General features: G+C 40.5%; 1 protein-coding gene and 1 long non-coding RNA gene across 3 annotated transcripts; one reads left to right on the top strand and one right to left on the bottom strand.

Moving 5' to 3' along the window:
* Positions 1 to 75521: 75521 nt before the first annotated feature.
* IRS2 (insulin receptor substrate 2) lies at positions 75522 to 104043 on the bottom strand. 2 transcript variants are annotated; one of them, XR_010079723.1, is made up of 3 exons: positions 100406 to 104043; positions 98302 to 99159; positions 75522 to 77966 (listed from the first exon to the last, which is right to left on the bottom strand). XR_010079723.1 is itself a non-coding variant. In XM_063392793.1 (2 exons), exons 1-2 carry the CDS (start codon positions 103914 to 103916, stop codon positions 77962 to 77964), a joined length of 3516 nt encoding a protein of 1171 aa, XP_063248863.1. In that variant the 5' UTR covers positions 103917 to 104042; the 3' UTR covers positions 75522 to 77961. The 2 variants fall into 2 exon arrangements, 1 of the variants encoding a protein (XP_063248863.1); XM_063392793.1 differs by lacking the exon at positions 98302 to 99159 and having other exon boundaries at positions 100406 to 104042.
* Positions 104044 to 107745: 3702 nt separating this feature from the next.
* Positions 107746 to 126116, top strand: LOC134548218 (uncharacterized). Its single transcript, XR_010079722.1, has 4 exons — positions 107746 to 109639; positions 118189 to 118249; positions 119689 to 120077; positions 120459 to 126116. It is a non-coding gene; the product is annotated as an uncharacterized LOC134548218 (long non-coding RNA).
* Positions 126117 to 144179: the final 18063 nt, after the last annotated feature.

The following is a 144179-nucleotide window of genomic DNA, read 5'->3' as shown; positions in this document are numbered from 1 at the left end:
TCTACACTGTTAGTATTGAATAATTCATTTTAGAAACGTCTCCTTCACAAATAGTGAAGTAATTTATTTTTCAGTAAAGATTTTTCAGCTTTCTTATTTAATAATGAAATTGAAACATCTCTCTTTCCAGATATTATCCTGAAGAAATATCTGTTCACTATTTCCCAGACAAGCACCCTATGCCTGAATCAACAAATGGGTTTGGAAGGAATGATTGCTAAGGAAAGGTGGATGTATCTTTGATAGCTGGATTACTGGATTATACCTAGCTGAGTGTGTCAGCCACTGAATGACATACCTGATTGCCAAAGCAGCAGTTTTCATTGTCACTAAATTTAATTTTCTTGAAACATTACTTAGAAAAAAACAAGATTCTGAGCCTTGCCATAATTTACACTCTTTCAAAGAAACAGTACTAATGATCTTCACTTTCATTTTTTTCCATGTCTTCTCTCTGTTCCAGTAATCTCTTAATTAATAGTTTATGTGGCCTAGGTTTGCAAGGCCTTTACAAATGGAAAACCAAATATTTTGTAAAAATATTCCGAGAAGTTATAATTCAGAAGAAACTAACTTGACAACTCCACCTGTGAACTGTTTCTTGTTATAGAAAAAGATGACATTCTAAATGTGAAAATCTCAAACTTCAGATATACATATATGAACCTAAATAACGGACAACTGCTCCAGGAGGAGATCCAGGGGTGGCTATGAACAGTCAATGGGCATATCTCGAACACATCAGTCCCAACATCCAACACACAGCTGGCCTGAGCTGCAGGATGCCTGGTTATTAACACCATGGTGCAAGCAAGGGGTGTCCATGGCTCACGCACCTGTTGCAGAAGAAACAGGCAACACTGAGAGACAGGAGACAGACAGAGCAGAAATCTGCAGAAAGACTGATGGTTAGACAGACACACACAGGCCCCACAACTGAGCATTGAGGGGGTAGGAAGGGAGGGCATCAGGAATGCCACAGTGATAAGCTTGAAAGATCAGGAAACCATGGCAATGAACTGGCTGTGAGAACATGGAAGGGAGCTGGGAGCATGAGACTGCTTTTATTGAAGTAATTAAAACTCAGAAAAGTCTTAAAAAGTAAAAATAAGTGATTGGCCAAGTTTCAAGGCCAGTATTATTTTAAACCTACTATCAGATGTAGGTTATTCAAATAGTTCAAAGTTTCTTGCTCTGCACCTCAGGTCACTCCCTGGATCTGCGGGCTGCTCCATTCAGAGGACTGCTTTTATTCTCCTGATAGGAAGTTTGTAGTGAACAGAAAAACCTTTTGCATAGTAAAGGCTGGTTAATTGCAACATATCAGTAACAGATAAGCACCTACACAGATATTGCCATGCTTACAACACTGTGCAAGATGTAACTAATTGTGGTAAGTATTATTACCTCCATTTTGCACATGAGGGCATAGGGCAGAAACAGGAAATTCCACGCCCAAGTTGACAAAGTTCAAAGGGTTCAGAAGCCTTTTGACCATACTACCTTTGCATTTTACAGATCTGTTTACCAAAAATACAGAACATTTTTATTTACGAAAGACAAGGATTAATAATTTACCCAGGCCTTCAGACCCTTTGTACCTGGTATACAGTAACATGCATTGTGAGGGCTTGAACGTTCTACAGAGAATTGACCAAGGTGGGATTGGCACGTGATGCCTCGGGCCACGACAGAGCCATGACTCCCAGCTGGCAAAGGCACAGACGTGGTGGGGATACCTGCAGGGGGATGTTAAAGGCAGGCAGAAAACTTGAGTTAAAGTGTGGCTCCCATCCCAGGTAGCAATGGTGACTGCAGACTGTGTCACTTGGTGATCTGTACTGTAGGAGGCTTAGCTGGGCCTGTCTGCTGGGCAAAGAGGATTATGAGTTTAAAGGTGTAACTCCCTTTTGCTTCCTTCTTCCACCTTTTTACTGAAATGCATGCAGAAGCCAGTAAAAGTATCTATTTCCAGTTATCTGTGTTAAAAGTGCACTTGCACTGTGCATCAACTGTATTGAAACAAACTGCTTTATTTCATTACCACTTGGATGGTAGAAGCAGCGGATGCTTCTCCATCAATAAATTACATCTTAGATCAAAAGAATAGGGTTGTCTTCTGTTTTCTAATTCATCTAGTTTGCTCAGGCGTTTGCTTTCCTAAAGTCTTAAAGGACTTCAATACTGTAAATTACATATATTATTCACTCTTCAAGAGGCTAGTATATTCTAGTCAAACAAGGACTTCTGGTGTATATATATATATATATATGTATTCGTTTGTGTATATGTGAGACAAATTACACTACAAAGGACATTTTTATTATGGAAAGTAAAACTCTAGCTTTTTTTCTTCATTACTTCCTTTTTTCATCATATTGAAACCTGATGTCAGTAAATGTTTACCTGCTTCTCTTCAGAAGTTCTGTCTTCCTGCAGCCTGAAATTTGCCACCTCACCTAAACTCAGCTCCTCCAAATCAGCCTGTTTGAAGTCATTCTTAAGTGCTAAGTACTTTCTAAAATCACTAGCTTTTAATAGACCTTCTTGAATATTCAAGGTTATGTTCCTTGCCCTCTAAACCCCAAAGAACAGATGCTGCAGAAAATTTTGTTATATTGCATGTGGGCATTTTCATCAGGCTTATTCTTTCTCTATGCTTGATTTATTTTTTTTTTCTCTTCCTGATTATTTCTAAGGCCTATAAACGTAGAGATGAATGCTGACTCTGCATTCTAGCTTTAGTAATCCAGCACTGACAGGTTGCTGGATCTATCTTGTGATGAGTCTGACACCATGATAGTGAGATAATCATTCAAATCATTATTTATGCATCACAAAATGGAAAGATATCCTAGTGTGTAGTGTAAGAAAATGGGTGGGAAGGAAAGCAAACAACTTCCAGGCTCCCAAAAGTCTCAGCTATGACTTTGAAGAAGCACATGAGACTAACCTTTAGTAATAGCCCTTCTGCAGAAGCACTTGTCTGACCTGAAATATCTCCATATTTCACCCTACACAGTAAATAGTGAGACTGTGACTACAACTTACTAACATGTGAGCTGCTGAGGGGTTCTGGAGCTCTAAGCAGTGCAGCCTAAGATGGAAATGAAGTTCATGTTGTGCTGTGGAAATTATAGGTGCTGGCTAGTACTAAGTTTAGGAGGCTGGTTCTCATGGGAGGTTTTCCATGTTTACACGTCTGCACATCCACACGGAGGGTGCCTCAGTATAAAATCAGACTATTACTGGTTACAAACCAGCAATTCACAAGTGGAACTGGATGAATTTGCAGATTGTGATCAGCTGAGAAAAAAAATAGAGTACAAAATTGTTACCTGGCTCCTTAAAAAAAGTAAATAACATCAACACTAAGAAAATTGTGGTGTATGACCACCTCTGATGATAGACTGTCACAGTCACCTGAACTTTTTAGTTTTATAGATTATTTCGGTGGAAATAATGGAAATGTGTCTGTGTTCATAATACTTTTCCTCTATGCTTGATTTTTTAACCTTAATTTATAGTGGCAGGAAATATGCCTCACAAAAAATAATGTAATCAATTTCTCTTTTATTATAAAGCAAAATTTATTGAAGTAATTATGTATTTTCCATCCGATACCCCTAATTACCTAATGTTCTGTATTTTAAAGATTATACCCAGCCCCTTTACCAAGTTTCTGCTTATGATACACCAGCAAATACAAAAATATGTAAATCTCAGCTGTTCAGTGTATATAAGAAGTGAGTAAACTCTCTAATACCCAGACAGAGAAGTCACTCTGGTTTTAATAAGCAATGTACATGATGGAAGAATGTTATCTGAAAACAATTCTTAAGCCTTGGCAACAGTATATTGATGTCCTGCACTAGTTACACATGGTTGCTCTTGTAGATGACAGTCTTCTTTCACCCTGGAAGAAAGTGATCTTGAATTGAGGGGATTTATAGGCAAAAGGAAGAACATATTAGCTTTTCATTTTTCCACCTACATATGTAGATATTTTAGTGGACTTGCACTGGTCTTTGGGCAAATGTTTGCCTTCCATAAGCAGCTAAAGAACTAAGTAATCTTTGCTCAAGAGATTGGTCTGGTTGTAATAAAGAGATACAGTGTTAAAAAAGAACATTAATGGAGCTGTATCAAAATTTAAAAATTAATGCAGAAGTGCCAAAAGATTTGTCTCCTAATTTCGACTTTTCAATGCATGCAGATCAGATAAAAGTTAATTTTAGGTATTTAAAACAAAAAAGTCAATATTTTCTTGAAATACTTGAAGGGCTTGAACATATTATAATTTCTGTTTGACATCTCAGCAAACAATTTGATTTTTAACAAAAAAATATTTCCTGTTCTCCAGTAAGGTGGCTCAGGAGAGCATGTGAAACAGAAGTTAGCCAAGATTTAGGTGATTCTGGTCAATCCAGGTGCCCTTGCACATGAACATAAAAAACATGAAGAAATGCTATGATGAACCCTGTTAATGAGCCTCTGTCAATGTGTACATGCTGCAGGTACTGCCAGATTTTTTCATCTGAACTATTAATATAATTTAATTCACTCAAATTGGTCTATTTTCATGCATAGATTATCACTGTCAAATGTCCTTTTCATTTCAAAAAGTTTTGGCCCAGAAAAATCTATCCAAATGTAAAATGAGATTTTCAATACTAAGGCAACCTTTATCAAATTGGCCATTTTTCAGGCAACAGCTTCTGTTCCAACACTAGAGAGATTTAAAATATAAAACAAGAACCCCTCAATCTCTTGAATGTATATTTCAAGGCTTGGGCTGAAGGTTCCCAAGATCTGAAGTGAGGAAAAGGTTGGAAACACGCAATTAGCATTTGCTCTTTGGATGGAAGTGTAGCTAAATGAATGCAGATGGTGGATGCTGAATTCCTGAGGAGCAGCAGTGAGAGCACAGGACTTTGAGGCCAAAGAAGGAAATTATTTCCTCTTTTTTATTTGAGGATACTTGCAAATAAGAGAAAAAAAATCCATATAGCAGACCACCATAGCCCAGCAAATCAAGACTTACCAAATACAATGCAAGGGTCCAGATAAATAACAGCCATAAGAAATGAAGGATTACTATAAAATATGCAAGACATCCTGCTGCAGGTATTCTGTTCCCACATGTCTACTGCATACCATAGCTACAAAATATGTCTCTTTATTTCCATGAACCCACTCATAAAGGTTTTTGCTTTGCTGATTTTTCAAGTTAATGATAGTCAAGGCACTTGGGAGAAAGATTTATGTCAGTGATGCACAGGTTCAGCAAATTGTCAGAGAGTTCTGCTGTGCAATTAATCATCTTTTCTCCATTACAATTTGTAAGTGCCAAGCATATACACAAAACTCTTTTTATAATATAGTTATCATGGGTACATAAGTAGTATATGAATCATGTATTAAAAAAATACAGAGTGCTAGCTACCACATGGATTTGTAAATCCTTGTCTGCATAAGACAGCCCCCCCAAAACTGTGGAGGCTGTCACATTTAACAGTCATCATGTTTATGACACTACTTTAAGCAGATCTGCATCTCTGTTATATCTGTGCTTCCCAGGCAGCTTCACCTATAATTCTGCACATTAGGTTTTTGGGCTTTTTAGAGGGAAGAATTCCTAGTTAAAAGAAAAGGAAAAAAAAAAACCCCACACACACAAACAAAAGAAAGAAACAAACAAATAAAAAACCACCACAGCCCCCCCCAAAAACAAACAAACAAACAAACAAACAAAAAAACCAAAACCAAACAAAAACCCAAACCAAAATGCTAGGGCTACTGCATTGCCAGGAGCAGCCCTGAAAGATTCCTTGATACAGAAGGAGCTGATTGTGACCTTTCCTCAGTGGTTTCTTTGAGGTGCTTTGGCAACCCCAACTTGTTCTTTGAAAACTAAAAGAAGCTTTTCTCCTCCTTTGGGGAGAGGTAGCTGTGTGTCCAAGCCCCAAAAGCAGACTTCTGAGTGATGTAGATTCTTGGGTCAACCTGAGCCACCCACCTGCCTCTGTTTCACTCTCTCTTAAATATTCTCGGAGTCAAGCTGCTTGTTGCTCTACATCAGTGCAGGCTCAGAATGAAGTTTCCTATGAAGCGCATTAATAAGTGAAACTGCAGACTGGATATCCCAACAGTCACAGAGGAATCCCAGGGGAAGCAGACTCATCTCCAAAGGTGTTGGTGCTGTGAACGTTTACATCTTACTCTCTTCCCATCAGTTTCCCTCAAGGGTTTCTGTGAAAACTATGCTCATTTTAGAAGTCACCCCCTCAATAACCTGCTGCAATTCTTACATGCACTTTCTTTTTTGGAACTCAAGAAAAAAAATATCCGGATTATTAGTGTTTATTATGCCAATAACTTTTGGAAGTCATTTTTATAATGTGTATACTATAACATTCCACTCAGATCAAAGAAAACAAACTGCTCTAATTGGGTTTTGAGATCAAATACTCCAAACTTTACATTCACTGAGCTGCATGTGGCTTAAATTATTGATATTGTACAATCCTGGACTGCATATTTTGTGCTATACAGTAAATAGAGAACATGTGGTTTGGAATGTGTCTACCATATGCACTAGTGCTCGTAGTAACCAACAGGATCACTGAAATGCACTGTCAAGAGCCTAATAAAAATTGATTGTGATTTCCAGACTCAGGCCTCATGTGGACAGAAAACAATTCATTGGGGTCTGTGGGTGCTAAAAGCAATGTTGAACCTTTTATGTGAGGCTTCAAACCCAAGTAGACAAAGCATCAACAGAGCACAGGGCAAATTCTTACCTCTATCCTTATTTTATTAAATTACTCTGAAGTACATGAGCAGAAAAAATATCAGAATATGTGCATGCATGGGTACTTGGTCTGCAGAATTGCATACATCTTTGGTTTAGCCTTATATTTGTACAAGAAATAGAGTGTTCACACCTATACATACATACATGGGCTTTTACACCAATATAATAAATTGATAGCTTGTTTTTTTGTTTTGTTTTGGGGGTTTTTTTTGGTTTTTTTTTTTTTTTTTTTTGTTTTGTTTTGTTTTTGTTTTTTTTTTTTCCCTTGGGTTTTTTTTTTTGTTTTTTTTTTTTTGTTTTGTTTTGGTTTTTTTTGTTGTTAGGTTTTTTTTTTTTGTTGTTTGTTTTGTTTTTGATTTTGTTTGGTTGGTTGGTTTGGGTTTTTTTTAGCTATTTCTGTTCTTTCAGAAACACATCAGTTTGTCCACAAATATGCAAAGTCATTTTGAAATCCTCCAAATGAGTGGTATTTCAAATATTACAAGAAATGTTTGATTATAAAAGTAAGACACAATGTAAAGCCTGGCACAGAGGGAATATATGAGTGCATTTAACCAGTTTTCTCACTTTTCAACACTTTTGGCACCAATAAACCTACAGGCACGCTTGCTAAAGAGCTGTCACTAACTTGTCTCACAGTAACAACCTTCACAGCTGACTACAGTGAAACCTTTTGTCAAAGCTTCTACTGACATGTATTTCTTGATGCTGCACTGTTTAGAAAGAAGTGTAACAGCAACAGAAAGACTTGGGATGTTTTTGAAGGTGGAATGCAGAGGGGGATTACAGCAGTTACACAGCTGTAACTGGATATCTGCTAGTGCAGCAGGGTAGCACTAATGTGAGAGATGAATTCCTCATTTTCATGGTGTATTATGCAGGAATTATCCATACAACCAGCAATGCAAAAGAACAAAATAATATCTCAGGTCATGCTATCCATTCTGTGACATTAAAAAAAAAAAAAAAAAAAAGAAAGAAAAAAGCAAACAAAACCCACAAAAACAAACAAAGACCAGAAAATTGTGAAATCTTTCCTGGAAAGAGCTTATTTTTCATGTATTCTTATTTCTGAGCTAGCAAAAACCCTGGCAAATAGTAATTTTCCAGTACTTTCTGCAATCTGAGTTGGAGGAGGAGATTATGTAGGAGGTTGGTATGTTTAAAAGAACTGCAGATACACTCACCAGCAAGCAGGCTTGATTTTCAGAATGATCACTCCCAACATCTGCTGGTTTCAGTAGTGATGGAGGTGAAATATAGAGGTATCCTACAGTCAGCGGAACACTTTGTGCCCTTGGACCTGAAGTGAGAGAGCACTTCAGCATTCCAGCAGAGCCTGAGGGATTCACCTGGAGAGAACAGAACTGACCAAAGCAAATACTCAGCCACTGTCAATAGTTAGGGATGTGCTGCTTGGTTGCAGTGTTAGTTTCACTTAATTCAACCTGCGGATGGCTTGTCTCCTCAGCTGACAGGACTTGGATAAATCACCCTTTCAAGCCATGTGGACACACAGGAGTCAACAAAGGACTTCAGGATGGAAAGAAGGAAATGGTAGCTGTTCTCTGTGACTGTGTCAATGGTGCCAAATAGAGAGCTCCACAGCACTGAAATGAAATGGCATGGGCTGACTCGTGCCCTTGTTGTGAAAGGCTCTCTCTGTGTATCAGACTGACTTCCATACAGCACAGGAGCTGGCCCAGCACCCCTTCTGGCTCTTGACTGGTGTCTTTGGGACCCTAAGGCATAAATGTTATTCTAAATGTGTCTATTAATTCCAAGGTTTCTAAGATGTTGTGAGGGCTCTGCTGCAGCCTGACGGGGCAGCTGGAGCTGATAGGTGTTAGTTGACACAGGGTGTGATAGGAGAGTATGCACTTGCTAGAGACTTCTGGGGTTCTGTGCAAGGACAGACTGGTCCATAAAGTTTTCTTTGAGAAGCCTTAGAAGCGCACTGTGACTATTGCCTTGTGACAGTTTTCTGGAGTGGTCCAAGGGCCAGAGGGTGAGTTAACAGTAAATTTACCTGAATGCTCACAAGGCCCATGCTCACACACTGCTTCACCTGCTTTTATTCTGTAAATTTACTTCATTCAGTAAAAAGCTGAACTATATCTCAAGCATCATTTAAGGACTATAATACTAAATGAGGAGGGCTCTTCAGTGGCAGGCAGGTGAAAGCATTTGTAACTCAAGAATGCAGACAGATAGGGATAAATGACGTAGCCTTTTTTTCTGCCATTTGCTCACAAGGGAGTTATTCTTGTTCCAGAAATGCTTACGTTAATGCATTCTTTTGTAATACATCATTGTATATATTTTCCATACTTCCTCTCCTATTTTATTTTATTACCAAAGTTACTTACATGGAAACAGAAATATTTTGAGGGTTTCTATTTAATTTTTCTTTCTTCTTATGTCAGTATTTTTGCTTAAACTCTTTGGTTATTCAAGCTGGATTGCTTCTGAGCAAGAGCATTTCTCATAGACAACTGTCCTACAAAGAACAGGATAGCTTAACTGTGACAGGTATGTTTACAGAGGAGAAGCTGAATGCTTAGCAACAGCAGCATCAATCCCCTTACCTGCTTGGCATTTCTTGCATGTGTGTGAAGCCTTAGAACTCAGGGAGCACCTGAAATTCAGGAGAATTTGTCCAAATAATTTCAGCAGATATGGACCTACCAGGCAGTCCAGACCTATTTGAGAGTCCTTTGTTTCCTCTCCCTTCTGCTGCAGCTGGAGAGAGGCCAAAGCAACACTCAGTCAGGTGAGGGATGTGGGGGAAGGGGATGAGAGAGAATTCACATGAGTGTCTGCATGTACCTGGTTCTGTTCTCCAGAGAGTTAATTTTGTTTTGCAATATTAAGCTTTTCCAGCCTTGTTTTCTGCTTAGGCCGAACCTTCAGCAAAGGTAGAACTGTCCTTTAGCAAAAGACAAGAGCAATGGTCATGGTCTTCTCCTGATACCTGCCCCTTGGCTTGTAGTGTGTTACAACCCCATATTCATATATGCATCTACTTTCCTTTGCTTTTTCCTGCAGCGAAGATTGGAAAGCACAAAGTGTACTAGGTCAGCTGCAGTTGGGAGCAAACAGCAGTGCAGATATGGATGGCATCCAGAAGAGCTGCAGGAGTCACTCTCAGACCACCTACGTACCGCATGCGTCAAAGCTGCTGCAGCGTATAAATCCAAGGCAGCTCCTGCTGCCTGCTACCCAGAGCTGCCTACTCTAGGGCACCCTGGGCTGCACACAGCAAGCTTTCATACAGCCCTCTGGATTCTTACTGGCATTGAATCTGTCTAACTTTTATGGAAGATAAAATACACTAAGCCTCCCTTTCTTTTCTCCAGTTTATCTTTTATTTGATTGCTTTATTCCTTCTAAAAGTGAATAAAACAGCCCTTAGCTTGATTTGTTGCAAAGAAAAAAATATATTATCAGTTTTTTTATTTTTCTGTTAGCTAAAGTTTAAGTGCCTCTATAAATCTTTTCAATAGTAATTTTTGATTTTTTTTTTTTTAATAGAGGCTACTGCTTCGGTTTTAGAAGTGTGACTGCTTCTACCAATTGTTTATATTAGGACATCTGAAGCATGGGAATGCTTCAGTGAGTACTGCTACCTTTGTAGCATGGCTTATTAAAATCTTGATTTTTACCTTTACAAAATCTCCCTTTACAGTCCATGGGAGGAAAAAAAAACAAGGAAAAAAAGGAAAAGAAAGAAAAAAAAAAAGGTGAAAGAAAGAAAGTTAAGAAAATTCACACCTCTATCAATTACAGAAATAGAAGAATGGCTGCTAGATTATAAACCAAATTTTTAGTCAGCTAAAAAGACCCATCACTTTAAAGAAACTGGGCAGTGGAGCAGTTTTTGAAACAAAGATTAGGGAAAAAGGAGGTTGGTTACTGAAGAAAGGCTTTGACTTAAAACAGTTGCACAGATCTGACTGCAACTTTTAGATACATGCATATAACTTTCATTAGAAATAAGTGATTTTGTAGGAAGAAGGAATTCCAGGAAAGATATATGTGCAAAAGTCCCATGAAGCTCTCTCATATTTCTGAGATACTTGACTACACACAGAGTAATTCCTCCTCAAACGTCCCTCATCTGTTTCCTCTCACAGTACAAGGTAACAGTCCTAAACAGGATCACGGCTGTTGTGAACGTAGGAAGATGGGCATGGGATGGTTCATGCAGCAGTCATCCGAGATTTGGAGGTCATAACAGATAATCAGTTTTCTCTGTGTGTCCCTACCAAAAATATTTCAGATTTGCTAGAGCAGTTAATTGCTCCAATGAGCAGTTCAAGCAGAGCAAGACAGACTTTCCACAAAGTAAAATGGTGTGCAGCAAGTGCAAGAGTTTGTTTACTGATGTTATTATTGGCTTATTGTCCATCTGGTTTTGACCCTACCTTCCTCCATATTCTTCCCTCTCCAATCTTCCCATAGATATTGGCTTGCTGACTGTACTGATTTGTGCCTGGCCCTTGAGCTCTGTGGTGAGAAGACACTTCTCTGCCAGATTCTGGCCCTTCCCATATCTGTTCTGTCTATGCTGTATTTGTCTATCCCTTTAAGCAGGGAAGTGCAAAGTAGAAATGACAAAATATGCTTCAGGAAAAACTCAGCACCCAAAAATGTGCCTGATTGTGTGTACTCAATCTGGAGTTAATTCTTTAGCTATTTTTGCCTACTCCACCACGGTGTCTTTTAACCTCAGAAGCCCCAAACATACTGAAATATTTTTAATCCTTTCTATACCCAAATCTACCCAGCAGCAACACGAGCTGTTCAAGAAATGTTATGGGTTCAACCTCATCCACAATAGTTTGCTTCACGTATCACTTAAGCATAAATAAAGGGACAGTGTGTTTGAACACCAGCTAGTGAACATTCTAGAGTCAAATAAACAGAAATTGCCAAAAGAAAATTTATAAATGGAATGTACTTTCATATTTAAATGTTAATGGTTTCATTTCTAGTAGAAGAATTGATTATGCAGATTTGATTTATTGTTAGCTCAGCTCAATAGTATTGATTTAGGTATTGACCATAATATGTGCCACTGCAGTTATTGTTTCCCTGAAATAATTTGTTTTGATTGATTACATTTTTACTGTTTTAATGATACCAGTCATTACGGTACTGGCATAACACATGCAAGCATAATATACTGGTCTTTATTTCCTGAGCCAGTGATATGCCATGACTCAGGGTTATCAGATGCCATGCTTCTTACTGTTCTCTGCCCTGAAAGTCAGCAGTGAGCTCCACTGTTACACCACTTTCTTCTTATTTTTGGAAATCAAATGGAAACCACACATTCATTACAAGCTGATATTGCCAGTTAATACAACCTGATAGAGCAGGGAAAACAACTCACAAGTATCAAATAAGACAATGTTCTCCCCCTATTGAGGGGCATACCAGGTAAATAACACTTCAAAATCCCAGGTCTCCTCTGCTCTTCTTCTGAAAATATTCCCCCTCCGACCGGAGTATTGCCAGGAATCTGCCCCCTGAACCTGCACATGCTGGTTATTCATGTCCCTTTGCCTTCTCAGGGGCTGGGAGGAAAATGTGGTTTTCACAGACACTTGCACAGTGTTCTAGAGAGTAACAATAAGCAGATTGTGAACTTTGGTATCTTTCTATTGTCCTCTCGTTATCATATCTATGAAATGAGAGTACACAGCAGCTATGCCCACATTTGTGGGACAACTGAGAGAGGTATTATCTTAACAGAATGCCAGTTAACTCTGTCTTTGAAAACTAGTATTGTTTGTACATGACCTAGAACTATTAGTTTAAGCATGAAGGGCAACCAGCTTGACAGGATATTCCTTGTCTTCTGATATCCTCACAACACCACTTTCACAGCCACTTCCCTCACAAGGGAGGGAATCCTCAGATACTTATTCTTTTGATACAAGTCTCTGAACTGATGATCTTTGTGATATTCTGCATATGGCATTCTGATAATTAGCTATGTCTTTTCCTTATTTAGATCAAGAGTACAAAGTTTGCTTAGGATTTGCTGTTTTTTCTTGGCAAAATTTCAGGTTTTTACAAAATGGAATCACTTCCTCTTGATTGTATTTTGCACCTGCCATCAAATTTATTACAAGCAGATATTTGCCCTTGTTCCCTGACTCTCTGTGTGTTTTATCAGCTGCACCTTGACTGTTCTTATGCACTTTCACTTTAAGTAATACAATCTTCACTGCAAACCTTCCCTTCTACCTGTTGTGAACAACATTATATGCATTTCTTGCAGGGAATGTTTTGCTTTGATCTTTTTGCCAGTTCTAATGCTTTTAATTTGATCTGTAATTATTCCCTATAATAACTGTTTCAGTTCATATGTCTCAGCTTTAATGTAAGGGTGATTAAGTGCTCAGTGATCCTGCTTGGCAGCCACCTTCTAGTAATGAAGCATACCATTCCCTGACAACATTTTTACAGGAGTACAACTGCTCTTAAAGTCTGCAATGCTTTTAGGAATATATGTCCTTCTTTGTGTTCCCAGGGTCTGAAGTATAGCCCATCAGTGTGCTGACACCCCCACAAATACCCAAGAGAAACACTTCTGGGCTTTACAACTGTGCTTGCTTTGCAGTGCAACCACTTTTTCTTGATCTGCTCTTCTTAGCTTGTTTTTAAACACTAAGAGAGTGGTTGTGTAACACGTGAGTGCTCATTTAGAGAGAACTATATGTCCTGTTTTTCCCAACTTTTGATGGACCAAGATTGCTGAAGGATATGGCCCTTTCACATGACATAAAAACCTCTACTGCCTTCTGTAACACTATTAAATGCTATAGATGGAATATGGTAATGAATTGAATTAATTATAGTTTTCTGACTTCGTCAGAGCGTGTTTCTAGAATTATGGTTAGTACTTTATTTTGAAATAGAATAAATATTTGTAAGTTTCAAATTAGAATCGAATATATGCAACTTTTAGAAGGCACTGAGGTATAATTTAGAGACAAAAAATATTCTTATTTTTCTTGCCTTTTCCTTCTGAAAAGGGTTTCATCTTTCAAAAATGGAGAGAGAAACACACCTTAAGGGTGTTTTCCCTTTCAGGATTTGAGAAAATATAACATTTTTTTACTTTAAATTAAACATCAGAAACACATTTCAATCAAATATATATTTAAGCAAATCATAAATATCTTTATGCAGAGCTATGCAGAATGTATAGATAAAGGTATTCATACACATACTTTTTTTAAAAAAATCATTTTGTATTTATAATCATTCTAAGGCAAATCTCACTGGATTCACATTGACTTTATACTCTTTAAGAGAAATAATTTTTCCAAAAGTTGCAAATCTTTTTGTAAACATTCTCAAACACCACCAAAGGAAAAAGCTACACATTCTAACTTTGATACAGTCTTTTTTTTTTCCTCCTCAGCTGCAGCTACTGATTCCCTCTGTTGATAAACCCTTTTTTCGAACATGTTCAATGGAAATTAAAACAGACACTTATTTCAATATAAGTTTATGAAAGCGTGATAGGTCATGACAAATAGATGTTAACAAGAAATTACATTGGATTAATTGTACCTGTTCTCATAGATGAGTTGCATGTTTGCCTATCAGCAATCATGAAAAATTAATCACCTCTTATACATTCTAGGCATTTTCTACTTGTTCTATTCAAAGGAAGAATAGTCAGCACTTATTGTTATTGAATTTTCTCATTGATGCTGAATATTTCCCTCTGTGAAGACTGTAGAGTGGAAGAGTTGTAAGTACAGCAATAAGCAGTTGCACCTGCTGCTTTGCCAAAATCCTTTATTACCATTATTATTGGACTCAAGGACAATAGAGGCTGCTTTTGTGGGGCTTCTCTCTCTCATCCTTCTCCACAGCCAGATGATCTCCATGTAAGGTAGCAAATCCTTTCCCATTCCCTGTTGCACTCAGGAGATGGTCAGAGGTGTTGGAGTTGGCTATGTATGCACTCTTGACTCAAAGACATGTGGGGCTTTACAGGGAAGAGGGAAGCTACATCCCAAAGCAAAAATACAGGTTTTCAGTCTTCTTATGGAAAGCAAAACACTGAAACTCAGTCAGAGCCCACTTCAGCAATGGAGAGGAGACCACTGAGACAGGATCTTGTCACTGTGCTCAAATATCTTAAGGGCAGGAGTAGAGAGGATGTGGCCAGACTGTTTTCAGGGGTGCCCACTGACAGGACAAGGGGCAACAGGCAGAAACACAGGAAATTCCATATAAAGATGAGGAAAAACTTTATTGTGAGGATAGTAGAGCGCTGGAACAGGCTGGCCAGAGAGGTTGTGGAGTCCTCCCCTCTGGCAATATTCAGGAACTCACATGGACACGTTCCTGTGCCAGCTGCTCTAGGTGGGCCCGCTCGAGCAGTGGGCACTGGACTGGGTGGCACTGGAGGTTCTTTCCTCCACCATTCTGTGGTTTTGTGTGTGAGAGATTATTTTATAAGGGGCAGCTAGATGGTAACTGCTGTGCTTCGAGGCCATCTCTTGTTGTGTGTTCATATGGCTCTCAGCACAGCAAAACCCATAACAGGAGCCTGTAGATGTACAGTATGCTGTGGTGGACAGCTGGGATATTCTCTTAATGACAAGTGCCTGAATTGTCCCATTGGTCTTCCTCTGAGTAAATACACAGGTAATGTGCTGCTCCAGCCATTCAGAGGCATGGTATCAAGGGTAGTTAGCACTTGAGAAAGGATTCCAAAATGTCCAAGAGGAAAAAGGAGTGTGCTAAAGGAGACAAGTGGGCCAATTAAAAAGAGCAGGTAAAGATCCTGTCTTGTTGGTCTTGGTTTTTACAAGCTTCATGTAAGAGCAGGCATGATGACCGCAGAGTTAGCACAGTGTTGTAAAATAGTGGCATATATGTAAATATTTCTTGAAAAGAACTCAAATATCCAGCACTGGCTGGTGTTTAGAAGAATTCTCAGTTAATCTTCAAATTTTACTTTTGCAGTAGCTGACTGGAAATCTCATATCCATCTCTTTGGTGAAGATTTGGATTTTAAAAAGAAAACTTTTCCACTTTCTTGGGAACTTTCTAATTGGGCAAACTTTCATATCCATCAAGTATGGATATGTCTACCACTTTGACTAGTTTTCCCCTTTGTGAAATTCTATCTCCTATTATACTGTCAGCTTTTTATAAACTTTACAAAGCATATCTTCTCTTCAATGGAAAAAAAAGGAATTCCAGTTCTCTTTCACAACATTTGTCCTTCTGCAATCATTTTGCCCCAGACTCTTGCATCTCACCTTCCCATTGATGACCTGTTTTTAAGAGTCATAGAGGAGCCTATTCACCTATTTTTGACCTAATGCAAAACTTGCTTTCCCTACTTTTTTATAACCTTCCTTCTTTCCACATCAGATTCAGGTTTCTTGCTTCTGTCTTTGAGGTCATATGATTCTGTCTTGTGACCAACCTGGTTTTAATTTTTTGCTCAATTTCCCACTTTTTCTCATTCTTAGCCTCCTTCCCATCTGCTTTTCAGTTTGTTCATGTTATTTTCTTATGTGTTTCAAATTATTTAAAATTCAGATGGATAGGAATTTTGTCTTCCTACAGTTGTAAACTGCTATTTACAGATGGAGATACAAGAAATGTATTTATTAATACTATTACCTATTAATCACCTGCATAACAGAAGTCTTCTGTATTAGCAATATCAGTAAGTTTTGTTCCTCTCCCAAGCAGCAAATAAATGTAGATTATGAAAAAAATATTTGTTCTACAAGCCTTGTAGATTTTAACTTCTGAATTTGTCCTAAAGTGACACCCTACCTTTTGATATCAGCTCTGCCAAGTTGAAACTGTAATTGCATTCATATACAACTTGAATCAAGTTTGATTTGTCATGGATATTTTTATGGTCTGAAGTTATGCAAAGAATATTACCTTTCTGAGCAACCCAGCCACAGGTATCTTTCAAGTGATTCTTAATTGCTATTCAAGTAAAAATTTCCAATTCCATTTTTATGGTAGTTGTCTAATGTCAATATATTATATTTAAAATGGAGATGGGTATGGAAACAGCTACTTCTGTATAGAAATTCAGTAATTTGCTTGTTTGCAATGGCTGGTTTTAGAAGTTGTTCCCAAGTTCAAGCCACTCTCTCAGAGAAAACTGAGTATGTAGACATTTCCCAATAACATTTATTTACCTTTTTATATATGCGCATAAGCAGGTAAGTTTGAGGTGAGCTTGCAGTGTGCCTCCAAGCATTCTTCTGAAATGTATGGACCCATTCTGGGATTGCCTAACAACAAGAGAAATAGTCTTGCAGCTAAAATGACATCACTAGCATTTTACTAGCTATCTTTCTAAATCTATATTTGGTTAGTACCTATGCCCTCTTGAAACTGGCAGGGAGTTTTTTGAGTGGGCATAGTGCCACCCCAACAGATGGTCACAGGCTAAGGCATGCCAGAGAACCAGTATGTGCCTCATGTTTGAGTATTAAGCGATGGATTTCCATCCAAGAATGTCAAAATAGCAGTCAATGCAGAATATCTGAGCCTATGGCTATGGGGATATGCTGACTATTCCTGCTCAGAGCTGGATTTTCTTTCAAAAATCATGATTAAAAAAAAAAAAAAAAAAAAAAAAAAAGAAAAAGAGAAACAACCTTCTCCAGCTGTGAAATTTTGGTACTAACAAATGACGAGTAGAAGGAAAGAGAAGTATTTAATGAAATATCTTTATCTTAACAGCTTACTACATATTAAGCACCTGAAGCATCTCCAAGATAAAAACAGCCTTCTAAGGAATGGCTCAATTTCCAGAGAATAGTCTGACTCATGTCATAAGCTGGACCTGCAGATGACCCATCATGGTAGCCCATGTCTCTTTTTGGTTAAACAGCCCAGTCCTATCCAGGGTATGTCACAAATCATGTCAATTTAAATTGGTACAAACTGGTGAACAACATTGTGCTTGTGCCAAGAAGGTTCAGTTCATTTCTTATACTGAGCTATAATGGAAGTAAAGGCCTGAAGGGAAAGAAAAGAAGGGAACCTATAGAGTAGTTTCAGCTGGATCAGGGTTAACATTTATTTCATAGAGCACACTAGGCAGGAATGGATCAATGAGGATCATTGAGTCTACTCCTGGCCCTGCACAGACAACCTCAAGACCCACACAATGTGCCTGAGAGCATGGGCCAAACTGTCCAAGGCTCTTTTTGTGAACTTTCTCAGGCTTTGTGCTGTGACCACTTCCCTGGGGAGCCTGTTCAATGACTGATCCTAATGCTCTGTGTGAAGAACATTTTTCCAGTAAATGAAGACATTGCTAACAAAAAAATTTGTATGTTTCTAAGGATTGTATTGTGAAGGTGAAAGCTTATGTTGTTTAGGGAGAGAAATACTAAGAAAGTTTGAAATAAATACAAAAAATAACTTTTTTTATGTCCTAGGAGAAGAATATCAAAGTCAAATTTGTGGGTAAGAGAAGATGCTGAGTACCAGAGTGAGAAGAAGCTGACATTAGCTACTCCAGAGACCTTAAGTCACTGGGGAAGGGTGAATAACATTTATCTTCTCAACCCTGCATCTTGCCTGGCCTGTTTTGCCTGGTATCTCTGACATTTTAGTCTACATCTACACAGAAATGTCATGCTGATCTATTTATTTCAATCCAGTTTGGCAGCTCAACTCTAATAAACTGGTCATTTCATTTTGTTACCTAATTTGATCTGATTTCCTTGTTAATTACAGTGTCAATGAGCTTTGTGAAAAGCTTCTTAAATGCAAGTCCTTTTCTAAAAAAACAACAGCAATACTATTTGGTTCTCACAAAAATCACTGTTTTGATTTTTCTTGCGCTTAGCTGTAGGTACCTAAAATTATGCAAAAATCTGAGGTAGTTTCTTGGATTAACAAACTGCCTGGTTGCCATTATTTTTGCCAATATAATTTCTGAACTCCTGAATCGTAATGAAAAATAGCACTGCTGAATGTCATCATCAGCATAACCATTGGTAAGACCTGGATAGAGTACTTCGGGCTTCTGAGAGCTTTTTTTTTCTGATAACAAATAGCAGAAGTAAAGTGTCACTTTCTCAGCACTAGCCTAAACAATTAAACAAGAACAGGATTCAAGGTTTAAAACATAGGAGGAATGTGGGGGGAAGACAAAAGACCACTTGGAAGATTCTGTCTTTAATATATCTTTCTCCATTTCCACAATGTCAGTGTTTGGGGCTGATACTAAAATAAACAACCCATGGGACGATTCTATAAGGTGTGCTCTCTGTACCATGCAGGTCAAAGTAAAATATGCAGTAGGTTTTGTGCCATGCACAAAAAGGTGCTTCAAACCAACAGTTTATATAAGTCTCCTCTCTCTCCAGGGTGAGGCAAGCATTTTTCATCTTTTCCAGATTCATTGTGAAAGAACCTCTTCACAAGTCTGCTTTCACAGCTATCTGCAAACATGGACACCTAATTTTCTAAAGAAGTTCTTCAGTTGCTTTTCTTCCATGCATCTTTCTCTCCCCTCCAGTTCACGATGTTTTAGATGCTCTCCACATGATGAGGCTCCTCATGCACTTGCTGACAGATGGCAAGTAAAACAACAGTGGAAAATGGCAATGTAAAAACAAGCACCCCTTCTAACTCCTGTTCCTCAGGAATATTTGCATTGCAGGTAAAGGATACATTCAGAGATATAGATGAAAACAGTGAATACAGGTACCAATTTCATGGACACACTTCATCCCAGCAGTCACTTTTAGCCAGTGTGCAATGAGATTTTCCTGCCATGGAGCACACTGAGCTGTGCCTGTGTTAGCCAGGTCACACCAACAGCTGCAGGGCACATGCATCTCCCTTGTCCTTTTGCTGTGACAACAGTTTTCATTTCTATAGACTCCAGATGTGCAATTTCCATATTAATTCTCCCAGGATAGATTAAGCACCTGGGAAACTCTGTTGATTTTAGGTAGATGAAGTAACTGGGAAGCAGCAAGGCAGTAACTACATACATAGACATGTAAGTTGTCTTTCTGCAGGGAGAAATTTGTTGCCAAGAAAACGTAAAAAGATTCAAATAAGGCTTTCAGCTCTCCCCAAAATAGTCTGAATGCTTAACAGAAGTAGTTTTCCTTGCAGTTTTACTGTGAAATAATACATTAAAACATGCTCAAAGATTTCCTTTTCAGCAGTTTTTAGAGATACTGGAATTTTCATATTCACACTATATGAAAAATATGGACCAGGTAGCCTTGTCCAGTGGTTTCCTGTTGAAGAGAAAGGTAAGAATTGCTGTGTTATAAATGTCTTCTAGAAGAAGAGAACAAAAGGAGATGACTAAGAAGCCATGGGAACTGAGCTGCAAGGAGAAGTCTATTCTGGGTTGTGTGTGACTGCCTGTGTGCAATATTTCTGCATCTTTGTAGTTGCTGGGGATGTGGTTTTTAACTGTTGAGATAAATTCTCTCCTTTTAGCTCCCCATATTGAATAAGCAACATTTAGAAAGCTGAGGGCAGCTTTCTGAAGCCAGGCATTTTCCAAGGGGTGCTGACTACAGTCCCTGTGTCCCTATCACAGCACTCTGCTTTGCAGATGGCAGCATCTGCTAAAAAAGCCTCCATTTCCTCATAACAGACATGTTATCAGAGCTCCTGGTCTTTCCTAATACTCATTTTGTCTTTCCTTCCTCTCTTAACAAGCTGTGCCTAAATCCAGGGGTGCTTCCATATCTAAATTTCCTTTAATATACCAGCATCCACAGCCTACAGACTGTGGCCCAGATAGGACTGAATGAGCAATTCTCAGAAGTCTGGGACTTTCAAAACACACTAAGTCATAATACATAGGAACTCATTAATGCATTATATTAAAAAAGAAAGGGTTTCTGGGAAGTAGGGGAAGTAGTTGGCAGCTGTACATTGTTATCTGTGAGTCCTGAGTTCCTTTCTTTTTTACCAGTTAGTACGCTGTGCTTTTCTTCTTTTATTTTTTCCCATCTCTACTCAAAACTGAGCATTTTGCTGTAAAAAGACCCTTGAAAGAGCAAGTCTTGAAGGTTCAAGAACTGGTATTTGCCTTCTGAAGCTCTTCCTAGAGATCTGACTTTTGATAAGGACATTGTCATCAAATCAGGTACCACTCTTCATTTTTCCAGTGTCCTAATGTGAACTAAACAAGAACTACTCCAGAGAAGTGCCTCTTTCTTCAGAAAAAATGTGAAAGAAGAAAAATGAAAATGAAAGAGTAGACTGAGCTGCAGAAGGGTGATTTCAGAATGTGCGTTCATGTTCCTGAGGAAGTCAGAAAACTAGGGAACGGGGTAACTGTGCAAATGTTAGTGCTATTTTAATGGAATAACAGTGGTTTGTTTTTCCATAAAGAATATTAAGCTCTGATATCATAGAAACATCTGTATACTTTACTTTCACATGTTAGATCAAAATGAACCTAACTCCCTCCTGCAGAGCTCCAGTTTTACAATATTTTGTATATAGCATATATTATTATATTATACCTCCACCAATTTTTCTAGCACTTGATAACAACCTTGACTAAGAAAGGTGCAGAACAGATACAGAATATCTATTGTTTATTATCCAGAAGGGACTGAAAATGTCAGTGGGGAGATCCTTGAGGAGAGTGGGGCTGTGTAAATATTTGAATAGTTTTCGTAACATTTTCCCAGATCTGTTTTTCACCTTTCGGCATTTTCATATTTGAGCAAACATTCACAAAACAGCAAACTGCCCGGAAAGCCCTGCAAAGTCAAAAGATCAGTTGTAATGATTTAACTTCAGAGCTGACTTCTCTTCCCTGGAAATTATCCACCTTTTGGACACAAACTATGCAAAAGTGAAATTCAATTGCAATTTTAGACAAATGTCAGTATTCTTGAGAGTATTGAAACGGAATCTAAGCAAGTATTTGCCTGAAAAATAAGCTTTTTCACTGATCAGACCATTTACATGATTGCTCTACTCCTATATTGCACCCACTAACACTTTTTTCACTACAAAAATAAGGAAAAAACATTGTATCCACCCTTTATTTGTAGGAAAAAAAATATAAACACAGTTGTGCATCTCTACTGGTCTTTTTCCCCCAAGACTTTTTGTTTGCTAAATTCTGAGCCATTTATAATGCAACCTATTCACAGCACAGAATCATAATATCTAAATCCTGCTAAGTGAAAAAAAATCACCTCTAAAGAAGTGATCACTTAAAGCACCAGCAAGCTTGAGGGTGAGGAAAACAATATAGGTCCAGTGATATAAGGGATAAGAGAGTTTTTCTGGATTAATATGTAGTGTACATTTTTGTTTCCAGCATTATATGCCGCTTGCCAGAACTGTTTGATGCTGTGAATTAGTATGGAATTTTAATTTCATGAATAATTCACAATCACTGCAGTGATTCCAGAAAGTCATAACACCTTATCCTCAGCACTGAAGGGAATATCATCGTGTTTCTAGAAAGTGTTGTGATGTCTTGGGGAGTAAGTGAGGTTCAGATAAACATTAATAAAAATTCCTGTGTGCTTCTGTGCATTTTCTTCTTCTTCTGCATAACCCACAGGTAACATTTTTTTAAGCACGACACCCAATCTGAAGCTACTACGTGGCCTGTACAAGGATTTTGCCACTTGCCTTGTGGCATTTGCTCCATTTTTGTGAGTTATTGGGGTAGCTTAAAGTAGATTTTGCAGATCCCACCTGAAAGTGAACTGAATGTCAAAAAATATTGCTGTCACCCTTCTTTGCAGGCACCAACAGAGAATAATAGATCTAATAAGAAGGCAGTGTAAATCAGGAGAGAAAATAATTCCTAAGTGGAAGTTTTATCACTCAGGTGGCCAACATTTTATCTCTGACAATAATGGCTTGACTTAGTATGGGACAAGTCTTCAAGTACTCAGACATTTCTAAGCCTTCCTTTGTGAGATACAGAAAATCCATGCTCTTCCCAAGCAGCAGAAGATCAGGGCAGTGCAGGACATCATCAGAGAGCACGTGTGAAATGCTAACTTGCCCCATGTAGTCACAAATCAGAGAGAGAACCATAAAAATGGGCACCTCCCCCCACCCCCAACAATAATTTGTACAGCATCCTGGACAACTCCGAGAGCAGGGAAGCAGAAACCTCCTAACTTAGAGCAACTCCCAAAGTGATGGCTTCAGGGAGCACAGATGGGGCCTATCCCCATGTGTTGTGACAGATCAGCTCCCCACCACAGACTGCCGAGTTCACAGTAGGTCTCAGGAGCCTGAAAGTGAGAGAGTCGGCTTGCAGCATTCAAAGGAGGATTTGTTTTCAGCTGCACAGAGGAAGAAACGTGGATCTGTCCTGCCACCGTACCTGCAAATTAGGGTCAATTGGAAAAGTACAGAGGCCAGATCATCTGCATTTTGCTGAATCATGTACAACTCAGCAAAAGAAAGGTAAAATGCAACTAAATCGGAATGGAAGCGTTTCAGGCGTTTTTTGGACTGATGCCAAAACAAAGTAAAAAAAAAAAAAATAAAAGTTTTGGTCCAAAACATTTAGCTAAATACCTGAAATCATTAGTACAGAGTACCAGAACCTCATAGTTATTCTTTATTCACTGTTATGCATAGCCTTTTGACTGCTTTCCAATGTCTCCTGTGTTCAATGGTCTTTGAGGAGCTACAACAGTTTTCAAGAGGTATGATGTAAACACAATAAAATAAGGAAAGTTAGTGGAATGAAATTATTTGCTATCAATGGATATGAATAAATGAGGTGCTATTTGGAGTAATAAATATCATACTGCTGTGTAAATATTAGTGAGTTTCAGAGTCCATGTAAATTATTCAACGAATAATCAGGAGTTGGATCATGTTTAAAGTGAAATCAGACACAGGTTTGCTTAATAAATTCAGAAACCCTACAAGAAATCTTCCTATAGGACTGAAAAACTGTTTATTTGAACGAACAAAATTGACTCAAACCAGCAGATAATTGAAGTATTATTTCTTTGAAAAGAAAGGATTCAAACTTGAGCACCCAGATGTGGTTTCAGATGAAACAGAGAGACAGAACCTGGTTTGATAGACAGGGAAGGGAGTGCCCTCTGTTCCTGACTCTAAGAAGTTAAATAAGCCCCTAGAATAGCATTCGCAGCAGGTTTTCTCTGTGTCTAAGACAGTGATAATGATGAGAATAATACATTTCCCTGGTAGGGTTCCACTTAGAACACAGCATTCTGTTCTTGTCTATTCAGATTAAACAAGACATTGCAGGATTTGAAAAGTATAGAGGGAAAGTGCAGTGAGCTATGAAGACAGAATTGTACAAAAAACCAAGCAAACATGTTTATTGTACAAAAAAACAAGTAAACAAGAAACGTCAGGGACATTAAAGGTTCAGGGAAAATAGACAACATCTTGAACATGTGTACAATAAATCTGACAGGTGTGATGATACAGCTCCTGTAGCCACGTGCAAACCATACCCACCCATAACAGTGCAAACCATACCCATCTGTAACCGTGTTCTTTGAATATTATAGACAGAAACTGAATACTAATTAAGTCTAAGGTTGCCAAAATACCCATTGCAAGATAATGTTTACAGTGAATTATTAAATGAGTCATTCAAATACAGAGTATTATGATTTTTTATTTTTCAGATATACATGATACATTTGTCCTAGGAAAGCATTGGGGCACATTTCTGCTGAGGATTTGACAGTTTCCGAGAACAAAATCATGGAAGCACATACTTTTCCTTACTTAGAAAATATTTTTAAAGTCATTTTATTGTCAATCTCTAGCCTCTTTCATGTACTCCAGAGTGAAGCCTTGAAACACATTTGAGCTGAGTTGTTCTGCTCTTTCTATCCCCAAGAATACTTTCAGTGTCATAAAAAAAGAAAAAAAAAAGGGAAATTTCGATTTTATGAGGACTGCACTGAGCTGACAATGATTCTGATAGAGTTCAGCAGCTTTGGAGAGACTGAAGAGTCCATTTTCACTGAGTTTTTCACTACAGGTCTTCCACAGGATCAAACTGTCTGAGCTTTTGCACAAAGCAGTGTTACCTCTGGGGTCACTACAAGACCCCCACTCACAAGGAGAGCTGCAGCACGCAGCAGCAAGAGGCAGTCTCTGATTCAGAGTGAGCTCCCATCCCCTCCTCTCTCGGTGGCCTGCACCTGGTGCAACGTGGTGCCAGGTAAGAGGCAGGTGAGCAGCAAGAAGGAGTCTCAGACCAGGCAAAGATCTGCACCTGGAGCTGTGAGCCAGGCTGGGAGGAGAGGCAGGGAGGAAAGTGAGGTGGAGAATGAGAGCTGGGTTAGATGATCACTGGATAGGAGAACAGGGACAGAGACATCCCCTTTGCATAGGGAGGATTGCCTATAGACTGCTCATCTTCGAAATGAGAAGCTGGGCCCAGAGGTCTGTGCAATGGATGGCAAAGCACACTGCCCCACTCCATGCTGGCCTACCCAGCTGCCTAAACAGACATTAAGGTTTCACAGTTGCTGCAGGCTCTTTTGTTAAATGATACAACCTACAGAGCCAGCAGTCTGAACCCAGCTTAATAGATCCCAGATCAGGATGCAGTATTGTTCTGGGAAAGGGTCTGCTTTTTCCCATGGGTGTTTTATCTGTTTATTTTTAGGTTAAAAAAAAAAAAAAAAAAAAAGAACCCAAATATTAGACTTCTTAAAGAATATTAATATTGCAAAGTCTATTCAAAGGTTGAGAAAGACCAGAACATTGCTTCTGCAGTCTGATTTTTTGCAATATCTTTAATTACAGGATCACATATCATCTTCTACAGGGCCCCTGTCTCAGTCAGGATGGACATGATATGTGGACGAACTGGGCCCTGTGGGGATTGGGTTATGATGCCATTAGTGTCTGAATGTGGATTCAGGCTACCCTGATTGCAAAGCAAAGGGCATGCATTCAAGACACTTGCTCTGGGACCTTACAGATCCTCAGTGGTGAAGGCTAAAGGGTGAAGATCAAGCCAGCAATGTATATAGAAATCACTACTTAGCAGCAAGCATTTCCATATTTGAATTAAATTAACAGTGTATGTTTCAGTTTTATCTACAGGCTGTCTTCCTGACCATCATAAACTAGCTCATTTCCAGAACAACGCCAGCAGCAGTTCCTGTGCAAAATTGTTAAGAGGATATCCCATTATACAAAGCAACAAATGTCATTAAGTCACTAATCAAGAAGACCTCTATCCAATTGCTCATTTCTCTTAAACTGTTTTACCTAAGAGATCCAAAAACCTTTACCCAAGATAAAATGTGCATAAAATACATTTTCTTTTCATTTGAAATGGAATACATAACTCCAGGAGTTAAGTTCAGGTTTCAGTTATAATTTTTAAATTAAAAATAAAAAAATCACAGATTTGAAAACTCAGCAAGAACAGAGAAATTAATTTGGCTTTTCTGTCCCTTTCTTTCCACCCAGCTGTATTCACAGCTACAGCTGCTATAGAGCCCAAATAAAATTTGCTGCAGAGAAATGTATCCATTTTAGTGGAGTAGCTTGTGTGATTTCTCATAAATGCTTTACAATAATGACAGTCACAGCTCGGAAGCTATCATGGTCTTTTTCCCTGGGGAGCAATATATGAGCCATGCTTGGCATTTAACCTTTTCTGAGAGGGCAAATGAAGTAGGAGTCAGGCATAAGCAAGAACTAGAGGGGGAAACAATATAATTAAGCTTTTTTTCCCCAAAAAATGTCATTAAAATAGTTTTTTTCTGGTCCTTTTCTTTGTTTTGATGGGGGATGGGGGGTCAGAGAGATGGAGTGCTACAACTGACATTGTAAAAGCACTTCATGACAGATCAAAGCAACCAAACCTTTTCTACATTAATTTTCAAGGTGTCCAGACATTCACTCGACTGAATCAGAGACCTCCCTTTTGGCGGATTTTCCCCCAGGTGGGGCAAACTGAGGACACCAGTGTTGCCCACTCACACGGCCTCCACCCGCATGTGTCCAGGGTGCCACAGCACACTGGGGATCTGCTCATGGCTTTGGCCCTGGAATCTGCAGCAGCTCCAGCAACCAATCTCAGTGCATGCAAGGAGAAACCATTCCTAAGTATGCAAAATGCGTGTGGGCATCTCCAAACTGGAAAGAAACAGCTCAGCCCCTGAAAAAGCAATCCCGGATCCATTTGTAGTATCCTATAGGATATTACATTAATGGTAATCTGTCTTTAACATTGAAGAGCACACACGAGCCTCTAATCAGAATATAGACCCTTTATTAACTTACTAGCGAGCATGACTCTGTTTCATTTGGAATAAAGGGTTGCTGCAGCAGCCAGATGCATAGGAAAGACTTCTATGCTATAATGGCCACTGCAAGTGTATTTTACCCTCTCAAAAAAAAAAAAAAAAAAAAGAGAGGAATTACTGTATATTTAGCATGTTACAAATACCTATCTCACAACTAATTTGACATTAAAATCGTTGCAGTCTTTGTACTGGGGGGATTTTTTTTTTTCTTAAGTGCTAGGGAGGTAAATGAGAACATAATTACATTGTCAAAGTCAATAATAGCAAGCAGCCTCTGTCAGGTCTTGCTGTGCTCAGCACTGTTTCACAGGAACTGCTGGGGAGTTCTTCCGCCACCAATCCATTTGGCTCCATTTAAGAACTGACTACAGGAAGGTAGTTATTGTACAAGATTAGTTTCCTGTACGCTGCAAACTGGCAGTAGCAGAAAAATACAGGATGAATTTATTAGCTTGCAAGGTCAGCTAATAAAAACAAAACTGATGTAACTCAGACCATTGTTTACTTTAAGCTGGATGGCTTATTAGATTTGTTCAAAATTCAAACTAGTTAACTCTTGCATTTCCAGCCTGCAAAATTGTCATAGCAAATTAAAAAAGAAAAAAATAATCTGGATGTTCCTTTTCAAGGAATTTTGTAGGACTACTATGCCCTGCTCTTAAAAAAACCCAAACCCCCAGTACTAAATATATTGACCTTGATACCACAGGTAACTGTACCAGTTATATTTTGTCACTATTACAAAAAAAAAAAAAGATCATAAAGATGATCCTAGAATATTTGTTTTGTGCAATGAGCACTAACATTAAGTTTTAAACTTAGGAGAGTCTGTTGATAAATGAGATTGGGCTTTGGGGCTAAACACCATTTTAAACTGAAATTCAAAGAAAAAACCCATAATTTTTAGACAACCTACAGTATTTGAAGATGATAATAGCATTGTGATATCCCTTAGAAACAATATATGCTGCAAATTTAATTTATTGATGCCTTTTTTAGCCATAGACTGTGAAGGGACTATGATAAAACTATAACACTGTTTCAAAAATTAGTAACTTTGTGCTTCAAACAACAGATAATTGGAGTTGGTCTTGAGTTTTCTCTGTAGTCTGAACAAGCACTGACACTCACATAAGTGAAAAACTGGATAAAAAGAGGAATTTTGAACTTTGTTTTAATACCTGTACAACCTTGCTCCAGATTAGCAGTTAGAAATTCTGAGTACTTAAATTATTTAACTGGATTTTTTAAAGCTCTTAAGTTTCAGGCACAGCACCCAGCTTACTTTGAAGTACTTTGAAGTTGGCCATCCTTCCTTTCCTGGAGAAATGCCTTAGGCTGAAGCCTTTAGGACAAGAGCAGGGGCACACCTTGGCAGCTCCACAAGCCCGACTGTGCTCCCCACCCAGGCCTTGCTTCACCTGCTCTTTGGACACCAGGACAGCAGGATCTCAGACTTTCCATGCAGCCAAGGAAGGATCAGCAAGTGCTTCTGAGGAGCACCAAAGAGAGGTTCAAACTCTTATGGTTAACCACCAGCTTCTTGCTGCTGTTTGTAAGGAGGAGATTAGCACTCAGATCTGTTCTCTTTAAATAAATAGGTCAGTGTATCTGCCTCCTCCCTAGTACAGACACATCTCTCTGCATGTCATTCATGCACCCCTAAAAAGAGCAGTGGTTAGAGTTTTGACAGGAAGAATTTTTTTTTCACTGAGAATTAATGTATTACTTAAGATGTAAAGTTATTTAATGCAAGCATATTTCAAACACAGTTTAAACATATGTGTAGTGGAGATGTAGAATCAGGATCATCAAGACCATTGACTACAAACTCAACATCTGATAACAACAGTTGTTAGAGATGCTGGTTTGTGGTGACCAGCTTTGCAATGGCCAGAGGCACTGACTGCTTTTTCAACGAAAGGGTGAAGAATGAGTACTTGCAGGGCTAAAATGCTGACTGGTAGAAGACTTAACAGCATGAGGTCTGATTTTACAATGCCCAGGTGACATTGTTCGGCTGATCTTACATCAGATGGTTATTTGAAAGGTCTCCTGAGCCACTGCACCTGTGACACCAAACACCCCAAGCCAGACTTCAAGAGCAAGAATTTTTTCTGACTCTTTCTAAACACAACCCTACAAACAGTCCACCACGTGCCTCAGAAGGTCACTGCTCATCAGATTTAATCAAGTCAGTGAAGGATGTAGGAGGGGAAAATCCGGTGATGACAATCAGCAGGTCAGAGTACTAAGTGAAAGCAGTAGATGGTATGGGTTATTGTACTAGGTGTGCTCCTCAGCACTGGGTCGGATTGAGATTTTCCCTTCCTGGGTGCCCAGGTTCCAGCAGGGTGTTATAACAGGACTCAGAGCACGTTGATCCTTCTTTGGGTTCGGAAAGCTGGGCCACACTGTAACTAAGAAAGGGAGATTCAAGACAGAATAGGCAAAGATGAGGCTGACTTCCAGCAGGAAAGGGTAAAACCACACTATAAGCCTCTGCTTTCTGAACACTAACATCAAAATAAGGCAGAAAAACAAAAGCTATTGTTTTCCTGAGAGTAGGAGACCTCTTCCTCTCTTGCTGTGGAAAGCTGAGAGTTCAGTTGCTTACACAGCTGTCTCCTCTTCTGTAGGGTGCCTGCCCCCAGGAAATAAAAAGTGTGTCGTGAAATACAGGAAGACAATGGTACAAATTCCTCTGTCCTGCTTAAACACACTCCTTCTAAGCTAACACTCTTGGACAGGGAGGGTGGTGAAAGACTGGAACAGGTTTCCTGGATGGATGATACATGCTCTGTTCCTGGAAATATTCAAGGTCAGAGTGGATCTTGCTCTGTGCAACCTGATCCAGTTGAAGATGTCCCTGCTCATTGCAGGGGGCTTAGACTAGATAGTCTTTAAAGGTCCCTTCCAACCTAAACTACTCTATGATTCTGTGACTTACCACAGCTGATGAAGGCATATAGTCTTCCTCCAAGGTAAATGAGCCGCTTCATTGCCCAGGCAGCCTTACTCAGCTTTATTGCCCAGACAGAGGCAGAGGAGCCTCTGTGTCCCAGATGTAGGGGCATGCCATGGCTGTGCCCTGACCTTGCAACTACATAATACCCAGCTCACAGTGACCCCAGCCTGCACTCCAGTGAAGGGAGCCCAGGTGGCAGCCACCTCATCTGGGAACACAGGATTTTGATATGCACTGTGGCAGGACCAAGCAAGAAAATCAAAACTTGCTTCGAGGAACTAAGCCTCCAGACATGCTCCACACTCACTACCACTGAGGTTCAGTGGTGAGGCCTCCCTGCCTCCCTTAGAGGTGCTCTGAATCACCCTCACACTTGAGCCAGACCTGGGATGGGATCTAGACCCCTTAAACTGGGATCTGGAATTGACTACATCTCATTTCTGGCATTGCCCTGTACCCCACAGATTGCTCAGCCCCATGGAGGCAGGGCAAGGGGACAGTTATTTTCCATCCAGTCAGTCGAAGCCTGGGTATCCAGCAGAGGGAAAGGAAAGCCCAGCTGAGAAAGCAAAGGCACCACTGCCTTTCCCAGCACTGCTTGTGCATTTCTTAATTAAATGTCATCAGCTAAAAAGCATCAGGAGCAGCAGTAAGAACCAGGAAATCCCTTCTACCAGAGATGCAGCTTCATGGCTAAAGTCTCAGATGCCTTCTTGTTTATTTGTCTCTCCATTCAGCTCCTAAACTCCTGAGTCTCTTCAACCCTCAATCCTCAGTCATGCCAAGCACTTTGTTTTCCCACCCTGTACAATTTTGTCATGAAGACTTGGCTAGGTACTTTCAGATTTGCTGATATCCTGTAGCAAATAAATCAGAGCCAGAGTGGAATGTGAATCTGTGGAGATAAGTCACATAAAATGCAATTTTCTGGAAGGTCTCAAGCCACATCTAAAAAAAGGCAAGATGAATGATAACTCTTTTGAGACTAAGGAGTGTAATGTACAGCATTGGATAGGGGGGCTAGAGCAATTTGCAGCACATAAGACTTCTGTGCTGAGTCCCTATTAACTGTAGTCTGCAGAGGCAAATACTGTGCCCTTAGCACTGGCATGCTCTGAAAACAGAGATTAAATGCAATGGTGTTAGAACCAAGCACTGACCTGGGGTTTCAAACTGTTCAGCAGACCAAAAGCACCAGACACCCAGGGCTTCTCATGAGGAATCAGCAACTGCTTCATTCAGGGTCCAAAGATTACAGTCTTAAACAAAATGCAGCTTTCCCTTGTCCAAGTCATGGTTAGGAAAGACAAAAAAGAAAAGAAAAAGAGAGAAATGCAATTTGGTGGGATTTAATTACAGATCAGATGAAATAATAAGATTATTCAGTGTTCCCCCTCCAAAATACATGATGCTACTCTGAGAAACCCGGTCTAGTGGAAGATGTCCTTGCACACAGGAGGGCCTTGGAACCAAATAATCTTCAAGGCCCTTCCAACCCAGACCATTTTATGATTCTGTGATCTGGACTGGGTTGCTGGCATGTCCAATGCCTTCTGCCTTGAGGGAATCACAATGTGTCAAGAAGATTTCATCTGAGGGGGTTTTGAGGGTTACACTTTTCATGTAAACTAAGCAGAGCTAGTGGCTTTGGTAAGTGAAAGCAGTCATGAATTCAGAGATAATTTTCATGTGTGTCACATGAAACTCTGAAACGTGTCATGTGAAACACTGAAGCGTGTTTTGAAAATGGTGGTTCTGGGACAGACAGCTTTTATCTGTATCATAACCCTGCTCACTGAGGCCACCCACCAAAATAGATGAAAACATTCATTTGAGAGTTCCCTCTCAGAATGAGAGTTGCCCACAGCCCTGTCTGCCATGGTGGTGTGCAAGGCAGAAGGCTCTGGAAGGACTGAGGGCAGACGTTTCTGCCTGCTTCTTGCCATCCCACAAAGTGAGAGCCTTGGAGCAGGACAGGGGAGAGCAAGTGTGCCCTTCCTCACCCCATTCTCTCCCACAGGGAAGTGAGGTTGCATCTTGAAACGTTGCCTTAGTGGCCCACTGGAACATTTAGGATTTTAATCTGTAATTTAATCTGTGCAGGGTTTAAAAGTGTAGCCAAGTTGCTCTAAGGCAGGAAGTAGGGTGGGTCTGCCTTGACCCATGATGTGCAGCAAAGCAATTCCTGGTTTAGGCAAAAGGAATTGTTTTTATGACTGTCCCCAGCAGACAGAAGAAAGAAATGGTCTTACAGGGTGTCCGGGATGGTCAAGTAATTGTGAGCAAGCCACGACATGATGCTAAGCAAATAAGCTTAATAATAATAAATAGGAACAGGTTTGTGTTCACCTAAATGAGGATTGCACAAAGCTTCCTTTCTGCTGTTCAGTTATCTTGATTCTTGCAACTAAAGGAAGTGGAAACACAAAGTCTGATGGAGCATGAACTTGGTTTAGTATTTAATCCTAACAGAACCTGCCTTTTAAATTACAAACTAAATCCATGTGTTATCAGTCTCTGCCTCACAGTCTTGCTGAGATTTTTCACATTCCTTTGCTAGCCAGTTTAATTAGAATTTTAAGGATTTTATGTTCAACGTGTCCATTTTGAGCTAATGGGGTCAGTGGAGTTCAAAGGAAAGGATGAAAACTTCCGAAGCCTCAAACAGAAACAAACCCCAAACCAAGCTTCACAAATGCTGAGAAAGTTTGGATTTGGAGGCAGAGACTGCAGTTTGAGTTTGTAGGCAGAAGGGAGAGTTACGCCACCATCGGGCATCCCCACATGTTGTGCAGTTATTCAATCTTCTCACAAATCCTGAGCCAAAAGGGCTACTCCAGAGATACTTAAGCTGGAAAAAAGAATACACCCACTTCTCTTGCTTGCTTAGGCCATGACTAGTCTGAAGTGTTACACCTGGAGAACTGTTATCACTACTGAGGTACAAAGATTTATGAGGTCACATCAGGCATCATGTGTGAGAAATGTTAGTGCTATCTCTTTTTTGGAATTATAACTTGCCATAATTCTCAACAACAACAACAAAAAAATAAAAGTCTGAGAAATCATTGATAAATAGAATACAAATTAAAAACTACCATCTACAATGTAGTGCATGTTCAGTGACCTGTCTGCACATATCTATCCAAATTGTTGCAAGTTGCATATCTGGTTTTGAAATTTCCAATGGTTATAGAATGACAAGGGATATGATGAAATTGTGTGACAGGATTTCTAGTATTATTCAAAGAATAGAATATAAAGAATTATTCCTACCCACTAGTGCAGAAACACTGAGCTAAATGAATAAAAGAATGAATACACACTGTAAAATCATTCTTCCCTCCAGGCGAGATTAAGTGTTTGACTAAACTCTTCTGCATGAAATCTGCCATGCATAGCCATGCACATTCTGCATACAAAGACAACAGTCTCCCTGTCCCAGCAAAGATGGGGCTGAGCCCTATCAGCAGGGTCACCACACTAGACAGTCAGGTTTGGGAGTTTTCACCCATTCCCAGTTTACAATTCCCTGCCAGCTAGGAAGGGATAAACCTTGTAAGTACCCTGAACCGAGGCAGTAGTAAATGTTACAGTGGAAGGGTCACCTCAGGCCTGGAGTCAGAGCAAGTCAAGCCAGGATCATTGTGCAGGTGCTCAGTATTTCTAACTTTTTCTGGTAGAGCTCTGTCGGTCAGATCTGGCTGCCACAGGTGGTTATATGGCCGTTACCTCACTTAAAACAGGAGAACAGCTGTATTAATGCCTTCTATCTGGAGGTGGAGAACACCCAGAAAGCTTCTGTGCAATTACTGTCACCCCAGGTTTCCTTGTCAAAGGCTGTATAAACTCTTCTGGTTTGTGAGAAGGAGGACGCCCAAAGGAATGCATCTCTTGGCCCTGAAAACATACACAGCAGCCAAAGCCCAAGGAAAGCAATCAAAACACTAAGGAAAGATGTTGACTGAAAGAGATATTGAGGAATATTTGGAACAGTGCAACACTGGCAGAAGGGAAAGTAGAAAAACTCTTGTCACAATCCAGACTATAGAATTACAGAATGCTACAATCATTTAGGTTAGAAAAGAATTTTCCGTTAAAGTCCAGCCACTAACCCAGTGCTGCCAAGGCCTCAATAAACCATGTCCCTAAGTACCATATCTATGCAACTTTTAAATAACTCCAGGAATGCTAACTCCATCACTTCTCCGGGCAATCTGTTCCAGAGGTTTTGATAAACCTTTTGGGGAAAAAAAATTCCTAACGGCAAATCTTAACCAACCTCCCCTGGTGCAACTTGTGGCCATTTCTTTTTGTCCTTAATTGCTTGTTTCATGTGAGAAAAGATCAATCCTCACATTGTTACAGCCTCCTTTTGAGGGACATGTAAAGAGTGATAAGGTCTCACCTGAGCCTTCTGTTGTCCAGACTGGGAAACCACAGCTCCCTCAGCTGCTCCTCACAGGGCTTGTGCTCCAGACCCTTCCCCAGCTCCGCTGTCCTTCCCTGGACTGTTCCACCACCTCAGTGTCTTTCTTGTAGGGAGGCACCCAGAACTGAACACAGGATTTGCAGTAAGGCCTCACCAGTGCCCAGCACAGAGGGACAATCCCTACCCTGCTCCTGCTGGCCACACTATTGCTGATACAGTCAGGATGCCACTGACCTTCTTGGCCACCAAACATTCTGGACCATCAAATATTCTTGGCAACACTGCCAGCTCATGTTCACCCCCAGGTCCTTTTCTGCCAGGAAGCTTTCCAGCCACTTTTCCCCAAGGCTGTAATGATGCGTGAGATTGACATGACCCAAATGCAGGACTCAGCACTTGGCCTCACAGGACCTGTAAAAGGAACAGATGTAAATGGTATGGGGGAAATGACTGTGGTTTTCTCCCTTTTAATCTATTATTCTCTTCCTCTTCCCTATGTCCCTATTTTTTTTCCCTTTTTTTTCAACAGAGTAATGTTGGGATGTAATGACACAAATGTAAATTTAAATAAAATGTCAAATCAAAGCAAGGTTTCAGTAACTGTAGAGCTGGTCTATACCATTCTGTGGAGAAGGCCATAGTAAGCTGGCCCCTAAATATATTACCAAGAGCTATTTCAGTCTAACAAGCATTGGCTGATCAATGGAAAATTTGAGAAGTCTTTAGTAGGTATTTGTGTATGAGAACATGCACATAAAAGAAACAAAGAGGAGGAATGTGTTGTTATTAAATACCTCACTGTGTCCTGATAAATCCAACATGTGAAGGTTGCACTTATTCTGCTCTCTAGAAGGCAATGCTGTGTTGTTTCCCTGGAATAATTGTTTTGGTCCTCTTATCAGAGTGTACATTAAAAGCTTTATGCTACTTTTATTGAGAGCTGGAAATTGCTAAGAATTTTAAAGCTCTGTCAGGGAGGAAATAAGAGGGGTAGAAGCCCCAGAAACACCCTACAGAGCGATTTAGCTCCTGGTTGCATTTTCACCTTTAGTCTGTTTTTTCAGGAACTTACTCTTTTGCTTCAACCTGCAGAGACACCTATTTTCAGCAACTTTGCTCGGTGCAGGAAAAAAAATGCTATTCATGTTCACCTGCACTAATTAACTGAGAATTAAATCTGCTTCTGAAATCACATCAAATTTGTAGAGCAGAATAGCAGATTAGCCTTAACACATCAAAGTGCTGAATGAAGCTGCTCAGCTTCTGTGGTAAAGCAACTTATATGCTTGCTTTGTAAATCACAATAAAGAAAAAAGTGATTTGTTCAATTCTTTTGGCAGCTTTTGTGTTTTCTCTCATATATTTCACCTCTTGATTCCTTAGTCACAGAATACTCATATTATTCAATTTTAAAGGCTTCAATAATGTTCATATTATTGAAGCCTTTAGAATAATGAAATATGTATCAGGAAAAATCAGTAAATATAATTAAAAACTACACAGTTGAATTAGAACACTTTCTTGGGGAATGAATGCAGTAAGTGGGATATGCAATGGCGTATTTCTTTCTATCCTTTCAGTATTTCATGCTTCTTGATACACTGCAAAAATCATCCCCAGAAGGAGAAGAAGCTCCTTCCAACACTGTTGACTTTGTGAGACTCAGAGATTTCACAGACACATGTTTAGAAACACAGTACCATCTAACAGTGTTGGACAGTGTGATATGGAAAAAAAAAATCAGTAAATGATCCCAGTTCTGCCAGGTTTTCCAAAAAAAACTGGGAGCCATATGAATTCTGAGCACCTGTGGCTGCACTGGATAAGACTACTTCACATGCAGCTTCCTTGTATTGATTACCTCTACTCAGTCCAGGGCAGGCTTTGTTGTATCAGGACCAGGTAGCTCAAAGTCTCTGTTCCCTTAGCTCTCCCTCATAAGCTACTGCTTTGGCTTTGTGTCTTGAGGGCATGGGGGAGAAAAAAATCCATCCTGTTGGAAGGCAAAAACAGGGTGGCTTGCCATCTCTGTTGAATTCATGTTATTTTGCCAGAAATCTTTGACCCGGGTCAGCAGCAAGAGCAGTTTGTCCTCCTTTGGGAAACGTCAACACAGACTATCAGATGAACCCTGCTGGGGCCACATCCAGACAGCTGTGTCTTTGATTCCTTTTACACCTTACTTGACACAAGAAGAAAAAGGCCCCATCAGAAAGTGCTACAGCAGATGGATGGGTAATGAGTGAAAAGAAAGGGCTTGCAGACATGTCATCAGCTAAATCTGCACCTGAATATTAATCTCCACCTCCTCCTTCACAGGATGAAAAATCCCTGTGTCCTCCATACTCAATAACATAAATCCATGACTTCATTGCATTTTGGAAGTTCCATACAATTCCAAGCCATCTTTCTGAAAAATGAAGAAGTAACCTCAGGAAAAGCTGGCAGACAGGTACTGGCAAGGGTGTGGAAAGGCTGCTCTACAGCAGGGAAATAAGTGGTCTGGGGCCTCCCATTCTGGGAAAGAAGAAGAGTGTGACAGGAGCCTTAGGAGACAAGAGTGTCAGGGAGGATTGGAGTTGTTGTATGAGTTGTTACATTGTTGTGATACAGAATCTATTTTTTTTCCAAACAAGCGAGAGGATTTTTTTGGTGTTTGTTTGTTGGTTGTTTTTTTTTTTTTTTAATTTCTTTCATGTGGCACATAATTAAATATGGGCCTTTTGGCTGTTACAGGATGGTAGAAAGCCAAAAATATATATCTCTTTAAAGCTAACTTTGCAGCCTTGCAGAAGGAAAAGCTTTTTTGAGTTACCAAGAGACAAGCCAGCACCTTGGGCCTGGTAGATCCTAGCCCTCTACCATGAGAAGGTATAAAGCTAAGGATCATCCATCACACTCTGCTTGTCCTTATACCCTCCCTCCTCACCAGGTACTGACCCATGCCAGAGACAGGGCAGGGAACCCCTCAGACCCCAAGGCCTGTCCCAGCACAGCTTGTTCCTTACATCCTTACACGAGATATCTTTGTAGTGCATGAGCTAAGACTCAGCAGGAACCTGTACCAGGAAACACAGTAAATGACCAAGAGGCATGGCTATATTTAAAAAAACACTTTTTTGGCTGCCACAGGCAGCTTGTGAAGTAGTCACAGAATAGCAAGTGGAAGGATATATATAGGAGCTATCAAACTCCATCATGAGGAGGGCAGATTTCAATCAGAGTTTAGAGTAGGGGGAGCTACAGCTTGGAACTTGTAAATAATTTCTTTTGTGAGTTGGAGAGTTTAGTTTGTTGAATTCGTAAATCTTCAATCAGTATTGATACTACTATCCTAACAAAATAGGATCAAACCCTGAGAACATGGAATTCATCACCAACACTTTGGCTAATTGAAGTCCACTTAACACCTATCTTTATCAATTACCCCCTCTGCAAAATTGAAAGAATTATTATACCTCACTGTGACACTCCTAAGTGGTTTAAGTAATTTTGAGATTTATTGTGTTTATCAGCATTGAAAAAGCTTCATACTTATTCTCCTAATAAATACCTTGATAGATTTCACATAAAAATACCTTGGTAATCTCCCCGTTCAGTTCAATTTTTTCCCAAATTAAAAAGCACCAGAATACAGCTGAGAAAATAAGCTCTGGCTAGTTGTACTTTGTTTACATTTTATTTATGTGGATCAGCTGCAAAACAGAGTGTTAACGCTATCCCTCTTTAACGAACCTTTGTACTAGGGACAGGCAGTTTATGAAGACTAAACCCTGTGAATAATATTGGACTTCATAACTAAGTCAGCACAGTAGGACTAAAATGCTTTATTGGATCTTATTCACAAGAGGTTTATACCATACTGCTGATATCTTCCATTCCACTTAATCACTTTTATGAACACAAGCCAAACCCCTACTGCAAATTGCCACCAGAGAGTTTAAGAGCCTAAATGAAGCTCCAAAAAGTCTCTTTGTTCTGGAGAAAATATATACTAAATCACAGCAACCTAACCCTCTTAGTATCTTATTTGCTTCAGAAGGTATTTGTCTCCACTCTTCTTTGGTGGGATCATATGCATGAACAAAGTCTTTATTGAAATGCTTCTGCCATTTATCTGTACTGCCACAGCCTGCACTGTCTGTAGGTAACTCTGTAAGCAGAAGGACATTTATTTGCATTTCCTCAGGGCAAGAAGTTTAATAACAAGGTTTTGTAGCCTAGGTGACTCTGTATTAGCAGTTTTATTACATTACTTTTATATTCTGTAGACACCATTATGGTCCTACTGATTGTCAGAAGTGTCACTAGTTCTCTCCCTGTTTATGACAGCAATTGCACCTTTTAACTAGTTTTTACTTACCCAAGCACCCCTTTACACCAGTAGCAACCTGAGTCCCTGTGTGAGCAGAGGTCTGAGGGATGTGACAGGACACCATGTCAGTAGTAAGGAATTAAACATGCCATGAGCTGCACTCTGGCATCCAGATCAAGGGGCTATACCTGATTGTGTTCCCAGTGCTGCTCCCAGTGACTGGAGGAGTGCCAGCTCATCTAGGCCAGAACCAGGGCAGGAGGCACCCCAGCAATTCAGTAGGACAAGCATACCTACAGACATGCACTGTTGGAGCTTGTGCTTCAGTTCTCTGTCAGGGATAGAGGCACTTTGCTGGAGTGTTTTGAGCCTCCAGAGACTGAAGATCATAAGATGCTCAGATACAAAACTGAAGGGAAGAGGCAGCAGTGGCACAGAGGTACCAAAAAGTAAGATGTTTTTCCATACTGACAATAGATGCACTAAGCATAGTAAAAGTAATTGAGAACATCAATGCTGTCAGCTTAGAGCTTCTTGGTAGTACAATGGAAACATCAGCATGTTTTCACTTGCACGAGCATGCAGGAATGCATCTCTAAGGAGCTACAGTGCATTCAGATCACAAAAGGAATGCCCCATGCAGTGCACCATTAAAGAGATTTCATTCCCTATGGAAAGGCAAAGAGGAAAAAAAAAAGCTACAGTCTCATGAAGAGAACCTTCTTCACAAAAGTATCTGTTTTAATTGGCTTTTTTGTAGTCATCTTCAAAAAGATGGAAGTGTCTTCTGACAGTAGCAAAACTGCTCCTGCCTTTAATTGATGAGAGTAAACCAGAAAGTAATATAAAATTCCATGAAGCCATTCATTCTGATTGTCCCATGTGTAGCAAGACATTCTGTCCCACTGAGCTAAAATTAACTGTTTCAGAGAAATATATAAACAATATGAACTACAATCAATAACATCTGTCAGCAGCACTGCAGAGGGACAATGAATCTCGCCAGCACCGGGACTGACCGCCCAGATTATTTTCAGTTCTGGTGATCAATACAGATGTTTAACACACACCTCCTGCTTTGCACAAGCACTAAAAGGGCAGATTGAAACCAGTTTGTTGTATAGGACTGTCTGATCACTGGATTTATTTGGTGATGAGCATACATTAATAACAAGAACTTCCCAAGTTTGATCCCCACATTCCTCAGATTTTACAGGGAAATAGTTGGTGAATTGTCTAAAACAATAATCTCTGTGGCAAGTGCTATCATCATATATTCCTAAAGCCTGATGTCTTCTTTTATGGGCCATGTGAGTAACTCTCTTTATTATTCTTTCTTTTGTTCTTTCATTCTTTCTTTTTCTTTCTTTCATTACTTACTTATTTATTTATTTTAAAATCAATCCCATTACCTTTTTTCCTGATCAGGTCAGTCTGAGTCTGCCCAGCTGATTAGCTGTTATTATGTCAAAATACTTAGTAATCCTCTCTGATCTCTTCTTAGCAGTGCTTCCAGGACTGCAATACTCTCATTTGAATATGCCCAAACATGCAGAATAATACAGCATGCTTTCCAGTTTTTATTTTAATTTCTTTATGTCCAGAACCACAGGAAAGCCTAGAGGATATTATTTGCTACTTCTGACCTTCCACAGGGGCAAGGCAGACACTGAGGCTACTCCAGAGCTGCCTGGGGCAGAAGGAGAAGGGACCCAATGCTCCCCAAGTCTCTGATCCTCAGCTGCCCATAGTTCTTTTCTAGCAACAAATGGGAGATGCTACTCACTCATGTGTTCCCTTGGGGTAGAACTGGGATCCTGCTCTTGGATCTTGGATGTGGGAGGCAATCTCTGATCCCCTAATCCTCAGTGTTTATATTTCTTGTGCTTCTGTGCCTCAGACTAAGCAAAATAGGAACTGCCCTCCCTGGAAGTTCCTGATGGGTAGCTGCTTTCTGGGTTTGAGCCACAACAGAAGATCTAAGAAAAGGGGAAGAAAACAAACAAAAATTAATATTAAATCTAGGAAGACAAAAACACTGCAGTGCCAAGTTCTCCTCTGCTAAACCCAGTACAGATTCATTGTTTACATCAGCTAAGCAGAAGAATGGAAACTGCTGACAGAATGGGAGCTCGGGGCATGTGAGTCACCACTCACTGAATTTCCATACTCTCCTGACCTAGTAATGTTGTTGGGGCATTCAACACAAGATGCTGCTTAAGATGCTTTTTAGGCCCAATAAATGAATTTTTGCATTCAGGCTGCATACAGGAGATTTCCAGAAAGCATTTGAATAATGAAGAAACAACTCAGAGTATCAGTTTGAAATCAGTCAGCCCAGATCTCAGGCAATAACCACTTGCCAGGGAGACTGGCTGGGGTAAGAGTCTCCTAAGGGGAGGAATGGAAGAAATGGAAGAAATTCCATATCTGGATACATCACAAACTACCCTGCATAAAGCACTAGTACATGCATAAGAAGAAGAAATCCTGTTTTTCACAGAGAGATAAGTTCAAAGATTGAGCTGCTGAGATACTTTAGAGACAAGTGTGATGTGAGGTCTAAAATAAACAGAGCACTTCATTGCACTGTCAGCAGTGAACTGCAGAGAACTATCCTGATTGTTGTATTTTGCTAAGAGGGCTCTATCCTGTAAAACACTAAACACCATAAATTCTTGTTAGAGAGAACATATGGGTTTTTCTAGGGGAAAAGGAGAAATAACTCTGCAATTAAATTAAAAAATATATATATAACAAAGCAAAACAAAACCAAAAACATCAACAAGCAACAAACAAAAACAAACAAAAATTCGTTTACTTACATACTTCCACTCTGGAAATATAACTAAAGAGCAAATACATGAATGGAAAATCCACCACCTAAACAGTGTCTGATTCCAAAAGACACTTTTCTTTAGTGTACATTTTAGTTGCCTCCATATATGCAATGCAGTTACCCTTGGTTTCAGGTTACTTCAAATGTGAATTATGGAGAGTATTAATTTATTTCAATAGCTCTCTTTAACTGACTCATAAATTTTTTTTGTGTGTGAAAGAGTTTGTTCTACATTTGGCTCAGCATTCACCATTTTTAGTAGGTCTAACTCTACATACCTCAATTAAAACCTTTTCTGATGTAGGAGTTGGAGTAAACATTCCAGCCACTTCAATAAACAAAGTGAATAGAATTTGAAGGTAGAATATTGGACCGGTTCCCGAAGCACTTACCCATAGTTTGCATAATTTGTGACTGTAAAACATTTATCCTAAAAATCCAGAAATCCATACCAAGTCATCTTATTTCTAATCCTTCAGTAATACTTGTGTTGCCTGAAATACCTTTCAGGGGACATGGGAAAGACAAAACAATATATTTATTGCTGTAATTAAATGGGAAACCAGGAAATTTTGTGCTAATATACACAAGGGAGAGAGATATTTTTCTGTTTGTTCTGCTTAGTCAAGATTTTTCTTCATATAAGTACATTTCTTATGAAAAAATCTATCAACAGATCTTTATTTAAACTTATACTTCATCTCATAGACTTGGGCACATATAAAACATATTTTTTCACATTAAAGTTACAATAAATCTGGGCTAAATCTCATTATTCCCCTGGTTGTGACTACACAACATTTTCTGTGATGACATGGTGCTGTGGTTGCATCAGTACCATATGGACAAGAACTACCAGTCACAGTCCTGTATTCACACAGCTTTGAGGCATCCTTGGCCAGAGAAACAACTGAAAACAACCAAATAACTAAATAAACAAACCAAAAAAGAAATCCCAAACAAACAAATGAAAACCTTCCCCTCCCCCCCTCCAAATAAATAAATAAAAAACATCAAACAAAAAAACCAAAAAACACCCAAAAAACCAAACCAAACCAAAACAAAAAACACAAAACACCACAAAACTTTTAAGGAAGTTTTTAGTTAATTTTTTATTCAAAAGAACACTAATATAGTGTTTGCAGTCCATAAAGCTTGTCCCAAAAAAGATGTATAATTCTAGCTATACACAAAACTGGAAAGCTAGTTCTTATTTCCCATCACAATTGAGTGTTCCATTGTCATGAGAGTGGATGAAAATATTTTTGTTGTCTTTGTAGGAACATATAGGAATATAAAATGTTATTTACTATATTTTCATGTTCCTTACTATAAATATTTTCCTCAGTTTTTTGGGGGGGAATAACATTAGTCCTATTTTTATGATCTGCTCCGTTTGTATGCAGGCCTTGAACTTACAGACTGCTATATCTGACAGAGACACCTCTGCATATGTTGTGATGTGCTTTATGGTAATCACCACTATCTGATCCATGCAAAATCATTTCTCTCCACCTTCCACACAGTCCCATCTTCTGCCTTTCAGAGAGTATACCCACACTCCTTGACAGAATATGGCCACTGAGTCTGTGGTCAGTCATAGCCCACAAGAGACTGTGATAAACCAGCCAACTAATAATACAGAAATTGTGCCTCAGTCCAGCCTCAGATCCCTGACACTTTTATCTGTTTTGCATTGCACAGGACCAGTTTGTCTCAGATAATGCACAGACAGCATGCAGGGAGTGTTGTTCCCTTACAGAAAGTTTTAGCCTGTGTTAGACATAGAAAAAGTGGCAAATTCCACATTCCAAAAGCTGAGATTAGAAGGGAATCTAGTCACAGTTCTCCTGGGCATTAAATTTCTAGTTTAGCTTTTCATACTTCAGCAATGATTTGATCATTTCTGTTAAGAGTTTGTAAAGAAATAGAACAGGTTTTGAGTTTAGAGGAGTTATGCAAGATCAAAACGGCTTCTGGCTGTTATCAAGACCTTGATTTCAAGCCATAATGTGGATTTGATAAATGAAATGTCATCCAGCAAAGGTAACTTAGATCAAATCACTCAAATGTTGGTCTGAGAGAATGAGCAATGCTCATGTCTCCTTGACTTACTCTCTGTTCCCCACCCTGCAGTAGCCAGACCTTTCAGCCTGGAAAGTGGGAGACCCTGACCACATAATTTTATGCCTGTCCTCTGTCAACCTCCCTATGACACTGCCTGGAGCTGCAGGGGAGCCTGTTTCTCTCCCCAGAGCTCCAGACTCAGCAAGGAGCTGCAGTTCTGTCCTAGCCATGAGCTACTGAGCCAGCTGAGAATTCCAGAGAGATCCAGCAAAGATCCATTCTTAAAATATCTCAGCTCTGACAGAAGAACCTGTCTGGACCCCACTGGTCAAAACTGTACCCAGCACTCACTGCCCCTCACCTACCTGAGAGTGTCCCACATTTGCTCTTTTTATAGCAGTCAACTTCTTCCATAAGTTTCCTTGTTTGCATGATTTTTTTTTATGGATTGCAAAGCAGAACTGTGAAAAAATATCATGTTTTAGGCTGCAATCTTGAACAGGAAGCCAAACCCATGATTATTTTTTTCAAAGCATTCAATTCAGTGTAATCTTCAGACAATACAAAAAGAAGAGCCTTACTTCTCCCAGGCTCGGCAGTTACTTTTTGTTAAAGGATTTATCTAGGCTGAATTTTGCACTTAGAGCAACATTTAATCAACCTTTACACTGCTTAACACTGCACTGCACTGATCATCTGACTGATGAACCCAATCTTCTCTTTCCCTGTGCAACACTGAAATGAGGGGCTTCTTTCAGAATGAGGGACATCTTGTCACCCCAAGGGCTGGGTTCAGGAGAAAACACCAGTCTCTTAGCAGATGAGGCCACAGAAATGATTCAGCTGGAGATCTGGAGGGCATGACACAGGAAGGAGGCACAATGTCCCCATGCCACAAGCAGGCACCTCCAGCAGCAGCACAGAAGATGGGCTCCCTCTGTTCTTGGCAGCTTCCAAGCTGTTGGTTGGGAGGAAAGGAAGCAGAAGAGGCCTGTTACCCTCCTTCTCATTCTTCCTGCAAAGTTGCAGGCACACACTATAGCAAAAGACCCTAGCATGGCTTGCAGATTCCACAGAATCACACAAGAGAAGCTCCTGCCTTTTCCTCCTGCTCTCTCTATGCTGTGACTTCCCTGAGCTGCCCTAACCTGCCTATTCTGCAGCCCTGTCTCAGCCATGTGGTGTTTCTCTTTAACTGCTGTCACTGCAAACAGGACACTTCCTGTCCCCACAGAATGTCAGTGACACTCATTTCATGTTTGCAAATCATTTTGAGTTCATGAGGAGCAAGGTCCAGTTTAAGCATAATAATATGTCTACACAAAGCTCTATCTAACTCTGTGTATCAGCCTGTTTAGATGTTCCATTTAATGCTAGTGTCAATGTAATTTACAATTAAACAATTCTCCTTGTCTGCCTATAGAATTTCTTCTACCCAGGTAATGACTCAGAGGAGCACTATGAAGTGTTTTGAGAAGCTGGCAGACTCCCTAAGTCACACCTCTGTACAGGCACATAATTACAGAATCCCAGACACAGATCATCCAGTCCAAACCTCTGAGCTTTGAATATCTACAAGGACAGATTTTCCAGTCACCACGATCCTCCCCCAGCTGCCATGATTTCTCAAAGATGACAGAGAGGGACCTCATGATGACACCAAAGAGCTCCACAGCACCCTTGGGTGCTTCCTGTCTGGTCCCATGTATGTCCAAGTAGCTTAAAGGCTCTCTGCATGTATCTTGCTTTGTGTTTCAAACCTGCAGACTCTGCAAAGAAAGGAAAAAAATGTGTTTTCATTATTCCTTGTAATATAAAATTGGGAGGACAGAGCCGTGAGTGGGTTCAAAATGCAATTCAATAAAGTCATGAAATAAAAATCCATCAGGATGCTGATAGCACTACCTGATACCAGGCAGTCCTTATTCCAAAGACTGCCAGACAGTCAGACACTGAACACAGAAAACCTCACAATATGGCAACCACATCGCTTTCCTTGTCCTCGTGTGGTCACTATTCTTGTTGGCTTACTCTAAAAAAGAAGAGATCTGACAGACTTCCACACTACCACACAAGGTGTTGGACTAAAGAAATTTTGGCTCCACCCAGTAACTTCTTGCCCAGTATGTTTAATGTTTTTTCTCTGCAGTTGAAAATGTGAGTTTTAAAGCTTCCACTTCTGTTGAGAGCAGTATATTGCAAGCACTCTGATGATACAGGTCCCGATGTGAATGCCTGGTCATTCAAATAAGCAATTCTGTGAAAAAAACGCTTTCATTGCTGTAGCTGTCCACCAGCACAAGCATCATGCTAACTGGAACACAGCAGCAGAGAGCTGAAAGCACTCTAAAAATCTGTTTTAAACAGCTGACATACACTGCACTTTCAGCACTGACAAGCACTGAAGCTCTCTGGGGTTAGCTGTAGCCTCTGCTGATTTCTCCTATTCCAGCTAGGCTTCTCAAGTAAGCCTTATGAGCCATTTCATGCTAGGTAATTGCAGGGAGATCTTGAGTCTTTAGGGCAATTTGTTGATTCCTAACCTTGGCAAAACTACACAAGATTTAAATCTGTCTCCACTTCAAAATATTGCCATGCTCTCAAGCAACAAGTGGGGGACTGCTCATTTCAAAGCTAGTGTTTTCATGAGGATGGCAGAAAGCAGAATATGAGGTTGTGTTTCATACAGATCATTCATTCTATGCAGTCATAGTGACCTTTCTTGAAAGCAGCGCTGAAGAACAAAAAAGCATAATACAAATTGTGCATCCTTAAGAGAAAGCAAAGGTGCATAAAGACATCAAATTTCATTAAATACTAATAGATCCTGTAAAAAAGGGGACTGTTACTATTAAATAACAAATTCAGCCCACTGAGTTATTTTTATCTCTAAAATTCTGCCTTGCAGTAATTTTCATACAAAGAAAAAAAGACCTATTACTTCTGCTTTTCAGGATTTTTTAATGTGTATGTTTAAAATCTCATGAATATTCTGAGGGCTTCAGATGTGGAGGTCAGCAAGGGACTATGCTAGCACTGCCCTCTTTAATATGTATATTAGCCACTGGTGGTTGGGGAGATTGCTAAGTGTGCAGCATAAGCAATTTGCCAAAGCCACAACTCTCTGTTTCCCTGCCATTGAACACAGATGAAACAGGATTTTTCTTTACTCTACAAAACAGATTCTCGTCAAGACTGCAAGTCAGCTCAGCCACAGGACAGGTGTTAGAAAGATGTAAAGAAAATGAGAGTGAAATAGATAAAATAAAAAAGAAAAACAGCACTGGTGTTAGTTAGCTATATGTTATTTATCCTCTTCAGAATAGGTTTCATCACAACATTGATGGAATACAAATCGACGCAAAATTCATGTAAATTTATGTAAATGCATATATAAATGAGTTGCAGCCCTCAGGGTCCTGGCAAGTTGCCACAGTGGCTCTGAGCAGAGCAGAGACTTTGCACCACTGTAGTACTCTGAGAGGTGTTATTGTGAATTGGAGTGTGGTTTTCTGAGAAACATTAGTAGTTTTATCAGTTTCTACATGGAGTTTGCCAGAGGCAAAAGAAATACCACTTTGTGAACTTTTGGCTTTCTATCTGAGTTAGTAATAGTACTGAGCCTACAAATAGCTCATGTGTGACCATTACAAACCCTTTCACTTTCTCAGCAGAGTTTATAGGCACCGTGAGAAAGCAACACGCAGCTCATGAACATGATAAACTTCACCAGCATTTCTCTGGAACCTGTAATAGCCATGAACTCAGAAATAGCTGGTTCATGACCATTATAAACTCCTTTGGCTTCTCAGTGGAGCCTTTCTAATAGCCATGAGCACAGAAATAGCTGGTTCACAACCATTAAGATCTTTGTCAACATGCCCATTGGGAATATAATGGTTGTAAGCTCAGGAACAGTTAGTTCACAGTTTCTGTACTTCTTATTTTTTACTTCACCTCACTGAAAGACAAGCCATGTGCCCAATATTTTGCCAGAAACAAATAATGCCATCATACAGGCTTACTTAGCCATTCAGGGATAATGCAACAGAATAAAATATAACACATTAGGGTTAACGGCAGGACTGTATTTGGGTAGGTTTCCAAAGCCTGTGGCTTATAACTGATGAGTTTCTATTTATCTGTCATGGTGTTTAGCCCCACTGGATTGGCATTCCTAGAATCCAATCACGTCTCCGTTCACAAGGGCAAAGGACACCATACAGGAGATGTCAGAGAAAATACCAGGAGCAAGGATGGGGTACTAGCCTGAAAGTGTGACAGGCTGTTCAGGGAAGCAGCTCTTATTTTCCCATTAAAAGATCTCAGGATGAAATGGACACCTCTATGTCCTGTCTGGGAAGGAAGCCTCTCCTTTGCCCAGCTCACCATAAAAAGGACTGAGTGGGGACAACAAAGCATAAAGGTACTGCTGGCACAAGGGGAAGAATTTAGGCATTCATATGTTCTTCTCCTTAATGCTTTGGGGAATTTATTATTTCCTTTAATAAGGAGTGTTTGTGGAAAACAGCCCTTTTGAGGCCTTGTAGTTGTAATCTTGGGATCCAGTTCTGCTGAAGTCAGTGGCCAAATCTCTGTTGACTTCAAATGAAGCAGCCCTAGGCTCTTAGGTGTTTTCTCCATATTTCCCAATAAGAAATTCTTTCCTCGTTAAAGCTCTGACATCACATGATGCAACCCACTGTAAAAATGATGCTCTTGGTGTGCACAGATGTTCAGAAATAGAGAAGTGATTTTTCAGTGATAATAATATTTCTGTGGCACAGCAATTATGGGAGCTGAACATTGTAGAATAGAAAGCCTCTGGAGAAAGCATATACTAACACATAAGGCTGCAGAGAAGAGATCATGTTCCAGCAATTAAGCATAAGAGAAATCAACCATTTTAAACAATTTTACCTTAGTTTTCAGTATTTAAAAATCCCCACCTCTGGAGACTTTGGTAAAAGAACAGATGAGGCTTTCAAGAAAGTTAAGGGATGAAATGAAAGATTGACTGGGCAAAACCGGCAGGAGAACAATATAAGAAAGAGATGTCGAGGAGTGCTGTTATGGTGCTGCTGGGAAAGGGCATTAGTCCCAAGAGAGGAGATGGGATGATCAGGAGCCTGATCCTACAAATCTTTATTTGCTTATGTGAATGATCTCATTGATCTTAGCTGGACTCTGTGCCTGGGAAACTATTTGTGGAATCAGATCACAGAGTGTGAGAGAGCAAACGCTACCTCATTCATTGCCTGCCTAACCTGCAGATATTCAGCTGGAGGGACAGGTCAGGGGTTAGAGGGAGACGAAGGAGGAGAAGGAGGATGGCATGGCAGAGTAAGAAGTGACAGTAATACAACTGGACAGGTTTCACTCTGGTGTTAGCAGAGTGATGACATTGATGCTATCTTTTCATTCCTTGGCCTAAAAGAAAGAGGAGATCCAGGTATTTGAAAGCCATATAGATGTGGCACTTGGGGACATGGCTCAGTGGTGGACTTGGCAATGATGGCTTAATGCTTGGAGCTGATGGTCTTAGAGGTCTTCTTGAGAATTTATTTAAGAATGTATTTTAAAAATTAAATGCAATTCCTGGATTGATGCTTACTTCTCCCAAGGCTTAGCTCAATGCTGCTAAAAAATAATAAATAAATATGTCAAAGGAATAAATGTGTCAAAGTAAAAATTTTGTGGTAAATATTCATTTCTTGCATGTCCTTTGTACCCCTTACATTACCAGCACAATCCCCCATTTTAAAAATATCTTTGAATACCTGATTCCTACTGAAACTAGTAGCAGTTAAGCACTTAAATGTCTGAGAGCCTAAGTTCTAGTTCACTAGTATTACAAACATAACAGTGCTCTACCTGTTTTGTCCTAAATATGCTTCATCTAGCTGCTGATTTTTTTTTTTGTTTCATGGCAGAACTACCACATTAATAATAGGTATTTTTATACAGAAGCTATAAAAAAAAGGTTTCCATTAAAAAGATTTTCATTTCCAAAAGGAAACTTTTGACTAAGTAATAGGTTTCATACACATTAGTTTGTGCAAAAAATTTTATTTACAGCAATTGTATTTTCCCTAAGACCACAAATCTGTATCTGTTACTAGGTGCTAAGGTGCTCCTGTCCTTGATGGCATAAAAGGTTACTCCACCAGCCCTTAGAGAAAAGGCAAAACAGTAGATGTCTTTTATTCTATTGCATAACCTGCTGCTAATCACAGAGCAGCTTAATTGCTGCAGTGAGAAAGATAATGGTTTTAGCTCTAACATTATAGACACTGGTGTTTTTCAAAAAAGCCAAAGAAAAGGATTTTTAAAAATCTAAAACAAGAATAAAATTATACAGGAAAATTGCTTAATTTGACTATAATATCTACTGTGCAAAAATATGTGAATGGTGAAATAATAGCAATCATTTGCTGACATGCAATCAGAAGAAAGGCAGGCAGAACAAAACTATTTTCTATTAACAATTTTGGGAAATAAAGACTATTTGGTGCTAATCCTTTTTGTGTTGTAGGTGGGTGGGAAGGTAGGAAAAAACCCTACATGAAAACACAGGGAGGTGACAATAGAGATTTATTTTAAGGTTCTAAGCAGCATGGAATAAATATGTATTTTTTCCTCTGCAAGTAAGTTTAGTTTCAGAGAGAAGTATCTCAATAATGACACAGTGCCAGAGAAATCTGTCCTTTCACCACCTGAAGTATAGTTTAATCTGTCTGAGGCTGTAAGAATCAGATCTATTTTTAGAAAACATAAGACTTAAAAGCTTTATTTGATTTAACTGAGCTCATTGGACTAATCACTAAAGATAGGAGATAAGGGCACAATTCCTTAAGAAATATGACTGCAATAAATATTGACAATATTGGCAATCTTTTCTAAAATAGAAAAGTATAATATTATTGATTCTGATGTTTCCGTCAATTTGAATGAATATAAATGTAATTCCATGGCCTCACTAAAGTTTCTCCATGTTTACTCCAGCATCCGTAAAATCAGAAGCAGACTATTTATTCATCATTCTGAAGAAAATATCAAGCTTTTCACAGTGGCAGATTATTTTATAGCCAAGGTTTTTAGGACTAAACTTCTTTCACAGTGCTCCACATCACTGTATATTAAGGGTCATACTGGGAGGGGAAAAGTGAAACCCTAAGACCCACTAAATGAGGACAACAGTCTTTACAAAGATTCCAGACCTACAATCATACATAAGGATCATATATAAAAATCCCATAATTTCCTGTTATGAATGTGAATAATTAATAAGACATTTTTTCTTTAAGGTTTTGACTATTTAGACTCAAAATTGACTAAATGCATGAAGTCTGAAAAAACCATGCACCAAATTTTGACACTTTAATCAAAAATTCTTGTCATGATGTGTTTTTATACTCAAGGTTTTCTCCACCTCAGTCATGTATTTTCCCTTTACACTTTTCAATAACATAAAGAGTTTCCAAAGGGCACTTACTCATGAGTCCTCCAATTTATCTAAGGGTGCCCACCACATAAAAAGAGAACAACACAGACTTGCAAAAGACGCTCTGGGAGTAGCAATGAGCAGTAGGTACACAGTAAAGGGAGGCTAAGGGATAAGGTAGACAGAGAGCTTGCTGTTACATTTTATGGAGGAGTATCCTGGCATTCAAAGGGAGGGAATCCTGGCTGTGGTCAGTATCAGCACCACAGTGTCCAGCAGCAGACGGTGGCACAGAGCCAACCTCGACATTGTTGCCACCAGAAGGAGGCATACCAGAAGCACCCCCTTATTTTCAGTAGCAGGAAAGGCAGGACACAAGGTGACAAAACCAGCGAGTTATACATAACCAGAAGAGTTTTCCCTTGTCAGTTATATGGCAGAAAATGTGGAGCATAAAATTGCAGATTTAGCCAAAAAACCAAGAACATTACATTTTGATGGTCGATATGCAACACATCATGTGCATTGAAGACAAGAGCTAGGAACATTCATATTTGCTGGTAACAGCTTATTCAGACATTTGAAATATTCCAGTGTCTAAGAGAGGCCACCAATGTGGTGATGACTGACGCCTTCTCAAAGACTAGAGATCATTCAACTAAGCACCAAAGTCTTCTGGGACACAATCTAACCCCTGTCCTCATGACTCTCTTTGACTCTTGAGAGGAAAAAATAATATTTGTGTGTTTTCTTTTTATTAGGCAGCAGGTTAGATCATTCAGCCTTGTGGCAGGAGATTTGGTATTTTCAGAGTCTACCTAATCAATACTGTTCTTCATACTTATTAAAAGAAGATTGTGATGAAATGACAGAAAAATTTCTGATCAGCAAGAGTCTCCATCTTAAATTAAAAGTATCTCTTTCTCTGTGTGCTGTATAAATCTGCTGTGTATTTTGGAAATACCTAATATGTGTCACTTCCAGTTGAAGCTTAAAATGTAAACAAGCATAAGAACATTTGGCAGATAACCCAAATTACAGCCTCACCACTGCAATTTCATTATAAAGGAGATATATTAAAAAACTAATCTGCAAGGAGGTGTGGAAAAAACTGACACTTGCCTTTAAGCTCTTACAATGCCTGAATTATAGAATTTATTATTATTATTATCTTAATGTATTTAAATCAAAGTCAATCAAGTATGTATCTGAACTCTAGAATGAATTATTATCACTGTGTCACTGAATTGAAATCTGTTAATTATGTAGGAAGGATCCATTTGCAGAATTGCTGCATAGATAGAGATGTACCATATGCCTGATCTCCTGTTCACCTGTCATTTAAAATCTGGTTAATCTCTTGCATTTCAATGCATGAGTGCAGAGTCATGAATCTGAATGAAAAGACTCTAAGGCAAACTCATGATATTTCAAATTCCAGTTTCTTTTTCTGAAGGGATCTAGAAGTCCTTGAGACATTAGCCACTAAAGAAAGAGGAAATCTTCTACTTGACAGTGGAATGTAGGACATTCAACGGGCTACATATATATTCAGGGTGAAATATTGACTTCAGTCAAGTCAGCAGCAAAACTCCCAAAGACTTTGAAAGACCAAGATTTTCCCTTATCTCATTATAAGTGTCTTTGAGCCCAACTTTGTAAGATGATGAACACCCAGAAGTGATGACTATTCACAGTAACTGCCAGAATTATGACTTAGTTTCACTTCAGGCATATCTGAAATGCATTTTCTTACCCTATAGAGAGAGCTTCTGTACATGTGGGAACCAGCAGTAAAGCATGTCTTCCGTATCAGAGTATTGTTTAGGCATGCAGAGAGTGGAACAAAGCTTCAAAAGAAGAAAACTCCCCTCCCCTCATTTCTGCCAACCATCCTCCTCCTACCCAGGAGTAATGAAAGTCCTTTTTGTTATCTCCACAAAGAAATTTTCCTAAGAAGCTATATCTTGAATTTTCCTTACAACCCATATTTTGAATTTTCCTTTGACTAAGTAGAAAAGGAACCAATAAGACAATTTACAAGTTGGTTGCTAACCTCCTAATTAAAAATTAAATAAAAATCACAGGACAGCAGCATAGTAAGGAACAAGGAAACAAAGCAGAAAGGAAAACAAGCAATAAAACTTTCCTATTGATTTCGTACAACAGTACGAATTGTTCTTGGAACCTGATTCGGGGTCAATTGTAAGTTATGGGAAAGGGAAAAAGGACAAAGTACTAGTAACAGATAGAAAACTGTTTCAAACATGCTCTTTAGACCTTGGGAGGAAGAAAACCCAACAGTATGCAAACTGAGAAATCATGCTTTTTGTTTAAAGGGGAAATATGATGGATCAATTTAATTTGTTTTTTAACTCCCTGGACTGACACAGAAGGATTCTTTAGATATTAGTTAAAAATCACACATAACTAAATTTCAAAATCCATAATTTTTTTACTAGTTAAAAAAATTAATAAGTAATATTGTAATTTCCTGCTAATTCTCTCCTGAACAACTTCTTCAAGATGATATCTAAAATGCACTACACTTTTTCTGCATTCCTACTCTCACATCTACATCTGATCTTATTTCCTGAATGTTCAGTCTTGCCTCTATTTGCTAAATCTTCTTATCCCTATCTCATCTGGGGATTTATATTCACAAACTCAAAACTATCACCTTAACAAGGCATCTAACATGGAATATTTATAAACACAGGAAGATGCCAGCGAGAACAAACCATAAAGCTGTAGTAGAACCTGTTTTGACCAGTCAACGGCAAAACATATCCCTCAGCCACCAACAGCATCCCAGCACCACCTTCTCTGCAAAATTACCTCCAGTGGCACAGCTTGCTGAAATCCTGTAGTAAATTAGGTATCACCCAAAGTGATGAGCCGTGGATCCACATGGATCGCACTTGCATCACACAAAAATGTTGATTCTGCTACATTTCTATTTCCTTTCTGCACAGGGCTGGCTGATGTGACCTGGTAATTCTGTAGCAGAAACAGACCTCTCCATCAGTGGCTGCAGCCTCAGTGCTTTATGCCCTCTCCTTGTCAAAACAGAAGCATTAGGAAAACAAACCTCCTGTGAACTCCATAGTTGCACCTGCTTTTTTTTTCCTCCTTGCTTTGAAGGTCTGATAGCACATACTTTATATGTTTGTTAGCTTTTGGTGATGACTAGCAATTGAAAAATTAAGTCTTCATAGCCCCAGAATGCCTACAACAGTTCGAAGTGGCAGACCATACACATCTTTGGAAACAGACAAAGAAATTCCTCCAAAAACATGTAAGACAGATGAAATAGCCTCAGAGACACTGTTTTATTCTGAATTCTACCTACATAACACTGACCCTAAGGCATTAGAGTATGCATCTTTCATCTGTTTTAGCCTATATAATGTCACTTCTGTGCTTTTATCATTCATAAAAATCACAAACTTTATTATGATTCCTTGGAAGCTCTTGTTTTCTACAAGACAGACCTGTGCAAACAGAAAGAAATTGAATTCTAAACTCCACAGAAGCTTTCCAAAAGGATTTTGCTAAGGTTCAGATCAAAAATTTTATCTTGATGTTTGTAATAGACCTTAGTGTATTGAATGGTGTAAGATAGAATCACAGAATCAGAGCATTGGAAAGAGTCTGAGATAACAACATTGGTAGCAGCTTAGCAAAACACGAGCAGCAATTGTAAACAGTGTGTGCCTCGCTTAGCTTTAGTCATGGCAACGAGAAATAAGAAGCCTGGAAAGCATCAGTAGTGAAAACATTCATATTTTCAAAGCTGAATGAGAGCTTTCAATGGCTGAAGGTCAGAAAGCAGCTCTGATTGTAAACAAAGGAGACTTCTATCCCCTCTGGCACTGAACCTGCATTCCTGATTAGAATCCCATCTGCACAGGCCCTAAAACCTTCTTGAAACTGAGGCTGAACTGAGGTTAAGTTAGGTAAAATGCATCCCAAATATCATGCACCTGCAGCAATTTCTACAACAATTATCCTTCGTTTTTGTTTCTTATTCACTCAACTACAGATCTGATATGTTCCATATCACTGTAATATATGGAGTATATGTAGTAACAGCTGGCTTGGGCTGCACTGCTCTTTATTTGTTTATTTAATGCATTTGAGATTAAAAAAAAACCCCAAACTATTTATTCTCCTGCTATGAAAATATGGTTCATCTATGATCCAGTTCTCTGAAATATCATTTTTTCCAGTTACACCTAAAGTTCAGTACAAACATTCTCTTGAATCAATGAAAGACTGAAATGCTGGTTAACATTCCTCATTGAAAGAGATTTTATTTACAGTGGCATTCTGTACTTCAAATCATTTTTATAAATTAGGGAAGGAGAACTAACTTTTCAGTTCTTCAAGATACTCAGTTCACTGTGGCAGTAACACAGAAAAGAAACAAACAATCCAGGACTTAAGGATCATCACATCCATAAGAAAAAATGCTTTGGTGTTTTTGTTACTCTCGAATCAACTTCATCCCAAGACAGACTTAAAAAATAGGTACAGAAATAGACACAGAAAATCATGGGAAACAACTGTTTACTGTGGTTCAAATAGAGGTACGCTGATTGCTTGGTTTAAATTCAAATTTCAAGAAACAAAATAGGAAATAATGATTATATGTGTCTGTACTTTAGATCCACTCAAAAACATTTTACTTCTTTGTTTCAAATACTACTAAAATGCTCCCATACACACTCTTCTTAGGATGAAACTACTGTCTTTTGCTATTGAAGAAAATATTGTTGAAAGTAGGTTACTGTTGAGTTCTCATTCAAGCTCAAACCTTTACCCCATAACAGACACCTGTGATCTGTAATTTATTCAGATTTACAGTTGTGACACTGAGGAGTTACACGCTCTCCCCATTGAACTTGGGGAGTTAATAAGGTAAAGTCCTCTCCCATAAACAGAAACTTGCTAGGCACTATGTACTTGATATAAACAAGCCATGAGCACCCCGGGGAGGCAATGTTCCCTCATGCCTGGTATTGAAAGAACTCAGCTCTCAGTGTATATATCCTCTAAAACCAGTAATCTGTATCCCTTGTACATGTCTAAGATGACAGTGGTATTTTATACAAGTGTATAAATTACAGCATAAGGTGCTCATTACATATTGTTGATCAAGGTTGGATGTAACACTAGATAAAGATCTATTAGGAAATAGTAGGTTTCCTTAACCTCGACTTTGCAGAATATTATACTGTACTTCACATGCTATGCCAAGCAACCACGGCCACGAAGGTGATGAGCATTTCTTTCATTCCAAACCTAGAAAATGTTCTTTATTACATATATATATATATATATATATATATATATATATAGTATGGGTCAGTCAGGTGTAACAAATAAGGCCTACAAGCTCCCATAGCAAAATTGCTTCTTTGTTAAAGCTGGATCCCAGGAAAGGCTGAACCATTCCCAGCTGGCACCAGTTCTCAATTAATATGATCAAAGCTGAAAACACAGCTGTCACCTTGATGTCCTTAGCCTTTTGTTTTCACTGTAAAAATTTATACTTACATCAGTGGTTAGAAGTTCTGCTTCATCTGCTGCTGAACATTACCTGGTTGTGTTCTCTGCAGCCTTTACTGGAAATAAAACCTAAATTCACATTACTTAGACATTTATTTTCTCTAATGACAAAGCAGTGTAAAATATTTTCTTGCTTTCCTGTTCCTGGATGTTTGGCTCCCTTCTTTGCAAATCCACCTGGCTGACAGCTGCAGCTCAGTGCCCTCCCAGCTCTGCTGACTGAAAGGTCTGCAGGGCTGCCCTGGGCTCTTTGGGCTGCACTCTGATCACAATCACCAGAAGCATCAGAGGTGAGGTTTCTTTAAAAAAAAACAAAAACAAAAAACTACCTCTGAAAAGGGATTTTGATAATTTCAGTGATCCAGCTTGCAATACATCTCTAGAAAGAGTTGAAAGAGCTAAGAAACAAGTAGGGGAAATACTGCAGAGAGTGGGAACAGACAGAGAGACAGGAAATACAGAACCTCTTAAACTGATTTTAATAACAGGAAAAACATTACTGGAGAATGTCACTGGGATGAAGTTTTTGGAGTATGGCTTTGTTCTGCAGGATAAGCCAAATATCTGTTTTGCTACAGGAAAAGAGAAAGCCAACACACCTTTGTCATGGTGCACTGGACATGTATGTCTGTCACTTACCTTGTGCCAGCTGTGCAGCACAGAGGGACAACCAAGAAGTTTAGTGAATTCCATTCATCAAAATGATTCAAATATCCAGTGGAAACAGAAATGTGAGGTTGTGGGTTTTGGGTTTTCTTCCCCAAATGATGGAGTTACCTTAAAGATGAAGGAAAGGGAATTATGCTTGTGAGTGGGAAAAGAAATGAGATGTGTGGAAGAATCAGGGTGCAAAAAGAAAAGAGAAGGACAAGGACAAATTTTTTTCCTTCAAGGGCAGCAGTTATTAATTTGGTTCAGCTGTGTCAGGAAAAAATGCTATTATTCTTTAAAAAAAAAAGCAACACTAATAAGATAACCATCACAACCAATAATAGCTTCCCTTGCAGTCAGGTTTCTTGTATATAAGACAGAAATGGATCATCATTAGTAAGCAAAACTCCTCTGTGTGATACTATTTTCACAGATATGTGTCTGTTCTACTGGCACTTCAACAGGTGCTGACAAGGGGCTGCACCCCAACCTTGCCAGGCTGGACTTCAGAGCAGGAAATGCAATGAAATTGTAAACATGTCCATGGTCTGATATAATTTTTAAAACTGTCTGAGAGGTGGCTTTATGAAATTGAACCATCTTTCAGGCTCTTCGATCTAAAACCTCCGGCACACAATGTGCAGTTCCTTCAACTGCTCCTAAACTTTATTTAACCCAGCAGTACTTGTTGCATGTGGCTCCAAAGCAAGAAAAAATAGCAGGATGCCATAGCCAAAAGTCACTGCAGTGCTGCTGTTGAGGCAGGATTTGTCCTCTTTGCAATTCCTACATGATTCAAAATAAGGACAGACCAATTTCTTTTGAAGAGTAACAGACTTACAAAGGAAAAAGGAGTAAGAACCCTGAAATCAACAACTCCAGTGACAAAATGTTATCAATGATAAGTTACTAAAATCTCTGTTACAAACTTGAAAATACAGTTCTTTCTCATTTTTTTGCCATTTTTGTAGAGGAGACTTTTAGTGGCATGCTCAATTTTTGTACTCCATTGCATTGGAGTTAATGCTTGATGGAGGAAACAGTAATCAAGCACACAGTAATTTAGCCTGGCATTGGGAAATCCAAAATAGATTACAGAATCCAAGCAGCCTAAGCAACAAATCAGAGTTCTATTTTCATGAAGAAGCGAGGTAAACAGCAGCAGTGCAAGAGAATTGCTTTAACATGACTATGCAAAAAATCTTTATCTATTGGCAAAATTGTGCATGAGTCCAGAGTTCCTCGCCTACAGCTTATTTAAGCTAAATCAGGGAGTCATTCCCCAAAGCACTGCCATTGGGCCGGATTCTGGGAGCATTACCTGATTTTCTACTGACCCCTTTGAACTTAGAGTGATCGGCAGTTTTCCAAAAAGGGTCAAAAGCTGGATAAATTCAGTGGTCTTGCTACAAACAAGTTTGCCTTCTGATTTATTATTATTAGTAGTAGTATCCTGCATCCTATAAAAATGATCTTTTTCTCCTTGGAAAATGTAAATAAACCCAAATAATATTCTCTTTTAGGAAAAATTTCTTCAATCTCTTTTGTCAGCACACATTCGACTGCTGCTATGTCTGACACTGATAGCCTTTGCTCTGTTTACTTTAAAGAATAAAATACTGCTGTTTGATTTAGTTTTTCATTTTTAATGTGTAAGCCCTCTCTTGATCCTGCATTCCAGAGAAAAGGAACTAAAGTTGCTTTAAATAACAAGCGAGGTGTCTCTGAAGCCAGAGATGTAGAGGTAAATCCCCTAGCAAGTTTATATAACTGAGATTTATAGGGGAAAAGAAAAATAATGACAAAACACCAATGTGAGCACCAAGTTGTCCTGGCAGCATTGACAGGTGTACCTCAGCCCAGCCAGTCACCTTTTGTTTAACTGTCAGGATACTTGTTTTAGTGCTTCTAGCTACATTGCACCAGTATAGCTTTTGATTCTAAAGGTCAGCCACCCACACCAAAGTTCAAACAGGCATTTAATGCAAACAAAAAATCAACTCAAAGGTGGCTTTCATCAGACCTGGCTTGAACTATCTAGGCAAGATAAAGTGCATTAACATGCAGGTTCAAAATTTTGAAGCAAAAAAAATCTTGTCAGGGCGATATTGCAAAATGACTAAGCTATAAAGATCTGTGTTCTTCCTTATGCTTGTATTTGTTTAAAGTACTAAGGCTACCAGAGTTACCCAAGGAGGGATTGGTATACCAAAGGGGAAAAAACACTGAAGAACAAAATTTAACTTAATTTCTTTCCTCAGGGAGAAATAAGGACCCTGATATTCTCTCAGTAAACTCAGTGTAGCTGATAATGGTCAGAAACTGGTTTGAAATTACTGATTATGAATCCTGAATCCTGGGTCCCTGATCTCCAAGACACTCTCCAAGCACTTAACATCAAAAGAGTGATTGCCAATCCAGAGCCCTGCTATTTGAGGCTGTCTCATATCACCCCTTCCCCTGTATCACCAAAAGAGGCAGAAAATGAGCTGCAATGGCTAAGCTGGATGTCAACAGAGGATGTCTCTACAGGTCTCACAAAAAGACAGAAGGAAAACAAATCACTTCCCCTTCTCTCTCCCTTCTTCTCTCAACTCTGGAAGGTGGCAGAGGAAGCACAAGAGTACTTCCCAAAACCTAGTGGTTCCACGGGGCAGGAATATTCCTTCCCTGGCCAAATTGCCTGGGCCTTATGCTGACAGATGAACAAAACCACCAATATGTCTAAGAAGACTGGAAACACAGTAACAAATGTAAAATTAAATTGGGGGTTGGTTTGGGTTTGTACAGGACCAAACCACATCAACAGCTGCTCAAGATGTAAACACAGCACTCTTTAACATAGAAACCACTTATACAGGTTGTTTGAATTGGCTGATCCTCAGCAAGAGGAAGATGATGTTTATATAAATCAAACACTTCATCCCAGATAACAACATAATGACGTCTTAATCCAAATGACGTGGGGCCTGATCTTTCAGACTTCTTTATGTGAAGACTTCCTCATTAATTCTCTTCATCAGAAGCAGGTTATGCATCTATTTTCAAGTGCATGTGTTGGATGCAAGTATTTACAGCTTTTTACTAGGCAGGGCCATTCCTTGGACATTTTATCAGATTTCAAGACACCCTAATCTGCATGGTGATGTTGGAAGTACCTCTAGGGATGCACAGCAATCCCTGACACCTACCTGACTGTGCCAGGTAAACAGGAATAGATATTTCAGGTGGGCTTTCTAGTACTTCACAGCTCACACAATCATTTACAGCCCAAGAGAGCAGGGATTGCAAACTCCCCTTCCAAAGAAGAGAACAGTCTGAACAAACCTGAATGTCAAATTCAGTCATGTTGAACATAGGGAAGTGGACTCTGACTCAGGAGTCACCATATCTAATCTTCAAAACTTCCAGGCTGGTTTATATACTGCAAAGCAAAAGAAACAAACAGACAAACTCCACATATTTTTTCTCTTCATTTTCATGTCATTTTTAAATTGAGACCAAGGGCCAATGGTCTTAGCTTTTTTCTTTCCTGAGTAAAAAAAGATGAGTCCAGCTAAAATTTGTGTAATTTTTAATGTTTTGTGAGAATTAAAAAAAAAAAAAATATTCCCGTTGGAGGCTTAGCTTTGAGGAGTTTGCTGTTTTTCTTCTTGTGAAAGTCAAATGATTTTGCTATCAGTGGAAATGACATTTCAAGTGAAAAGCAACTACTGGTGAAAAAATTTCATCAGTTCACTTTTGAATGCAAATCATCCAAATGTTTATACAAGAACTCAGTGCATTTCAAGGTACATTCATACTTCTTCACCTCCTTCAATGAGGCTATGAAGAGGCTTAACTTTAAGGGTGTTTTCAAGTGTTTTGCTGCAGAGGAGCCTCCGAGCCCTTGGTGCAGAAGGCATTGTTGTGGTGATTTCAGACCTCCAGGCAGGGAGGAAATTGCACATGTGGCATCTTGCAAAGGAGAGAAAGTAACACTGGCTTTTTTGGAAAATGTAAGAGTGGGTTTTTCCTTGGATTCCAAGTGGACAAATTAGTAGTCATTGGCAAAGGCGAGGAGAGCAGAAAAATTATAAAGAAAATGAACAGCAGAAGAATAGATGTCTTTCTCCTTACAGACTACTGAAATGCTTTCAAACAAATGCCTTTGGATCAAGAATTCCTTTATTATTTCCCAAAACAAAGTAGAACTACAAATGAAAGCAATAGTGACAATAAAGGAAATGTTTCCCAAAACAAATATAGTAAAACAAAAGGTCAGGGGAGCAGAGGAGAAGCGGAAAGGAAGGAAGAAATGCATTACCCTATAAAAGAAAAAAAATAGAGGTTTTTAAAGGGGTGGAAAAGGATGTAAAGATGGGAAAGCACTTTTATTTCCTGATGTTTCAGTGGTATTTATATATTCTCAGCATTTCACAACCATAACATTGACCAGTGTGTTTGTTAAAAGAACTTGTATTTTTATCCTACTATGCCTCTATTTTTGCATATCAATAGAAGCGTTTTCCTCCAACCTCAAATATCCATATGTTGGTTTTATTTAACAAGGACAGAGGACAAAAACAGTCTCCCATTGCTGTACAGTCCATCTAGGGCTGTCTACAGAATCCCAAGATCATTAGCCTTCTAACATATCTCCTCCAAACATCTGAGATACCTGTGCTTCAGCTCAGCTGCACCACGCCACCCTCTTACCTATCACTCAGCCTGGTTTTGTTGGGGGCTGTCTGCCACCTACCCTTGGCACTCTTGTGAATGGAGACTCCCTTTGGTAGCTTCTGAAGCTCTTACATAGCCCATAAAACCCATAGTCCTTCCCTAAATCTAGGGTATCTGGATTGATTTTTTAAAAATTGGGATGTCTAAGTGAGAGATTGTGCAATGTTCGGAAGACTTCAATTTTTGTGCTGAACTGCACATATTTTCACTGAGAACTGGTGGTTGTGCAGGACCTTGCTCCACACATAGTTGCCTCACTCAGACGCATTGTGCAAACAGCTGTAGCCTAAGTGTGGGGCAAAAGCTGTGCTTGCACACAGAAACGCCATCGGTAAAGCCAGCCTGAGACATCCCACACAAGTACCTGAAAAAGTGTCTTTTACTGCACACTGTTACATGAACCTCACCTGCCTTGGAAGACTGGAAGACTGCAGGAAGAAGCAGCAGCCAGATCACCTTTCCGAAGGGCAGTGGTCATTCCTACTGCTCCTGGCTTCTCCTGCTAACTCCTCACATGCAAGGACACCACAGTGTAGGCTTCGTGTCTGGAAGTGCTCAAGACCCCTTCAGCGACTGCTGAAGGGCACTGTTGTTATAGAGACAATCAAAGCCTCTTCAGTAGTACAAAAATGTGTCAGTCCCTAAAGCTCAGTTTGGAACCTAACTCAGACTGGAAAAGACTTGCTGCAGTCAAGCATTAATATACAAAGTTACACAAAAATCCCAGTAAAAAAGAAATAGATTTATTGCCTATATTCCCAGAGCCTGATAAAATGCATGCTGCTTACCATTGACCAGAGAAAATTCTCAGCCAGATTAAGATTTTATTCATGGTTTAACCACTCAGAGACTTTAATTTCACAAACACTTTGGTCCAACACTGAGGCCAAAAGAAGCAGTCCCATTTTTTTTCTCGTTCAACCTTGCCCTCTCCCTTTTTCTGGCGTTCCAAAGGTGCGTGTTGCTGCAGGGGACCAGAGTGGGGGCCAGACACACATCTGAGCTATCCAAGCCCCTTTTCCTGACACAGCTTTCTCCCGGGTGGGTTTCCCTGCCTAGCGCGCTGCATGAAACCTCAGGTGGAAACCCATGGCAGGGTGTTGGAACAAGATGACCTTTAATGTTCCTTCCAATCCAAACCAGTCCAGGATTCTAAACATGCACAGGGGCAAAGAGAATGCAGGCCTTCCTATTGCAGTGGCAGTGCTGTCTGCTAGTTTAACTTGGCCGGGAATGACTGCTACATCAGAGTCATTCCTTCTTGCTGTAGCTTCCGGATTCACTGACCTGTTTTGGAAGTACATCCTCCACAGAGACATCCTGTAAACGTGTTAAGAGGCTGTTACTGATACAGGATATTTATAAAAGTGGCGGCATAAAGCTTACACAGAGAAAATATACAGACTATGCAGTATACATATATTACATGGGTTTATAAATGGTTTTAACTGTGTTAGTGGTGAGTATCCATTAGATATCCACTACAACTCAAAAGGATGCATTTTACAAACACTGGACACCAACACATGATCCAAAATGGGAAAAGGACCTAGGTTAGGACCCTCACAACCTCTGGCTGGAAAAGGCCTAGTGAAAAATAAATGCCAAAAGAATTAATCTGATTTTAACTAACAGTTTAATGAATAATACGTGTTTTTCTCAACGGAGTTGTGGATAGTTTTTAATAAGGGGAAAAAGCCCCAATATTTTTCTGGGACCAAAAAGCAGCAGTCTGCTGGCAAGACTGCCTGTAGAGTACATGGAAGAAGAGTGAGGAATTAGGCTGTGCTATTTTAAAAGGCTGCTTTCATTGACTGCAACTATTATTGGTCTGCAGCACTTTAACCCTAGGAGGGTATTTTACTTTTTTTTTCAATTCTTACAACTTTCATATTTCCTAGTACCAGCCAGATGGGATAGTAAGTATTTCCTATGTGATTCTGATCGTTCTTCTGTGCTTCTTTCTTTTCCCAGGATGGATTGATCTATTGACAATCAACTACCTGGATTGAGCTGCTTGGATTTCACATTGCCATTTGAATCTCCTCACTCAACCCACTGGCCATGCTGCTTTGGGTGCAGCCTAGGATGCAGTTGGTTCTCTGGGCTCTGAGAGCACATTTTTGGTTCATTGCCAGCTTTTCGTATATGTGAACCCCTAAGTTCTTCTTTCATAGGGCTATTTTCAATTACTTCTCCCAGTCTTTGCTCATGTCTGTGATTGCCCCAACCCAGGTGCAGCACCTTGCACTAAATATTTAACACCTCTGTTTTCCAAAAAAAGGGACCTTCCCAGCAGACCACTTTGGAGTAGAAACAAGGAAAGCAGCATCATAGCTGCACCTCCAGCGCCTTCTCCTCATCTTCTTCTTCTTTCTTCTTCTTCTCTTTCTCCTTTCTCCTTCTCCTTCTCCTTCTCCTTCTCCTTCTCCTTCTCCTTCTCCTTTTCCTTTTCCTTTTCCTTTTCCTTTTCCTTTTCCTTTTCCTTTTCCTTCTCCTTCTCCTTCTCCTTCTCCTTCTCCTTCTCCTTCTCCTTCTCCTTCTCCTTCTCCTTCCTGTCTTCTCTTTTATCCCTAAAACTGTCTATTTTTCTCTCAGCCCATGGCTTACTAAACTCCTCCCTTCCAACCGGGCTTTCTGCTTTTCTCCTTTCTCTGGAAGCTTGGCTTACCTTATCCCCACCAGCCCCTGTATCCCTAAAGCTCTGGTCCTTTTCCAGCCTCATCCTAGGCCCCCCACAACACCCTCCTGGAATATGGATCAGTGACATGGTTGGGGACAAGCAAGGGCACTCAGTTCCCCATCATACATCCACACCATGCAGGCAGAGGACTGTGCAGGCTACATTATACAGATCAAGGGTGTAAGGTGAGAGGGGATAAAGGTGGGAAAGACGCATGGAAGGTGGGTCATTTGCCTAGCAAGCACACCACAGAAGAGCAGACTGGTGTTGCAAAAGCTACACATGCATCAGCACCTAATAATTTTGGTAGTACTTGATACTGTTATAAACGAGGCCAGGACTCAGATGGAAAAATAAAAAAATTTTCCTCGTTGATTCTGTTAACTACCAAAGACGGGAGCCCAGGATAAGCCCAGGCTCCTCACGACAAGCCAGAGAACACACACAAAACAACAGTGGAACAACTCGGTACACTGAGTACTCCTCAAGGTACGTTGTTTTGCTGGAGGACGGTGGCAGAGCTCCGACACTCCCTTTTATCTGCTCCTGCCCTCCTCTGATTGGGGCGCTCAGGATCCTCTCTCTGATTGGTCCGTTGTCTAGGGTTTGATTGGTTGATAACGAGAGTCATCCTGGACCAATCATTCTGCCAGGGCGTCCAGTGATTGGTCCGTTGCCCCTACCAATCCAGGCTCGTGGTTTGGATGCTGCCTGCATGATGGCATCTGTGGAGCTATTCTTGCTGTCACACCTGCAGCGTTTGCAGAGACATTAATTAACTTGTACCCCAAACATACAAACTTAAGAACTGTTACTTATACATTGCATCATTCAACCTAACACCTCAGAAACATTCATCTACTTAAACTTATACAATTAGAAGCATTTACCTAATATACACTTGAACTCACACATTTAGAAACATTGACTTAACTATACACTTTGAAACAGCAGACTCACAACTAATTGAACTTATACACTCAGAAACATTTCTTTAATCATAACAATACCATGTGTGTTTAGAACTGCAGCAAGCTGCCTAACAGTGATGTAAATGGGGGATGGATGCAGAATTGATGCTCTTGTTTGGAATTTTTCCTGTATTCTAACTGGTTGTTATCTTCTCTTGTAGTGAGCAAGTAGAGTTGTTACTGTACAACATAAGGCTGACTATTAACTGACAAGTAGGCACACTAAATCTGCTTCTTGTCCCCTCAGGCAGTGGTCGCTAATTCTTGGCTCAGAGATGACATGTTGAACACCAGATTCCTCAGTGTTACTTGCTGACATCAGGGAAAGTGGAGCACAGCACCAGTCACCACTTTTGGTGTGCTACTTCTTCAGCACATTAGCCCAGGCTTGCGGGAGTTGGGGGTTCTCTGCTTGGGCAAAAGACTTCAGGAAGAGAAAATAACAGAAGATGGAAAAGGATTGGGTGATCACAAAAATAATCTTGTCCGGTGCCTGAAAGCTCCCTCAAATAAAAACACAGGCCCTCCAATAAAAACACTGGGCAATTCTTTGCTCTCAGTGCCTTCCACAAACTTCTTCCTCAGGTTCATGAGAAGACAGATACCATCTCTGCACTAATTACAGGCTCCTTGTGCCATACTGTATTTCATGAAAGTAACTGGGAAAGCCAAGTCTTTGTTTGACATAAAAAGAAACAAAAAACCCTAACAACAAACTGAAAAAAGTCTGGAAACATAATAAAGTAATTGAAATCAAACAAGCTGTTCACCTGGCTTGGCATGATTCTTTTTGTCAATTTATAAAGAATTATCAAAAATAATCTGAAGTTCATACTGGCCTCACACATTTATTTATGTTTTAACTTTGATCAGAAAAAAAATTTATCCATTAAATACTAGTTGGGTTGCAATGCACTGCTGAACCATAGCCACTGACAGACTGGAGATATTTCTCTGCTATGTTCAAGTACAATAATGATGATGGAAAGAGGCTACCTGTGATTCTGCTATAAAGGGCAGCATCACTGACAGCTATTCAGCAGAAATGAAGGGCTGTCCAGGCAAAGAAGACAGATACATAAGTTAGTCTCACAGATAAAGTAATTTTGGCGAGCCAAACTCGAAGTGAAACATGCATTTATGGACATCATTACAAACATGCGTGTGCCTGATATTCTCCAGATTTGGATTATGAATTTTACACAGGGATGAGTTAATTCACAGCACGACCCAATTGTGGCTGAGAGAGAGATGACTTTAAGGGATGTTTGGATCTCTACTCCACATTCAGAAACACGCCCCAGGCAGCACTAACATTCTCGTATAGGTCTCCTACACAGAAGAGAAAGAGAAGTGCTTTTACTGGGCTCCTGCAGCTGGGTCACTGGCTCTCTCCTTAAGTGTAACGGGCTACCCCAGGTTCACCTTAGTACACTAACAATGTGCTCTCCTTCCTACTGAGTAACTTTTTAATACCCTGCAATCTCCATGCGTTTCTTACTTGTGCTGTGAACTGAGTACCTGCAAGAGCACAGCTTGCTTTGCAAGTTGCCAAGGCTAGCCTGGAAACTCTTCCCTCCTTTTCTCTGCTTCGTGTATCCTTTTCTTGGTAGGCAAATGTCAGCAGTTGTAACCCACTGTAGGGAGGCATCTGGCAGTGATGGCTGCCACAAAGGAGGAGGTTCTTACTGAAGATGCTCTGCCAGCAGCGTTATGCAGACTTCCCTTCTCAATTCACATTTCTTGGCACCTACACCCCTGTCTGACTGACTTTTAAATGGGCAAAGAGTCAATCCAGCAGATGGGCTAAATGGCAGGCAACCAAGATGCTATGAATGTACGTTGTCTGGGTGTGGGGAGTCAAATTGCCAGTCAGGGATATCCAAGTTAATGCCCATCACACAGCTATGTGACGACAGCACTGAGATACGCCACGAATAGCCAAATCTAAAATGTCTTCTGTAACAGCAGCATTCATAGGCAAAAAAAATGCAGTAAATGGGTGTCACAGCTGACCATGCTTGGGAGGAATCCAGGAAGGAATTGTGATGGAGAGGCGACTCCAGAGAACGACTTTCACAAAGTCACTGTTGCCATCCTCCGTCATGACACCTTCCAGCATCACAGGAGAAGATTTTGTACAGCACAAGGCAAGCAGCAGAGAAAGTTTATCTTTTGTGTCTCAGGAATTCTTTAAAATTAGTACAAAATTCTAATGCATTACATGCTTTTGCTAAATGGCTCAATAAGCTTTGTATGATATGTGGTGGCCCCTGAATGCATGGTATGAGCAGACCAGCCTAACAAGTCTAGTTACCAAGGAAACAGGTTTTTAAACTTGAAACATAGGTATTCATGATGACAGAGATCTTACACTTTTTTGGAACAAGTCTCTCATTTGAGGAGTGAATGTGGAAGCTGGCTTTCAAAATCCTCCTCACTGTGGTCATGAGGCCAGTGGAAAATGTCGCATTGCTGACCCTGACTCACTGGTCTGGCAGAATTTGGATAAGAATATGGAACAAAAGATCATTACACATCATTGCCTAATGCTTTACCTTAAAAGAAAGCAAATGGGGGAGTTAATTAGACAAGGACTTCCTTTCTTTGAGGGAGCCAATCAATCACATTTTTTCCATCCTGAAAGGAGGAAATTTTTTTTAACATAAATCTTTTAAGCCTCAGTGCTATGGCTTTATAAGAAGAGGAAATTGATCTCAGCTATTCTCTGACAGAGTGGCACTGAACAGAAAGTGTCTTTCTTTCAGAATATATTCATTAGTTCCTTCAATCTGACCTTGAATGCATTTGATTAAATGATTAAAATAATTTCTTCCCAAAATGACAGTTTGTAGGACAAATTTAATTAAGCTCCAGGACTGAGGAATGGAAAAGCTTGTGCCACACTTCTTGTTCCATATGAACTCCTATGCTTAAATAATCACGAGGACCATTGTGAACCCCTGCAATATGTTGGACATCTGGCCTCCCTGATTCTCTGATTGCCTCTCAGAGCCCAGGCAGCCACATGTTACTGCTCCCTACCTGTCCCACTGCCCCAGGCACTGTTCCCTTCCCTAAAAGCAGAGTGAAGGGAACAGAGTGCACTGTGAGCAGAGTCACTCTTTAGCATCTTCTCATTTCACTGCCCATCAACAATACACAAACTGACCACAGAAACCTTGAAAAATCTTTTGATACATGTAACAAGAAGGGAAGGAACTCTGCCAACTTCATTGTTGTCTCATCATTTAAAAATACAAAAAAAAAGTTACACAGTCTGTAGAATAGTGCTGTGAAAGTTGTGAAATTACTAGTTTCTCACCACTTTGTTTGATGCACCTTTCTACACCATCAAAAAGCCTGAATCTGATTTCTCTGCTAAAATAGCACCACCACTTTTGGCAGTAGTGTAGTATTAATGCAGATCAATATCTTCAGCATGCTTCTTTAAATTTGTCAGGTTATCTTAGCCTGGCAGTTTAGAAACATGGGGCTTCATTTGCTAACATTCACATTGCATCTAGTCCTTTTGCAGGGCCACTGGTGCTGGCAATCCAGGATATGTCACATAAATACATCCCTCAAACAAAGCTTGAGAGAAAACTACAGCAGGCTGAGTATGATGTTCAGTTATAACTATGGAATTGTATTGACTGCAGTGGGGCTGCATAAAAATAACTGCTAGCCAAACTTGGTTCAGAAACTTAAAATATTAAAAAAAACCCACCCAACCTTTAACCACAAACGGTATGTGGTTCATTTTGCAAGCAATTACTTAGCTCACCAATATATTAATGATAAAAACAAACCTCCCAAATATTCCCCAGCCAACAGAAAAAACAAACAGCACTAGAAAAGCAAAACTGCCTATGCAGGGTAAACGACACACAAATTTGAGCAGGAAAAACATATTAATGAATCTTCTTTTAGGAGGTAAACAAAATGCTGGCTTCTCGCCAAGGAGGCATGCACGGAAATCAGGCAGGGGATCCCTGAAAGCCCAGCAAAGCAGCTGACAAAGCCTCTTTAGTGCTGTCAGTGAGGCAGACACAATGTGAGAGATGGCCGTGCCACACACACACTGGAGAGCTGCGGGGAGCTGGAGCCAGCCAGGGAGGCCGCCCGGGACCGCCTCCCGCAGCAGCCGCCTGTGAGGAAGGTGCTAAAATACCTCCAGGGTCCCGCTCCTGCCCTCTCACCGGGGAGAGGGATGCTGAGTCTGATGTTTTGTGACATTCCCAGGTGGCGTGGCTGGTTGGACCGGGAGCAGCCGGAGTGGAGCTGGCAGACGCTGCACCCATGCCATCAGCTCACCCGCTGCCAGGGGCCGGGGAAGCGGCACACCGCAGCGCTCTGCTTCCACCCCGCCACCGTGAAGTCTCCTGTTCAATGATGCACACAGCTCTGTACTGGGCTAGAGCGGTTATTTCTTCCCTTGTAGGGCTCTTGGAAAATCTGAAATGCTAAAGGAGATAGAAAAAGCCTCACTTTTCTTTTGCTCCAGTCAGACATCTTCCAAAGCCTCCCTGCAGGTTAATGTGGTGAGGCAGCGGTTCAAAAGAGCTTGGCAGAGCTATTGCCTTCACTGCATCTCAGTCCCACAAATCAATGTGATGATGTACATAGATTTACACACTGAGAGACGGGCACAGCCCGTGTTTCAGGCTCTGAGGCAGGAAGATGAAGCCTGGTGGCTGACAAAAGTTGCAGGGTCATTTGAATTATCATTCAGGGAACATTCAGAGACATCACCTTGTAGATCTTCTGCACTTGAGGACAAGTAAAATAGTCACCCACTCATTTGCAAAACACGACAACCAACCAACCAACCAACACTCTCCAAATACACTGATGTCTGACAAACTATATTTGAATGCACAAAGAGCATGAGATTTTTTGTGTAGTAACAAGTGTAATTAGGCCTTTGTCAAGCGTACCTGTTGATATCCTTGTGCTGCTGCTGCGTAAGAGGAGAACCAGAGGATTTTTCTGAAGAGTGTGGGAGAACTTCACACAGAGTGATGATGCACCTCAAACTGAGATGGTATATCACTGCTTTATATATCAAATTGAGGACAATCACAGTGTAGAACAACTGAATGTCTGGAACATATAATTTGTCACAAGACAGGGAGTCCAATGGCTGGAAAGTGTAGAGATAAGTCCAAGCATAAATGACATCCTTCGGTCCATGGTCCCTGGATTTTTCTCCTAATCTCCATGCCTGGAAATGAAGAGCAATGATCATGGAAATAACCTGGTACATCATGTAAATGTGATTGTCCAAAAACAAAAGAGCAAGTTTTCAAAATGAAAATTATGCTCTCTTGGATTTTTTTGTGGTGCCTCTTCTCTGGTTTTGAAGGCAATGGACTACACCTGCCAAATTAGAAACTTCCTTTGTTTTTTATTCCCTTAGAACAGAAAAATCCTGGGGTCTGTTACCATCTGAGAAATACAGGCATAGTCAATAAAAAAATTAAATGTTTATACAGTGAAAGTCTTTCCTGTGAAATAGTAAAACCATTATTTGATTAAAATAATATAGAATCCAGCTCTGGGCTTTTAAACATGATGGGTCACAGGCAAGGAAAGAAAACTATTCCTCTTCTGTCAAGTCTGTTACTAAGAAAAGACTACTCAAAGTAGAAACACTTTAATACTTGTTCTTAGATAAATAAGATTAAAATTTAACCTTTACTCTTATGAAACCTTTAGAGAAACATCCATTTATCTGCAGCTGAAATAAATACTGGATTGCTTTATTGATTCATTGGCTAAAAGCATAGACTAGTTGTGAAAATTCCACTCTGTTTCCATCGACACATTGAAACAGAATTAAAAAAAAATAATTTAAAAACAGTTTAGCCTTGAGAAAATGTGCAGTCATTGGGAGGTTTGGCCTTCTAGGAAAAATATATTCTTCATGTATTCCACTTAAGAACCAAGATATTTATATGGAACAGCTTGATAGACATGATAAATAACAGACTATAATTACATTTCCTGAAGTACTCCTCAAAGGCAATCTTATACCACAATGCAGAATAGTCTTTAGAGGACATAAGGTTTAAAAGAAAATATATCAGGAATACACAAACAACCTCCCAAATGACTCCAAATCAGAGCTGCAGCTGCAGTAAATCACCATGAATGCAATGGTGGCATATTCCTAATCTGTGGCCACTGGGACCATGGCTCCAGCGTTTATCTTTGTGCAACAGCCTGTGATATTTAAACTACAAATTGGCAGCAGTAAAAGGGCAACTGGTGGTCATGTTGTAGCTGACCAGTGTGAACTTACTCCCCAGTGTCTGTGTCGTCATACCTGATTCCAAGTGTGAGATAATTTAAGGCAATCACTGCCCCATAGGGAAGGGGAAAATACCTCATAGTTACCTCTGGACTGGATTAAGATACAGCAATATTGTTGCCTTGTATCTCTTAACTCTCCTTTATCTTGTTTAAGTGTATATTCAAGTACATGAACCATGGCACCTTCACCTATGTTTATCACACAGCTCAAGTAAAGGCGTAATCCACCCCCTTGTTCCTGCACTTTCTTGTCCTTTTGCAGGATGGCTGTCTCTCCTCAACATCTGCATCTAAATTAGCTAAATTGCTAGAAAAGAGCCAATGATACAGAAATTATTTTTTCCTTCAGGAGTAACTGCTCTGTCAAATACAGTTGTAATATATTCTAGCATCAGATAATTAGACTATGCCTTGGAGACCTTATAGGGGGTACCAGAACACCTTTCCACAGTCATTTAGTGTACTTGCTCAAAAAACCATTATGCCTTGGTGAAAGGAATATTTTTAAAGTAATTAGGAGCATAGGAGCTTATATTAACTCTACACTTTTAAGGTCAGACTTCTACAGAATAATATTCTAGTGGAGATGTAGTTAATTCATCCCTTATAAGTTTCATCAATTGATCTTATATTTTGAATTATGCACACACATTCAGTTCACTTTTTGTGGGGAGAAATCTAATTCATATTAGAAGACCTAAGTCTGGACCCTTTGGCTTGAGCAAAATTTCCATGTTGAAGTTTGTCTGAGGTAGAATGGTAGGCCTGGATGTTCAGCTCTGCAATACAGCTTTCTGTCACCAATGAATGAATTGTTCAGTACACCCACGTTTTCAGACAGGATCATTATTTAATGAGAAGGAAAACTACTTTAAGGAGCAGTAGCAGAAATTCTAAAGGTTAGGGCAGAATAATATGCTAATGCTTAATTGTTGTCAGCTGTGGGAATTAAATTGAACTGGTCGATCTGCAGAAAACATGTTTCCAACTAAGGGAACCCTGTTCCTTTATCTAGTCCCTCCTCATATTCAATTAATGGTTGTTTCAAGGTGTGTCTGATTCCACCTTCTGCCTCCTCCATTTGAGATATGTAAACACAGCCTGATGTTTACATCCTCTTCTTACCTAAGAGCTCGTATTTTACCAGTAGTGCTCCTCACCTTCTAGACACACCTTCTACATTCAGTTTAGCACTTATTGATGCACTTTTATGATTGTATTTCTCACTTTTAGAGAAAGGAAAAAAAGAACACGAAAAGAGAAAGAACAAGGAGGCTGTGTAAAGAAACACTGAAGATCAAGTGGACTTTTCAAAAACTTTTGGCAGCCATGCATTCAACACATGATACTGTGTTGCCTAATAAAACACAAAAAAATGAGGCCATAGCTCATATGAAGCAATGTTATGTGCTATATCCATCCAACAGGCCTCATTCCTAGACTGAACTTTATTAAACATATGTTTAGTCTGATATATAGATAGGACACATCACAATGACAAATTAAAAAGAAAAAAGTTGAAAAATAAAAGCCCAACTGGGATCTACCTTTTCAAAAATGAATGATGACATCTTCTGTCCCTATTACTTTCTGATCTCTGCAAGAGCTGGCTGAAGATGAACTTTCTCAAGGTGGAAAAGCCATCTGGAAAAGCCTGAAGCTGTAGTAATACACTAAAAGAATTGGTCAGTGATTTGCCTCCCACAGAGCATTAAGGCTTGCACCTCCAGCCAAACTTGTTCCCTTTACACTGTTCAGCAGTGGCTCTCCCGAAAGCAAACCCCAGAACACTCACGGATTATTTCAGAATGAGCACAGCAAGAACCTAAACCCTTTCCTATTCCCATAGTGTTTGAGAATGGAAAGCAAGCTGGGATGACACCTGGACACATATCAACGCTTCTCTGAACTATGTACCACAAAGAGTAAATGCAAGTTCTCGAGGAGGCTGAAAGCCATGGACTCCTTATCCTTGAGAAGAACAGTCACTGGAAAATGACTGAGGAGCATCAGTTCCAAGTCAGTGCAAACGTTGTGTTTCAAAGTGTCCTACATCACATTAAACTTCTGAGGGAAGCAAGTATCCAAAGGTTTATTTTATCTTCTGGTTATCAGAAGTTGCACCTTCCAGAGAATCTGATACTGGATTTCCAGATGTCTTACCAAAGACATTCTTCTTCTCTGGTATTGTAAGGTACCACTCTCATACCCTGTTGACAGCAGAAAAATGAAGTCCTTTGGGATAGCTGTGTTTCTCCAGAGAAATTTCAAAGATTCAAACAATTGTGTTTTCTTGCCAAGGATGTAGACACTACAGAACTCAGTGTCCCATTTTCTCTCCCCTAGAAAACCTACAGATAAGAAGGTCAGGACAGATTAGAGAAGGAACTGAACGTTCTCTCTTGGGGAGCATTTACACTTATTTCAGCACTTTGTGGCTCATATGGACACTCCAGCAGGCACAGAATGATCCTACTGCTGCAAAAAAGAGAACTGTTCTTTTCCATTCAAGCCACTTACAGAGGAAGGATCTCACCACAGTGAGCCAGGTTTTGTCCTTTAAAGGCCAAAGCGTACAAGTATGGCCCTTGAACCATCCCCAAAACACCAGGCAATCACGAAAGTACCAGCCACTTAGTGGCAGATGTGGCCAGAAAAATATATGTATTCCAAGGCAGGACTTCACCTCAAATGAGTTTAAACATGAAAGACAGTGAGATTACGTCTCCTCCTTGCAGCAGCAGGCCTTGCATCTGATCAAGAATATGGCATTCAGACACTCTCGAGCTTAAGCAAAGGAGTTCTCACCAAGACTGCTGCAAAACAGACATCAAGCTTTTTATGAAGCTACTGCTGTTGTCCCCTGCCCCTCACTGCCCCATTCCCTGTCAGGAGCCTGACCCACACTGACCCATCACTTTCCTGGGTGCAAGGAACATTGAAAAAGGGTCTCCTGTCAGGTGTAAGAGACATTCCTACTGACCAAATCAGGCTACAGTGACCCCAGGTTCTCTGCATGCAAACCAGCAGCCAGAGATAACTACAAATAGCATTAGCTTCCCCCTCTCCTTGTACCAGTGTGACTATACAGCCAGAAGGACTCCCACAGTCTTCCACTCACTTTAAAACTGGAATTAAAAATTAAGATGATTTCTGCTCCTAGTTATTTCCTCAAATACACAAACTTCACTTTTATAAAACCAATCGCTTTATCCTTAAACAAGATTTAAAATTATTTCATAGCACTTCAGGAGTTAAAAGGAAAGCAAGTATGTGCAGTGCAGTAAGATTTATTCACAGAAAGTGTGTTTTCATTCAAAAGAGAGAATAAACTGATTTTATGTAAACAACCAGAAAAATCCACTTCACCCCTAGAGAAAATAAGTAGACAAATACTTTACTCCTTTCATAAATAACGTATTTTATTGCATATGGCTATTAAGGAGAGCATCCATGATCAATACAGACTAAATACAATACACTACTCTAGTTCCATTTATTCTGGTCTCCAGCAGCATCACATTTATCCTTATATACAGCGTGTACATTGGAAGACACAGCAAGATAAGTCTCTTGTCATATCACAATAGCAAGAAATATATTTAACATCTTGATATCCAGAAACAATACGTACCCAAAAAGAAAACACTGCTTAGTAACTGTTAAGGTTATATAGCAAAAAATATTTTAAATTTAAGGTAAGTCAGGCAAAATGTACAAAGACCCAATATACATTGTGAAGTTTTAGCAAACATAACATTTATACATTTTGGTTCCATTCTGTAAACTAAATTAAGAATGTAAGTATTGCATATGCCTTTGTGAAATATACAGGATAGAGAATATTTTATTATTTTGTCAGGTTATTTTGTTGGGTTTTTTTATTTTTTTTTTAAAGTTACTGTATGCAGTTTAGCCATTTGTTTTAGTGGCATGATTTCTTAATTGATACAGAGAGATATTTGAAAATAGAGGTGTTCAAAACACTGAATTCAGCAGGTACCACACTCAGTGCTGGCAGGGGGTGGGGAGGGGTCAGACAGAAAATGTCAAAGGGATGCAGGTTTTTTAGTTCCAGACTTGAACAAGCAGCATTTTAGAATGTCTTAGAATCATTTATAGCATTAGTATTAGAGAAAAACTGAATCAGATCAGGTATTTAAATTGATTTTAGATCTAATATTGTATTATGCATTGCTGTGATTTAAGACCCCAAAAATTACACAGAAAAATAAAGTGAGCCATGGAGTAGGGAAGGAATTAGTTTACATTCATCTTTGTCTTGTAATACAATCCTCAGTTCTAAAAAATCAGCATGTAAGCAGGAAGACTGCATTGCCGTTCATTGTATTTGTAAGACATGGACTCTTGTCTTCCTTAAAAAAAATCCCAAAAGAAGATAATGTATTGTCAATAGTGAAGTATGGGTTCCACCAAGCACAATGATTAAAGACAAAAAAAAAAAAAAAAAAAAAAAAAAAAAAAAAAAAAAAAAAAAAAAAAAAGCCTCACATAACTCCTAACTCAGTAATACTTACATGTGTATCAGAGCAGGCACTGGTGGGGTACCCTTAAAATGTACACAAACACTTCAATCAAAGGAGAAGCAAGGTGGCATGACATTCTGCTAGTCTGGTGCAACAGTTGTATGTGACTTTTGTGACAGCAGCTGCCACACCACTCAGATTTTCAGGCCACTGAAAATGTGATGCACAGTTAGCCTTGAAAAGAACTCAGGATAAGTGACTGCAATGGTTCTTCCCTGTAATAGTGCCTGCAGCTACAATGGTGCTTTTTCTTGGTAAAGGCAAATATCAGGACTTTATAGATGGCAAGATAATACTGTGTTAACATTAGCTCTTGAATCTGCCTGATACCCATTATCATCCCTGCATTCCTAGCATGCTTATGTGGATTTTTGGTTACAAGAAATGCAGCTAAGAACAGTTAGCTGACGAAAGTGAGCTTGTAAATAGAAGAAAAGGCTTTTGCAATCTGAAGTACCTACATAAACACCTACATAGAGAGGATTAAACAAGTGTGTCAAAGGTACAAAGATATCCCTAATACAGGTTGATGTTTTTAACTTATGTTGCTTCAGTTATACATTTTATACTTTTTAACTACTCTGAATCCTCTGTCCAAGTCTGATTCACAGAGTTTCATCCCGTTTTAGACTTTTCAGTGCCCTACTTAGGCTTTGTCTGAGAAGTAAACCCTGCGGCTAGTGATGCAAAACCCAGCAGCAGCAGCAGCTGTACAAGTTCAGTAAGGCTGGCGACCGTTCTGGAGAAACTCAGCACAGAGATAAAGGAGTTCCTGTCGTACACCAACACTGCAAATCCGGCTTTACTTTGAACTGAGGTAGGACTGTCGTAGGCTTGAAATTATGCCAGTAAATACCAGATCTTGCTGCTTCAGCACGTGTTACAGAATCCCCTAATATGCCAGAGAATAAATACAGTTTTTCCTTGAAGAAAAAGAAAATGAAGGCATTGGCCATTACTTAAAGAGGCCAGCAGAAAAGTTCCTATGATTTAAAGAGCATCTCCAACTTCTGTCGAAACAGCAGCAAAATGGTAACACAGATGCCATGGACAGGTACTGAGTTAGGCAGGTTGCCTTCCCTTCCTCCCAGATTTGTTGCACGGTTTAGCCCACAACAGTTAAGCAACTGTTAGGGCCAACAGTAACAACAATAAAAAGTAAACGTTAAGCAGCTTCAGTTACCAAAAACAAAAACCAAAAAAACAAATAAACAAAAAGGTATATGCCGAGCAGCTTCTTTGAATGTTGTACTCTGTTGTTTGAGGTCATGGTGAGAAAACTAATTCCTTCACTCTGAAAAGAAAAATGAAAGAAAGTCAATCAAAGCTGCAAGTTTTTTTCATATATATGATACAGACAACACAAAAAATACCATAGAGAGATTATTTAGAAGGGGTGTTCATGTTGAAAAAAAAAAAGCAGCTATTCAATAATTGCTTTCCTATTCATATACACCATAAAGTAGTGCAAAGGCAATAAAGGGAGCATCCCCCAATCCAGCACCACTCCCTTTTTTCAGAACCTTTCAGCTAAGGTTCTTCAGGTCAGCAAACTGCAGAACACAGAATGGGCTGGAAAACCTGGCACAAAATCCCCCCCATTCAAGTTGCGACCATCACCATTTTTTGCATCAGTGGAAAGGAAAAGGGGTTAGAGAATGTAGGTATAAGCTTAACTCTTTTTTTCTCAGCTGGATATTACAAAAAGCTTCCCATTTCCAGATATTAAAAATAAGCTTGAGAAAAAACAAGTTACCTTGTCTTTAGGGAAGAAGTCTACCAAAAACATAAGCATATAGAAAGAACCTTCTTTTAATTTAGTTATTTGATTTACTGAACAACTATTATTCCAGAAGTAAAAAAAAAATGAGTAGGTATGCAAAAGGAAAGAGTCTTCTAATTACTGACTACAAAGAAGCTTTAAACAGTCGAGATGAATTATGCAGTAAAATAGAAACAGATTACAATGAGACCCATTCTATTTTAAAGAATACAGTGGATTCCTTTAGTGTTTCTTCGCTGCAAAGAATTAATGGATAGTATGTGCTACTCCACCAAAAAGACATTATAATGTATTAACTCAAAACATTAAAATGATTTGATAATGTGGCCATTAAAAATCAAAGTTTAATAGTTACAGCAATTTTCCTTGTTGTATGTTGTCCCCAAGTTTACAAGTTAAATAAAGTTTTAGTTACATGATGTATTACATGAGTCAAGTTATTTGGAACATTTTGGGAACAAACACTGTTACTTAGAAAAGCCTACAGTTTTGGCTGTATTGATACAAGACATCAGTATTCCTATATATTTCAATTCCTTTGGGACCATAAAACCAAAATAAATTAGATACAAAGCATGGATGTCAAAGTAAGTCCAGTGCTTATCTGTGCAAGTTTCAATCCATATAACCCTCTGATAAACCACTACAAAGCCTTTTCCCTCAAGTTTACACAAAAACAAAGGCTGATGTATCTTGGCATATATGTAGGACTTGCTAAATTGCTTTGAATCTCTGACAGCTAAGGTTTACTTAAGGCATTGGTCCTGCTGGAGTCAACTGGAGCCACTATATGATCAAATATTAGGGTATTACTTGGGATTCTATTTCATGCCACATCTTGAGATGAATTAATAACTTGCCAAGACCACAAGGAAAGTGCCCCACTGCCCCCAGCCATGCCTTAAGTGCCATTGCTACCACTTTTCTCATCAGAAACTAAGTCAAATCTATCCATTCAATCTTCAGTAAACAAATTTCCGTTGTTTGTTCTGCATGGGTGTTTCAAATTAAGAACTTGAACTGGCTTATGATGCGTCTGGGGGGAGCTCCAAATCTGCCAACACCATCCCCAAGGGCTGCACGGGTGAACATGGGGCAAGATGAACAGCTCTCAGATGCGAGCAGCAATTCCTCACTTGAGGAAGAAACACTTAACAAACCACTTTGTTCCCATTTTTGTTCAGAGAAGTAGCACAGATGCATCATGTAAGCAAACAAGTGAGTGTTCAAAAGTACATGCTAACTTCTATTGCTTTCCGCCTTCAAATGGAAACCAACATGACATCTAAAGTTACAGATCCCAAAGTGAGAATGAGAGTAAAAGACAAATAAAATATTAAAAAAATTAAAAATCCTCATCTTCAGATAGAAAAATTGGTGGCAAATGGAAAGGATACAAAGAGGTATGGTTCCAAAAGCATGCCAGTCAAGGGCAGACACAAGGGAAGATTATTAGCAACTGAGTATATCTGATGTTGCTCTTACAATATAGCAGGTACTGTCCAGTCAGAATTAAACTGGAGGGGTGAAGTGGCTGATGCTTCAAAGCATTTCCATACTTGGTCTGTATGGTTTTGTAGGCGAATGATAGAACTGTGGACACTAAGACCTTATGATGCAATAAACACATCATCCAATGAGTCTATAATGATGACCTACAATTCAAAAAACCACCCCAAATATAGTCTTCAACAATAAAACTATTTCCTCTGACTTCGATAAGCTTTGAATCAATAAAGGAAAAATAACTACTGTTACCACTTGACCCATGTAACAGGAATGTCAGCTTCAGAGGAAGTCTACTAGGAAAAAAAAATTTCAAGTTCCATGCCAAAGTAAAAACAAAACCTAATCAAACAAAAAATCAGTATCATGTTCATTTTTACTTCAGTGATTAGTATCTTTTACTTATTTCAAGGCTCAGGTCAACATTCCATTCACACAGTAGGTCACAGCAGTATACACTTTATCCAGGAACTCAAAATTCCTACTGGACATGAACATATTCTTTGGTAGCTTCATTCCCCATAAGCATGCACTAATCAAAATATAAGGTCCAGCACTGTGTCAATACTGAAGTTTCCTCTTGGTTGTGGGATTTATTAAGAAAAGCATCCATAATCATTGCCGAGTTTCCAAAACCATTTAAGTCATTTGATTCTACCAGTGCTTCTTGGGGACTAAATCAGAGAATAAACAGTCCCACAAACTGCTATGAAACTCCCAAATACTCATAGACTTGCTAAATATACTGTGAAGAGAATACAATGGTTAGTCAATTAAAGAAGAACTACTCTGCTTATTAATTTTCAAAGTCAGTAAGCAGTAAATACAGGGGTTTTTTAATTTCTAAAAGTAATTCTCATCTGCTAACAAGCATACAGGCAGAAACAGTTATTCATGTGGCTTGTGGCAAAACATGTTGCTGGTTATTCATAATTAGTAAATTTATTCCACTAGCAGTGTGACTGCCAGAGCACATCAGACATTGGACGCAGAACCCCAAGCTCTGCTGCAGGCTTCTGCCCTGACTCCAGGCAAATCACTCAGTGGCTTTATCCCTTTGTTTCTCCTCCCCATGTCGTTTGCAAATTGATTAAAGCTGTGATTCTGCTAACTAACTTTCCCTGGAAGAGGAATCCTATTGATACAACCAAACTGGAGGTTAACATGTACATCTGCAGGCATCAGGCCAGGCCATTAGACAGCACAACCCAAGGAACTGAATCCCACTCACACAGAGGTGTCTTTGGTACACCAGACAGCTGAGAGCTGAGATGCATGACCCTGGGCACCCAGAAAGGGCCAGGGTACCCTCCATCAGCAGGTCACACTGCCCTCCCAGCCCTTGAGCTTTCTCTAGCACCGGGCATTGTGCTGGCTGGGCTCCAGGAGATGCATCAAAGGCACCCTCACAGGTTGGATGGAGCCTTGAGCCTCGGCAGCCCCGTCCCCACGCCCACAGGAGTGTGTGTCTGCAAGCAAGAGGAGCAGAGAGCGGGGCTGAGGGTGGGAAGAACAGCACAGGCCTGATGGCAATAAACTCCTGCTGACTGCACACTGACAGCAACCAGAGGGGGCCTGAACCGCAGCCTCCAAGGGCCTCCTTATTGGAGGTATCACAGCATGCACACACATCGTAAAGCCACAAACCTGGCCAAGCATCCAAAGGCAGATGCAGCCTGACTGCTAGCCAGGATACTACTGGGAAGTGCACAGTGGGAACCAAATCCTGACCTAGCTCTGACTCTCACTGAGCAATGCAGTGAGTACTGTACTTAACGTCACAGGTAACCGTGCTAAAGGTAACAGAACAACTCATGTGCTGAGCTATGGCCCTCCACAAGTGATTCCAGGGAACCTGTGCTCCACTGAGCAGGACTACTCTTACCAAACAAAGCTGAGCACAGACACTGTCAGAGCAACAGGTTCCAGTCAGAGCTTAAACATTCACTTTACCAACACTTTGCAGGAAAACATGAAGTAGTATGCTCTAAAAGTTTACAAAGCTGACAAATAATATCCATCCAAAGCAAAATGTTTCCACATTTGAGGAGAAAAACAAGTTAAACCATGAAATGAAAAAGCCACATTATTTTTATTTTTTGAACAAGTCATGGTTGGTCATAATTGGAAACACGCTGCACCAAGTAACTAGGCTCTTTTGATATGTTTTTCCACTAAGAAAACATAATGTTGTTCAGATATGGTTCTTATTTTATGAGTTTAAAAAAGCCAGCATCTAGTCAACATAGATTCTTCATGACAAATAATCATAATAAAAAAATCACTAACTTTCTTTAGAGTAGTAAAGTAGGAATTTTGCATCCACAATAATCTATATTAAAATGAGCTTCACAGTACTTTTGACTCTTGTGTCAAATGGTTAAAATGCATTTGAACTGCATTAATATAACCACTGGGAAAGATTAACTTTTAAAGTGGGAAACAAACTGCTAGATTATCTTGAAAAAGATGTTGCATGTCAGTAGCTGCAAATACCTTTTGGGTTTGTATGCCTGAGCATACTGTCAAGAGGTTAAATGTTCATCTGCTGTCATGGAAAAATCCCCTAGAATTTCTAATGAGCATCAACTTTTAACCAAAGGTACTATTAATAAAATTATTTGTATTTGATGCCCTATATTTACATGATAAACACTTATTTTAATGTAAATAAATGATCTTGCACTGGAGTTTAAGCAGTTGAGTCTATAGTAGTAGTACAGATGAGAATGTGGACTATGCTTAGTTGACTTCAGAATTTGATATAATTTGTGTTTCATACAATTTTGTCAAGGTTTTTATAGATTTTGTAGTACTAATAACTAAACATTAAAATGAAATTATGTGAAAAATAAAAGCATTAAACTTGCAAATATAATTGTAATGAATTTATAGTGCTGCTCCAGAAATACATTTTCCACATCAATTATAATAAATATAGGCACTTCTAATTTAAAATTGAGAAACTAGACATGCTCATTTTTCCCAGGATTAATTTAATACAGCTGTGATTATATCTCTTAATTTCAGAGGTACAGCCAATGTGTACTATTAAACAGGTTTGTATAGATGAGATTTAATCCCATGCTTAGGGATAAAATAAATTAGACGAAAACTCCTTAACATAGTACTACCTGAAATATGTTCAGTTATCCTCCCCCTTGCAAAGTGGGTATACAACCATTCAAAAGCGTTCCATGAAATGAAACAAAATCAAGCAGCTTTCCCTAAGTAAACAAAATGCTAGAAAATAATGTTTAGTCTTTCTGCCTTGCCACTGGGAGCTTGTAAGAAGAACAGGAACACATACCCAGAAACAGATGTGGAAGATACACAGAAAATCTGCCACTGGAAAGATTCATTGGTGGCAGCCAAAGAGCCACTCCACAGTACACACACACAGCATTTAACCACCATGGAACAATAAGTCATGCTCTTGGTTGGTGACCATTATCATAGATGTGAAATTGCCTCCCACCTTACAACCATGACACTATTCCCGTGCCAGCGCAGATTCGAGACCCAACACCACAAACATGGCCTCAGTGCAGCTGTTGGCTTGAATTTACAGCTCCGTTCACTGCACCAAGGAGAGAGCACAGCTTTTCCCAGGTGCAGCCTGCCAGCCATGTGGGAACTCCAGCAACACCTCTTTGAACACAAAATGAGGCTGGAAGTTTCTTAAAAGAGAACTTTTGCAAAACAACACGCTCACATTCCAAGTGATGAAGAGCAAGGGTGGAAGGGATCAGTGACTAACACGCTGATCTACCTTCCAACCCCATCTCTGGAGACTCAACAACTGAATCAGCATGCCTGCCCCAAAAGCGCATACTAGGCAATACTCAGCTAAATTCTACCACTCTGTTTGTACATCTGCATTTCTGACCTATTCACTCTATGAGGAGCCAGCCATTCCAACTCCTTAGAGTCGAGGGAAAGAAACAGTGACTTTTAAGCAACAATTTTTCTGTCCTATGTTATATTGGGCTCTGATGAATAAGAGTCCTGAATGATCTCAAACTCTGTCAATCCATAACTTGGTATTCATTTTAGAAACAGAGATGATATTCTTTTACACACCTTTACAATTGCTGGTAAGTTTGCTCAGCTGGGATGTCAAAGGCATTTATGCGCCTCTTCTAATTTATATGAGTAGTCATTAACAAGTTTTGACAAGGAAGAAGAGCTCTTGTGAAGCAGAGCTTGATATTCTCACACAACTGCCAACTGAAATGCCGTCAAAGTTAGTTGTCCTATTTCTAGCAGGTAACAGTGAGGTGGGGAAAAAAAAAAGTACAGCCAGACTTCTGGTTCAGATCCACAAGTGAGAGCTTGACTGCCATTCTAGCTAACAAACAGACAAATACCAAGAACTGCTCCTGAGCCACTAGGTTGAAAACACGTGCCTGAAAACACAACATTAGTGTGTTCTCAAAGAGCTTAAAAGTATGCTTTTTCTCTCTCCCACTGATAAAAGGCTATCTTTTCCACTGGTTAAATTGAAGAAATATTCACATTAAAAAAATTAATATTCATTAGAAACAGGGATAAGGACTCATGTAAGTAGTGGGAAGCCATGTTCAGTCTTCTTTTCCATTACAGTGGAAATCTAATTATTCCATGAAAATAGGTGCAGTAAGAAAGAACAAGAGCACTCTACCAAGCAATGCTTAAGACACGCCATAAGGTGGTGAGAGGAGAAGATGATTGAGAAAGTTACTGGACACTCACCAGTCCAGGCAAGTGCTCTTGCCTCAATCTTTGTGGAGAGGGGAACAGAAACACTACATCCAGGCACTCTTTCAAAGACTAATCCCTGCTTCCATCTGCCAAATGGGCTTAGGCATCTAGTATCAAAAGAGGCTTCAGATTTACAAGAGCATCCTAGAGGAAGACATTTATCTTCCAGAGAGCAGCATGTTTTAAAACACAAGGCTCTCCTCAGCTTTCACAGTCAACCACCCTCCTGTTGTGTAAACTGATCTTCACACAGCTTACCAAGGAGACAAACACCCCTGGCATGACATAAACTCACTTAGGCATCTCACCTGCCACCTAAACACACAGGATGGTCACACACTAAATGTTAGCTGGCTACTGCAGCTTTTGGACTTTCAGGTTAGGAGGTATGTCCAGAGAAATGCATCTTCTTGCAGAAGAGATACACAGGGAGAGAAGTGAGAGAAAAAGAAAGCAGGGAAGGCATAAGAGGAACAACCTGGCACAAGAAGGCAATCTTTTCTCTACAGCTTTCTTCTCTTCCACAGCCTCACTCAAAACTCTTGACCAACCTGAAGTAGGATAAAGATTTTAAAAGATTATTTTTCCGATGTTATAAATGCTTTTCTAGAAATCTTTTGTGGCCTCACCTTTGTCAATGTGAATCTGTCACTAACAGAGAAGTGGGGAAAAGATGAAGCTAGGCAAGAAGTTTCATCATGTTCCATGATGAAAATACATCACCACTCCCTGAAACCATTTAGTGAAGTGAGCAATACAGCACAGACGTGCTGCACTGAAGCAGGTTATACTCTCCCCTAATCCAGTTTCCTCTCTCTGACAGTGGGTCAAAAGCAGCTGCATACAAAATCCAAAATATGGATTTTGCAAATGGGGATACTACACAAAGTTCTCTTTACTTTCTAATGTTTTACCTATAAGGACAAGCCAGCTTGCTAAAGACCATGAGCCAAGCTCTTCTTAACTTCCTTGGTACTGCAGACTAGCAGCCCTTGGCACAGTAAGTACTTTCTGAAAGGCAGAATCACAAATTCAGCAAGGTGCCCCATACCTGTTGATTTCAACACCTTCACCTTTTTCAGTCTTATCACCCTAGAAGCCCACTAAATCTCCTAAGCCACTCTAACAAAATCCTCCAGCAGACATTTCCCACTAATCCTTCAACAAACAGTCCCAGTAATCAAACCAAAATGATATCTCAAAGAATGATACTTGTGGATTTGTTATTTACAAATTTTCTTCTATTCTCCCTTGCACCAAATACTTTGCTAAGAAATTCTAGAAAAAATAATTTAAAATATTTTAATGTTGCATTTTTGAAACAAACAGGGGCATCTGCAACTTCTTATTCTGACTTTTATCTAGAGATGAATTAGCATTTCTTTCCACAGTTGATATGGATTTTATTGCATACAGAAGTTGGTATCATATTCAGACATAAAAGGAAAATATGTATTTTTGTCACATGGACATGATAAATATCATCTACATATCACTCCCAGAGGCTAACTAATACTTGTTTGAAAAGCAGAGGCAAAAAGCTTAGTGAACTGTTTAGGAAAGTAATTTAGGTGTTTAAAATTCATCTTCTGAGAACGCCAGTTTCAAAACTGGACGCTGGTCATAAAATAATTTGTGAAAGCAGAAAGCATATAATCATGCCCTCTTTCTTACTCATATTTTACTTTCTTTCTCAAGCAAGAAAAACAGATTATGCTGAATGAATGCAATTGTTGCCAGCTCCACTGGATGCACCTTGAATCCTCCCCATCTAATAGTTTACTGCAAAGAAAGTGAAGCAAGCCCAAAATGATTTGCTCTGCAAGACCAAGCAGATGCTAAAGCTTTGCTTTTTTAAGAAAGCTAAAGGTGAATGCAAAGCACCAAGTTTACCTACCCTCAGGAAAAAGAGTATGTGACACATGCAACTAGTCTCCGTTTAGAAGACAGCACTTATTTCATTGATTTTTTTCAGCCATGACACTGCAGCAGAAAATATTACCTCCCTCAAGAAAAAAACAAAAAAAAGCCCCAACCCAACCTGTTGAAGTATGAAAAATACTCTGCTCTCAGAGCACAGTGTGATTTCACAGCACTTTTCTCAAATCTTCAAAGGCATTTCTTTAAAAAGATCAAAAAAATTAGTGTCAATTAGTTGCAACATTACTAGCCCCAGTGCAAGATGTACTTTCTTCCGTAATTATTAGAGCTCTCAGTAAGTATTTACAGAAACAGAGGTGTAATCTACTGTTTCACCAGTTTTTTTCCTCCTCTCCCAAGTTCTCTTACACAGGTGTCTTTGTTTCGTTTTATGGCTCTCCATATTTGTTGCCAGCAAATATATTTTTATGCAAGCAATTACACTTAATTTTCTAAAAATGGCTCAACATTACCAATACAGCATTTTTAGAAAATACATTTTACTTATGGCAATATGTCTGACCACACAACTATCAAAGTGACACTCTCATCTTTCTGAAACTGGATTATGTTGCCAGGACTGTTTCCATAAAACAGATTAAAACACATCTTTGTCACTTAAGATGGAATACTTTAGAGTTTGGCTCTAGTCCCACGATGCTTAGCAGAGAATTCCCCTAAATTTCAGGGAAGCTTTCCAGCACATCAAAACCTGCATGCATTTTCTCCTACTACCAGTATTCCAGCTCTTTAAAGCTGCTTAGGACATCTCAAATAGATGTGATGAACACCCCAGGATATTATGTTAAGAAACTAAGACTTCCTGTAGGATGCAATGCAGTAGCTGAGCCTTTTTAAAGCTCTAATGCTGTTCTAGAAGAACAGAAAGATCGCAGGCACTGCCATGAAGAAATGCTTTGCAGAACCCCAGTATCTCCCCCAAGGAATCTGCATCTTTAAAGCCCAAATTTGCTTGCAAGTGCCAAGGCTCTGATGCTGTTGCATAAGTCACACACTGTGATTGACCAGGAAATATACTTAAAGATGTTCAGCCAATAGTGCAGAAGCTGCACAGCGAGAGAGAACACAAATCCCTTTTAATTTCACATTTACTGAACAAGTACAATATATCATCAACTAACTAAAGTACAGTCCAGATCAAGCAGGAATACATAACTGTAATAGCTGATCCACATAGAAATATCAGTCTTACTTCAAGTCCTTCTGCTTAAAATAAGACTCTGCACAGCGAGGTTGAGCTCACAAGCTGCAGATCTCTGGAAGTTGTTCCACTTACGCCAAGCATATAGACTCCCTCTGTGGTGAAGAGAGGAGCTTTAGTGCCAATCTCCAAGTCTGGCTTTGACCAGCCTCTTCAATACTTAAAAGGCACCTGCTTCCTTTTAATGACTTACAGAAGACAGACTTCTTTGAAGAGGAGTCTTTTGGTAGGCTCCAAAGGTGCTAATGTAGGGATTACACAGTTATTATTAGAGTTCTGCATAAAGTGCCACAGCACTGGCTAGATGAAAAAGAACCACCATGTATCTAGAAATTTTAAGCAGGAACACGGACCCTTAGGACATACAGGAGACACTTGAGTTGCAATCTGACACAGAAGACACTAAGCAGCTTCACTCATGACACATAAATGAAGGTCCCTTAAGATTCTCATGTCCTGTGGTTAACCTATAGCCTCTCTCTTTTAATTAGAGTCGTGTCCATCAGACCAAAACAGGATCCTAGAGCACAGCTGAATTTCACAAAACCTATTAAGAAAAACACAGATAAATTGCCTCCTCTGGAATATCCTCCCTCAGCTTGCAAATAATCCCATCCCGTCTGGGCTAAACAATCCTACCAAAACATTTCTACAGCAAACACAAGCTGCTTGTTTACAAGGACGAGAAAACCAAGCAACCAAGCAAAGAGAAGCACTAATAAAAGACACAGCAGTTTTGAGTGTCTTTCACTTTGATGCTTCAGCCTCTCTAACAATCATCATCATCAAAAAAAATCAGATTCAATCTATGTTTGAGACAAGAAACCACAGATATACTTTCCTATAGAGCAGGAATAAGTCTTGAACAAAAATCATATAACCACCTGCACAAAAGATACATGAAATAAACCCAGCAGGAACAGGCTATAAATGACCGGTTTCTCTATAACAAAGCACTTCAAATTACAGTACAAAATAGTCTGTGGACTGTATTAGAGGTCCTTATTTCTAGTAGCTATTTTTAGCTAAAATATCGTGAAAAATGAATTGAAGCAATTAATTGTTACTATTCCAGAAAGAGATTATATGGTTACAAATGGCCAAAAAAATTACCTAAGACAATCCACGGCAAAGAGGAGAAATGGTTCTGAGCTTCCCAATTAATATCTCCTCACCACCACAAAAAACCTTGGAAATCTCTGTCAAATTAAAAGTTACCATATTCCAGAAACAGGGAAGTTAGAGAATATCTTCACCATATACACCAAGAAAAACACACCTACTAGGAAAAAACCTCCAGTAGCAACTGATTCAATGAAGAAATAGAATTTCAAACTTAAAAGACAGACAGTAAGGTTGTTCATTCCAACCATTATAGTCATAGCCACTGTATACTATATCCTCTCTTATTTTCAACATTTTTCCAAAACTAAATCACAGAAGCTACACAGGTTCCTCTTGCTCCTGAATTAATTTACAATTACCAAATATGAGACAACAGGCTTTTACGCATCAAGCACAGACAAGACCAATTCTTACCCAGAATAAGAAACTAATGTGTATCTGATGCAAATAATGAATTAATATATTTTGAGGCATACTAAAATGTTTGACTACAGAATCAAAATTGAGATTTTACTCATGTATACACACACATGACACAGCTATACTAATGAATATGATAAAGCCACTTCACAGCCCAATAGAACAATAGTTTTACATGGTAAAAAAAATTAGGACTGCAAAGAATTTTAAGAGATTCCATAAAAGACTTCTTTGTCCACTGTTTTGACATCTTCAGCAAAACTTAATAAAACTTTGCCTTCAGAGTAGAATGAAGTGTCACCTGCTCAAGTAACTCATAGAAAACAAATGGAAAATCCCTCAAGAAGACAGGCAAAAATGAGTGCCTGATAAAGGGGTTAAGACACTCGACCTAAAACAGGATGCACACACTTCATTCCAGTAGGGGTGGAGAGTTTAAAGTTGTCTCCTATGCATCACTTCTCAAAATAACTCACTATTTCCTATGAACATGTGCTAAAGTTCCAGCATCTTTTCTTTTTTTCTTTACTGTTATAAACCCTTCATTCTGTTTCTCCTATGTCTTATTAAGGATACAGCATAAGCTGCACTAAATCAGTATTATTTTTCAGCAGAGGAGAATACTTTAGCAAAATAAGTAGAACACCACCCCAAATCTACTTGACACAAAATATCATGTGAGTAACTCCCAGTATGAGTTTTTTAAACAGTATGGTTGAAATATTGTCACCCTGTAAAAATGACAATAGCCAATCTATGAGAACACAGAAAATTGAAAACATCTACTGAAGAGTGAGAGGAATAGAAAATAGAAAATGAAGCATTTTCCCTTAATATGACAACACAGCATCCACATGGCCAGCATGGCAAGTTAAAGTTTGCTGTGTTCAAGACTGACAAAGCAGACTCAACACTTAAAGAACAGTTTCAGACTCAGAACTCTCCAAATGACCCCTCACAATGACTCCATCAAACAGCAGCCTGGCATCCAAACATCCTACACAGCTCATTCACAGCACGGTCCTGCTCCCTCTGCATTCAGACACACCAGTTCCACTGTGCTCACTCAAGCTGCAAGATCTAAGCTGTTGTTTCAATTTCCTCGCACAGTCAAGTGTGTACATGTACTAAAATAAATGTCCATCAATTTACTTCCTGAGGGCTGAATCTGACTTCTACTAAAAATCAATAATATTTCACTACTATCAAGTTCAGATTTTTTTTAAAAAAAACCAGATACATGATCTCACATTACCCTATCTTACAAACCCTTCCGTTTACTGTCCCTTGAATATTCCTACTAACAGTAGAGAAGGAGCACTGTGGGAGAAGAGAGGGCTATGGGAGTATTCTAGCATGGGGGATTTCTAGTTTCTAAACTAGAAATAATCACTTACAGTGCTGAAATACATCAGTGCATTTGTATCTGGAAATCATCCTATTGGCTGACATTCAACATCCAAGTATAATTTTTTTTTATTTATTTAGAGGTCACACAATCTACCATTTATACGAAAATACATCATTCGAGGTTCAAGTTAAAAGCTCATTTTTACTGAATTTTCATTAGACATTTGAAGATTAAAACGGAACCATGTATTATGTCACCTTTTTGCAGATATCCAAAAGAAAGCAGTATTATCCTAGCACTCAGTAGAGTAGGTTAAGAGTCCCTCTGGTATTTGTGAGAGTAACTACTAGATTATTTGGATTGTAAAACAGTAAGTACTAACAGTTTTAAGTTTATGGCTAATTCTTTCAAGTTTTCCTTGCATCAGGGTCATATATATATATATATTCCTAATGCTACTCTACATGGTTAATTTTCTATAATGATTGTTAATGTCATGAACACTAATTCTGTAACTTCAACATTCAGAAAATTATGCAACTTTGTACTGTTATACAAGATTGACTCCAAAGCCAAACACAAATGTTTGAAATTTTATGTTAGATTAAAACTAATTAGTTGTAAATAATTTTAAACTAAGTGACTTTTCATAGTTCACAAACAACTTTCCCTGTAATCAGCAAGACAAATCTTCATCATTTCTGTACAGGATTGTTACAATGGAAGTGTAACTTTTCTTTTTGTTATGTTAAAGAGACAGTATTATTATAGTTATATTTCATTAATTTTGGCAGTTACAACACAATTTAGTACAACTGACTTTCAGAAAAACTTCACCTTCCAGTTCCAAATCTCATTATTCCATTGCAAGAAGTCCTTTTTAGGTATAAGTGAAAATTTTGGTTAGACACATCAATTGATTTTGGTTTGTCTTTTGAAGTAAACTAAAAACAACTCACTGGAGATTTTGAAAAAATCACTACCAGAGGAACTAGCAGAAAGACTACATAAGAAACTGTCTCCATAACTTCTCAGTAATTCAAGCATGGGAGAGATCACAGTATTTGAATGAGTCAATTTGGTGATGTAAAGGTTTTCCATTAACTAGAAAAAGTGGTGATGTTTGCATTCGTCAATTCTACTCTTATTCTTTTAAATAATGCTAAAATGTGACATTACCAGTTATTGCAAGTGAGTTTCTACAGCCTAAATTATCTCCATCAATGAAGGCAGACTAAATCAAAAACATTATTGTTTTCTTGTTCTTGAGCAACTATTCAACACCACTGCCTTTTACCTAAGAGTTAAACCTAACCCGCCCCAAAAGACTGTTATATGTCTTGTTCAATCAATACTGTGACTTCTGGTGGGAAATAGCCTAGATTCAAAGCAAAACCAAACCAACAAAAAAACCCCACAAAAAATCAAAACAAAACGAACAAAAAACCCACACCACCAAACCAAACCAAAATAGAAAAAAAAGTCTTCGTAATTCTGATTCCCTACCTTACCTTGACAATGCCACTCAGTTCAATGAGGTAGGTATCATGACTGTCATAAACACTTTTTAAAATAATATACTGCCTGAAAGGACACAATGTACGAGACAAATCAACCGTCTTAGATCTTATTTCATTGACATGATTTTCCCACTCTTACTGGAATGATTTATTGATTTGTTTTTGACTGAAGAGAAGCAAAGTCCTCTACCTCAAGTTGCACTTACAGTGCTGTTCCTAGTCTACTTTAAAGTACCTGTGAAACAGATTTGGAAACTGAAACTCAATACAACAGTGAGTTTTATACCTTACACTCATCATCACAGCATACATCAAAAAATTTACTAAAGCATAACTGGGAGAAAGCTTGGGAATTTCTCCAATGTGCTCTACTGTTTCTAAGAAACTTCTGCTGTTTGTGATTATCAGCAAGTTTGCTATTTTGGCATCACACTAGAGCCCCAGTGCCTCCATTTCTGACCCCTACAAACAAAAACAAGCTGCTCAACAATGTCTAATCCGTGCGTCATGTAATCCCGCTTAATACCCTACAAACTCTGGGTAATATTTGGGTAGTTTTTAAATTTAGCAAAGAACATCCTGGCCTAGTTCAAAGATACCCTTGCCTGGGGTAGTCTCCCCTAGAAACATGGCCCACACGAGCTTCAAAGAAGAAAAGCAAACACACACGTGTAAGAGAAATGAACAGAAAATAAAATAAGAGACCGTAGCCTAATGTCATAATAAATCACATAAAATTACAAATCAAATTACTGGAATAGGAATGCATTATGCAAACGCCCAACACACCACTCAAACAATTACACAGACACCCTGACTTTCTAGCAGCACCCACTGCCCTATTTCCCAGCGAGGGCAGACTGCCGCTGAGGGCAGCGGCGCAGCCAGCGCACCCACGTCAGCCTCCCTCCCATCAACACCGAGCTGCTAACGCACGGCAGCTACCGCTGTGCCACAGGAACACAAAACCCCTTCTTCCAGACACGGCCTGCTTCACGAACCATCATTATCTACAAGTGGCTCATACTACAGACACTACCAAACAGGTCTAAACCAACTCCCATGATGATTTTTCAGCATGCTGCCTGTCCTAGCTAAGATCTCTCAGATCCTCGCTGAAGGACAAATATGTTCCTATTTTGTTTAGGCTGTCAGGCAGACAGTCTCCAATCATTAGCCTCTTGTCAACAGCGATGCTGGGGTAGATTACTAGTGTGTAGTGCTTGTAATGGCAGGTGCATGGCCCTGGGGCTGCCATCTGCCAGGAAGGAAGTGTTCTCCTCTAGGATGCTGAAGAGATTGACAAATAATGTAAACAAAACACTGAACCATTCCTAATCTATGCAATAAAGCTATTACATTACTCTTCTGCAGTGTAGATGGTGGGGGCTCATCAGAGATGGGGGCTTAGGTTTGTGGCTTGGGTGGTTTTTTCCTAACTATTTTAGTGATTGATTTATGGAGATTAAAAAAACACTCCAAAATAACTTTTATTTAACTGACATGAGCAATTCTAGATTTGAAAACAAACAAAAAAAAACCACGCTAGCATCAAAGATGTTTATTTTGGTATCTCCCCACTGTTCGCTTGTAACAAGCCTCTTTCCAGAGTGTATTTGCCTTGCACTGTGAGCAAGAACTTGATTTTTTTAAAATTATTATTTCTGATACAGCTATACACAATTTGGGATCATCATCACTGATAATAAAATTGAGAATGTTTTGAAATTTTTTTTTAAGCAAAAATAGTAACAGAACTCCAAGCACAGCCCTTGGTCTTTTAAATTAATTTCTAAAGGGATTTCTTATCATCAGATTGAAAATCTTTCCTAAACAGTCCCAGTTTAGTACCCAATTTGTCACCTGGGCTACCAAGCAACAGCATAACTCCATGGAAATAAGAAGACATTTAGCTATTCTTCAGGAAAGTTACTCATTAGTGTTTAACTGGCTACACAGGGATTACAAACGACTGTGTGTTTGAGCCAGCTTCAAATGTTACTAGATGCTCTAGCACTTTAACACAGCAAGAAATACTTTTAGGTGACCCTCTGTGAAGATGTAAGCCATCTTTGCACTGATTTTTCTATGGTTTGCATCAGGCTTGTAATAGCAAAGTCTTAAAAGCTTCTGTTAACCACAAACACAACCCTGCAATTGAGGGATTCATTCTACCTGTATTAGAGTGGAAACAGCAAATACAGTCTAAACCAGTAATCCTGGCTTCCTCCAAAGCTGACAGAGATGCAGGGGAAAAGGCGTGCTGCTTTATAACTTGCATTTAAAAGACAATGGCAGCAGTCACCTTTGCTGGTTCTGTTTACTGCTGCTGGTTCTCCAGAGCCCTGGCAGCCTGACTAATCCAAGAAGCCCACATGCTAGATAGCTAAAGGCAGTTAACACACACAAGTGTAAAAAAAACCCCACAAAAACAAAACAACAACAAAATAAACAAATAAACAAAGCTTCCTCTAAGAACTCTGCTGCAGGAGAGACAGCGTTTTCAACAACCAGAAACAAGGGAACTAACTGAGCTGAACTTGGCTTTTCAGAACTGCCACTCTTGACCCCCTACACACATACGCACAAAACTTTAAAAATAACTACACGCCAGACAACAGACATAAAGAAAACATATCTGAACTTTGGAGGTCACTACACCATCTTCCAAAAACTCAAGGGATAATACTGACTTCCATGCATACACAAATCACTTCTAAGCAAACACTGTAATAAACTACAAAAACTACCAGAGAGTTGTGAAACTCTCATAATTACACATCCTAATTTAACAAATCAGCCAACATATACACTTTAAATTGCTATTACACATAGTGTATCAACTTAATGGTAGAACTTCCATAAAATTTGCTATATCATGACTAACACAATGAACACAGACACAAAGGAAAAAAACCATATGGACAACCAGTATAAAAAGTATACTATATTTCAACAAATTCAGAAGAAAAAAGCCACAGATATAACCATTTTTAAAGATGTTTATTACTTTAAAAAGAAACATATTAATTGTGCTTTTAGAGAAAAACTTGTAGACAGAAAACACCTGGATGTAAGTATGCTGCCATTTAACTGCTGAGTAGGGAGAAAATTTAGATTACATACAGTAACTGGCTAAATTTTTCAGTGGATGCTTGCTGTGTTTCAGCTTAAAAACCACTTCAGCATTCCAGTGTAATTAACACTATTTAAAAATAAGAATAAATCAAGTATAAAGAAACCCATATTAGTCTCTCCTTAAAAAAAAAAAACAAAAACAAATCAACCCCACCATATAAAACATGCCCTAACACTCTTTCTCTTCAAACACTCCTTTATTCTTCTTACTTTCAAACGAATCTTAGTCTCTGTAGCTATCTTGAAAGAAATCAAGTAATCAGAAGCAGTCATCAACCTAAGCATTTCCTCTGCCTTGAGCTATGACTGTACTGGTTCATTTTAGAACAAACCCACCATTCAATTTGGTCTATAAAAATTTATCTTAAATGACTCAAAGTAACCATGACATTCTTTCTATGAGCAGTATAGCTAAACATAATTTAAAGTATAAAGCAAAAAAAAAGTCTAATAAATGTCATGATATTCTATCTGCTTGTAACAAGCTGACACCCATATAATCAACAATTTAAAATATTAAAAGCTTCATTTAATCCTAGATAATTTCAGTTTACATTTTGTATTTCATGAGTGGCACTGCTAGGTTCAGATCTAACCATTTTGATTTGGTCATCTGCAAAGTGCCATCTAAAGACAGTAAGTGAATTTGGAGATGTTTAAAAGAAAACCTCAACATTTTAATTCTACGTGTGAGTTAAAAACCCAAGCTATGTAAGTTACTAAAAGCAGCTCAGTTCTTCCTGTTGTTAGTTTCATGTTCTTACAGAATTTAACAGTAAGAGAAACTACTACAACAGATTTATTCAAAAAAGACTTTAAAAGATGTACAAATGTCTAACATAGCATATAGTTCTTTAAACACTTTTAAGAAGTCATTTTAAAATGAGCATTCTTTTTGTTAAAGAGACAAATAGCCTCATGCTGCTTTGAGAACCAGAACTTTCTGGTAGTAGCCATATGAAGAGGAGGTCAAGAAAGCAACTTAATAATATAATCCGTTGTGTAAAGTAATGCCAAAGAAAAAGAAAACAAAGTTTATGTCTCCAACAATCTAAAATGCCATTAGAAAGACAGAGGAAGAGATTTTTTTAAGATAGGCTTTTTTATTGTTTAGATGCAACCATAAAACCCTCACAAAACTAAAAGCTAATTGACAAGGCAAGTGCAAGGGGAGGATCATTATTGTCAAAAATCACCTTATTATGATTTTAAGCAGATGCATTACAGATGATGACTTCTTCAAACAAATCAAGGCAAAAGAAACTGACACAGGAAGGCAACAACCCTCAAGGTTTTCCGCATTATTACACATAGTATATGTTCAATTTTAGAAAACTAGACCAACTACTAGAAACATTTACAAGTTAAAAACTACAGAGCACTCTGTGAATGGAAAAGAAAACAAAATTAAAGATAACCCACTCCAGTGATTTAGATTAAGGAAAATTCCCTATTATACACCCACTAAATTTAATGGTAATCTTAATTAAGAAGTCCAGGATTACACACAAGGGGTAAAATCTTAACCCCATTGAGACAGAAACAAAACTCCTATTTGACTTCAAGTTTGACTTCAGAACTAAGATTCAGCATAAAAAGTCACATCATTAAGTGTAATCTGTCATAAATATGCTGGAATAAATAATTCACACTTTATGAGAAAAATTAGTGTAAACATCTCCATAAATAATGAAATCCATACACAGTCCACGTGTTTCTAAGCAAAAAAGCAATCATAATTTAAGAACAAAGGCTAGTTATTAGCAAGTAACAAGTTTTAATCCACCAACAACAGTATTATTTTATTTACATATCAGATGAAGGCAATTGTTTCTCTAACTCCTAAATATTTGCACATTTTAAGAACATAGTAAAACTAAATAAAGCGGTAATTTTAAGCAATCTTTTAACCGTTCTGTTTTGACAGCAGCTGTGGATGCACTCCTTGCTCTTGCCATGACAGGATAATATGGACAGAGATTTCCAAAAGCAAAGCACTCCCTACAGCAGAGGCAAGTTACTGATAGCAGAAAAACACTGCATGTGGAAGCCAGCCACCTTTAAATGACACAAATAATTTCCCTTGAAACATTTATCCACATGAAAAAACAACTACTGCTACAGACCTTAAGAAAGAACTCAATACTTTCTTTTTAACCTGTATTTTGCATGAATCAAAATATTAGTTTTCTGAGAAGGTAATTGCAAGGAACTTGTTTGTATAGTCTGTATCTCAGAGTCTCCTGTTCTAAATATTAAACAGAAGTGGATTCTCTATCTTTTTAAAATTACTAGAAACCATTCTTGAAGTAAAACTTCTCACTTCTCTAAAGCAATTAAAAACAAAGTTTGAAAAAAGTGCAAACTAAACAAACAATGCTGATTATATAAACACTCTCTTGTGCAAATCAGTAATTTTTACAGAATTAGATTTTCTCAAATCTACCCAAATTATTACTGTTGAAATAATTTGTCTATGCACAAAATACAGTTTTCTTTAAACAGAATACGTTTCTCAGCAAAACATGAAATTCTTAGTAGTCTCTCAAATCACAATGTTTGAAACTCAAATACATTAGCAAAATTCTGGGTGACCTTTTTAGGCACTGGCAGAAGACATAAACAAGCTTCAATGTGAAATCCCAATGAAAACCAAAAGGAAAACTAGGAAATTTGAGAAGTTTGTTATTTGATTAAACTTACACCAACGAAGTCCTTTATGAAGTATTCCCCCTTCCCCACGGTGTGACTTTCCCAGTTTGGCTGCCGCAAGTGCAATTCACCTGATGCCCCGTTTTTGGTACCCAACCCACAGCTGGCTGAGGATGCTGATGGTGTGAGGTTCTTCCTTACTACCTTGACCTGACTCTGGTGCCATCCATCCATCCCTGCATCCCGTACCTCTGAGTGCACCCTACAGGCTGGCACCCTTCTCAGGGAAGCGAGGTGCTGGAGCAGACAGCCCACCTCCTACAGATAGGGTCAATCCCAACGAGCCTCCCCGCACCACTCCTCCATGTGATCTGCGTTTAGAAGCTTACGGGAAAGAGGAAAAACAAACACACATGCAGATTAAATATTAAAATAAGACAAGCCTATAACCGTCCTTGGACAAACACACGCAGCAGCAGCACGGAGCCCTCTCGGCTGTAAGCCGCGTACCACATTAGCACGGCTGCGTTCCCTGCATTATCCTTTTGTTTACAGGATGGGAAGGACAGCGGTCGTTCCCCTCTCCTTATCTGACCGCCCGCCGCTCCCATTCCCGCGCGCCGCCTGCCGCGCTCCCGCGCCGGGTTTTCCCGGTAACCGGGGCCCGCCCCCCACCCTCCCTTCGGGTCAGCACTTCGGGGAACGCTGTGGAAATCGCTCTTTCCCAACACCGGGCTTCATTTGCAATTGGGGTTGTAGGTGGCTCAAGACAAGCTCCTCGTTTCTGCGAAAATTCCGTTTGCAAAGCAAAAGGGGCGCGCTGGCCCGCTGGCGCCCGGGCCCGCCATCCCAAGGCCGGGCAAGGAGAGCGGGGGCTGCAGCATCCGCACCGGGCTCGGGCAAGCCGCAAGGATCCTGAAAGCGACCCCAGCAAAACTAAAAGCAAGAGACAAATAAGGCTCGGCCCTCAACCCTTCCAGTCATTCAGAATAAGCCTTCAGCTTTTCAAACTCTGACATTGCATTCAACAATCCTCTCGTCTTAATAAGGTTCAAAGCTTGCTCTGCAAACGGTGGATCTCTCATCTTTTCCATCTTCCTGTACTTCCTATCAAAAGAGAAAATATTTTCTTCTTCAAAATCAACTAGCTACTAAGGAAACACAAGGAAAAAAACCCTGCAAGTGGCTCTTAAAAGCTTTTGCTGCTCATTTGTTATCAGTGCCTGTATCAGCACTGTGAATAGAGAAGGAATACCTATTCTCCTGCAAGCAACTACTACATGGCTTGTCATTTCACCCAGCTGTACCATAAACACGTATGACAGCTGTCTGTGCATAAGGGTTTGACTACCACGTCTTGCATAAATCCACGAGCCAAAAGAATCCTTACAAGCATCTCATTATTAACTTTCCCTCCTGGCTGTTTTGTGCCATCCTCAACCAACCCCCAGTTGAGTACAAATGCTCACTCACTGAGAGAAGGTGGAGTACTATTTTGGGGAAGAAGGAAGGGTATTTGTTTCTTTCCTTTTTTTCTCAGCATAACCCATACCTAATTAAAGGAATAGCTACGTACTGAAAATCAAAATTCTCTCTCATTTTGAGTTTCAGAATTCTTCAGTTTGACAACCAACATTTGCAATCCATGAGCCATCAACTGGAACACTGTTACACACCAACACGGGCTGGGCCCTTAAGTGAAGTATGTGATACAGCATACAACAGCTCAAGCATATAGTGACTTCTGGAAAGAATTACCAGTTCTTAAATTCACATTCCATGCTCACTATGATCTACTGTTAAACTTTTGCAAGAGATAGGGTATTTCAAAACCATGCTATTAAATTTATCCTTCTCAATTTGATATTACAGACCTTCTCAGCTATAGAGCCAAGGATTGCTTCTGTAATCTGATGTCCTCAGTGAAACAACCCTGTTTTTAACTCAATCATTTTTCATTTTAAGATTGTATTTAGAAGTTGCATTAACAGAAACTATTTAGGTCACATTTTCCAAACACTTTCCAGAATCTTACTTAAGAAAACTCTGAATACAGCCCAAACATAAAAACTGTGTAAATAGCTTCTCATGGGGTACCCAGAAGTATAAACACATAATAATGGCACAGTAGTATTGAAACATGAATAAATATTCCAAAAATAAACCTTTTTCCTCATACAAAGAGCCACCAAGATCCTCCAAGACTGCTTATTTTAGGACATGTAAAAAGGGATAAAAGTGATTTTTAAGGAAGTGAAGAGGGAGAGTGCTCTACACAACAACACACAACCTTTTGATGGTAAACACAAAGCACTAGCATGCACAGCAGGCACTGTCAGACGTAGCTACTCACCTTTCACAGCACTGGCTTCTTTCAGGTTGTGAGACAGAAAGTCTATGCTGGCATAGGTGCTCATCTCTACTCCATTGATGCCCCCATTCAGTAGGTGCCTAGCTTTCAACCTGGACTTGTCACAGTTTGCCAGGGACCCATCCACCACATCAATGGCAATGTAGTTGAGGCCATTCTGGAAGCCAGCCGAGGTCTCCCGGCACATGGGACTGCTACCCTGCTCCTCTTCCAGGCCTTCACTTTTCCTGAGGGACACGTTCTCCACCGAGGCTGAGTTGTGTCGTTTGGGGTTGTGTGCGAAGGAGGGGGACACTGGGGTCACAGTGGTGGTGGAGGAGAAAGTTTCTGAGCTGTGCCTCCTCCGCCCCTGGGGATCTGCCCGGATTACTTTGGCCCCCCGATTCGGGTCTGGGGGAGGGCTGGAGAGAATGAAAGCTTCCACCCCAGAGAGGGTGAGCCTCTTCATGCCAGATGTGGGGCTGGTGACCCGGGCACTTTCTGGTTTCTGAACGATGGGTTGAGGTGGGGTAGTGGCCATGCCAAAGGTCATTTCAGTGTAATCACCACCATCCGATGGGCTGGATGAACAAGCCACCCCCACAGCTGCCTTCAGGTAGCGCCCACTGGGCTGGCTGGTGCTGGAGGAAGAACCTGGAGAGAGAGCTTCCAACGAGCCCACTGAGACTGTGCCCGACTGGGAGGGTGACTGTGACCCGAAGTCAATGTTCATGTAGTCAGAGAGAGGGGAGCGCCTCTGCCCTGTGCCTGAGCCCAGGGAGGAGGCTGGGCTGTCAGCAGGTAGCGAGGGGGGAGAATAGACAGCAGCATCCCCGAAGTCAATGTTGATGTATTCACCAGGGCTCTTGGGCTCAGGCGGCAGAGGGTGCTCGTTCATGCTGGGCAGCATCGTCCGCAAGGTCTCCAAAGAGAGGCGGCTGGGCCGGGCCACCCGCTGGCACCGCTGGCTTAGGAAGCTCTCGGTCCGGCTGTGCCGCAGGGGCGAAGGCACCGTGTGGCTGCAGGGAGAGAAGCTACCTGCAGGGAACTGGCTCGCTCCACACACTGCCTCCTCCGGGATCATCCTCCCCGGGGAGTTCATGAACACATACTGGTCGCTGTCCTTTGCCAAGCCCTGGCTCTTGTACGAGCGGGGTAAGGAGCTGTATGAATAGCAGCTGGGCTTTGGGGGCTCGCTGGACCCATGCCCTGAAGGGGCAAAAAAGAAGTCTGGGGGGGTGAGGGAGGGAGCTTGGGGCCCATTCTGGGGTTCCCGAGGGGACATGTTGATATAGTCGCCGTTACTCAGCCTTCCATCTGAGCTCTCCACAGACAACTTGGAGCCGCACCACATCCGCATGTACCCGCTATCGTCAGGGGAGCTCTCCCCAGGGGAGCTGGTCTTGTAGCTGCTCCCGTTCCCAGGGGACCCACTACCCACCCCTACCCGGGGCTGCAGGATCTGCTTGGGGGCAGACACGCTGGTGGGGCTCATGGGCATGTAATCATCGCTGCCCCGGCTTCCCTGTCCTAAGGCTGCGGCCACACCGGGGGTCATGGGCATGTAGCCGTCATCATCTCCCCCTCCTCCCCCCACTGCCGGCGGGCCCAGATTGGTGCTGCTGCTGCCGGAGCTGCGGTGAGAACCGATCTCGATGTCCCCGTAGTCCTCGGGGTAGGGGGTGTAGGTCACTTTGGGGGAAGCCCCGACCTGGCAGGAGGGGAAGAGGCGGCCGGCGCTGCCGGCAAAGGTGGCGCGCATCAGCGTGTACTCGTCGAGGGAGGCGGAGGAAACCTGCGGCGCGGCGGGTCGCTGCCGGCACGGCGTGGTCAGGGAGTAGGTCCGCTTCCGATGGCACCTGTCGCTGGCAGCGTCGGGGCAGGGCCGGTAGCACAGGCGGCCACTCGGGGGCCGCTCCATCGCCATGTAGCCGTAAAGGTCGGTGCCGCCCCCCGGGTCCCGCACTGGGGGGGTCTCGGCCACCGACTCGGGGGTGTTGCTGCGGTTGCTGGCAGTGGAGGAGGAGGAGAAGGGCCGGAGGTCGCCGCCTGGGCTGGAGCCGTACTCGTCGAAGGACATAAAGCCGGCGTCGCTGGGGGAGCCGGACACGGAGGCGCTGCCGCTGGACGGGCGCTGCGGGTGATGCGGGTGGGCAGGCTCGGAGCCGAGGCCGCTACTGGAGGAGAGGCTGATGGGGCTGGTGGCGGAGGGGGGCGAGTGGGAGGCGGGCATGGACATGGAACGGCTGCTCTGCAGCCCGCCGCCGCCACCGCCGGCCAGCACCGGGAGCAGCTTCCCCGCCTGCCGCCCTCCGCCGCCGCTGAGCGTGTGCGAGCGGCTCAGGGGGGTCCGCACGGGGCCCGGGCTCATGGGGCTGCCGGCCGCGGAGCCCACCCGGCAGCCGTCGCCCTCGCTGGCCGTTCTCACCCGGCACGGCGTGGACTTGGTGCCGGCGCCGGCGGCGAGGCTGTCGGTGCGGGAACGGCGGAGGAGGCCGGTCTGGCTGGGAGGCAGGTTGACCAGGTGGTGGTGCCGGCGACCGGGCACGGTGATGGGGTGGGTGGCGGAGGCGCCGCTGCCGCCGAGCCCGCCTGCCCCCCCGGAGGAAGAGGAGGAGGAGGACTGGCTCTTGCTGCGGGGCCGGAACTCGGACAGCTCCTTCAGCGCCTTCATGGCTTCCAGGATGGTCTCGTGGATGTTCTGGGCCACCACCGAGTCGTCCGCTTGCATCCAGAGCTCGCCGGGGCCGGTGGCGGCCGAGCGCCCCACCTCGATGAAGAAGAAGCTGTCGGAGTGGCCGCAGCGGCGGATGTTCATCAGCTGCAGTGTGACCGAGGGCAGCTCGCAATTGAGGCGCACGAACCCAATGGTGCGGGCCGAGAGGCAGAGCCGGTGGACGCCGGTGAGGTTTTTACTCTGCCCCAAGCCCTTGGGCTTCAGCGTCACCTGCCAGACCTCTCGGTAGGCAGCGGTGGCCGGAGCGATCAGCCCGTAGTTAAGGTCTTCGCCGGCGGCGGCCAGGGAGGCGGCGGCCGCGCCGCAGGAGGCGGAGAAGGGGGAGGCGAGGTGGCGGTAGGGAGACCCCTGGCAGGCCGCCTTGCCCTCGTTGAGCAGGTCGGTGAGAGCCCTGTACCAGCCCTCCTGCTCCTGCTCGTTCTCGGCCGCCACAGCGAAGTACTCGTCCTTGGTGTAGAGGGCGATGAGGTACTTGTGCTTGGCGTCCGCCCGCTTGTTGATGTTGAGGCAGGAGTCCAGGGCGATCACCCGCTTGGGCGCCCCGGACTTGTTCCTCCATTTCTTCTCGCTCTCGTAGTACTCCAGCCGGGCACCCCCCGCCTCCTCCCCGCCGCCGCCCGGGCCGCGCAGCACGAAGAAGCGCTTGTGGCCGTGCTTCTGCTTGCGCAGGTACCCGCACTTCCTGACGCCCTGGTTGTTGTTGTTGTTGTTGTTCAGGTTGGGGCCGGGCGGGGAGCTCAGGGGGGGCAGCAGCCCCAGCACAGCGGGGCTCGCCATCCCCAGCCCCGCGCCGGGAGCGCCGCCCGGCTCCTCTCGGCTGCTGTCACCGACGCTGAGCGGATCCGGAGCCCGAGCGCAGCGGGTAAAAAAAAAATAAGAAAAAAAAAAAAAGGAAGAAAAAAGGAAGGATGGAGGGAAGCAGGTAAAATAAAGTTATTCCTTCGTAGAAGAACGCGGTGCCCGGAGCCGCAGCGAGATCCTCCGCTGTCACCTCTAGGCAGCGGGTGCTGCCGGCAGCCGCCCGGCGTCCTCCCCGGCTCGAGTACCGGCGACGCCGCTAAGGCTCCCCGACCGCCGCTGCTGCTGCTGCCGGCGCCGGCGGGAGTTTCGCCGTAAGTAACACATCGCGCACCGAGTGCCCCAACTAAAGAGCAAAACAACACGTGACCGCCGCCTCACCGAGGCGCTCACACACCGAGACGGGGCGGGGCGCCGCCGCCGCCGGCACCGCCCCGCATTGGCCGCCGGGCAGCGCGAAGGACGGCCGGCTCCCTCAATGGGGCGGTGGGGCGGGCTCTCGGCAGCGCGGCGGCGCGGCGCCGTTGGACGGCAGGAGCCTCGCCCCCCACCCCCTTCCCGCCCCTCCGCGTTCCCGCCCACAGCCTCCGGCCCCCCCCGGGCGCCGCGCAGCCCGGCGCTGCCTCCGCTGCCCTGCGCGCACACAGCGCGGAGCGTGCCGGGGGCGCGGGCGCGGCGGGAAGACCCGGCGCATCCGGCGAGCGCCGGTGCCGCCCCCCGCATCTCTCGGGACGCGGCGGGGCGCCGCCGGAGCTCGCCGGGGCCATATCAGGTGCTGCGGCCCCGCCGGGCGGAGCTTCCGGCCGTGCGTGAGCGCCGGGCGCCCCCCGCGCGCCCCCGCACACACGCGCGTCTGCGTCAGCCCTGCCCGCACGCGCGCGGCGGCCCCGCGCGCTCCTCCGCGCGGTGTGTCACAGCGCCCACGCCGCGCGCCGCCCCCGCGCGCTCCCCGCCCGTGCGGCGGGGAAATGCCACCCAGCGAGGGCGGGGGCAGCGGCTCCGCTCTTAGTCCGTCCTAATTAAACAGCACTCATTTATCCGGGCGCTTCGCGTTAGTGGTGAATAAGGACAGCGTCCGCATTTCCTCTGGAAACGATCCCGGCCCCGCTGGGGGATCGCGGCGCGCTGGTTCCGGAGCAAGCCGCGGCGGGGGCAGAGGGGCCCCAGGGGCCGCCCGCCTCCCCCGGGCACCCCGCCTCCCTGCTGCCCCCGCCGCCGCTCCCGCTCCTTCCCCGGCCGTGCGGGGGCTCCGCGGGGCGGGGCGTGGCGGGGGCGGGGGGCTGCGGGATGTCGCGCTTGTTTACAGCGGAGCCGCACGCTCGTCACCGGGCGGGCCGAGCAGTGAGCGCCTTTCTCCCCTCCACCGGAGGGGGGTGAACGCGGCGGGCGACGGAGGGGCCCGGCCGGGGTGGGCGGCAGGAGGGGCGGGGGTCTCTAGCTCGCGTTTGCCTGTGTGGGGCGGGAGCGGGGGAAGGCAGGGGGAGCGCAGGGGCCCCGGAGGGGGCTGCGGGGCGGAATGCCCGGCTCTCGCCCCGCGATGGGGGCGGTCTCGGCGAGTCACCGAGCGCGCAGAGCGGTGCGGGGAGGACAGCGATAGTAAAAGTGGAGGGATGAAGGGAAGAGGCTGTACTGACACCGTCCAGCCTGTTCCCGACCGCAGCCGCATCCCCGGGAGCGGCTGGGGAGGCCTCCTTTTGCACATGCCCTAGAAGAAAAGTGAGGCTGGGGTCACGCAAGCATCCATCCGTGTTTTCCCGTTTCCCCCTGGAGTGCCGTCCGACACGCTTTCATTTGTCGGCCTGCGCCGAAGCTGTAGCAGCCAGGTTTGCGACTAAAGACGATGCGAAAACAACAACAACAACAAACCACAAAAACAAAACCACAAATAAACAAGGGAAAAAATCGGAAAGTGATGGGGCGCCTCCATCTGCCGCCGTGCGGGGCCGTGGCCGAGCTGTGCCCGTGTTCCCGCCCGCAGCCCGCATACAGCGCCGCTGCAGCTCAGCGCCCTCCGCGAAATGCTCCGCGGTTTGGGTCATAATAACTCATTTAGAAATTAACAGCTGTCAGGGGGGAGCGGAGTGGGACTGGAAAAGACCACTTCACTGTAAATACCGGTATGCTGCAGGAAAGCATCTTATGAAGGAAGACTTTTCCCATTATCTTATGGGAAAATAACAACATTAACATTAGGTAGTAGTTACCGGGGTTTATTAAATTTTAGGGGGGGGGGGTCAACGGAGTTAGAGAAGTAATTTGTGATCAGAGGCACTGACCTCTCCGCGGAGGCAAGAAAAGAGTGTAACCTTAGGCAAGGTACACTCTGTACCTGTGTGATTCTTCACAGAAAATGATGCTGACAATCTATACTGGCCTGGCAATGCGCTTTGATTTAAGTATATTGAAAAATGTATAGAATTGGTAATTGTAAATTTAGATTATATGTAATGATTGCATAATAAAACTCATGACAACTTCATATGAAAACTCAGGAATAGTGATTTTCTAGCTATGTCTGTAGTGGGCCAAACCATCTCCTGTATCTACACTACAAATAACATAAGGGAGTTAGTTAACTAAAAGATTCTTGCCACTGGGTGATTTGTGCCTATAAACAAAAACTTTTGTCTGCAAACCCCTTGGGAATTAGAAAATCTTTTCCCTGGACATTTATGAAATATATTTGTGACCTTGAGCAAGCATTCTCAGGTCTGAAATGTAAAAAAGAGAAATATTATTTCATCTACTTGACACTGTCATATATGTTATTTTTGACCACATGGGTAATACACATTCAATATACTGGCTATAGCAGCACAGCTTTGTTTGCAAACAATTTCTGTGACAAAGACATTAGGATAGACTAGAATCCAAGGTTGCAGTTTATAGTTTTTATTTCTATATTGGCATTGATATATATTTAGCAGCTCATTTTAGCAGTGGTTGATTCATAACAAGCATTATTTTTCCATAGTTATGTTAGGGTTTGTTTTTTAATGCATAACTGGGGTACCAAATACAAGCAGTGGGACTCAGGCATGTGTAAAATTCACGTTAAAAAGTAAATTATTTCATGACTGACACTCTGGAATGAATGATCCTTGTTTACATAGATGATCTGTCTTATTCAGAGTTCTCTCTGAACTCCTCTGAATTGTTTTTCAACACTATATCCCTTCTGAACAATTTTCACAGCCATTTCAATATAATTACAGGGCATTTAATTACAATAAAAGCACAAAAACCACTCGTCCATCCCACCTTTCAGCTAAAATTCACTGGTCCTACAGGCTGGCATGTCTTATGGTTTAACTATTCCTGTGCATTATGTAGCAATGTTTGCTTTAATTTCTGAAATAAATGGGATTTCAGAGATGCTGAGGGCTGTGAATTTGGATTAAGCACAACACATGCACCCTTTTCCACCAAACAACTTCGGGCACAACATAGAGGTGACAGAATCTTCAGTAATGCAACAAATTTGCCAGAGGATGTTTGCTTAAATCATCTCTATAGAACAATTTCATCACCCTAAAAGAAAAAAATGATCCTGTTTTACCCTCCCATTCCTTTTCTTCTGTCATATTACCCTACCCAAACTCTATTTCACCACATTCACCTCCTGTTTGAGATCTTCACTGGGAATGCTTTGCTAATATTTGAATGTACCAACCCAATAATTCTAATATTAGCATCTTTCCTGCCTGCTAAACTATGCATTTGCCAGCATACCAGGCTTCAGCCATCTCCTTTTTCCTCCAAGAAAAATAAACTGTGTTGGGTAATGGTCAGATTTATCAAAATATACTGTCTATGTGAGGGGCATTTGCCAGCAGTTATGTCAGTCATAAAATGTTACCTCTGTCCACCCTAAAATGACAGAGACATGCCTAGAAAATTATAGACCTTGTTTTTGGCAATGAAGTTTAGATACAGCAAATACAGTTTTGTTGGCACAGAGCCCCACTGATTGCACGTTTCCATGCTGCAAGTACTTGGGGTTCCTTAGCTGTATTAAATAAATTGTGATAATTTCATTTATGTATCAATGTATTTAAACTTCATGTTTTCATTCCTGAGCTATATGGATGGATGCTAGACACTGGCCAACAACACTGTTTTGCAAGCAATGAACTTCTCAAGCCATTGGTGAATTTCGCTTGGGAAGGCTGTTTGTCTGAGTAATAGTTAAATGATTGAATTTCTTACTTCTAGGAGCATGCAACTGGTTTTAGTTGCATCCAAAAGCTTGTTTCTACAAGCCCAGCACACACAGGGTCCAGTTGGGGTTTTTTGTTGTTTGTTTCCTGTCCCTCTCCCTTCCACCTCTGTTTGGGGGATTAAAGCATGAGGCCCTGTAGCTATATTTAAATACTGCCCAAAGTCACAGCCAGTTACTCAAAAGATTTTCTGAGGGAAAAATTCTGAGGTTAAATTTCAAAATTTGTGACATCCTTTAAAAATACATTTTTCCTTTCTTATTATTATAAATTTATTTTTGAAATCTCTTTGAGTACCAGGATAAGGAGTAAGAGTGGAAAGGGATGTGTTTGATGTTTGGCTTGGCTGTTGCCTTCTACCTGTTGCCAGGTTCACAGAGCTGATGGTAGCGAAGCCATGGGAAAAAGGTGCAGAGAAAGATTATGTGCGTCAGCAACTTTTTCTTGTACTATCCAGAGTACAGTTATCTGTTCCAGCAAAACAGAGTGATTTATATTTTGATGTCCTTGAGCTTCTACATAAACAGGTGAAGTCTGTTTATTCCCTGGTACATTTATTTGCATATTCCTGATACAGTGTCATTCTGGTTAACATTTCATAACCCGAGTGTAAAAGGACATGAACTCCCATCAACTTGTTTTTCTCTAACCTTTCTCAACTCCTTTGAGTGCTAATGTACCATGACTGTGCTACTACCCAGTTGAGAAGTCTGTGTTATTTGGGAGGAAGGACATGCCATCTTTCCAGATAGTTTTACAAAAGACTTTGTTGATACTACTGGTTTACTAACTCCTAACAGCAGGTTTTATTCCTTTATAGCAAGACTAATGCTAAATGATATCATTGCCCTTACCCTTAAATAGAGGCTGCCATTTGTTTTCCCCCCCATCTTGTGTAAACAACTATGGGTGGCTTTGTACAAGAAGGAAAGATACTCAGAAATCGCAGACTCTAAAAATACTTCTTTCTTAAGTAAAGGTTACTTGCTTCAGTGAATATTGCACCCACAGTTTTCCAGAGACTTCCAGGTTAAATAAATCGGGGTTACAGTTATGCAACTTTGTGCATATTCAGTAATTCTTGAAACAAATAATACTTTTATTAATTATTTGAAATATATACAGAAATAATGTTGATGTCATTACCTTGTACATTCTTATATGGGAGGGGGGATAAAGCCGTGGAAAATCTGGAGCGTGCCTTATTTACATATTTTTTTAATTTTTTTTTTTTTAACTAAGACTTGGATATTTTTCTGCATTTGGATCATTTCTTCCCCCAAATTTGTATCTCAAGCGGCAGATTCAGAACCCCGGCGTCCCCAGGCAGGCCGATACGCCGGCGGTGTTTGGGGAAAGCCCTGCGCCAGTTCCCGGGCTCTGGCCAAGGAGGAGTCGGCTCCTCTCCTCTCGCAGGGACAGGTGAACCCGCAGAAGGTCTGGTGCAGCAAGAGCAGCCTCCCGCGGCAGTGGCCGCTGTCGGTCAGTGCCCGGGGCAGGGCTGGGGCAGGGCTGGGGCAGGGCTGGGGCAGGGCTGGGCAGGGCTGGGGCAGGGCTGGGGGTGTGCGGGGGGTGTGCAGCAGCTCCGGCTCCGCTCCCGCTCCTTCGCTGCCGCTGCGAAAATTACGCACTGGGGGCTGATATGCGTCAGCGCTTCGCAATCACCAGGATTTTCTTCCTGGAACATCTATTTTTGCTGCTTGCGGGTTTTATTTTGGCTCGGGTTCGGCGGTGTGGGTTTTTTCCCTTTCCGCGTGTGCGTGTCGGAGCCGCAGCCCCGCGCTGGGGCGGCCCCGCTGGCGGCACCGCGGGCGCGGTCCGCAGCGCCGCGCACACGCTCCCAAACGCCTTCTGGTGAGGATTGGTTGGTTTCTGTTTCGTTCCCATTGATTTATTTTTTTCTCTTCTCCCCCCGGGGGAAATGCTGTTTTTTTCATTCCTACTGGATTGATCACTGATTTAGAAAATATTGTTATTTAAAGAAAAAAGCCTGGTAGAATATAAACAGTGCTATCCTATGGGACAAAAAAAAAGTGTTTGTGAAGCAACAGAGAAAAATATTTTCAAGCAATAGTTTAAGTCAATACTCCTCTTGCCTCTGAGAACATATAGCCTTTTTTTATTTTTTTAAGAGGTTTTGTAATGTACTTTTCTGACCTGTATGGATAGCCAAGATCTAGGGTCCTTTAGGGTATTTTTCTCGCCAAGAAGAGAATGGATAGTAGAATTCAATATTTCTTTGATGCAATATTCACAGAAAATTTGCAAAGCCTCATTTGCCCAAACACCATAGGACTTGAACAGAAGAGGGCTTGTTTGTTTGTCTGTTTTCTGCTTTTTCAATTCTGTTTCTTAGGTAGCGTTCTGTTTGAAAACCTATTTGTTCACTTCTTTTTTTTTTTCCCTAGGCACGTTACTCTAGGCATTTTTTCTGTTCTTTTCTGAATGCTCTTGAAGGCTGCTCCCCAGCAAAATCATTCCAGTCACTCAGCTTTCCCCTCTGCCTTACAATTCTTTTGGCTATTACAATTCATTTGTTTCACATGGCCTTTGCATCTGTTTTAGGTAGTAGCTTTTGTTCCTCTAGCCTTAAAAAAATCCCAAAAACTTCAGAGGGTAGCCTAACTTCCTCTATCATTTATCTTGACATCAGGATAATTTTCCTAACAGCAGGGGAAATGCAATTCTGGAGTAGACTGTCAAGGGATTTTTATAGGGTCCCTATCACTGGAGGGATTTTAAGCTGTGCAAATATTGCTCAGGAATGACACAAGTACAGTTGTCCTGACTCAGGGCAGTGTGATAGTCTAGATGATCTCATGTTTATTTCCAGTCCTATTTTGTTGGATTTCTGTGATATATACTCCTATAAATAGCTCCAGGATTATTACTGTTGAAAGAGAAAGCAACAACCTTCTCTTTCTCTCTCTATTAATTTTTTTCTTTTTTTATCTGCTAATTTAACTGTGCAAAATAGAGTAAGGAACTGTGATTGTTTACCCTTAGTGTTTGGGATACACTTGTGGTGCAATTTTTACTCATGCAGGACATTTGCTGCTCTCATTTGTGCATGCACAAGACCACCAGGAATATGGAGAGATATTTAGGGAAACAGAGACACTACAAAGGAAAATCTTGCCTGCTTTTCTCAGTGTACCCCTTCAGTGGAAGTTTTATGTGAATAAAATGAGGAAGGCTTGCCCTCAGAGTAGGCTGACTGCTTTCAAGGAAAATTATCATCTATCTGCATTATTTAGACAGTGTCTGGGAAACTCACTGGAGCCTCAGGCTTCCATTGTGTTAGGCACTGTGTAGATGGGTAATTAATGGTGGGCCTCCTTCTGTTTTGTTTAATATATATATTGTACATATGCAATAAGTTGAGGAAGATTGCCAGTGTGGGGGAGCAAATGCAATTCTGCAGTCCCGTGACAAGCAGCAGCTTCAGCTCACCCATTTCCTAACTAATAGACACTGCAGGCATGTTCAGCATGTAAAGAAGTAAAAAGTGTCAGCCTTCCATATTTTGATGGGCTTATATACATGGGGGAAGTACAAAGGCAACACATGTCCTGAGGGAAGAAGTGGAGGATCTTTTTTTTAAATATATTTTTGGAAGCATGTTTTTTCAGGTGTGCAGATTAAGTGCAACTATTAATTTTGGGAAGGTTGAGCATCACAACAAGATGAATACAAAACTCTTAGCACCAGAAATATATGCAGTTTCACGTGCCTGTGAGAGAGGTTGATTAAAACCTCCTCCCAGTTCTTGGGCATCAAGGCTCAAACACCCCACCCATGCTAGAGACTCTCATGGATTGTGGGGCATAAGGAGGAGGAGTGGGCATGTCCAGGATACTTGTTGTATCAGGCGGTATCATGGCTGGAGGCAATCTGCGTGTCTAATAATAATAACAACTTGATTAAAAAATTACTGTCAAGTAAATTCCACAAAAAGGGAAAAGATTCTTGCCTGTTCTGCTGAGTGCTCATGGACACAAAATTAAATGATCACTTAATGTTTTTAAATATTCATGTGAACGTGACATGTTTATTACTAAAGTGTGAGACCACAAAATTAAATACAAGTGAAGAGTGTGCTTTCAGTTAAACTGCTGATTAAGCAAAGGAACAGCATATGTAACATAAGAGAATGAGGTAATCATGGCACATGAACATGTTTTTAATTTCATCTGTTGCACTTACAACAAGGGAATGTTTCTGGGTGCCTCACTTCATTCCTACACACTTATTTTTTGAGAGACCCTTTACTGACTTGTGAAAACTTTCAAGGTTACAGAAGTAGATTTTTTAAAGATGAATGACTTCAAATGCAGACATTGCAAGAGCTGCTGTCACCTCTTGAATGCAGCTGCTATGGAAGTGGATCAGTGAGCTAAGATTCAGTTCACTACCTTGCAGTGACCAAAGCAAAGCAATCCCTTTCTTCAACTTGTGTTGTATAAGGACCTGAAAGATGCCTTAGAAATTAAGTCTCTCAGGGGTATCTTTTTCTTACACCTTTCAGTGAGCTGAAAGGACCTTTCCTTTCTGGTACAAATTGTTCTGAGTTTGTTTGCTAACAAAAACTTGTGTCCCAACTAAATTGAAGCTGGTGAGAGATCCCTGGGCTGCACTGCAGTTTGGTCTTTGGGTTACCCTTGCCAGCATTTATTTACAGAATTCTCCTCTGCAACTATTTCCTGAGAAGGTGTCCTTCTTTGTAATAAAACGACATTTTTGCTTTGTTTAGGATCTTCTAAAATTGTAACTATCACACTGGTATAAATTAAACAGATACAATTTAGAGATGGTGGAAAGATCAGATAGTTTTAAAGTCAGTGGTTGGCTGCAAAGTTGTTAATTGAACATTTGCTAAAAAATGCCTATGGGGAAGTGATCTTGTTATTCTTGCAGGATAGTTAAGTTTAAAAACAACAGTTGTTGGCTATATTTAAAGAAAAATTTAAAGAAATTTATTACTTACAAGTTAATAATCCCAGTCCCCAAAACATTCATTTGAAGACATCCTTACATTACCAATCCTTTAGGCAGGTAATACTGAAATAATCTTACTACACCATTTAATGACTTGTTGATTTAGTGGGGTTTTTTTACATTCAGATAAAAAAAAATAGTGGGTTTTCCTGTTTCTCAGTTTTAAAGGCTCTCTGTAAATAATTAATTTTCATTTTCATTTTTCAAGTGCAGGTTCAACTTTGTAACCACATTGCACACACAAATCAAATTAATATACTACTTTAAACATTGCGTCCATTTGGATTTTAATATTTGGAAAAACCTGAAAATCTTACAAACCAGTCACTGACTCACAGAATTACAATGTGAGTGAGGTTGGAAGGGATCACCTGAGGTCATCTAGACCAACCTCCCTGTTCAAACAAGGTACCCTAGAGAATGCTGCTCAAGATTGTGTCCACGTGTCTCATGAATATCTGCTGGAAAGGAGACTCCACAATCTCTCTAGGCAACCTGTTCCAGTACTTTGTCACCTGCACAGTAAACAAGTTCTTGCCCATCTTCATGTGGACCTTCCTATGTTTCAGGATCCCTGTGTTTCAGTTCCCTCTGAATTGTTTCATCAAGACTGAGGAGCGCACATCGATTGACAAGAGTCCCTTCCATTTGAAAATGACCTCACAGAACTGACAATATTTTCTCTCAAGTTCATTAGTTTCAGTAAATTAATTTCTGACCCTCATTACAAATTTTAAGTGCTGAATAGATGTCCTAGTTTTTCTTGCAGGTGCTGAAGAAGGGGCAAAGCTAGGTTGCTGTTCTATCCCATTCACATCCTCTCTGGGGAGAGTGGCTTGCGGGGGAAGAAAAGGGGAACACACCCTGGAACCAGGGCCATTTTGTTCCATTTCTTCCTCGGGAAGTTGCCAGGACCAACCCTGCAGACTTTGTCCCTGTCCCGTTGCCGCCCATCCCTTCCCATCCCTGGGGAAGAATGCAGGTGCAGGTGGCGAGCAGCGCTGGGCCCAGCCGAGCGCACAGGCTGCGGCGCTGCTGGGGGGGGGCCGCGGGAACGGGGCAGCGCAGGCGAGCCCAGCCTGAGCTGAGCCGAGCTGAGCCTGTGCTGAGCCTGTGCTGAGCCTGAGCTGAGCCTGAGCCGAGCCTGAGCTGAACCTGAGCTGAACCTGAGCTGAGCTGAGCTGAGCTGAGCTGAGCTGAGCCTGTGCTGAGCTGAGCTGAGCCTGTGCTGAGCCTGTGCTGAGCCTGTGCTGAGCCTGTGCTGAGCCTGAGCCGAGCCTGAGCTGAACCTGAGCTGAGCTGAGCTGAGCTGAGCCGAGCCTGCGCTGAGCCTGAGCCCACTGATCCCAAGCCGAGTTGAGAGGAGCCGAGCTGAACAGTGCCGGCCACAAGGGAGCCCAGCAGCCCAGGGAGAGGGTGGCACAGTGCAGACCATCCCACTCTTTGGCTCTTTGTCCATCACCGTTTTGCGTTGCCTCGGGCAATGCCTGCTTGCCATCTCGTCTTGGTGTCGGCAGCCATGCAGAACTGAGTCGAGGTGGTGAATATCTCTGTGCGTAAAGCCCCTTTTCCTTTGTACGCTTTTGTTATTAATGCTGTTATTATTATTGTGCATTTCTTATTACATGAGTGTTCGGTTTTGATAAATTATTGTCTCAACACATTTTCTCTTCCTTTGTTCCTTTCTCACTGGAGCAGAGGCGAATTGTTTGGAGTTTAATTCCCACCTAGTTTTAAACCGCCACATTAGACCGGGGTGTGTTACAGACAAGCTGCAGCTGTACTCTGCATTTCCAGAAGAGATGTTGTATCTAAAAAACCATCACAGTCCACAAGACGTATTTTCTCTCAACAACCTCATTCTACTTTATTGTTTTTCCTGGATAAATTTTATACTTTTTTGCAGGCTTAACAAGTCACTTAAGAACAGATATTCATGATGTAAGTTGTATTTATTACAGCAGCATGAATTTTAAAGCCAGCTATGGATGTTTCAGATATAATGTCCTCTGCAGCAGAAACAACTTGTGATCAAACTTGATTATGTTTAAGTCTTCCTATTCAGGCCTTGAGGGGCCATTAGGTTATATCCATAAGTGATGGGATAAGTGAAGAGATGCTGTAAACTTGGCTGGATTGGCTGTCCTTGCATGTTTGGTGAGGTGGTGTTCATCTCAGCTAACCACAGCTATCTAAAAGTTCAATGACTAATGCATTTCAGCCTCTAGAGTTCCTACAAGTAATGAAGGGAGAGTTATTAATCCTTTCTTCAGGCAGTTCTGAAGTTTAACATGCAGCATAGTGAATCTGGTTAATGTGTATTTTAATAATGGAGGAGATAATGCGTAGCCATATTGTAGGTGTTGATTCCTATAATTGCAACTATTAATTCAATATTTTTACAAAGAATTAAGGCATTAACTTTGTACCAGGAAGTTTATGTCCAGACAGATATCACCCCTCTCACCATGCCACACTTCATCTTCTTGCCAGTTAGGGCATTTTTAGAGCTTCTGCAGCATAAAACCCTGATAGACTCAACACTGTGTGCTCTGGTCACTTAACAAAAGCATTCAGCTTAATTTGAAAGACTCGTGTTTAGTTGTACACAGTTTTGGTGTCAGCAATCTCAGAACAATGCATTTAAAAAGGTGTGACAGATTTCCATTAGAGAGTAACTTTCCCATTCACTGTAAAGGGACTCTAGAGAATTAGCTAACACTTGCCCCCCCCTCTTTTACAAGGCCAAGATGAATATATTTGATTGCTTGCCTGCCTGGATACAATGTGATCACTTTGGAATTTATTGGAATTTTTTGGGAAACATTTTAGGCATTATGGAGGACAACACAAATTATTTTCCTGAAAATCAGGAAACTGGAAGACATTTGTACCTTGAGGTTACTCATTGCTTTCCAAGTGCTGTGTGACAGCTGTGGGACAGATGTTTTGCCAGCGAGGAAAGCCGGTGAGAGCAAAATATAGACATTTCATTTTTTTCCCTCTCTCTTCTCACAGATGGTTTGTTGATGATCGTAGAGAAAGAAGGAAGACACCAGCTGTTGGGTCATTGTTTTAGAAAGGGTAGAATTACAGGCTATTTAGAAGAGGGATTAAAAACAGAAGCCCACAATATCCTTGATGGTGAAGATGCTGAGGGGCAGGGATGTTGTTCATCCATGCTTTATTTATAACCTATCCATTTTATCCCTTTTCATCTTTATTGATTTTCACATTCCATATGAAGATCAGCAATGATTAGATTAGATTAGGTGATTTTTTGACTCCTGCACTCTCCCAGCACCAATATCAGTCCTGCCCCACATTTGCCTCTCGGTTCCCAATCTGTCAAATCTCATGCATTAACAGTGAGATTTGTACATTTGCTCATGCCTGCCTTCTCTCCATTTGGCCCACATTGTACTTACTTTTGCTGCAGGCTCTTCTGTTCCATGAACTGATGTATTAGAGGGCTGTGTGTCAGATCAGAGAGAACAGGCTGCAGGGCTGTAAGGCAGTGAGTCACCAAAGGCACTTTGCACCCCGAGGTGTGTGGGGTGTATGCCTGTGGTGCAGGGCTGCTCCCTCACATGACCTGATGCACCAGTTTGATTCCCCATCACATTATCAGCCATTATTTCTGTCTTATCCACAGGCACTGACTAATACCAGGAGATATGCATCTCCCCAATTTTTTTTCTCTTCAGCTTCACCTCTCCCCACTTTTTCTCTCTGCAGCTTCACCTCTGCTTTCCCTTCAGCAGCCTACTGAGCTCTACCAGGTTACCAAATCCCAAGCAGTTCCTTCAGGTTTGACTCCATACAGAAATGAAACTTAAATATTGACTGTCTCCTTTTCCTGCTCCATGGTTTCCATCTGAAACCCTGGCCTTGGAGTCTGGAGAGGACTAAGAGATCAGGGTCCCTTGGCTGGCTGCATGCAATCTCTTTAGCTTCTCAAATCCCATCAAACTTCTCTCATATATGCTCTCTCCTTTCTGAACTACAAGAGTGAGGTGAGACCTGCAGAGAGTCTGTCTTTATCATCTTTCCCTTTAAAAACATGCCTGGAGGGAAAAGAAGGAGTGGAAAATTAGTGTCTTTCTCTGGAAAAGAGAGACGGGAGGAAGCAGGGTAACTGTGGATGGTGTACGTGTGTGTATGTGTGTGCCACAGACAGCTCTGTCCTTCCATGCCAGCAATGACTGCCCAGGGAGGCACCAGGAAAGAATTCCAAACCTTACACAGCAAATCCCCGGGGACTAGAATTCAGGAAAATAAGCAGAACACAGTCAGGATAGGTTTCCCAGTAAAAATCTTGAAAATTTCATCACAGCCTCAAGCTTCTTGATTCACTCTGAGACTTGTTTTGTACTTACTGAAATCAAAAAACCCCAAAACAAAAACAAAAACACCGCAAGGGCTAGCAAAGTTGTGCAATTTTATTTACAAATAATGTAGCCAGAGTCTGGTTTCCCCAAACACAACAAGGAAAAACTCCCTGCTGTTCTTCTTGTGCCTTATTTACACAGATGTACATAACCCCTGCTAACTATTTCTTCATCTGCTGTGTTTGCAATATATCCCAGGGAAACTGCTTGGTTTGTATATCCAAAACAGATTAGTATGTATTTGTAGGGTGGTAGCTTTCATTGCTTCTGTCTTTCTCTATAGGGAGCTTAATTTGGTCTGACTACAACAGCCATAAGAAGACCAGTTCTCACCCCTTCCAGGGTAAAACCATGGATCACACTAACCAACTTAGTGCTCTTTTGCACTAAAAAATTTACCATCATTGCCTATGCATTCTTTTTAGATCAGCTACACTCCGTCCTGCAAGTGTAATCTCTATGTTGTCCTTCCAAAACAGCTTTTAATTGGCAATATATATACCCATATAATTTCTACTTAGCTACAGTTATCTAAATCACTTCCTGCTTGTAATCTGTCCTCATAATTTCTGTCCTTTTGCCATTTGCATGATCTAGAGATATTATTACAGTTTATGCCTTTTTTTTTCTGTCACCCCATAGGTAAACTGATTGAATAACTGTCTAAGGCATGGAAGAATCTGCAGCACACTGGTGATACTTGGTAAATTTTAGTTAACAATTGCACATTGAAATTCTGAGTTCTACAGTTTAGTCTCATTTATTATATGTTGTCTTGGTTTTGTTCTGGTGTAACATGTAATCAGAGTGTCATGTGGTACCAATGCATAACAGAAGTCTGAAAGGCATTGTTTTGTCAACATAGTTACCTTTATTAAACAAATCAAATAATCAAAATTCTTATCTCACAAAAGTACTGTGTAGTTTGTTTAACTTAACCTGTTTTGCATAAAGTCATGTTGACTGGCAGTAATTATGTTACCATTTTCTATTTCCTTATGGACAGAGTCCCATATCAGCTGTTCCATTCTTTCACACGGAACCAAGGTCAAGTTAACTCATCTAGAGTTACCGTGGCCATCCTGTTTACGTTGTTGAAATATCAACACGGCATTCGATTTTTCCAGGCCTCTTGGACTTCTCCAGTATGCCAAAGCTTTTTGCCAATATAAAGCAGTACAAACTGTTTTAAAAATCTTTCAATCAAGTTATGTGCACCTGCCAATTAAAAAAAATTAATAGATGTTCTTTACCATCTGCTTTGGAAAATGTCAGAATAGATGATAGTTTGGCAATGCAGATACTACTTTTCTTTCTAAATGCAAAACAGAAATATTCAATGAATGCTTTTTCTTTTCCCCAATTAGTGATGGAACTATGTCAGCACTAAGATTTCTACTGTGCTAAATAGTCTTTCAGAAATTCATAATAAAATGAGGACATATTCTTGTTGTCTTTATTCCCACATTTTCATAGATATATTTAGTTTGCATACCAATATACTGCATTTATTAATGTATGAAATTACAACCATTATCTATAATTGTCTTTTAAGCATTCTATTAGCATGTATATTCACACATATGTGTATATACGCTAATATATTGATGTACTGCTCCACGCTGTAATTAGAGTACACATAATAATCAGCTCTGAATTCTGTGTGCACATCTTTAATTGGATCATTGCTGTGTACTTCTTGGCATGTGTTTTAAGTTGAGTGAGAAATCCCTTTCACCAGTCAGGATGAAGGATAATGCAGTATTAGAACATGGTTTTCTCTGGGATGAGATTTCAATTTTTAAGTTTTATAAGATCTAGGTCATTGTAGGGAATGTGGAACAAGAGCATTCGTGCATATCATTCCATTAGAAGCCCTTTCTTATAGAGGCAATGTTTGTTTCTTTACAGATATTTATTCTTGGTCACAAAAGTTACATGGGGTGGAAATCATCTCACCTTACTTGATAGCATAGATATCCTCATCTAAGCTAGTGATTCTCCCGAGTGATCATGCCTCTGTCCGTAGAGAAAACAGACATTTTAGAGCTCAATGAACCTGACCTATTTTAGATGCCTACATTAGGATGGTATGAATCATGCCTCAAAGTGTTTTTTCTTTCTCCACTTTTCCCCCCACAGACAACAAAAGGAGCCCGTGGTGATTAGTCCTGATCCAGTTCTTTTGCACAGCAGACTTCTACATCTGGACATCTATGCAGCATTTTTCTTTTCTCACTGAGATGAAAAAATGGAAGTTTGTTATATAATCATGAGGAAAAGAAGCAGCTGAGCCTCAGAATCTTCAAGATACAAAAATTATTTTAAACCATTAATTTTCTATACCAACTTTGCAGTTGAACACTCAAGTGCCTCAAGGTACAAGACCTGAGTCCCACTTATGTAAAACAACTTTTAGATGAAGTCTGCTGAACAGCTTTTCATCATGGCTACCCTTCTCTCCCATTCTACTATTTCCATCAGAGACATGCACATCTAACAGGGCAATTGTGTGGCCTTACAAGTAGAAGGTAAGTTAATTGTAACAGCAGATATAGGATTTAAAAAAGGGATAGAACAGATATTTTGACTTATTTTTATTATACCTTCAGCTTTGACTGAGTTGTTACAAATCACCCAATTCTGACTACACAAATATTTTAATAGCTACAGAGATTCTCAGTATTTTATATCTTTAGTGACAGCAGAATCCTAGTTATTTAACAGATGACTTTATACTGACCCACAGGTATTAAAAAAAGAAATCTTCAGGCAAATATAGTTCTCTGCTTTGGCAAGGATATTGCACAATTAAGGAAAGAGCTATATTTTATGATTTTTGGCACAGAGGCCATTTCTTTGGTAATAACTACCTGTTCCTTTTTACCTTTCTCATCCACGCTACTTTGCAGCAACCACAGCCACAGATGCCTACACTGGATGAGCACCTGTCCAATCTACACAAAAAGGGAAGTAAATCAAGGGGTAGCATATTTACTGATTCTCTGTACAGAACAAAGTGATAAAATATGGAGAAATGGAAAAAAAAATTAGCATGATTTAGAGGGGAGAGAGTAGAGAGAATGGTTGTGATCCTTTAGAAACAGCTTTTGCAGGAGACAGCAGATAAATCTAAATATGTTCTTTTTTCAAAGATAAAACCTTCTCGCTAATAGTATGTCTACTGAGGTAGCAGTTTGCAGGTACAGGTTTGTTCTTTCACATTCCACACTGCAAAACAGCAAATAAAATGTGATAGTGTGGGACCCCATAAGCTTATTCATCTGCCCAAAGGGGTAGTGTGTTTCTGCAGTTCCAAAGAATATTTTCTGCTGCACTCTTGCCCTAACTAACTTATACTTTCTGAAATTATTTTCCTAGCTTTGCTTGATTATATTAAAAGCTTTGCAGAACTCAATTTGATATATTAAAAACCTTCATATATCCAAATTTCCCTACTTCTGCCCCAAGAGGGCATGCATTTTGTTCACAAATCTGCGCTCATTTCACAACTTAATTGAGGGGCATCACTGACTGTAGTCTTTCTGATCAGATGGAGTTTACCGTCACTACTTTATTCACTTCTCAAAGTTTTGCAGTGTTTCTGTTTACTTTGCCGTGAAAGAATCTACAGAGATTTTTTTTCTACAGAAATAATTTTCATGAGGTAGATTTCTCCAATCAAGCATCCAGTATTATTAATGCACAATCTAACATCACCCCACTTGGTTGAGAATGGGTATGTGGGTATGCTCAGTCTTTTGAACAGACAAGAATAATCACAGCATTATTGTTTTCTATATTTGCCCTTAATGAAAAAAATAGTATTAAATAGTCTAGCATTTCTAAAAATGTAAGTTTCTCGGACCTACTCATCATGTCATTCTAATATTAGTAAGTTTCCCATAGTGATCATCTGCTATGTCATAGGAAAATGCTGCCTTCTGTTAGGTACAACCTGAAGTGAGAATAACCTTATCTGTCACATTAATGGAGGAATCATAGAATTACCTAATGCCCTAAACAAAATTAATTTCAAATACTTAATCTTATCAATAAATTCCTGTTTGTTGCCCACTCATATATGCCAACCAGGTTTTTAGTTGTTGCATACATGCCATTCACAATAAACCCGACCATTTTTTTGTGGATTTCTCGCTGCAGAAATGGTTACCAAATGAGAATGGTGACTCTACAGATGAAAATGCCTGAGTATATTTCACCAAACCAAGATAAACTCTTGTGACATGTTCCTTTCTTGCAGTTGTGGGGCAATTTATCCATTTAAGGCCCTTGAAAGTTAATATTCCCAAACCTTTTGAAATTGCTGGCTGTCTGTGTTCTTCATCACTACTGAGCCTCACCGTTTCATGAATTATTTCTTAGTCAGTTCTCTTCACAGCTTCAACTGTGCACATGACCCTGTCCCTAAAGGTATGCAAATAGCCCCAGGAATCTCTCAGTGGTCTTCAGTGCTTCTTGCCTGATGATCAATAGTTCTTTAAAAACAAAACTCCCTTCGAAAGTTGTGATGAAATGAGAGAAATCATAGAAAATACTCCACCACTTTCTGTACTGGAGTACTCACAGTAAGCAAGCATGGAAAAAAACAGAAGGGTAAGGCAACAAACCATGGAATCTCCCAAGAATGCAAAGCAGCAATGTTGTAACAGCTGTGTAGGCATAGCAGTTCCAGAGCACTGTGTGTAGACGTGATTATTCTGAACGCAAATTGCATCATCAAGGATATTGAAACACCCTGGACATACTGCTCCCTGTTTCAGAGACATAGATACAGAGATACATAGATGACCACAGCAAATTTCAGTTACATGTGGAATTTAGGTCTCTTCTGTAAGCTTTGTGCTATGTGGAGAGCTAACTGCTGAAATGCTTTTGAAGTAACACGGCGGCAGATTACAAAGACTAGTTCTTTGCTGTTTAAAAAAAATACAATGTTTTTCCACAAAAATCATTTAGATATATCAGATATGCCAAACTGGAAACACAGCCAAGTGCTGGATACTTTACCACAAGGTTACTTTAGCAAGGTCTGTCCTGTCTTCTCAGAAAGGTCTGACCTTGGAAAATTCCCCTCAGTCCAAAATTAAAGCACCTTATCTTGACTACGTTCTTAGGACAGAAGAGCTGACACATGTTGGTTCCTCTAAGGTTAAAAAAACCCCAAACCTTAGTTAATCTTTTCAGCAGTAAAGTCCAAATCAATAGAGTCATCTTCAATGTGTATCTGCAAAACCAATGTCTTACCTATGTGTTATATATTATCAGGTATTAAATATGTTCTTCAATGTGTTTACTATTGCATTAAAACTTATCAGCCATGGTAGAATAGTCTGTCTGGTGGTGTCTTTATGCACCACCAAACTGATCTTAAGAATGACATAAAATGTGGCATAAAGTAAGATAGATATGAGTCTAAACAAAGAGGTTGATATAACAAATAACCTTAGTAGCCATACAAATGGCCAGCAAGGTGCTTTGTCTTGCATCCTTTTTATACTGGTAAAACCCCAAGGTGAAACCCACTTATTGCACAGAATGGTACAGCTTATTTGGCACTTTTGCACTGATGCAAGTTACACAGGTAAAGCACTTCTGTTGCTCCAACAGGATGCTCCTGTCTTAAGAGAGCTTTCTGGGAAGGCTATGCTGACATTTTTTCTGACATGGATTTGACTCTACTTTTAATCAGAGTGTACATTTTAAGTGTAACTTTCATGTGTACATTTTTATGATAGAGTAAGCATGTTTCTTCCCATTTATTTTGAATCCATTAATGACAGGTTGAAAATGAAAAATGCTCTCCTATACCAGGAAGGTGCATATCAGGGACAGGCACTACAATAACTATGCTGGCTTCAAAGCTAATTGAATTTACTTTAGTACGTTTTTCACCTATAGACAAACCGACAGGTGCCAACACCATCATTGCCTCACTCACCTTCCTGACCTATCTTTAAAACTAGAAAAAAGAGCTCATCAGCTCCTCTCCATTTCAATTTTGTGCTTCCCAGCCTGAAGATCTTTTTATGTCCTAGCTTCTGGCATGATGCCTTCCAGTCACTGGTCAGATTCAGCAGTGGCAGCTGCTAGCAGAAAATCCTCCTATTCAAGAGATGACCTTATGTGCTCCAAACACTGCTTTCTCATTCTGACTAAGTCACTTCTCCATGTTTAACATGCCTACACTAACACCATGATGCAGATAGATAGGCTGCAAGTGTTCTGCAGCAAAAGATATTATTTAAAACGTAAGAGATTTTGCATTTTAAATTCAATGTGATGGTGAGAGTCTTTTTTACTAAAAGAAGTCAACAGAATTTCACACATAGAATCCAAATTTTATTTTGAAATCAGTGTCACAGTATCCACCCTGACTTCCTTCTTAAAGATCCGCTGCAAAATCCTGTAATGCCTTGTGAATAATGTTCGTGATTCACTCCCATGCAAATCTCTTATTTTCCAATGCAAATATTGCATAAGGGTAGCACAGTACTCTTAAACACGAACAAGGCATAAACCAATTTTGTTCAGATTATGATTGTGTCATAAATAAGGCTCTGTATCCACTCAGTTCAAATCGGCCTCCTTAAGCAGGCTTGCACTCGTTAAATCCTGTCTGTGACCTCAGGCAGCCTGTTCTAAATGCAAGACTCTTGCATGTGTGAAGAGAGGAGCTTGGAAAATAACACTGAACTGAGCTAAGGGGAAATCTATTTGGATTCATTACATCTATGACTGGACTGCCTTTGTAAATAACACTTATTTACATATGTTTTAAGAAGTCAGGTTTGCATATGGAAAAGACAATCACAAGAATATGAAAAACTCCTTCATGTTTAGGTGACCCACAGCCACAAAAAAACTGCCTGGGTGCTTGTCCCTCATATTTTACAGAAAATATACTCAGTGCATTCCTACTAAAATTCTTACATTTCTTCCATCCCTTTTTTGTTCCACACCATTCTTTTTTGTTTTCTGCCCATCATACTAGCTTCAGTATGGAGTAGATTTGACATATGCAATTCACTATGTGCAGGTATGTCTGAAATTACTGCTATTACTGAGGGACAAGCTAGGAACTTTAAGAACTTTCCAGCAGCACAAAGTAAAGTAAAAAAAGGTTACATACAGGAAAGTGACTGTTTTTAAACAAATATTTTGTGATACTTTTCCTGACTAAAGCATACTTGTCAGGTAACAGTTTTCCTAGATGTTAACCTGGGTAACCTGTTTGAAATGGTTTAGCTCTGTTAACCATTTAATTTTAAAACATAAGGCTTTTTCCTACTTTAGGCTTGGCTTAGGGGACCCAGTAAGGTGCCATAGCTAGAAATTTCTAGTGGTTGTGCTGACACAATTAAGGGACTTGACTCATGCTCACACAGGACTCTGACTCAGGAGCTAGAATGGCTTATGCTGGTGTGGCTGTAATATTTCCTGCTCACAGTCATCTATTTTGGTCTAGCTTTCTCTCCTCTTTTTGATTTTACTCACTCCACTGCAAGATGGGCAAGGCTCTTTGGGAAGCAGCCATAACCCCAAAGATTTTAGGCTTGTCAAAATGAACCAGCACTGATACATGCTTCTTTAATTCATGACTTAGTCACCCTGCAGTAAAGGTGGAGATGGAGAACTGCACCTGGAAATGCTCTCTCTTGCCCAGTGTTGGCCACGTTTAAGTGACAATTTTAAGACATTAGCTTGTGGACATGCATCCTCTTTAAGGGTCGTCCATGGTATCTGAGATTACTACCATCTGTAGATGCCTAACACAACCATTGCTGTGTTGTGTTAACCAAGCCAGTTTTACCCACAAAAGATTAAAAGGGGTAATGGGGGAAAAAAGGGAGGTGTCTGTCCTGAGAGGATACTGAGAATCTAGGATATTAAAACATTATCAGAGTGTGCTGCTGTATCCAAACAGTCCCTTGTAAACAATATCAGGACCTGTGCAACATGTGTTCAGCCAGAAAGTCACCTCCCAGCTAGGAGCCAGGTGAATCAAATACAAGTCCATGTGTGACCATGTTGGTACAAAATTTGACAGTTTATGTTCACCTGTATGAAAAGTTTATGCTGAGCTCACTTTACTGTAAAGTGGCTGAGGATAACTCACTGCTGTGTCTGGCTGTTTGCCTGAGGCAGTTGTAACCTTGGTCAGGGAGAAGAGGGGGGGGTAGAGAAGCAGAAAGCTGCAGATGACAATCTCTTTAGATGCATCTTGCTAAATTTTCAACAGGAAGAACAGGATCAAATGGACATCATGTGACTGTGCAGAGGTCCTAACTCACACTGTACAGTTAGTGTGGAAGATCCACCCTCTGCTTTCAATGGAGAACAGAACTTGTATTTAGGACATAGTGATGAAAATAAACCAGTTTGAATTATCTTTGCCTAAAGGCTAAGACCCACTGAAAATCTGAGGTTGTTTTGTTTGGTTTTTGGTTTTTTGTTTGTTTGTTTGTTTGTTTTTTGTTTTTTGTTTGTTTGTTTGTTGGTTTTTTTTTTGTTTGGTTTTTTTGTTTGTTTGTTTGTTTTTTGGTGTTTTTTTTTTTTCTTCTTTTTTTTTTCTTTTTTTTTCTGAATTTAGTAGTATAGATTTTGGTTCTAAGTGTAACCTTAGACAAGTCAGAATGGATTTTTACAGTTTAGAATTAAGAGTACATTGGCAACTCAAGTAACATTTCTTATTGGAAAAGGTAATAAATGAACAGGATGGATTAAATGGACATGGAAGTTGAACTAGGTAACAGTCTCTAGAAAATAATAATTTTGTTCTGTGTCTTATTTTTAATCAATTTACTAAGAAATAGACTTTTTACAGGACTGTTCTTATGAGAACATAGCAGCCTTCTCAGGAAGAGTCTGTAGAGCTACTGGCCCTGAAGGAGAAAGACAGAGGAAGCAAGAAAATAGATGTGATCACTGTCTGAAGGCGAGTTTTTTGTCCAGGTCACCACACACAACATTTGCCACATGAAATGCCAGAGACCAGGCCTCAGGCTCTTTAAAGCTAACTTAATCCTCAGAAGAGAGTTAAGAAAAAGGCTCTTTTCTTCATAAAAAACAGCAATTCAACTGCATAAGGGTGCCTTAAAGTAGAGTGACACCAGAAAACCTGTGTTGATTCATGCTGGAACAATTTAGCATGTAATGCCGAACCCCAGGATCTGCTGCACCTCTCTGGGGATGTCACCATGCCCAAAGCAAAACCAGTGTGTTTGCTTCCCAGCCACACCAGCCCAAAGTCCAGCACATTAGGTTTAACTGGTATTGATGGCCATTTAAGCCAATCTGCCAAGCTTGAGGCAGCTGAGGAGCAGGCTGGTGTCTGTTCTCTCAGGTCTACAAAAGGGTAACAGTTTCTTCCAGAAGAGCAGAGCAGCCAGCAGGAGCTATAAACTATTCTAGGTTGTCCCAACTGTGCTCATCTTAAAGTGCGGCTTTTCTTTTGTTTGCTGCTATTTTGCATTTTCAGCTGTATCACTTTTCCCAAGTGACCCTGTGCAAGCACTGTTGCTGCTGTTGCATTTGGTGTGGCCATACCCAGGCCAGAATGGGGTCTGGGGCTCTGCTCCCAGTGTAACCACAGCAGGGAGAAGCTGTGCATCTGAGACACAGCAGAAGGGATCTGAACATCTTCTTCCCTTGGAGTCAGTTGGTATAAGCTTGTCTTGGGTTGAGAAATGTAATTGGGAGATATTGTTCTTTATCGCTTGTAATTCTAGGGGTGCAAAGAGGGTGGATGCTTTCTGTTAATGGGACACCTGATAACACCAGATAAGGCAGTGCCTTCCTATCTCTTCCTCCACCCATCCTCCTCTGAGGGACATCACCTGTGAATGGGCCATTGAAGGCCTCTCACATGACTGATAACATCACCTCATTCCATTGTGAGATGCTCCACCCAGTGGGAGGAGCCAAACCCTTTCCACCAGGATAAAACCAGCAATCCCAAACACCAAGGGAGCCTGTTTCCATTGTATTCCCAGAGGATGACTGGACCCTTTCTTGAGGGTCATGTCCATTTCAACAGAGCCACAGCTGTCACTCTGGGAGGACTAACCTCAGGCTGCTTCTAACACCCTGACCAACAGGGTGTCAGGTTTGCATTCTGACTCTGTCAGGGGTCCTTTGTACTATTGCATTTATCTTATTTTATTTTTACCTTTCTTGTTGTTTGTTCTATGTCTATTAAATTGTGTTTCTGACTTGGAGTCTCACTGGTTTTGCTTTCAGACCAGTACAAAGCTGAAGCACAAGCCCTACGTCCGTTACGCAGTATGTTTTGATTGAGAAGCACTGGGAAAACACTACGTTTCTGTAGGCCATCTGTAATTACTGGGTTGCCTAGATAGTGGCCACCTCTGAGCTGCTGCATTTCAGGAGATTTCTCCCTTCTTCAAGTTGAAGATTGAGTGCTCTCACCCAGTTCCCTGGATAGGAAGATCATATACTTTTTCCTCTTCACATTTAGGAAAGGGGAAAGTTTTTAGCCAGGTGTTGCTTAACAGAAATCAGAAACTTTCTCTAAAACTGTTAGGTAGGTTTCAATTAATTCATTTATTTCAATTCAGTTCAATGGATTGGCAGCCTAGGAGGATAAACAAAAGACTCTTCCTGGAAATGTTCTATTACCTGCTGAAGAAAGGCTCACTGATGCATCAAAAACAATTCCTCACATTTAGAGAAAGTCCTGTTACCACTTCAAAGGCATAAGGTGTCAGAAACAGTTTGATTCAGTTTGAAAAGTCTGGCCACTGGTGGAGCTAGTTCTTCCACCTTGTCCATGGCCACATGTGCTGCTGTCCCTGTCATGCTGGCACACAAGGTGACATGGATCAGTTTTCTGACATCACTAAATGCTGGTCTTACCAAACATAAAGCTTCTGTTTCACCTGGATCAGAGGAGGGGATGTGGAAGCATTGTCAGGACAAAACCACCACTTAAGCAGTTCAATCTTAGATCACCTCCCGTACACAATGACTGATTAGTGATTCCATGTTCAAAGAAATCTGATCTGCCTGTGGCTAAAAGTTCTTCTGAACACCTTTTAAGAAAAGACTCGGTGTAGTCAATTTGCTTTTTATAACTCCTATGCTTTATAACACAACAGTTATAGAATTTCCACAGTTTTCCAAAAGTTGCTAGAATTCTAAATATTCTAAGTTTTGGAGTATTTATGATATTTTCCCCTATTTTTATTATACTTTTCCAAATACTATACCTTCTGTGAGGGAGGTTTGATTTAAGTCAGATGGGCCCATGATACTAATTTTTGGACTGCACAGCAAAAGCAAACTGGCATTCAGGCTGACTTTCCTGCACGTGTACCGGCTTTATGCTAATTGTCAGTAATTAGCTTATACAATTAACAACTAAACTACACTCAGATATGAGTGTTAAACTACACACAAATCAAGACTGAGCTCCTCATTATACTGGTAATTCCTAGTCTAGCATACCTGCTGCTAGGAGAGTATCCTTTAGCATTGACAGATCAGATTTTCATGATAGGATTAGCCAAGTTAGGAGTCAGGCTTATTGTGTTGGCTCTGAATAACTGTAATAAAGTTTAAAAACTTGTGCATTATTCAAAACAATGCTTTATCCATCTTGCACCAAGTTCTCTCCTGAAAACCAGTGCTCATGTGTTGTAGCAGCTATTGACATAGCTTTTTTCTTGCCTAATATGAAGCTGAATTTTTTCATTGGTAAATCCTGGATCACTGCTGGTATAATAGGGAATTACATTTCAAAATTATTTTAAAACTAGTTATTCCCTTCACACATTCAATCATTTAATAACTAAGCACTTAAATCTTCAAGTGATCATTTGTATTTCATTGTCTTTTCTTTTCAGTACTAGGTAAGAAATAATTAGAGAGCTATCTTGTCTGTGGATCCTTTCATTTTAAAATAATGCCTATTATCATGTGTGTAATCAGAAGCAGAGTGGCATAATTTTAAATAGCTAAAATTGAAATGAAATGATATCTCATAGCTAAGATAAATTAGTCAAAATCTAGAAAACTGACTTTTTTGCAAAGGAATTCCTTAAAATTTCTCTAAAAGAAAAAAACGCTATTAATTTTGCTTTGTGTTTTGTATTGCCTTGTATTCTGCACCTTGTATTAGAAACTTATCTTTATATTCTTAGGTTATTTTTGTCTTAGTGACAGAAATGCTACAATAAAGTGTAGAAAACAAGTCATAACTTTGTGTGTCTCATAAATATATTCTAATATATAGCATGAATAAAAATCTCTTTGGCAAAGCTAGGAGTAGAAATTGTAATTTCACATTTATGAAATGGAAACATTTTCTTGAAAATATATTAAAATTTCAAAATTAATACAGAAAGATTTTTTTGTATAATTAACACATACTTGCAAAGGTTCATATAGAATTAGAATTCAGTCAAGATGAAAAACTACTTAAAATGCACAAAAAGGGACTGGAAGGGGGTTATGCACAATAGTAGGAATACATAATTCAAAATGTCACTCAGCACTCTACTTTGGAATAATATTAGTTGTACACTGAGTCTCCTGTTAGGCAACTCAGAACATACTTTGGCTCAAAACAGGAAAATACAAGGTACTTCACATAGTTAACATGCTTCACATTCAGTTATGATGAAAAATGGAACATTTTCTGGCTGGTTTAGGGGACATCCTTATCAAATTAAATAAGGTTGCTGCCTTTCACCTGTTTATGACTCAAAACCATAATTTGCCTAGGTACAGAATTCAGTGCAGATTTTTTGAAGTCCTCAATGTATCCGCCCTAACATTTTAGCTCACTAAGTAATGCAGCTCAACATGGGCTAGTTTGAAGCACAGGAAAAAAAACTAAAAAGCACAGGGAAAAAGCAGAGGAAGAAAGTTTAAGAAACATATTGTAGACATTTTAAATCCATTCAGGAGTCAAAAAACCCCTAGCAGGTAAATTATTCTTACCTTGGAGTTTTGTTTGGATGTTTCCTCAAGGCTTTCAGAGAGGGAGTGTTGAGAAGGAGAAAAATAGCACAGGGTAGAAGAGTAGGAAAATATAGCAGAAAGGACAGCATAAGTGGTTATAGAAAACTGACAGATAGTGACAGAATAGTCAATGGAGAAGAGCAAATGTCAGCATAAAAGAAATCAGTATTAAGGCCCTGAAGCGTGGAGAAAGCTGTCTTCACACTAAACAAAACTGTTTACTTAGTTTTGATTTATAGACATTGCACCATGAATTTCAGTTGCTGCATGAGACATTTCTCTGCAATCCAGACCTTGCTGGTAAATGAAAATATCTGATTTTCAAGCAACACTTCAAAGAGAGAGTATTAGGTAACATATGATTGATGAGTATCTATAGTGTTATTAAAATTAATCTAATATACACCTTAGGCCTAATAGTCACTGAGTCAATTGCTGCACTTTCAAAAACTGAAAGAAAAAATAATGGACCAAAAGACATTTTTAAAGACAAGTTAAAACATTTAAAAAACTTTAAAATATATAGCTCTCAGTTTTGCCTTTTGCCTTTTCAAGTATCAGCATGATTACTTATTTTTGGGTGGTTGGTGAGGTGTCTGACCATGAGCCTTTCTGGATGCTATCACACATTGAAAATGCCCTGAATCCTAACTCGTAGCATCTGGCATTAACATTTCAGAGCTCTTTAGTTTCTTGCAACCATTCCACATTAAATTGCAGTGCAGCCTCTGATAGCTGTTCAAGGAGCAGCTCTGGCCAGAGCTGGTCCTTCCTCAGGTTGTTCTTTGTGCCTTTTATCCATAACTATCCATAGAAATAGCTCTGGGGTTTTGTGTTATCCAGACTGCCTGCCCAGAAGTTGTCTGTTTATAGGCTGAAGTTGCATTGTGCATATGAGAACAAGGTAAAATTTAATAAATTAGCAAGGTAAAGTAAACACATGTAGTTAATGGCTGAGGGAAGGATTGCACAGAAGCCTTTGTCTTCATTTTTGTACACCTGTGAATAGGTGAGAATACAGAGAGTGTCATTGCATGTTTTGGATGTTTGACAGGTAGGACATACCTCAGAGGCCCTCAGAAAAATATGAAAAAAATTCCATCATATAGAAAGTGCCTTTTCAGCAGACTGTCTGATGTGGTAAGGCCTCTGGGACATGGGGAGATATTCACTACAGAACACATGGACTTCAGGGTATTTTACTTTATAGCTGCTTAGCATCACCTCTCTCTGAGATGCCGTTTCTATGGCAGAACCAACCATGTGAGTATTCTTCATCCAGTGCAGTGCAAAGCCATGTAAACTAATTTAGGCCAGCTTTTCACTGGAGCAAATGCAGTGTCTTTATGTAGTCAGTTCTAACATAGCTCTACGCCAACCTCCAATAGAACTTTTAAACTACTGAAAGTGGAAACTTTGTAAATCAGTCCATTGCAGTTCTGTTTTGGTTACCAGTCAACAAATGATCACTTCCTGCAGGTCACTGCAGAAGTCTAAAACCAGCAATGTCTTAGCAACAGATAAAAGTAAGGAATTTACCTTCTTAGCAATTCCACCTTTATTCTTATTAATACCTGAGATAGCATTTGTAAGCCACCTTGACTTTTATTTAGGTGGCCTCTAAAGCCATATTTTCTCATTTGGTCAGCTCTTTGATTTATTAGCTTGTTTTCAATACTGATTATAGGATGCAGCAGGCCTTAGTGTAAGCATGTGGCAAAGTAGTTGCCACATTGGGGATACAAGAAACGAGTGTGTATACGAGAAAATAAAGAAAACAAATGAAAGGACCAGCATAGAGCTTCTATTTTGAGTTGCTGTCAGAAAATAAAATGCAGAACTTCACCTACCATGAAAATTTTATAGAATGAATATTAATGTTATGAAGAGAAGTAGGGTGGATTTGCATTATGTATTTGACTTGTCCCTGGAGTGAAGAGGCTGACACAGAGTTGTAACTGCATTAACTATAGCCAAATTTTAATTGAAGATGATTGATTGTTGAGCTTTCTGTTAATTAACCTCTTACTCTGCATTTTCCTACAGAATGCTCTTTCAAAATAAGTTTTTAACCATCAAAAAATATGGTCATGAATTTCACTTACAAAAGATGTCTTGCAACAGCAATCCTGGAAAATGAAAAGAATGCATAACAAATAAAATACAACTGGATTTGAGCTCACAAAGGTTTTCATGAAAACCAAAAATTAGTTAAACCTAAGCTAGTTACTCACCATTTCAAGAAGCCCTCTCCTCAGAAGCTCATAGGAACCTGGTCCTTGTAATGCAGAGGTAAGCTCTTACAGACCCATTTTAGTAACAGAAATATAATAAATTAATTTCTTAAAAAATATGCCTGAAAACCTCTCCCTCCATCTAATTGCAACCAGCTATGTTTCCTTTGAGCTTTTATTTTTCTCCTTTGTCTGGGGTTTAAAATTAAATACACATTCAATCACAAAATAAAATGTAATCATCATCCATGTTTGATTTGCTAACATGGTTGTGCACTATGTGTCATTCCTCATCCTGGCATAATACAAAGGTCAGATTGGCTATATGAATGATTAAAATAGTTTGCCCAGGATAAGAAAAGATACTTGTTTCCTAATGTAAAATAGCTTCTTTCAAAATCACTCCATTTTTTCAGTTTTGTGTACTATGAAGAAACCTTCTACATACAGTGACATAAAGAAAGGGATGGATTCTTCTCTAGTCAGTCCAGTGGAAACAAAACCAGCTGTTCTGCACCTAATCAGGTGTCACACCATCACTCTGGCTACCCCACAAATAGCGTCTTTGAAGCATCTTGTCAGTGACAATCTAATGCAAATTTCAGCAGCTTTACTTTGCAGTGCAAAACAGATCACGATTCACAGAAAAGCAGAAGGAAAACAAGGCTGTTAAAATGATTTACTTGTTTTGGGATGGCACACTGTTCCGCTCAGATTGAGATTTAGGGAGGGATTAATCTAAACACTGAAGTCATCCCAGCTCTGGAGGACTAAGCCAAATTGTTTCTCTGCACTCCATCAGTGTGTGTCCAGGAAAAGAGATAGACACCCCAGACAGTGATCACCTCATTTTAGCTCAGATGTCAGAGGCAGTGTGATGGATTGCTTCCTAAGGTACCTGCTTTTCACTGACTACACAGGAAGCACAGACTAGACATCCTATTTTATAAACTAAATCAAATGAGATTAAACTCAACAAACTTCATGGGAGGCGCAGAGAGCAGGATCAGGAAAAGATGAACAGAGCACAATGAATGGATAGTTGTTCAATATTTCTTTATAGATTCACCTCTCAACGTGTGCCCTGTCCATTATTTACTGCTCTCCATCCAAATGCAGCACTGAATAGAGAATCACTCATTTTCTCATGGGCTTTCCCATAGTACTCTCATTGTAGTTCTCTAGTTCTCTACAAATATTAATGAATTTATCTTCCTGACACCCTGGTGGGTTGTTATATTTCTCTTGCATGTTGTGAGTGAAAACACCAAAAAAAAAGAAAAATATCCTCTAATTCTGTTTCCCCCATGTAACATGCCTTTCAGCTGGATTTTTCGGAGAACTGGGTGAGTTCAGGGTTTCATAAAGTCAAAATACAATTCCTGTTCACTTCTGCTGCAATTGTTTGCCACTAGCAATCACCAAGTAGTCTCCAGGTGTTATAACATGGACACTCAGAGAAAAATGAAAGCAGGAACCCACATTTTAAGTTCTCTGCCAAATTCATGACACACTTTCCAAGATTTGCAACCAGATTTGGACATTTTTCTCTGTTCAGCTGTTCACTCTTCAGCTTTGACTCATTCCCTGTCTGAATGTTCTTCCTGTATTTCCCCTCCTGGCTGGGAGATCTGTAGTTTTTTAGGCTGTGAAGAGTTGCACTCAATGATCCTAGAGGCCTTTTCCAACCTTTATGATTCTATAATTCCATGTTTCATATATCCCCAGATATGAACAGTCACAATCCAAGCCACATCCCAGTCCCCTTGCTGCTGTGAACACACCTTGTGCCTGGGCAGAGCAGAGGGAGTGTGCTGGGCTGGGGACAGAAAGGGCCATCAATAAGTTCAATAAAAATGTCCATAAATTGAACGTGAACATTGGACTCCTGACCATCGACGTTGCTGGCTCCTCTTTCTCTGAAAGGAATCCCCAGGTGAGCAGGGGTAATGATCTCTTGGATGTCCAGGCCGTGGCAGGATCACAGGACAGTATGCCCCATGGCACAGACCCCGTCCTGCTGGAGGAGCTGTGCCTGGCCAGCGTGGGAACGAGCATCTCCTGGCTGCAGCAGCAGGAGCTGATCCTTGATCCTCTTATTTAGCACAAACTCTCCTCCAGACCGTGCAGTGAGGGCTGCCTGGCCAGAGGGCAGAGTGGCCTGCGGAGGGGTGTGACTGTCCTCTTTCCACAGCCCTGCTCCGTGGTGGCAGCCTGGGAACACCTGCATTGAGGACTACAGTAACATCCCATGAAAACACTGGCAGTAGCGTTGGGGCTAAGATGAGCTAGAGGCACAAGACCAGCAGAGTTTGCAGGAGGAAATTCAATTTTTTATTAACTATGGAATAATGAAAAATAAATTTTTAATCACCTGGCTGTAAATCATGCTTGTGTTTCAAAACCAGGGTGGGGCTCTATTTGTATTAACAGCCCAAATCCCTGAAAAATAATAAAAGAAAGCCTTTTATGTTTATGAAAGGATTGCTGCCAGAAAAATGTTTTTGCCAGTGTGGTGATCTGTCCAGACTGTGGCAGGGGTACACCAACTGGATATGTTAAAGAGTAATCTGTATTATTCCAGTGAATTTCAATTACTCTATCAAAATAAAACAGACTGCTCCTCTTAGGAGTACATAAGAAAATGTTACAGGAATAACTTAGAATGAAAGTCATCAATACCATGGTTTGATTTTAATTTAATCAAAGTTAAACCATGATAAGCACAAATAGTAAATTAAGATAAGAAAAAGCAATGTTTATAAAATCAACCTAAGCCTTGGCTTGTAACTTGATATAAAAATAAGAAGTGAATAAGCTATTTAGTATTGCCAAGCTAGTAGATTTCCAAAGTTGAATATGGGATTATTTAGAGTCTGTTAATCTTAATTTTCTGTCTGAACAAATATAAAGAAATTTTACTTTTTCAGCCTGATTGATCATTTTTACCATTAACATTTCTTGGTTCACACAAAGCACTCATGTATTGCTACATTCCTGCTTTTAATAGGAATAGTTTCTGTAAGAAGCAGTGCAAAATATAAATTTGACATTGCACTGCTTCTGTGTCCACAAGTCCTTCTTTATCTTCACATCCATTAGCTGACTGTTTGCAATATGGATTTATTTCAGTCTGTTTCTTACACCATCAAGGTCTTTAAATGAAGTTCTGCCCCCGTACATGAAAAGACTTCTTAATTTGCAGTTTCATATTATAGGAAGATTAACAGTAGAAGGTTATTAACAGTGCAAGGTTATTAAGAGCGTGTATAATATTATTTGAACGATAGCAGAATCCCATGGAATCCCATTTCAGTATAACTTTATTAGCTACAGAAGTATTCTGTGCTTTTTCCTAGAAGGACTGATAATAAATTACTGCAAATCAGTATGCATTTTAATCTCCTTTTCAGCTAGCAGTTGACAATTTTGTGGTCTATTAGAGGCCGTGGTTGCTCAGAGTAAGTGTTGAGAAATGAATGTACTTTACCATTGGCAAAGCTAATAATAGTATCACTATTATTTTTTTAAAAAAATTCTTTTTTTCTGGTTTACTTAAAATCATTTCAGATACACTTGGAAAATTTTGAGTTTAAGCCTAGCATTCAGTATGCTAATTTCCTAAACTCTGATGAGAGCCTGATCCCATAATGTCTCACTTGAGTGTAATCCAGGAAGGAGAAACAGGGGAAGCACAGAAGTTATATCAGCTAATTTGGTTTGTAAGGTGCTAAGAGGTGAACATTTCTGGCTCTAAATGGGGCTTACCATTAGGCACTCTGAGATTTCTTACCAATCCTCAGCAGAATGTCTTTGCCCCCTGAGCTCAGCTGATATCAGGGATAGCTCAGGAGTGTTTTCCCCTGCCTTGCCACAGGCACCCACACGGAGAGCAGCCCGACTAGAGCAGTTCCTGGGAAACCCTTCCAAGATTGCTCACAACACCTGCACTGATGGTTCCACCATCAAACCACATGGCAGGTGTAGACACCTTAAACTGCCTTGACTGTTTACAAAGAAATCATAAAGGTCTAAGCTTTTAATCAGCACCTGAGCTGAAAACACCATAGACTTAGAGGAGTCTGCTAATGCATCAAGAGCACACACCTACACATACCAAACAAAACTTCTTGTCCAAGCCAAGGTAATACTTTCCCTGTAAAGTTTCAAAATCTCACAGTTGTTCTCAGTTCTTATTCCTGTGAGACTTTCTCATAAATTTCTTGCAAAGTCAACCTAGGTGCACAAAGAGCACTTTAAAAACCCTTGTTCTAGTTTTCCACTAGAAAAATAAAAGAATGATTTGCAGTTGAAGGATAGACATATCATAATTTTGTAACCAAAATATCCTCAACCCTAGGAGCCTTGTTTTACCTGCACTTTGTTTGAATTTCCTTCTGCAGCATGTCCTGTGGGATGCTCATATGGATGAGCTCCTGGCTGCTATCAGTATTTTTTAATCTTCATATTGTCCAGCCCTACTCAGACAAGGGCTGTAGTGCAGTTCCAGACTTAATTTTCTCTGGTGACAAAACCAATTTAATACATTTCAGTCCTTTCTCACCCCAGTTATTCATTCCCTCCTTGTACCACAATCTATCACCTCCTTAGTTGTGCCTGTGTTGCAGGACAATGTGTGTTCAATGCCATGCTCTAAATTAGATTAGTGAAATAATCTGTGTTGAAAAGACCCTTTTTTTTTTTTTTTTTTTTTTTTTTTTTTTTTTGCTTTCTGGAGCATTTTTTCTCAGCTTAGAACTTTTTGTTGATCCTATTGAGTAAAATCTTATCAAGCACTCAACTGGCAGAGCTGAGGAGATAAATATCAGCAAGGGAATGGAAGCAAGCAGCTTGAGAGGAAAATATTGTCAGAAGGAAAATTGTTCACCAGCCTCTGTCTTTAGAGACTGGAGAACCAGGAACACCTGTTTTCTATGATATGGAAACCCAGCTGTGCAAAAAACCTTGAAAACAAGTTTAGTCATGACTATGAAATCCACAAATATCAAGAGCTCTTAAAGTCTAACAAGTATTTTGGAATTTTTATCCAGAACAGAAAGTTGTTATTTGTTTCCTAATTTTATTGTCTATTCATCTCTTTGCCTGGGTCCTGAATTTGCAAATCTGTAAGAGCTGACTTTGCAGTTCCCATTTGAACTTCCCATTATTTTTTCTGATTCAGAAGAAGGTTCTGCACCCTCATCAATCACACCATTTTTGTTGCATGGCCTCTTTTTAGGTAAGAGTGTGAGACAAACTGAGATGGAACAGACAAAGCCTTGAACACATAGCCCGTGAAATTTGTGAAACACGCAGAACTTCTGTGCACAGTGCAAAGTAATAGCCAAAAAGTCCATGGCTGGGATCCTGACAAGTAATAAAACCCTGGAGACATCTCTCTCACCTTTAGGCTTAGGTAATAGGTGTGTAGGGCATCCCTACCCCAGCTGCGTGGGGCCACCAGGGCAGGGCTGGAGGGAGCTGTGCTCTGACAGCACCAGGACAGGAGCTGGGTAGGGGCAGGGAGCTTCTCCAAGCCCTTGGGGCCACCAGAGGCCAAGGGTCAGGTCACAGAGTGATGGGTTGAGGGAGGATAATGTCATACAATAGATCTGCCAGAATGCGTTTGCCATGGGTTAGGAGAGAAGTTGCGATGAAAAATCCTAGCTGATTTCACCGTTTGCTGGATGCAATTTGTTGTGATATTGATATAGAAATCAAGCATACTCTATGCCTCCAAGCCACTGAAAAGCAATCATGAAATTACTGCAACCAATAAACATACCACAATGGAAATAGAAATGTAAAATAAATTTTTAAGACCTCGTCTTACCTCCTGTGAGAGGAGGGGCATCTGCTCTATTGTGAGAAAAATCACAGAAAACATTCTGGACAAAAGTTATTGCAAATATATTTTCATTCAAGCCTTTCTCCTCCCACTGATTTTCTGATTTTAAAACCTCGGGTTTGATATGTGGGTCACTCATGCCTCACCTTTCCCTTTAATCTCATGGGTTTCTTTGGGATGTTAGTCCCCAAGGGGAAGATAAGTATTTTGCCCCCTTCTGCCTTATTTTATGAATAAGTAAAGCAGTTAAGAAAAAATAAATAAGTTGAGAGCCAATCAGTTGTTTGAGTTTTTTTCCCACCTTGAAGACATAGTTTAGTGTTCTTGCTGGGAGGCTTTCTGAAGGACAGACCACAGCTTTTACAGCGGGGTCGGGCAGTTTCGGAAGGGCAGGGGAGCACCCCCCGGCCCACTGCCCTTCCCCGCCCGTCCCACCCCGGCTCCTGCTGCGGGGCAAAGGAGGCCGAGGAACTCTCGGGCTCTTCTCCCTGAGACTTGGTGGTAAAGTGTCTTTTGCCCTCTGAAACACCTCGCACCAGAAGCAGAAGAGTCAGGAGTTATCATCTCAGGTTTTCCAAGGTTGTTTATTTTTTCTTATCTCATAGTTCTTTCTGTGCTCCGCCAAGGTTCCTGCTGCAGCAGAGAACTCGTGGCGACTCTCCGGACTGGGAGGGTTTTGACTTCTTATACTGCATGTCACAGGTCTATTATTTACAACTAATTACCAATGCCTACTACCTATGCTAGACAGGTCACATCTGCTCTAAACCAATCCCTTGTGACCCAGCACTGCAGAAGATGGAGGGCAGGAACAAAAAGGAAGAACAGGTCCACGCCCTGATTCTTCCATCTTGGCTCTTCAGCCTCCATTCTAAAAAACCCCAAATTCTACTTTTTCACCCTGTGATAAACTAATTACCACTCATTTCACACTCTTGAGACTTGTAATTCCTCCTGGGCTCTGTGCCAGGGTTTCCAACCCCCCTGTATAGACTCCAAACCCCCCTGTACAAGTTCCAAACCTCCTGCTCGGGTCCCAGACCCCTCTGCCGGGGTCCCAGACCCTCCAGGGCGATCAGAGAGATGCCCTGGACTCCGACAAGGAACCAGGGACATTTACCTCAGTGTTACATCAGCTTCTGCCCAACACACGTGTGCACCTACAAACCTCCCAAGGGGAGAGCTTCGTCCGGGGAAGCACTGGGATGTGGGAAGGACCTGTCATACCTGTTACACAGCTGCTGGCTTTATGGTGCTTTCTTCTGAGTTTCCTTCATTTCAGCTCTTTCAGCAAAGAAAACCTTCTCCCACTTTTCTCCATTGTAAACCCTACGTACATCTCTTGGAAGCGGTTATGAGAAGTAGCACTTGTTCCAAGATACAGGGTTTAACATTTTATTTTGAATTTGAGTGAAAACGGGTCCTTTGCAATTCTCTTACAGCTACTTTTGGACAGTTTATATTTTTATGAGGCTGGATCACATCAAATAACTGCAACATACCTTTTCCCCAGTGATAGTTTCTAATTACTGCCTAACTATAAAACTGAATGAGGAATTAGATGAGCAGTAGAATGACAGAGTTCAACAACATTAAAAATGAAAAATAAACTCACTGGGGGGGAGGGGGAAAAGGCAGGGGGGGGTGGTCTGGAGAGGAAAAAAACAACATGTGCAACCCATTTTATAATTCAGGACAGTTGAACATTCAGCTACTGCTTCAGCTTGACAGAAAAAAAGGCAGAAAAAGGCAGATTACCAGAACATCCCAGGTTTAGGGTTTGTATGAATACAAGGTGATTTATTTTGTTGACTTTCTCAACTGAAATTTATGTTCTGATTTGTTGATTTATAATTACGATAATGGTTTCATAGGTCTAATGCAAAAAGTCTTTCATTTCCAGGTATCGCTTTCAAGCTATCATTTCACAATACTCAGTCCCTAACCACTCATTCCTGCCTCCCCATATTGTACCACCTCCACAGTTGTGTCAACACAACTGTTTGTGGAACTGCAATCTAAACTGGATCACTGAACTGATTTGGATTACAAATAACATTTGCTTTGGAGGGGATAGGGCGTGGGAATGAGCAAGTGGGGGCAGAAAAGGGCCAGCTGAGATGGAGGGGAGGAAAAAGAATGGGAAACTTGTCTTACCACTGAACCTGAACTACTGTGAAACTGAATTCATACTCACCCTTTAGCTAGCACACTATGATTTTCACCTAGTATTAATCAAATTAGACATTTCAATTCTTGTTCCCGTTACATTTGTTACAAATAAGAGAATGAATTCCATGAAGAGTTTATGAACCATCAGTCAAGACTATATTAATCCCATGTACTGTTCAGCTCTACCTAGTAAGCCAGTAACAAACATCACTATTGCAGATGTCTAACCCACACCTTGAGGAGCTCAGTGTAGGTACACCTGGCTAAATAAGCAAGACACAGGGAGTGAGTTCTAGCCCTGATCTTAATCACTGCCACAGGGATTTGATAGTTCACTCCAGCTCTGCACTGGCCTGTCACATCTTGCTTGTTAAGGCAATTTTTATTTAAGAAGACTAACCTGAAGCACTGTGGCTACAGGTCAAAGGAAACACGTGCACTTCAGGCCAGTTCCTATCCCATTTTTGTTATGCAATATCAAGAGAGCTGACTGCCCTTCTTATGCTTTCAGAAGGCTTCAGGTCAGAATCCAGAAACTGCATTGCCAAAACAAGTTATTCATATTTGAATGAATACTGAATACTGAAAGTTGGAGAGGGGCTTTTTACAAGAGCATGTAGACAAAGGACAAGTGGCTTTAAACTGAAGGAGAGTAGAATCATATTGGATATTAAGAATAACTTCTTTACTGTGAGTGTGGTGAGGCACTGGAAGAGGCTGCCCAGAGAAGCTGCAAACCCCCATCCCTGCAAGTGTTCAAGGCCAGGCTGGATGGTGCTCTGAACAACCTGGTCTAGTGGATGACATCCCTGCCCATGGTAGGGTTGTTGGAATTAGATGATTTTTTTAAGTTGCTTCCAACCCAAACCATTCTATGATTCCATGAATTTCACACAGAGAAGAAGAAGCAACACAAACACACTTGCAGCCTTGTGTATTTTGCTTAAAATAGCTCTGGAATGGATCTAAAGGAACTCGGGGGCTAAATTAGAAACTGATTCCATGAAAGGATGATTCCTCCTTTTAAAAATTACCCAGTGATTACCCAGTGTGATCACCCAGTGACCTGGAATAATAATTTAATGACATCAGTATGTTAAGTAAACAATTTCACAACCAAACAGTTGAGTGACCTACATGAAATTCCTTGTTTATAGCATAAGTATCAACAGTACATAAAATTGTAGTTAAACATACTAGATTATTTCTCATAGGTAGATCAAAGAACTGCTAAAATAATTGCTAATATGTCATCAGCTTGAATAATGATTTTGTCATATCTTAAAATATTATTTCATGGATTTATGTCAGCTTTCTCCTAAAGAACAATCTTATCCCAGCCACCCTATCAATCCACATAAATAAAAACCTAAGAAATTTTCTAACTTGTAACAATGATACAATGTAATATTTGACTTTTGTTATCAAAACATCCTTGGGACTATGGGTAGAATCAAAGTGTCTCTCTTGAATAGAAAAAGGTAAGATCATATGTCCACTTGAGAAGAAAATCAGTGCTGGGAAATTAGCATTTCCTACCTGCCAAGTAATTATTATTTGACTAGCTGTAGACCCACAAGTAGTTGTGGTTTGCAGTCTAGCCTGTTCTGTACTAGGATGGAATTCAGTACAATCTAAGTTAAATTATCAATCATGTTGAATGGAGAACAAAAAGTCAAGATTTATGATTTCTCTGAATGTCTGCCTATGAACGCTGCTGATAGTGGATAATGTTTATGGGCAGACACATTCATATGCTCTTACTTAATCCTGCTTAAACAAAGGCTATTTTTTGACAAGGTTATGATTGTCACTGCTATAGACCAATTAGTGCCCCATGTATTATCTTTTGACAGAAGTGCTGTGTAATTCCTCATGTGTTTTGGCTCCCATTGGAAGCATTTGACAGCAGATGACTCTCCAGAAATAGTTAATCAAGTTTGAATTTACCAGGAGAACTACAGACATAACAGGTTTCCTTCTAGCACAGGATGCCATGGTATGCAATTTTTCCTCCTGTATTGGAGAAATGTGACTGTCCAAGTCCTGCTTCTGATCACAAATGTCTTTACCCTGTTAGTAAAAACTATCACTTTTCTCATTCCAGTTTCCCCCACAGCTAGCAGACAGAAAAACAACAAACCCACAATTTACAATACAAAAATCACACTGCAGTTTTTTCACGCAGAAGTAGTTAATTGCCAGATTCTGATCAGATACAGCCTGTATCCTTTTGGAGGAATGAATCTACACCCTCAGCCTTAAAGAACAGTTACAGAAGGGAATGACAATATTTGGCTGCCTGAAATGCCTCCACATTTTTATTAGATCTGAACAATGTCATCATAATGAAAAAGCAGATCTGGTGAACCACAGCTCTGTAAGGGTGCTGTATGAGGAGTTTGAACACTATGGTTTAACTGACTCATAGGAGTGGAATAAACAGAGCAGGATGATTTTCCAAATTCTGGAACAGGAAGATCTGCAGTGTCTAGAGTGACAAGTGATTTCTAGGCTATGGTTTCACACTACAAACAGTTCATCTGCAAGTTTTTTGGTTTCATATCCAACCTCACAGTGTGGTGCCACAAACAATTTTTCAGCAGTGCTGAGGATTTGTTTTCAGCCTCATGCCACAGTACAGGGCATCAGGATAAAAAAGGGAAAAGAGTGTTTGAAGACAATTTTTTCACTGAGCACTTTATGCCATGAAAACACCTCTTGTGTACCTTTTCAGATATTCACATTAGGCAAACCAAAGTAATGGAACAAACATGTTCTTCTTAAAAATTCAGACCTTTAAACAGCTCAGAATAAACTGTCAAAGACTAACACACAAAAATTCATTAGTTATAAAAAAACCAAAAAAATCTTCTGAAGGAAAAATATGCGACCCAAGAAGTAAAAAGATTATTCTTTATGGATTTTGTTCTGTCCTAAGCAAGAAATTGTGTTCTAGTTGCCTTTTCTGATGTACAGCTATCAGTTTCTTCTTGTAGGCATTAAAAAACACTATAGAAAAGTGGTGGGTTCCATAAATAAAACAAGGATATTAAAATCTACAATACATTACTGGCAAGTCTGATCAGGGAGTTTTTAAAGCTGTAACCAAAGTTGCTCCAGACAACAGCTGAAGTTACTACAAAAAAAATTAATCATTGGAACAGATGGCAGAAATTATATTCCCTTATACGTGGAAAAACAAAGTGAGAACTATTTGTTACCTAGAAGCTGTGGATTTAAGCCAGTTTTCCAGCAACTTCATAACTACTAAGATTTCTACAAAGCATAGGATATCCTGTGTTTCTAAATTTATAACTAGAAAAAAAATGGCTATACTGTCCAAATACATACATTTTACTTCAAAATTT

This window comes from Prinia subflava, chromosome 3 (assembly GCF_021018805.1).
Source record: "Prinia subflava isolate CZ2003 ecotype Zambia chromosome 3, Cam_Psub_1.2, whole genome shotgun sequence".
In the NCBI taxonomy this organism is placed as follows: Eukaryota; Metazoa; Chordata; class Aves; order Passeriformes; family Cisticolidae; genus Prinia; species Prinia subflava.
This window is presented reverse-complemented; position numbering and strand designations above follow the sequence as displayed.

What these genes read in the sequence shown, in the direction of transcription:
- IRS2 (XM_063392793.1), bottom strand. Translation starts at nt 103,916, where the DNA reads ATGGCGAGCCCCGCTGTGCTGGGGCTGCTGCCCCCCCTGAGCTCCCCG.